This window comes from Cryptomeria japonica, chromosome 10 (assembly GCF_030272615.1).
Source record: "Cryptomeria japonica chromosome 10, Sugi_1.0, whole genome shotgun sequence".
NCBI lineage: Eukaryota > Viridiplantae > Streptophyta > Pinopsida > Cupressales > Cupressaceae > Cryptomeria > Cryptomeria japonica.
Window position 1 is genome coordinate 242,616,416 of NC_081414.1, and position 144,179 is coordinate 242,760,594.

The following is a 144,179-nucleotide window of genomic DNA, read 5'->3' on the forward strand; positions in this document are numbered from 1 at the left end:
TTGTATATTGATCATTTTGTCGATATATATATATATATGACACCATTTTCTTTGATCTGCATGTGATGTGTTATGGATGATGCATTGTATATGCTTATGTTTATTCTATGATGATGCAATGCTTAGATAGATGTATGTGATGCAATATATGATGAATATGATGTAATAATGCATGATTCTGTGAGATGTATCTTGAAAATGAGATGTATGATATGATATGCTGTGAGATGTATCTTGAAAATGAGATGTATGATATGATATGCTTTGAGATGTATCTTGAAAATGAGATATATGATATGATATGTTGTGAGATGTATCTTGAAAATGAGATGTATGATATGATATGCAACTATTTGTTTTTGATATGCTACTATTTGTTTTTGAGCATCCTCATTATGCATGTGTCATCCCTGTATAGCCACATGTTGGTTGCTTTCGATATATGTATCATCATTGAGCATTGATTTTTTTTTTTGGGATATGTTAAAAATTTATACAATCATAATGGTATAATTTTGAACCATAATGACCTGAGAAAAATTTACATGATTTTTGATTTTGCAAGATAGCACATGCGTCAAGGTATAATTAAACCAGGACGACTGGAGTGCGGATTGCGTATAAACAGACAAGATTAAACCATTTGTATGCGTAAAGTGGATTCATGTCTTCAGTGATATGCTTTGAATCATGTCTCGAGACATGTATTTACATAGTATAGATGATCGCCTCACAGACATAAAACTAATAAAATATTGGAGTCCCCTGATGTTCTCTAGCTTAGAAGCATGGTGGAGAAAAATTCAGAGGATCCAATAATTCAAAAAATTTAAGTGCAAAAATAGCCAAAACTTTATGCAAGATGCCACATTTGATACTTCAGAAAATCATCCATCAACCCTTGTGAATTTTGTTGAGCGATCAATGTTTTCCTTTGCGATTATGTGAGTTTCGCATGTTATACATGATGTTCTCAGTTTGCTTCTAGTTTTGACGGCTTGAATGTGCTTGTAAGTTTTGATGAATATTGCCCCTAGCTAAGTGTTCCTCTCAATATGGATATGTACAGTGATCACCAAGCCATGGTGAGATGTGGTAGGAATGTATGCGGATAAATCAGGATAGTGACTATGCTAAGTATGTCCTTAATGGAATTTGCGATAAAAATGTCAGGTGATGGCTGATAGCGCTTTTTAATGTGGATATAATGATAGGGATATAGATAGAGGAGTTGTCCTCTCACAATAGTGCATGTTGCCAGGTTTTCACTAGTTACTTTTAATGTACCCTTTTTATTTGCTTTTTCTTGATTTTTTGATGTTTTTGATTTTTTGACTTTTCCGTGCATTAGACTCCTCAAGTGTAGTATTTCTTCAGATGGATGTTGTTAGTTGGTTCATCGAGCACATCTCCTTCTGAAGTTGTTAGTTGATAAGTACCTGATCCATAGGCTAATATGATGACATAGGGACCTAACTAGTTAGGCTCAAATTTACCTTTCTTTTCCCGATCTTGCTGATTTTTAGGATTTTCCTTAAGTACTAGGTCACCAAATTTAAAAATTTGAGGAATGACCTTGTGGTTGTAGCTTCTGCACATGCGTTGTTGATATGCTTTGAGATGCATGTAGGCATGTTGGCGTCTTTCATCTAGTAGTTCAAGTTCTTGCAGTCGGTTAACTCGATACTCTTCATCTGGAATTAAGCCTTTCAGAGAGACTGAGAGATGGAATTTCTACCTCTAAGGGTAAAATAGCTTATGATCCATATACCAATTAATATGGTGTAGCTCCTGTAGGTGTGCGAATGCTTGTTCTGTATGTCCAAAGTGCTGGATTAAGCTGTACATGCCAATTTTTGCCTACGTCATTCACTGTTTTCTTTAGGATTTTCAATATTGTCTTGTTGGATGCTTCGGCTTGACCATTCCCCTATGGGTAGTAAGGTGTAGAAAAATGATGTTGGATTTTGAATTTTTCACATAGTTCTTGTACATCTTGGTTCTTGAAAGGTCGTCCATTATTTGTGATGATGGAACTCGGAATACCATATCTGCAGATTAGATAAATAAGGATAAAAGAGGCAATTTGTTTCTTGGTCATTGTGGTCATAGGAACTACTTCAATCCATTTGGTAAAGTATTCTATTGCGGTTATAATGAACTTGTGTCCATTTGAAGAGGAAGGGTGAATTTTGCCGACCAAGTCTATTCCCCACTGATAAAAGGGCCATGATGTCGTGAATGGTTGTAGTTTCTGTGTTGGTGCATGTATCAGGTTGCCATGGATCTGACATTTAGGACATTTCTTTGCAAAGTGATAAGAGTCTTTTTCCATTGTCGGCCAATAATATCCCATTCTCAGAAGCTTTTTAGCAAGAGTAGGACCACTTGAATGTGTGCCACAGATACCTTTGTGAAGATCGTGTAAAGCGGAGTCAAATTCATTATGATCAAGGCAATGAAGAAGAGTACCATCTAGACCTCGACGGTCCAAAGTATCAACAGTGAGGGTATAATAGGCAGCTTGGCGGATGAAGTTACATTTTTGGTTTTGGGATAGGTCAATGGGTAGGATGTCATTTTTAAGATAGTCGTATATCGGTCCATATAGTGGAGAATCTGAACCAATCAAGGCATAGATAACATGGGATTCAAAGTGGTCATAGGCTGGGGAGAACAGTTGCTCTACCAGAAACTCGTAACAACCCTGTTGCTCTGGAATTTGTAGTAAGGAAGCAATAGTAGCCATTGCATCAGCTACTCTGTCATCCAACCTTGGTATTTGCTTGAAGGTGATGTGTACAAAATATTGCTTGAAGTCATCCACCATTCGCTTGTTTGGTTGCAGCTTTTCATCTTTTGTTTGATAATCGTTGTTGATTTGATTGACGACTAGTTGTGAATCTCTGTAGACTTTTAATTCTATGATTCTCCATTCTACGGCCATTTTGATGCCTATAACCAATGCCTCATATTTAGCCACATTATTTGTGCAAGGAAACATAAGCCTATATAATCTTGGTATAGTGTGTCCTTCAGGAGTGATGAATAAAATGCCAGCACCCTAGCCATGTCGTGTGTAGGACCCATCAAAGTACAAGGTCCATTGTGTGGTAGAAATAGCCAGTACATCCTTGTCCGAAAAATTGATCTCCATAGTTTGTTTTCTAGGTAGTGGTGCTTCAGCCAGTTGATCTGCAATTACTTGTCCTTTGATAGCTCTTCGTTCTGTGTAGTGGATATCAAATTCACTGAGAATCATGACCCATTTAGCCAATCGGCCTGTAAGAGCGGCTTTGCTGAGTAGGTATTTGAGAGGACCAATTTTTGCAACTAGCTTAATTGTGTGTGCTAGCATGTAATGTTAGAATTTTTGAGAGGTGAATACTACTGTTAGACAAGCCTTCTCAATAAATGAATAGTTTAATTCATATCCGTTCAATGTCCTGCTAACGTAGTATATAGCTTGTTCCTTGCTTTGGTGATCTTCTTGTGCTAACAATGCCCCCAATGATATATCTGTTGTTGAAATGTAGAGAATGAGCGGCTTCCCGACTATTGGTGGTACTAGAACTGGTGGGTTCATTAGATATTGTTTGATTTGATAGAAAGATTCTACACATTTGGCTTCCCATCTAAATGGTACATTTTTATGTAGCAAATGATTGAATGGTAGACTTTTATCTGCTAGTTGAGCGATAAATCACCTGATTGATTGGAGTCGTCCTTGTAGAGATCTGAGCTGACTAATGTTCTTTGGTGGTGGCATCTCCATAATGGCTTGTACCTTTGCTAGATCCACTTCAATACCTTTAGCTGAAACTATGTAGCCTAGTAACTTTCCTGATGTAACCCCGAAGACACACTTCTTAGGGTTGAGCCTGACTTGGAATTTCTCCAATTGATCAAAAATCTTTTCGAAGATGCTTAGGTGTTCTGCTCTAGTGAAGGATTTAGCTAGTAAATCATCCACATAGTCTTCCATGAAGGTATGCATCATGTCATGAAAGATTGTTGTCATTGCTCGTTGATAAGTTGCGCCCACATTCTTCAAGCCAAAGGGCATAACATTCTAACACTACGTTCCCCATAGATAGGTAAACAATGTTCTCTCTTGATCCTTTGGGGCTATCTTGATTTGATTATAGCCTGAAAAACCATCCATTAGTGGTAGCATTGCATGGCCTTCTATGAGGTCTACAATTATGTCGATACTGGGCAAAGGAAAGTCATCCTTTGGACAAGCTTTGTTGACATCTCGAAAATCAGTGCATATTCTGATACTGCCATCAGGCTTTGATATTGGTACAATGTTGAAGATCCATTCAGCATAGTCAATGGGTCGAATAAATCTGACATCTAATAGTTTCTTTAGTTTAGTTTTGACCATGAGTGCTACCTGTGGATTCATCTTTCTCAGTTTCTGCTTGACTAGTTTAGCTCCTTGAGTAATGTACACATGATGCATGATTAATTGTGGATAAATTCTAGGCATATCGGCATATGACCAAGCAAAGTTGATTTGATTTTCTTTAAAAAAATTGACAAATTTTGCTCTTTCGTCTTTTGTTAAAGATTCTGCCAGATGTATGTTTTTGGCTGCTTCTGTAGTACCAATGTTGATGGATTGAGTTGGCTCAATCAATATGGGTGATCGTTCCTAGTAATGCTCTGGTAGAGTGTCAAGTCTCCCATCGTTAGGTGCCTTAAAAAGGTTTTCACCCTTAGATGCATCCTTTATTTTTACTTTTTTGTGATCCATTGCTGCCAGTAACTCGTTTTCAACAATAGATCCGTTATTTGATTCATTTTTGCAACTGAGAGACTTGGCACTCCCTCGATTGTAGACGTCGTTACTCTGTTTACTGGTAGAGTCTGTTTCCAGGTTAATGGTACATAAGTAATGGATGATGGATTCATGATTTGGGAAAATTGGTATATCATGAATTTCAGGTTCATCCTAGTCAATGAGGTCAGGAAAGATGAGTGCTAAAGAGTCGTTAGGTGGATCAAGTTCAACTGTGGTAAGTGTCAGGATGGAGGTTTCATTGTGATTTGACTAGGTTTTAAAGAGTTCAAGGATTTTGTCGAGGTCTTCGATGGTATCATTCTCCGTGTAGACTTATTCATAATGACGCTGCTCATTTTCCTTGGCGTCATAGATATTTCGTGGACCAAATTCAAGTGGTCCATATTCTGTGTTGTGTGCTGCTTGAGAAATGGGTGTATGACTGTCCTTTGCACAAATATCTTCAGCAGCATTAGAACAATTGCCCCATTCATATTCATTAGAATCAGTCTCAAAGTCAGTATCCTAGATTCTATCAGTGTTGTGAACTGGTATGTTGTAGGGTGAGAATAGGTTTTTGATGAGGAATAATACCTTTAGGAGGTGATTCCTCTTTGCTAGATATGAGTCCTTGAAGATGATGGACCTCTGTACAAGGTGTTGCTTTCTTTGGACTAATGGTATTCTCTTGATGGTTCTTGTGTTCTTGATGTTCACGTTCCTTACGTATGTTCTTTATTGATGCAAATAGTGCCTCCTACCATGAGTCTTCCTGGTACTTCTTCTTGGCTTTCCATTGAGGTTTTTGATATTTGCATGGTGCCTTCTTTGGTAGGAGAGTGAGCTCAAAGCCCAATCCCTTTTTGTCTTTACTAAATTGTGAAGGAAGATCTAATAGTTCTGTGACGCCTTCTTGATGCTTGCCAATAGGTCCTTTGCCATTGTATCTCATTTGCTGCATGATTAAGTAACCTTTCCCATACAAATGTGTTGGTATAGCTACTTCCATAGTAGCTGCTCTGTCTTCTTCTTCTTCATCCTTGTATAACCAGCTAAGGATGTCTTTTTTCTTTGATTCATATGCTAGAGTGTCGAGTTGGATGAATGTACCATCAAACTTGGTGATGGGCTGAGTTGCTTGATGTGTAGATGTTGTAGGTAATCCATGAGATCTAGGTGATGTTGGTAAGTTAGCCAAACACATGGGTTCCAAAGAGTATTCCCCCATTCCTTGTTCTTTGATTGTTAGTTTTTGCATGAAATCTCTAGACTTTTCCTGTTGAAGATCTGGTGCTAAGGAATTTTGCTTTTCTCTATTATGTGGAACCAAGCTATCCTGGGCTGCCCCCATTGCATTACAATGTTGAAATGGATTGTGATCAGCTGATATGGAAACCTCTTGGCCATTATAGGGAAATTTGACACATTGGTGATACATAGAAGGTACTGCTTGCATTTCATGTATCCAAGGTCGACCAAATAAGATATTGTATGTGAGGTCTATGTTTAAGACCTGGCATATAGTATCCTTTTGTATCGGTCCTACCTATATAGGTAACATCATGGTTCCTTTAGATGATCTTTCTTCATCATCATATGCCTTTATGGTGATCTTCTTGCGTGGATCAATAGACTCTTCAGAGAAGCCTAATGCAGGGATAAGTTTTAAGGTACAAATATTAAGTCCAACTCCTCCATCTATCAATACTCATTTTACTCAGTGTTTATAGACTATTACTTCAATATGGAGAGGAGTATTATGTGGATGGCTCAATGAAATATTATCATGCTCAGAAAAAGTGAGAATATGAGGCCTTGTCATATGAGTGACCATGGCTTGGAATTTGTCAGCATCCAGATCTTGAGGCACATTCGTTTCTAATAATGCTTGTTCCAATATGTCTTTGTGTTTTGGTGAAAGTTTTAGCAGTTTTAGAATAGATATTTGAGCGGGAGTTTTGCGCAGTTGGCTGACTAGATCATATTGAATTTTGGGTACGACATTTATTGTTGACGTATGTCCCTTCAAGACATATTTTTGAGCTCTGGTTGTTATGTTGACAGATTTATGTTCATGTTGATCTCAGATGGTGATGATGTTTACTTGATTGTCTATAGATGATATATGATTGATAGTGTTATTGTAGATGTGATTGATACAAGCCCCACGTGTATCATTTGAGGTTGAAGCTCCATCTTTGTTGTAGTTTGGAAGAGGATTCTTAAAAGCTCCATGGTCACTGTTTGTCTTGAGACCATCAACTGTTAAATCACCTCTATCAATCATGTCCTGGACAATGTTCTTCAGTCTCATGCAATGATTTGTTTGATGACCTTTGTTGCGATGAAAATCACAAAAGTGCGAGTCATTCCACCAGGGTGGTTTGATTTGTGGTTCATAGTTGTTGATTGCTGGTAATGAGATAATTTTGTTTGCCAGGAGTTCTCTGAATGCTAACTCCAGTGATTGTCCCAATAGTGTGTAGACACGTTTTTGAAAATTGTTGGTGTTACCTCATGAATTGTTATTAGGACCTTGATTGTGTGATTGTTTTGAGCATTGTTTGATAGTTCTGATACTTAATAAAAGTACAGATCCAATAGCCAACAAGATGAGAGGGAGCGGGGGTGAATCATACAAACTTAATCATCCACAAAAACATCAGATTCAACCTCGGTAACATATATATATCAGCAATATAACCAAAACTGTTAAACATGCAAACTCAAAAGCATATGAACAATATAAACCTCATAACACTAGATTTAACATGGAAACCCAAATAGGGAAAAACCACTGTGGGATTTCGGACCCACTAAGAAATATACTCTTCTAGAGTATGCTCGGTTAAAAGAAAATCCTGTTAAAGATTACAAACACATTGCTGGATGTGACCCGGTTAAGGGGTTAGAAGTGACCTTGTTAAAGGATTTCAAACACTCAATCAGAATGTCACCTTGCTAGAGGGTTTACATATAAGACTGTTAAGTCCACTCGGTTAAGAGATTTTCTGTCACTTTCACAAAATAACAGTAATACAAATCTATCTGCAACTTCAAATCTAAAATGCTAAAGCAAATTCTTATTTGTTCAATACAATCTAGACATAGAACTAATCTTGTCCATCTGCTGGGCTTCTATACTCTGTTATTCTAATAGGTCTTCAAGCTTCTGTGCTCGGTAATCACTATGTAGCATTCCTGTGCATACACTTGCCATCATCCATTGTTTATCAACAATTTCCTATTTATAAACAATTAGATAACCGCTTAATCTCCTTGATCACATTTCCCATGATCAATCATAGCCATCAGATCTTCAATCTTGTTCAAGTTCAATGCATCTTTTGATCTGCAAATGTTTTACCCCACCTTGGAACTTGTATACTAGTCTTGGAACTTGTACTAGGGTACTGCGGTTCAATCTGAGCTGTAGATCTTCATGCCGACTTTTGATTGCCTTAGATTTGTTAACAAACTTCTTCCATGGCTTACCAATCATTTAATCCACTCCAGCTCATCAGCTTCCTTCATTAAATACCACATGTAAACATTTAATGCATTCTGTTATAGCTTAGTTACAACTCGGTAACAACTCGGTGAATACTAAACTTCACTCGGTAGACATTCCACCTTCATCAACCGATAGCGATAACCTTAGGGTTTACTGACTAGGTTCCTTAGGGTTTACCGACTAGGTTCTTTGGTTGATAACATAGTATAGTATTAACCTTTACAATTTACAACATATGTATGATGTTAAAACAATCTAAAACATCATGATCTCATCATTGTCTGACTCGGTAGTAGTTGCCCATTGAATACCTTATTCATCCCCTTATTCATCATATTCTTTCTTGTGTCTTTCACCGACATCTTTATAATCTTCATATCATACTTCTCAAGATATGGCAACATCATACTGAATTAGAAAATCAATTTCTTGACATCAATGACACAATAATAATATCAAGATAGTAAAACATCTTTTATCAGTTATATCCATAATCATCAACAACCTTCTCAATATCCTTATAAAATGCCAACAATCTTTCATTGTCTGTTATAATGCAATATTGCCAACAATCTCCCCCTTTGGCATTGATGGCAAAACCAATTGATTTGACCTTAAAAGATGCAGATTGCTGTGATTCTGAAACACTGAAATGCTCTCCCCCATACATTAGACTTCTCCTCATTTCTGTCTTCTTTCCAATCTGTAGTTTTCTCATAGTCTTCTCCTCTGATAGGTCTTCTCTCAGTTGTCTCTTCTTCATAGTAGTCTTCTCCCCTTTGTAGGTCTTCTCCCCCTTTGACAACAATGACAAAAAGTAAAGAACTAAAACATAATTTTTTTCTGTGAGAAGTTATTTCCTACTGTTGTGTATCAACTGAGTCTCGGTCAGAGCATTTGTCTTCAATTCCTATTCCCTATAATATTTCCTGTATTATGTCCTGTACACTTTTAGAAAACATCCTAAAGTGTATAACTCAACATCAACTCCCAAAAGATATTCATTAGAGTCATCGGATTGATGCTTTCACTGAACTCGATCAGTGAGTAAAAGATAGGGGTAGGACCCCTAACTTACTTCTGAGATATTCAAAAGTGTCCTTTGGTAGTGGCTTGGTGAAGATATCTGCTATTTGTGCCTTTGTGCTAACATATTCCAACACCACTTTCTTCTCTTGAGCTTCTTCTCTAAGATAATGATATTTGATAGATATGTGCTTTGTCTTAGAGTGCATAACAGGATTCTTTGAAATATTAATGGCACTAGTATTATCACAGAATATAGTTACTGGCTCGGTAACTCTTTCATTTATACCTTCCAATAGTTTTTTGATCCATGCAATGTTGGTACAATTCAATGTTGCAGCAACATATTCAGCTTCTGCTGTTGACTGTGAAACACATCCTTGTTTCTTGCTAAGCCAACTCACTAGTCTTTCTCCTAAAAAGAAAGCTCCTCCACTTGTGCTTTTCCTGTCATCAATGTTGCCTACCCAATCAACATCAGTATAAACTTTTAAATCAAAATCATTTCCTTTCTAATATACTAAGCCATAATCTTCTGTGCCTTTCAAGTATCTAAAAATTCTTTTGATTGTTGTCATGTGTGTTTCCTTAGGATCTGCAGAGAATCTTGCAACTATACCTACTGCATGTGCTATATCTTGTCTACTGTGAACAACATATTGTAGTTTTCCAATCATGGATCGGTAGAGTGTCTCATCAATAGATGCAAATTCATCATTCTTTGATAATTTGCAGTTGGTAGTCATAGGAGTACTTACTGGTTTTGAATCATCCATTCCAAATTTCTTCAATATTTCCTTTATGTACTTGGATTGAGTAATGCAAATCTCATTTTTCATTTGTAGTATATGTAAACCTATAAAATACTTTATCTCACCAATTAATGACATCTCAAATTCTTTGCTCATTTCATTTCCAAAGTTCTTGCATAAAGAGTCATTTCCACAAAATATAATATCATCAACAAATATGGCTGAGATCAGTATTCCATTTTCATCATTCTTCATGTACATGTTACTATTCTCACTTGTCCTTATAAAACCAATCTTAATCAAATAAGAGTTCAATCTTTCATACCATGCTCTTGGTGCTTGTTTCAAACCATATAAAGCTTTGTTCAGTTTACATACTTGATCTTTATTATTGTATTCAACAAATCCTTCAGGTTGTTCAATGAAAACTTCTTCTTCTAATATTCCATTTAGAAATGCAGATTTGACATCCATTTGATATATCTTGAAGTTCTTGAAAGCAGCATAGGCCAACAGTGTTCTAACTCCTTCAAGTCTAGCAATAGTTGCAAAAGTTTCACCATAATCAATTCCTTCTTCTTGAGCATAACCTTTGCAAACTAGTCTTGCTTTGTTTCGAATGACTTCACCCTTTTCATTTAGCTTGTTTCTGAAAATCCACTTTGTATTGATTACATTTTTGTCCTTCGGTCTTGGGATTAGTGTCCATGTGTCATTCTTCTTGATTTGATCAATCTCTTCTGTCATAGCATTTACCCAATCTTCATTGTTAAATGCCTCTTTTACTATTCTCGGTTCAAATTCAGATATCAAGCATGTGTTCTGTCTCAGTTTGTTCCTTGTCATGACTGGATCATCCTTATCTCCTATAATCTAACTTGGTGTGTGATGTCTTCTGACATATTTGGCTAATACAGGCTTGGTAGGCTCTGTATGATCTTCTTCATCACTTGGTAACTGGATATTCTCTTCATTTTCTGCAACAGTCTTCTCGGTAGGACTTCTCGGTTGAACATAGACAAATTCATCATAGTCTTCTGGTTCCTTGGAATTTCCTTCATCATTTCTTTCTGCAAATTCATCACTTTTCACATTTGCACTTTCTACTATTTTGTTAGATGATTTGATCAGACATTTAAATGCTTTGCTTCTAGAAGAGTAACCTAGAAACATTCCTTCTTCACTTTTTTGATCAAACTTGCCATTTTTATCATCTTTATGAACATATCATCTACTTCCAAAGATTTTAAAATAACTTACATTAGGTTTCTTATCATACCAGATTTCATATGGTGTCTTCAAAGTACCTTTCTTCAATTGTACTCGGTTCAAGGTGTAAACTGCTGTGCTTATTTCTTCTCTCCAAAATGTTTGTGGCACCTTCTTTTCAATCATCAGTGTTCTAGCACAATCCACAATAGATCTGTTTCTTCTTTCAGCTATTCCATTCTGCTATGGAGTTCTCAGTGCAGAGACTTGTCTTTTAATACCATGATCATTGCAAAATAAGTTGAACTCATCAGATGTGAACTTTCCTCCTCTATCTGATCTAAGACATTTCAATTGTCTTTCTGTTTCATTTTCAACTTTTGCCTTGTACCATTTAAACATTTGAAAAGCTTCTGATTTTTCTTTTAAAAACATTATTGACATCATCCTTGAATAGTCATCCACAAATAATATGAAATATTTATCACCATAATAACTTTGAACTTTCATAGGACCACAAAGATCGGTGTGCACTAGGTCTAAAATTCCCTTAGAAGTGTAAGACTTACTTGTAAAGCTTGATCTTGTCATCTTACCCATTTGGCATCCTCGACACATAGCATTCTTAGGTTTTTCAAGACTCGGTAGACCTCTTACTCTATGCTTCTTACTTATTTTGATCAGATTATCAAAATTGACATGACAAAACCTTTTATGCCATAACCAGGTATCATCAATCTTTGCATGCAAACACTTATTCTGAGTTGAGTCAAGGTGAAATGTATTACCTTTTGTTTGTGTCTCGGTAGCAGCTAACTTTCCATTTTTGTCATGAACTTTGATAATTCCTTTATGAAATTCTATTCGGTAACCTATGTTGTTTAGCTGTGCTACACTCAACGAATTGTATTTCAAACCTTCAACCCAATAAACATCATTGCACCTTGCATTATCAAGAAGTGTTATAGATCCTTTACCTCTTACCGGACATGGTGCATCATTACCAAATCTAGCATAGCCTCCATCATAATCTTCTAGTATAACAAACTTGTGTTTATCTCCTGTCATATGATGTGAGCATCCACTATCTATAATCCAAGAATCATTAGTGTTTATGTGAGATATTAGGGCTTTTTCTTCATACCTTTCTTCATCTGATCCATCCTTGATAGCCACATAAACTACTTCCTCTGTATCAGTCTCATCTGATTTGTCATCGTTAGATTCCTCATCAGCTATTAAGCATGTCTTTCTATCTCTTCTTCTGAAGTCCTGGTGTCCTCTGTAATGATTATCTTTCTGTCTATCATCTCGGTAATCTCTTCTTTCAATAAAATATTTGTCAGGATAGTTAGAAGCCATATGTCCTATCTTATCACAATTGAAACATTTCAAAGGTAGTTTTCCTTTATACTTACCTTTGCCTCTCGGTAACCTTTTGGCTAATAGTGCTTCAAACTCTTCTTGCTTTCTGATTTCTTCATACAGTTTGTGTACTTCTTCCATGTTCTTCCAAAATCTTTCACTTGCTCCACTATGATCTCCTTCAAAGTACTTATACTTTCTTTCATTGTAATCATTAGATTCATCAAGATGAAAAGAACTAAATTTAGACTCAACTTTATTTACCGAAGATCCACTATTATCAAAATTACTTAACTCAAATGCATGTAGCTTACCAATAGTAGCATCTAAAGAAACTAGCATATTAGGTACAGACCTCAATTCATTGATTGCAGAGACTCCGATTGCATAAGCTAGTAGAAGGGTTCTCAACAACTTACTTGTTATATCCTTTTCTTCAATAGTTCCACCCGCTCCTTTGATTTGATTGACAATCTCCTTTAGTCTTGTACTGTACTGAGTTATGTTCTCCCCTTCATTCATCCTCATAGATTCAAGTTGTCCTCTCAGACTGTCTACTTTTTCTCTTTGAACATGTTCATCTCCTCCATATACTGATATGAGCTTATCCCACATTGCCTTTGCATCATTGCAGCCTTCTAGATCATTAAACTCTGAATCGGTCAATGCAGATGTTATTTCAATCATTTCTTGAATATGTTCTTGCTTTGCCCTTATCAATGGATAGGTGCTCGGTGCAACAAAATCATTCTTCAGATAGTATATAGCATATTCTCCAGCTCCTGATAGATGTAGCTTCCTCCTTTTCTGCCATGTAGAGAAACTTGACTTGTTCAGCTTCGGTGCATCCCTCTTATACATCTTTGGATCTTTAATTCAAGTGCCTTTAAACTTTCCTTCCGGAGTCCAAAGCTCTGATACCAATTGATAGTTTTGATACTTAATATAAGTACAGATCCAATAGCCAACAAGATGAGAGGGGGGGGGGTGAATCATACAAACTTAATCATCCATAAAAACATCAGATTCAACCTCGATAACATATATATATCAGCAATATAAGCAAAACTGTTAAACATGCAAACTCAAAAGCATATGAACAATATAAACCTCATAACACCAGATTTAACGTGGAAACCCAAATAGGGAAAAATCGCTATGGGATTTCGGACCCACTAAGAAATATACTCTTCTAGAGTATGCTCGGTTAAAAGCAAATCCTATTAAAGATTACAAACACATTGCTAGATGTGACCTGGTTAAGGGATTTCCCTTAGATCTGTTAGGATCTTCACTTTGTTAGAAGTGACCTTGTTAAAGGATTTCAAACACTCAATCAGAATGTCACCTTGCTAGAGGGTTTACATATAAGACCGTTAAGTCCACACGGTTAAGAGATTTTCTGTCACTTTCACAAAATAATAGTAATACATATCTATCTGCAACTTCACATCTAAAATGCTAAAGCAGATTCTTATTTGTTCAATACAATCTAGACATAGAACTAATCTTGTCTATCTGTTGGGCTTCTATACTTTGTTATTCTAACAGGTCTTCAAGCTTCTGTGCTCGGTAATCACTATGTAGCATCCCTATGCATACACTTGCCCGCATCCTTTGTTTATCAACAATTTCCTATTTATAAACAATTAGATAACCGCTTAATCTCCTTGATCACATTTCCCATGATCAATCATAGCCATCAGATCTTCAATCTTGTCTAGGTTCAATGCATCTTTCGATCTGAAAATGTTTTACCCCTCCTTGGAACTTGCATACTAGTCTTGGAACTTGTACCAGGGTATTGCGGTTCAATCTGAGCTGTAGATCTTCATGCTGACTTTTCATTGCCTTAGATTTGTTAACAAACTTCTTCCATGGCTTACCAATCATTTAATCCACTCTAGCTCATCAGCTTCCTTCATTAAATACCGCATGTAAACATTTAATGCATTTTTTTATAGCTCAGTTACAACTCAGTAACAATTCGGTGAATACTAAACTTCACTCGGTAGACATTCTGCCTTCATTAATCGATAGCGATAACCTTAGGGTTTACCGACTAGGTTCCTTAGGGTTTACCGACTAGGTTCTTTGGTTGATAACATAGTATAGTATTAACCTTTACAATTTACAACATATGTATGATGTTAAAACAATCTAAAACATCCTAATCTCATCATTGTTTGACTCGATAGTAGTTGCCCATTGAATACCTTATTCATCCCTTTATTCATCATATTCTTTCCTGTGTCTTTCACCGACATCTTTATAATCTTCATATCATACTTCTCAAGATATGGCAACATCATACTGAATTAGAAAATCAATTTCTTGACATCAATGACAAAATAATAATATCAAGACAGTAAAACATCTTTAATCAATTATATCCATAATCATCAACAACCTTCTCAATATCCTTATAAAATGCCAACAATCTTTCATTGTCTATTATAATGCAATATTGCCAACATTGTTGGCATTGTTGGTGTTGTATTGGCCTTGATTGGTATTCGGTGCGTAAGTGTTAGTGTCTGGGTTAGTACCTTTGGGATTCTTTGTAGCTTGAGGATTTCCTGATAATGCAAGCACGGGCTGCTTAGATTTTGGATCATGTGATTCATCGCCTCCTTTGTTTCCATTGTTTTTGTTTCTAGTCCAACATCTGGATTTGTCCAAATTGTTGTTGTTTTGATTATTGTAGTTTGATGAACTTGTTCCTTCTTTGAAGAATTTTAGCGTTCCTTTCTTGACACATGCTTCTTCTACTTGAATGCCATTTTCAATTAATTTAGCGAAAGATGGTATGCATTAGAGTTTGAGCCTGTAACTCATCTCACCATTCAAGTTGTCGTTGAAAATTTCCATTTTCTCCTTTTCAGGGATATCTCGGGGATATCTTGAAACCATACGCCGCCAACGTTGAAGGAATACCATGAATGTTTCATTGTTTTTCTATTTGGTGTTATAGACGTCTAGCATGGTGATAACATGTTGAATGTTATAGGAATATTGAGTTATGAATTTGTTGACGAGTTCATTGAATGATCTGACAGGAGGTGTGATTTTAGATAGCCATTCCATTGTTTGTCCCCCCAAGCTTCTTGGGAATAACCTCATCAAATAGGTGTCATCATGAGCAAATTCAAGACTCATTGTGCAGAATTCTTGAACATGATCACGAGGATCACTTTTCCCATCGTTCTTGTCAAATTTGGGAACATCTAAGTTTGGAGGAAAAGGCATCATGTTCAATCTTCGATCAAACGAATAAGAATAAATTTCATTTAATGAATACTGTACTATTGTCCCTTATTGCATGTCTTGCATTTGTTTTTGTAACATTTGCATTTGTTGAGTAAGGGCCATCAAAGGTGCATTATTTTGCTGAGGGAGGAATTCTTCCCTTGCATTTGTTCTAGGTTGAAATGGTGTATGGAATGGTATGTTTTGCTTGGGGATGCCTTGCTCAGGCAAGTTTTGTTCTAGTATATTTTGTTCAGGATCGTGAGCTTCTTCTTCTCTTTGTCTCTCTTGATATTCATAATGTCAAGAGCCAGTTCTAAAAATGTCTGTGTCGAAGTCCTCCAGAAGTTTAACTCCTTTTCTTGTGAGCATGAGCAAATATTTTTCTTTGTCATTTTCTATGAGTCTTTCGACAAGTTTCTGAAATGAAGCGCTTTCTTGACATTTTTGAAGAAGTTCTTCAGAAATTTTAGTGTCCTCTAGGTGTGGACCTTCAAAAGGATTAGATAACCTTCAATTCATGCTTGATTCTAGTGATGTTTTGCTTTGTTTGTTTTGTTGAGAGCGAGTAACAGTAGGCATCTAGTAGAAACTTTCTATGATAAAGGGGATAAAATCCTCTTCGATATGTTGTTTAGGGGTTGGTGGTTCAAATCAGGGTATGTTGTAAGTGATGCATTCATCAGGAAAGAATTCTGGATTGATCTTTCCTCCACGATTGATTTTTTGATTGAACGCAAATTTTTGACAGAATGCTCTAGTCTTCAAAGATTCTTTGTCAAATTCATTTGATTTGTTCTGAATATAGAGTTGTACATGATGAAGGAATGTTCGATGAGATTTGAAGAGTTGACGATTGATGTATAAAAACTTATTTCATTTGGCAAATTTTGAAGAACTTGGTTGTTGTTTCTTCAACTTAGTGCTATGATAAATATTCTTTCTTCTCAGAATATGAGGATTAGTCATTCACAAGCGATCAATGGTTTCCTTTGAGTTGTTTTGGATTCAGTTTATCTTGTTTTGGAAACCTAAGTTTTACTTTATCAAAATGAAGGTTTAGATGCCCCCTCACGACAAAGTGTGTCAAATGATATGGAATAGAGCTTTCCTGATATGGAAACTCAATTTGACAACTTGAAGTTTTAAAACAAGTGTGTTTTTGGGATAAAATCCGTGAGATAAAAAGGACCTATTTGCCACTTGTGATGATGTTTCCTGATTTTGATTGGATAGATATGTTTATTGTGTGACTAGTTTTCAGATTCTAGACAACTTTTGTTTGATTAGACACTTGCTTTAGAAATAGCTTTCAATTCTCTGTTTTTGGTATTCTGATTTGATGAAGTGCAGGCTGATGAAAGGAGGTTTCCGAAAATGCTTTCAAAATTTTCCAATTTTACCTTTGTTTTGCCTTCTATTTTTCTGGTTTTGACCACGCACTGAAATAGAGACTCTATGTGCTACCGAATGTTCTATACGTACTAGAGAAAATACTCCACGCGCTATGCTGCCCCCTGCTACGCGCTAACTGGTTTCACTAGTTAAATTTGTTTTCTCTAGTTTTCAAAAGATTATGCGCTAATGTGAGCCACTGACACGCTACTGCTTATACTCTACGTGCTGAAGGTTGACTGTCACGCGCTAAGTTGATGGTTCCACGCACTAAGCTATTTTTAGAACGCACTAACTGTATTTGTTGGTTTTAGCTGTTGGTGAAGTTCTTCTGTTAAGACTTTACGTGCTAAAGGTAAAGTTATATGTGCTAAAATATGTTTGCTACACGCTAAGATGTTGCTCTTACTCGCTAAATTGCCCTGACTTGATTGTTTTCTCCAATTTTGGAACTTTGTTTTAAGTTTTCAGTGATGATAGATGATTTCTTGAAGCAATAAATGAAAACAGAACATCAAAGAAGTAACCATTTTTTCTTAAACTAAACAATAAGTGTATGTTCTATGAGGATGTATTCAAATCCCCAATGTTTCAACAAGTTTGGATACAAAGAATACACTTCAAAAAGACTCTTTATTCAAGGGTCATAAGTAATACCATAGCCCACTAGTCTCGATACTCCGTCAGCTCAAACAACCATGTCACCCCCTAGAGGGCACCCATTTTTTTGCTTTTTGCCAGAAATTAACTCAAAGTGAATTGCTTCACAATTGAGTAGTTATCTTGGGAGATATATGGTGAGTGATCTTGGGGGTGGATTCTTCCCCACCCTTGCACTATGATATTACAAATGTCTGGTTACTGACTCGGCTCAAATTTTCTAATGCTAAGGTTCATAATCAAGCTTCATGTTCGGTCGTCAGTGATAAACTCCTTCAGGAGGCTTCCCAACCTTTAGAACAAAGGCTTTACATATCTCAAGGATACTGGGGGAAGGCTAATTGCTGCGTGCAACCGTTGAAAAGGACTTTTGTCACTTTCCACATTTGATTATAGTGGGTTGGAACACTCGGCGTCAAAGTCGTTTCCCACTTAGGTCGTTCCCTTCACACTGGCCAAAAATGGCTTTAAGAGTTTTTCAACCCCTCAGGAAGGCAGGCTTGCTAAAGGATTGAAATGTTGTATGACTGAAAGCATAAGAGTAGTTTGGCTTTTTGATCACCCAGTTAAGGGGAGAGCATATACCTTCTACTTTCGAGACAAGGAAAACAAGGTTCTTTTTACCTTTCAAGTCAATGATTTTCTAAGATCTATATATGGAGATGTTGCTCCATGAAAACATGGTGTTTCTTTTATTTCCTTCAAAGCAATGATTTTCTAATCTAGGAAAAGGACCAGGTCAACAAAGTAAACTTCGATGTTTGGTCAAAAAAAGAAATCGATCCAAAGGGGAAGACCTTCCCTCTTTGATTGTGAACAAAGTTTTTAAAGTGTGGTTCTTTTTCCTTGCAAAATGTAAAACTGATCCTTTTATGCACCAAAGGATGGTGAGATTCTTTTTAGCCCTTGCTTGTAGAAATAAAAGATTGTTTTGTTCCTTTTAGAACTCAAATTGAAAATTTTCTCTCCTAGAACAAGATTGTTTTTGTGGTTCCTTTTATAGTGTAAAATAAGGTGTGTTAAATTTTATCCAACAAGAATTAAAAAGACTCTAAATTTTAACTAACTTAGCTAAGTTAGCAAAGATTTAAATTGCTTGTAATTCTTCTAATAAAACTAATCTCCATCTGCAAGAAACTGCCAAAATCCTACAAAATATCAATTAGATAGTTAGAAAATCTGGGATTTGGTGGACTTTTACAAGTCTAAACTTAAGTTCGGTTACAATTTTATTTTTATTTTCCCTCTATGATGCACTATAGAACAAACTGTACGTGCTATAGGATGACTGTGTTGCACTATCGGACAAACCCGATGTGCTAAGCTGTTTTCCGGATGCGTTGGTCTATTTTTTCCTCCACGTCGAGACCTACAGGAAAAGATTAGTGGCAGTTATGCGCTAAGTTAAGGACTTCACATGCTAAACAATGTACATGATGCGCTATAATGTTAACTAGATGCGCTAAGGGATGTTCCCCACGCGTTGATTCCTGTTCCCTGCGTACCTATAAAAGTGCTTATTTTTTAAAACTGATTTAATTAATGGGGTAGAGCCCCAAGGTGGGCACCAGAAATGTATGTGGGAAAAGCGGATCAATGAAACTCAAAAATGTGAAAAGTGGAGCTCAAAGAGGCTTCCTCACACACCCACATGACTTCTTGGTACAAGTTATGGAGTCATGAAGGATGACTCAACTTCCCAAGGTTGGTTCCATGGTTCTCTATCTCACAAGGTCCCTCAAACCAATGCCTTTGCGCTCAAATCACTGAGAAAAGTGGTTTAGGGATGACAAATGCAAGAACAAGGGATGCTTTTGATTTGATTTAGTATGAATGCATTCCTATCTATGCTTGATTCTACAAGATGCAATAAACTAGATTATAATATGGCAAGGCTAGCACAAATACTATCCTAACATGATATACTAGTCTAACATGTATTTCTTATGATAATGGAAATGTTTCTTAAAATGCTTATTAAGATGTTTCCTATTCAAAGAGAGGTTAAAATGGTAGATTAAAATGACTATAGCTTAGATGCATGAAACTTGAATCTCTAGATCTTTAAAATGGAGGAAGGAGAGCTCTATTTATAGCAAAAATAGGGCAATGGATGGTCGAGATTGAAAGAGTTAATCAAGGGTTAGGATTAAAAGTTGTCAATCCATGTTTACAATTTTCACCAATGAAATGGTGACAATTGTCAACATAAGGTTGGTTGAGAGGATAGGTAGGAAGCATTAAATGCTTGAGAAGACCGCATGGTTACCCTAGGAGGTAAGGGTTAAGGTTAGGTCAAGGTTATCCATTGGATAAAGCTTTTACCCAAAGGATAAACTCTTGTGCAAAGGTTAAAAGGATAACCATGGTCAAAGCAATAAATTCTTGATGAGACCCTTGGGGTAGATGGAGGTTAAGTTAGACAAAAAGTCTCTAACCATGCCACTAAGGGTTAGTTAACCATTAATGGTTTGAAGACTTTGGGGACAAATTTGTAAGAGTCCTTCCAAATTAGGGGGCATTCAACAAGTTATCTTGTTGAATGGATAAAGTCTTTATTGCTTTTGGAAGACTTTCCTCCAAATATGAGAAGTGACCTCCTCAAATTTAGGGAAAGGGGATAATGAATGGGTTTCGATTAATTGATTAGGATTAGAAGAATCTAGAAGAATTTAGGAAGGGGATTTAGGATGAAAGTGGGAGATGTAGGAAAATGCAAGTGGGTGAGGACTAATAGGATTTATTTAAAATAAAATTAATTTATTTCAATTGGTTGTAACTTGGTAATTTGAATAAATTAGATTTATTCAATTTGGCAGGAAACTATTTAATTAAATGTAAATTTAATTAAATGGGCTAGAAGAGGGATTTTAATTAAATGTAAATTTAATTGAATGGCTTAGATATAATAAGAGTATATTAATTAGAATAATTTAAGAGCAATTAAATGAATAAAATTCAGTTAATTAATTATGCAACTTTTAGGTGTCTACACCCGTGAGTCATTTTTAACTCACGTGCCACGCGATTTCATCAAAATTCGATATCTAGTGTTTTGGCAAAAAATGGCTAAAAAATAGATTGAGAGGTAATAATTTTATCGTTTTCAATCATTTTCATTCATTTTTTGTATTTTTTGTTAATGTTTATTTGAATTTTCATTGAAAATATGGTTTTTTCATGAAAACTAGCTTTTTTAAAATCAAATACCTAATTGTTTATATTTGTTAACTAAATTTAATTGTTTGCATTCAATTAGGTTAAAAATGGGGGATAACAATGAAAACCCTGACCAAACACAACTGCAACAACCAAACCCTCATTTGCCAAACCTCCCCTCAATTCAGGATTTGAATGCACAAAATTTGAATGAATTGAGGGGGATTGCAAAAGTATATCGTAGGATCCCTCGTCTAAACCTAATGTTTGATCCTCTCACGTCGATCATAAAAAAGTATGGAAACCATGACTAAGGAGCACAATGCCGCCCTTTTGTGGCGAGATTCTATGAGGAAAAAATATGTAGATGGCTTGTCGTATAAGGATATCAAGGATCTCGAGATATCCAAAGCCGAAATCCCCGTAGTGGTCAGCCTGTAGATCCCAAAAAACCAAAACTTTCTATTTAATGGTGCACAAATTATGGGATTGTGAAAATTTTTTGGGATCGTTGGTGGATGGTTTTCCACAAACCACCCAACAACAATCTTGATATCCCCTTCTATTTCATAAAAAAATTGTATGCTGAGTTTATTTTAAACAAACATGTGAACTACTTTGACATCCAACCTTTCTAGGGTGTAGGTTTAGGTATGCTCCAAAATAGACTTGGGGCAGTCAGAGTAGTCCAGGGCCCATATGTCCCCCCTCCTCCTGTTGATCCCCCACCTGCAGTGCAGCATCCTGATATCATTTGTGAGGCAACTTCACGGGCCATATCGGCTATTCACTCTTTGAGTAGCCTTTTGGTTTCTTAGGTTGCGTCAGTAGCTCAGCCTACTCTTGATGGTAGCGGTGCATCCAATGCCATTGACACATCATCCTTAGCTCCACACATATGCGTGCCCCATAGTTGTGTCATGTGTGGGCATGTATGCTTGGGTCCAGTTGGATAGCTCGTTGATCTTCCCGTGGACAGTGCAGATTATGAGGTGCATGAGATGCATGATGCACCAGATGTTATTACATAGACTGGAGGATACCCTGGGGAGTCCTCACATGCTAGAGGTGAGGAGGCACCGTCATCATACATTGATGATGTAGTGGTAAGATTTGTATTTTCACAGTTCATGTTATATTTTAATTAAATATTTATAAATTAGATAATATTAAGTACTAATTTTATTTACATGGTCTATTTAATACTTGATGACCAAGGATGAGTTGAGACAGATTCAGGAGGGCACCTTGTCGGCCATTTCATTTGGCCTTGATAGCTTGACGGTACATATATTATTGCACCTAGTCGTTTATATTTTATTGTACATACATGCTCATCATTTATATTGGTATTTATTAAATTATGTAGTAACTTGCATGTATATCTTATTTTACTCTTGTAGGGCACAAGCAGCATGAGTGCGGGGCAGTGTGATTTAGGATCTGGTAGTGCAGCTAGAGACAAGGGAAAGGTAATTGAATGCAAATATGATTGAATGAATAATTTAAATAACTTATAGTGATTATACATGTCTAGACATAGATTGATAGTTTCATATACTTGTTGTGTATATATACAGAGAATTCTTGGCTTCACATCCTTGATGACTACACCCAGTATACCTGAAGAAGAAGAAGAGATGCCTCGAGTAGATGTGTGTTTATTTTATTTTTTGATTAGTAGATATAATTTGTTATTATCAGTGACAATTATATGCTAACTTGTATCAATGTCATGTTTCTGAACATATGTAGGTTGTGTATGAAAATATTCAAAACATACCTCCTCTACCGAAGACATACATCAAGAGTCCTGCAAAGTTGAAGAGAAAATGTGAAGATGAGGTAAACATGAATAGTTCAATTATAGTTCATTTTTATGTTAACTTTTCGAATGTGAATTATATAATATAACTAATATTAATTGTGGTTTGTTTTTCTTGTGCATGATCCTTCAAAGCCAAGAAGTGCAGCGAAGAGGATTGATTTTGATGATCCATCAGCAACTTAGGATGTTATAGATAGTTTTGGGATGCTTACATGTCTAGTTGGCATGTATATTTTGTATATGGACATACATTCACATATTTAGACATACATTCATGTATTTAGACATACATTTTATTTTAGTTGGCATTTATGCCATATTTGTGTATGGACATACATTTGTAATCATTTCATTTTTTATATATACAAAAGTTGATATTCGATCATATAAATTGTTGCTCATCTGTGTGTGGTGTTATCATGGAAATCTTTAATCTTCATTCCAATAATTAACAATGGTTAATAATGGCTATTTAATGAACAATACAATTCATTTCATTTCATTGTAAGTGTTATTTTTTATAATGAACAATATAATTCATTTAATGAACAATACAATAAAATTCATTTAATGAACAATACAATTCATTTAATCAACAATACAATACAATTCATTCAATGAACAATACAATTCATGAACAATACAATTCATTTAATGAACAATACAATACAATTCATTTAATGAACAATACTTGATACAATTCATTTATACCCTATGCATGGTCCTATTTTTCCCCCCACCTTGGTCGAATGCTCGGGGTTTTATTAGGGCAATAATTTTTTGGTTGGTGAAAAAATCATCAGTCTCACTCAATTGAATGTTGTCACATGGCCGATTTCTCGTTCTGCTCGTCGCGATGATGAACCGTCAGCTCCGACATGTCCAGTTAGGAATTATTACACTATGCATGCTCCTATTTTCCCCCCCACTTGATCCAACGCTCGGGGTCATACCCTACCGACGTCGTCCCTTGAGTGCCCTAAGTGCTCAAAATTGTCAAACGTTGACGGGCCCTAACTCAGAATCTGTGGCACCTGTGAATGATCCATTTGAACCTACGAGGCCATGAGAGGGGTCCCTACAAAATCCTATCTCATTTTTTCAAGTTTCCCTATGGTTTTATTAGGGCAACAATTTTTCTGTTGGCAAAAAAATCGTCAGTCTCACTCAATCGAATGTTGTCACATGGCCAATTTCTCGTTCTGCTCATCGTGATGATGAACTGTCAGCTCTGACATGTCTAGTTAGGCATTATTACCCTACGCATGCTCCTATTTCCCCCCCCACTTGATCCAACACTCGAGGTCATACCCTACTGGCGTTGTCCCTTGAGCGCCCTAAGTGCTCAAAATTATCAAACTTTGACGGGCCCTAACTTGGAATCCGTGGCACCTGTGAATGATCTGTTTGAACCTACAGGGCCATGAGAGGGGTCCCTACAAAAGCCTAGCTTGGTTTTTTCAAGTTTCCCTACGGTTTTACTAGGGAAACAATTTTTTGGTTGGCAAAAAAATCATCAATCTCACTCAATGGAATGTTGTCGCATGGCCAATTTCTTGTTTTGCTCGCTGCGATGATAAACCATCAACTCCAACATGTCCAATTAGGCATTATTACCCTACGCATGCTCCTATTCCCCCCCCCCCCACTCGATCCAACGCTCGGGGTCATACCCTACTGACGTCATCCCTTAAACGCCCTAAGTGCTCAAAATTGTCAAACTTTGACGGGCCCTAACTCAAAATCCATGGCACCTGCAAACAATCTATTTGAACCTACAGGGCCATGAGAGAGGTCCCTACAAAATCCTATCTCGGTTTTTCAAGTTACCCTACAGTTTTATTAGGGCATCAATTTTTCAGTTGGCAAAAAAATTGTCAGTCTCACTCAATCGAATGTTGTCGTGTGGCTGATTTCTTGTCCTGCTCATCGCGATGATGAAGTGTCTCCTCCAACATGTCTAGTTAGGCATTATTACCCTACACATGCTCCTATTTTCCCCCCCACTCAATCCAACGCTCGAGGTCATACCCTACCAATGTCGTCCCTTGAGCGCTAAAATTATATATAAACAAGCATTACACTATAGACACATAATGATCATGAATATTTCCATGTATTGTATACACATAAGTACCATTACACTTGCATGTGACATCCATGAAGGGATATGCAAACATGATTTTTTTTCATTATCAATAAAACTACACCAATGTACTCATGTACAAATACATGGACATTATCATCAATATAACTAAAATTTGCTCATGGACATTGTATATCATCATAACAATGTTACATCAATTCACATCCATATACAAATACAACATCCCACTTCATCTGCATCAGACATCCTCATGTCCTAAGAGAAAAGCTTACGTACAACAATGTCTGCATATAAATGAAGACCAAAATAAGTAACCTTTTTATGCAGAATGAATGTGCTACAAGAAACAAATTATAACACTTAATACAAATTAGTTTGGCAAATTATAAATAGATCATTTCAAACATTTTTAAGATGCAAAGATTGTATAATTACAAAACTTACCAGTTTCTCTACAAAATATACAAGCATAACTTTGAAGAAAGACGCATGTTGATTAAAGCCCTTCTCACTGCATTTCTCTGCATGGTTGAAGACGATGGTAGATATGGTCATTTCTAAATAGCAATACATTCACTTGACTTAATGTTTATGCACCAAATTTTATCTCAATAATGCACAAAAGAATATGTACCATCACCAAGAGAGGGTCTTGTCAACGGCGAATGATCTAGCATGAACCTGTATATCATCAAAAATCATAATGTGATATACTATTGTATATCATCAATAAAGACCTGCATGAGCATAAAGGTTTTGCGATAATTATATCATCAAAAATTGTAAAGCTCATCAAATGCATGATAATAAGTCGTGTTGCAAAAATGCATCCCTTCCGATTATATCGTGTACCTGCTATGTGCATGCAAAAACCGTGTTGCCAAAAAAAAAATGTTCATCAATAGACCTGCATTTTCAAGACATCCTTAATATACACGTAACAAACTTGATCATTAAGATTTAATGATCATTGTTCGAAATGAAATGCATGATAAAAAAAATAAGGCACCATTAAAGACCTACTACTCAAGTGTGCCTGAAGGGTCATCTCTTTATTCAAGAGTATCCAGTATTGCTTCATGATCAGCAGTAATCACTGTCCATAGCTCTTTGGTCTTTGGTTTTGCTTGATGCTTCAACAACTTGACATTTGTAGCTATAATAAGGTGTGAATACATTATAATGGTTTTGTGTCTCTCATAGTCTTCAAATGCAGGCATGCCATTCTTTCTAATCATGTATGTTCGCAACCAAGTTCCCACAATAACAGCTGAACCTGTAGGATATGTGAACCTGTCATCATCTGTCACTGGTTGTGTTAGCTTTTTTTTTCTGTGTACACATCGTGCCAACCAATATTTTGATCTCTCTTCATTCCCTTGCAGTGCAACAACTGCAAAAACATGTCCTGGCTGTACAAGATCTGATAGACGATCATACTGAAGTGAACTTTCCATGTCATCATTTGACAAGGATATTGTTTGAGATAAAGGAGTTAGATAGTGGGGAACCCACGTATCAACCCACTCACTTGACTCGCACTGATCCCAATCGCACCGAACACAACTCTAACAAAAACAAGCCAATGCTCATGTCCAAATGGTCCATGTACTTGCATCTGAGATGAGAAATGAATGCATCTTTGAAGAATCTTTAATTGTTTGACAATCCAATATATCTCCCACTGTTCCCTCCTCAACCAACCAAAAGAATCTGCTCATTGCTGAATCAAGAGTAACTATATGTGATAATGTTGAACTACACCAATCAACAATAGAATGTGCATTAGAGAAATTTGCACCTGAAATCCTCAATTGTTCCTTAACTAGAGCTCTCTTCAAACATGCACTTGCTCCATCATGCTCTCCCTTCCTATGCCCTACCTCAAAAAAACACCAAATATGAGGTATACGCCTCTCCACACACATTCTACTCAACCAATAAAACATATGGGCATTCTTGAATTGACCCATACAATTATCTGACCATATTATAAGTCGGTCAATTGCAATATCTTTCTCATGCAAGAACTCAAAAAAATTCTCGAAAGAATGTTTCACATACTTGGAGGAGTGTGATCTATCATCACTCATATAAAAATGATACTCCTTGATTATCTTCCTATCCTCTTCTGTACTATCAGGAGCATGTCTATATGTAATGTGAACAAAAATAGCAATCTAGACTGAATTGTAGTACTGAGACTGTACCTCATTCTATGGTTGCAATGTATAGTTCTCTGCAAAATCAACCACCGATACAATAGTGCCAATCAGGAAAGAGTTCTTACACATCCTAAACTGTTGATCCAACCACTGAGACCTATGGGTGTGCCTTGCATACTTGTAGAGAAGATTTTCCTTAAAATCCAAAATAAAATCAGCAATACTCACTTCTCTTGAGACTAATTCGCATCTAGAACCTTCACCTCCACTCTTCAAAGTATATTTCATTGTCTCATATCTTTTTTTCTCAACATAATTATTTCCAAACTTGTGTTCACTGACCTCATGAAAACATGAAACAAACTTTGACAACCCACCACATTCTGAGCACTTCTCATTCAAACAATCATTTCTATAGAAATAGCAGCCATCATCTCTAGGGCATAAAAATAGATCTTGCAAGTCTCTTGATGATCTCGGAAATAGAATTGCACCACACTCCTACAACATCTCATTAGTATGCATCATAGAATGAATATAAAATAAAAGTTCATGGTACATTGAAAACTCCACATGGTACTTGCAACAACAGGTTTTGTGAATCTTAAGAGGAACACAATAAAATGGTTTCAAAGATTTAAAGTCCCTTTGTGATATTTGCAAAGTTGGATGTAATTCACAAATTTTTTTGTACAACATTGTTTGGCTTGATTCCAAGAAATGTTTGGGATGAGGTGTGTGGTCTCGGTTGCCGATTCTTAATTTCAAAACATCTTTTACATTGGGTGACACTCTAGAATTAGAGTGCCAAAATTGTTTAATCTCTTCCTTCACATTGTTAGTCAACTTTCTATCAACACGTGGAAGCTTCCCACCAAATGCCCATGTATCTTGTTGAAGTGGATCATCAAGTCTTTGTCTTCATGCAAGTGCTCTATCCAAAGTTTTACGGTTTATGTTAAAATAAACACAAGTTTGTCTCATTTGATGAGCCTTCCTCAATTGATGGCTTAGTAAGGAGGTTGTAATCACTCTTTGAGCAGCTCTCTTATCTCTTTCTTTGGTATTCTTTCCAATAGAATTGAGAATGTCAATTAGATTTTTTGCAATAATAGAATTTCTCTCCATCTTCTTGTTCATACGAATCTTCAATTTGTTTAGCAATGGTCTCATCTTTATCATCTTTAGCAATTGAACAAAGATTTGGCATTGCTCGGTCAATGTCTTATTGCTAAAATTTTGGTTGAAAAGTTGTGCAGCCCACAATCGAATGGTTCTTGTTGACCTCTTGCCTTCAAGATTCACAATAATGTTCTCATCAATTTCAAATAACCATTTTGGGGATCTTGAAGGTCTTGGATTTGGAATTTGTCTTTCATCCATGAGAGGGTCTTCATTTCTAAAGTAATTAGGTGTTACATATGGTTCACTTGGTTGAGCAATTCCACCTTCAATGTTAAAGTTTTCCACATTTTCACCTCCTATGTCAAAATTTTCCACATGTTGAGCATTTTCATTATCACTTTCAACATTTTCAAAATTTTCAAAATTTTCACTTTCAAAATCTACATTTTCATTTTCAAATTCAATTTCCTCTTCAGTTGAAGTAACATTAGCAATATTTAACATACCTTGTTTTCTCCTCCTATGACTTTCTCTATCTCTTTCTCTATACACTTCAATTTGGTCATTTGAAAGTTTTCTTTTGCGTCTTTCGACAACTACTACTCCCCATTTCCCTCCACACATATGCTCCTTCGTGATTGACAATGTAAGTTTTCACTTTAAGAATCTCCCAAAATCACAAATTTGTCTCTAGCTGTCTGAAAACCTGTGATCCTCGATAGAAAACATAATATGCAGACTGTGGGCCGTTGGAATCTACAAAATGGCCCACAAACCCTGTTTTTCCTAGTTTTTTGTACTAAAATCGGATATCCGATTTTAGTACAAAAATTTGTGGTCCCCAAAAATTTTCCCGTCGCTACCATTTATTTAGTAAACTGCTACATGGCAGAAATACTCATATTTTTGAGAGAGAGAGAGGAGAGAGAGAGAGAGAGAGAGAGAGAGAGAGAGAGAGAGAGAGAGAGAGAGAGAGAGAGACCATAGGACCCCTTAAGGCACCAAATCATGTTGTTCGGGGTCATATGGTGTCCCATGAACCCTTATGACCTCTTAGGACACCATATGACCTCTAATGACACCATATTGGGTTGTTTTGGGTCATATTGTGTCCTAAGGGGTCATATTGTGGCCTACAACCCCTTAGGACACCATATGACCCCTAACGACATGATTTGGTGTCTTAAGGGGTCCTATGGTGTCCATAACGGTGTCATAACAGGTTGTATGGTGTCCCAAGACACCATATGACCCCTATGGACAACATAGGACCCCTTAAGACACCAAATCATGTTGTTAGGGGTCATATGGTGTCCCATGAACCCTTATAACCTCTTAGGACACCATATGACCCCGAATGACACCATATTGGGTCGCTTTGGGTCATATTGTGTCCTAAGGGGTCCTATGGTGTTCAAAGACACCATATGACCCCTAACAACACCAAAGGACCCCTTAAGACACCAAATCATGTCTTTAGGGGTCATATTGTGTCTTACGACCCCGTAGGACACCATATGACCCCTAACGACATGATTTGGTGTCTCAAGGGGTCCTATGGTGTCGTTAGGGGTCATATGGTGTCTTGGGACACCATAGGACCCCTTAAGACACCAAATTGTGTCGTTAGGGGTCATATGGTGTCTTGGGACACCATAGGACCCCTTAAGACACCAAATTGTGTCGTTAGAGGTCATATTGTGTTCTAAGGGGTTGTAAGACACAATATGACCCCTAACGACATGATTTGGTGTCTTAAGGGGTCATAATATTGTGTCCTAAGGGGTCATATTGTGGCCTATGACCCCTTAGAAAACTATATGACCCCTAACGACATGATTTGGTGTCTTAAGGGATCCTATGGTGTCATTAGGGATCATATGGTGTCCATAACAGTGTCATAACGGGTCGTATGGTGTTCCAAGACACTATATGACCCCTATGGACAACATAGGACCCCTTAAGACACCAAATCATGTCGTTGGGGACCGTATGGTGACCTAAGGGGTCATATGGTGTCCCATGAACCCTTATGACCTCTTAGGACACCATATGACCTCTTAGGACACCATATGACCTCTAATGACACCATATTGGGTCACTTTGGGTCATATTGTGTCCTAAGGGGCCATATTGTGTCTTACGACCCCTTAGGACACCATATGACCCCTAACGACATGATTTGGTGTCTTAAGGGGTCCTATGGTGTCATTAGGGGTCATATGGTGTCCATAGGGGTCATATGGTGTCTTGCGACACCATAGGACCCCTTAAGACACAATATGACCCCTTAGGACACAATATGACCCAAAGCAACCCAATATGGTGTCATTAGGGGTCATATGGTGTCCTAAGAGGTCATAAGGGTTCATGATATCTTAATCTCTCTCTCTCTCCCCTAATCTCATAAGGGTTCATGATGTCTTAATGTCATAAGGGTTCATGATGTCCTATGATGTCTTAATCTCTCTCTCTCCCCCTCTCCCCTAATCTATCTCTCTCTCCCCTAATCTCTCTCTATCCCTCTCCCCTAATCTCTCCATCTATCTCTCTCTCCCCTAATCTCTCTCTATATCTCTCTCTCTCCCTTCCCCCTCCTCGTCTCTCTCCCTCTGTCTCTCTGTCTCTGTCTTTGTCTCTGTCTCTCTCCCCTAATCTCTCCACTAATATCTCTCTCTCTCTCTCTCTCTCTCTCCTTTAATCTCTTTATCTCTCTCTAACTTCCCTCCCCTCCCTCTCTCTCCATCTCTCTTTCCCTTCCCCCTCTCTCTCTCTCTCTCCCTCTCCCCCCTCTCTCTCTCCCTCTCCTCTCTCTCTCTCTCTTTCTCTCTCTCTCTCTCTCTCCCTCTCTCTCTCTCTCTCTCTCCCCCCTCTCCTCTCTCTCTCTCCCCTAATCTTTCTCTCTCTCTCTCCCTCTCCTCTCTCTCTCTCTCTCCCCTAATCTCTCTCTCTCTCTCTCCCTCTCTCTCCCCCCCCCTCTCTCTCTCTCTCCCTCAAAAATGGTGTCATTAGGGGTCATATGGTGTCCTAAGAGGTCATAAGGGTTCATGATGTCTTAATCTCTCTCTCTCCCCTAATCTCATAAGGGTTCATGATGTCTTAATGTCATAAGGGTTCATGATGTCCTATGATGTCTTAATCTCTCTCTCTCCCCCTCTCCCCTAATCTCTCTCTCTCTCTCCCTTCCCCCTCCCCGTCTCTCTCCCTCTGTCTCTTTGTCTCTATCTCTATCTCTCTCCCCTAATCTCTCCACTAATCTCTCCACTAATCTCTCCACTAATCTCTCTCTCTCTCTCTCTCTCTCCGCTAATCTCTTTATCTCTCTCTACCCTCCCTCCCCTCCCCTCCCTCTCTCTCACCATCTCTCTCTCCCTCTCTCCCTTCCCCCCTCTCTCTCTCTCTCTCCCTCTCCCCCCTCTCTCTCCCTCTCCTCTCTCTCCCTCTCCTCTCTCTCTCTCTCTCCCCTAATCTCTCTCTCCCTCCCTCCCCCCCCTCTCTCTCTCCCTCCCTCCCCCCCTCTCTCTCTCTCCCCCTCTCTCCCTCTCTCTCTCTCTCTCTCTAAAATATGACTAATAAAATCCGATATTGGATTTTATCGGATATCGTATTTCTGCATCGCCATTAATGTGGCAGTTCAGTAAACAAAAGGCGGCAACGAGAAAATTTTTGGGGACCACAAATTTATATATTAAAATCGGATATCCGATTTTTGTAGTCAAATTTTCAAATTTCAAATTTTGGCTCGGGAATGCTTTGGTATTTGGCTTGGAAGTGACAAGCCTGGAAAGTCAACTGAAAAAATGTGTTTTTTAGTATTCCTTGATTTTCCAGACTTTACACTAGTGGCTGACGACATTGTTTGTAGCCAAAATTGATAAAACAAAAAGGGTTTTTTAAGGACGTTCCCAATTTTCCAACAATATAAGGCTTGTCTTATTTCGACTTTAATAAATAATTATTATTTATTTTCTATTGAATTCTGACAATAGTCCTGATTGATATACTGATTGAAAAACACTCATAACTTTCAAACAATATAACATTTTTTGAATCCAAAACATGTGTCACATCCTATGCTTTGTCTACTATAGGGAAAAATAAAAAAAAATTAAATTTCATAAGGTTTTGACCAAGTTAAGGTGGTCAGATGTAGGAGTTTCTGAATTTCTGAAAAGTTGTAATAAAAAATTCATAAATAATTATTTACTTTATAAAAAATAAAAATAAAATATGTGTCACATCCGGACATGAGTCTAATACTTATATTATAAATATTATAAAAAATTATTATGATTTGATTGTGATTGGGGTGGTCAGACATACGTCTACTTCTTATTTTTTTCCTAAAATTTTAGTACCACTGCATTGAAATTTGAAATTTTCATCAAATAGGAATTTTTTTTCCAAAAAACAACTAGTAGCTTAGAAACTACATTCAATTTTCTATATATTCTCTTCTTACATATTTTAAAAATAACATTCACAACTTTTTCAAATTTTCATGTCAAGTTGCATAACTTTGATTTTCTGAAATTTTATTGCCACTTAAGGGCCTGTTTTGGCACACCATGATCCTGCACATACCCATGTAGACAACTTGGTAAATATTGCAAACCACCACATGTAGCTGTTGGCATTATGTGAACCGGTATGAGGACATAATTGTTACTACTTATCAAGTTGTCATTAGTTTTTATATTCAAAGTCATACTATATATTCTAGCTGGTTAACACTACCGAATCATGCAGTCGGTACAAATAGAGAAGTCGGTATGCACAGTCTAGTCGGTTACAGAGGAAAGCAGTCACAGAACACAGTATACATCAAGCTGTCTACTGAGTATCTTTTTGAGACTACCGAGCAGTAAAGATGACACACCGAGTTGACATACACTGAATGAAACGTGTTACCAGATACATTGAACCTGGACATGCATATGAAAATGTGTTACAAGATCGAGGCACATCTAACCGTTATTACATTGGAAATTGCACCAGAAGATTGTGTATGATTTTAAGGACAATCTAACCAATGAAATATTTTGTTTAGTTATTCATTCGAGGAATCTTGTTTGTAAGATTGAAGCAATGAATTGGATCACCATTTTAAGAGATCTATTTATACAACATGAGTGAAGTGTATGTATGCATGAAGGAAGACTGTTACAGAGACACAGAGGTCACCGATAAGGTTTTCAAAGAACAGTCGAAGAACAGAGTAAACAGAAGTGTTTACCAAGTTACTATATGGGTTACTGAGGTATGCTATAAGCAAGGTAATCTATTCTGAGCACATAGAATCTGCTATAACATTTCAGATGCAAAGTTGCAGATATTTGTAATGATTTTATTGTAATATTGTGAAGTTGAAAGAGAAACCTTTAATAGGGTAAAAGACTCTAATCAAGTCTATAAATTGTAAAGCCTCTAACCAGGTGCAGCATTCAGAATAAATGTTGTAAAATCCTTTAGCAAGGTAGATCTAACAGATCTTGTTACTCCTAACAGGGTAAGCTATCAGAAATAGCTAAAATGTAGCTCTAACCGAGCATTCTTTATTATTGTAGTAGTGAAGTTGTGGGTGCCATCCCCACCACAGTTTTTCTCTCTAACCAAGAGTTTCTACGTAACCAAAATATATGTGTTATGGAGTGAATCATGTATGATTGTTATCTATTTGTTTTAACTTTATTTTATGTTACTACACTATTTTGTTTATGCATAACAGTAAAGTTATTATTCAAGAAAAGTTTCGGAGTACTGATTCACCCCTCCCCTCTCAGTACATTAGCTTTCCATAGTGGGCCTAACAATTGGTATCAGAGCTTGAATCTTGGAAAAGGGTTTAACTACCTAAAGAGAAAGATCTTATCAATGGAAGGCTATAAAAAATCTCGGAGGATTGTGTATCTGCAAGAAGAACTGGATCATGCTAATCAAGTGATTGCAGACATGCAAAGGCAAATGCAAAAATCTCTGAAAGTAAGAAGAAGATTATCTGATGACTTGCAGGATTCTCAAGAGTTAGTGGAACAAATTGAGACATCATTAGAGAATAGTATATCTGAAGAAACTGAAGAAATGATTGGAGTATTGAAAGAAAAGAACAAAGCATTGGCTTATCAACTAAAAGCAATGAAAAGAGAACATGAACATTTCAGTACACAGATGACTAAAAATCTAGATGCATTGAGGACAACTAAGGATAAAGCAAGAGATCTACAAAGAGAGAAACAACAACTTGAAGTCTTAGTATCTGATAAGAATGATGAAATCATAAGATTAACTGGGATTCAACAAAATATGACAAATCAACTAGGTTATGCACATCATGAAGCAATTCTGAAGAATGATGAAAATCAAGCATTAAAACTTGAAGTATCAAGGTTGACTTGGAATAGATAAGAAATCCAAAGAAACACTGAAGAAAAGTTATAAAGCATCAAAGATGTTGGATGAGCAACTGAATACAAGAAGACCCAACAAAGATGCAAGACTCGGTTACAAAGGAAAAGAATCTACCGAGAAAGGAATTCATACTACCGAGAGAGGAGAATCATCAAAGCAAGCTGGAAATAGGAATAACATCAAAAGAAAGAAGCCTATTTGCTACTACTGTGGAAATCAAGGTCATACTGCCAACATATGCCAAATCAGAAAAGGTAAGCAACCGAATATCACTAAGTCCAATGGTTATTGTTACAATTGTGATAAATATGGTCACACATCTAATCAGTGTAGGACAAAGTCTATTAACAACTATCAGAAGGCAAAATTCAAAGGGTTTTGTAAAAACTGCAATAGATATGGACATAGTACCGAGAAGTGTTGGCTTAAGCAAAAGAACTACATGTGGTATGCACACCGAGCTAACACTAGAGGTTATCGAACTCACACAGATCCTTACCGACAATATGCAGTAGTACCATGGGATTACAATACAAGGATATGGTGTGAATGTTGTGGAAGATATGGACATATTAGTGCCAACTATTTTATAAGGTTTGGAATGAACAACCGAAGATCATGGAGAAATCCTGGTATGGCATTTTTTCATTGTCACAAAGTTGGACACTTGGCTAGAGATTGCAGAGATCAACCTAGAGGAGACACTGAAGAAATAAAAGAAAAATTAAAGATGATTTGGAAAAAGAAGGAAATTGTGTCAAATGAAGAAAGCACCTTACCTACCAAGTTAGGTGCACCTATTCTAAATTAATCAGCAAAGGTATGAAGGGACTGCATTCTTTGAAGGATAAAATCATAACAGTTCCTATTCTATTATGTACTAAATTCAAAATCTGCATAGTTAAGATGCATTAGTAAGTTTGAAATTCTATCAAAAGTACTTTACGGGAAACCTATCAAGTTGGTGAATACAGGAAGCCTGTCAAGTTGGTAAATGAAGGAAATTTGGTTACTCGGTTAAAACGAAAAAAAAAGGAGTAAATCGGTTAAAGGTGAACTGAGTGCATTTAATGTTTTTGACCTAACCCGCATGGAGCCCGATAAGGTATTTTGTGTACTTAAAGGTATTTTCGCGGTCATTTTCATTCACCAAGTTTTCAAGAGAGAAAAGCAGAGCGAATCAAGGCGATCAAACCTCATTCAAAGAAATCCAAGGTATTTACATAAATCTCATCACACTGTTAAGCTAGTTTACCGATCTTGTGAAATTGCTACTATCTACTGAGAGTGAAGCGTTTGCCGTTTGTAAACCGTCAAACCCTAAGGTTAGTTTGCTAGTTTTATCTGAAATTTACAAATGGCACCCAAGATCCAAGATCCCGTAGTTGTCAAGAATGTAGAGAAGCCCTCTCTGAAATACTCTTTGACTCCTAAAGTCACCTCCGAATCGGATGACAAAATTGCCTTTTCACTCATCCCGGATCGAGTCTTGTTAGTCGAAGATGTGAGATTCTTCACCAAATGCCATGTTGAAGAACTCGATCATGTTGAGATAAGTGACACCTATGATGAGCTATGTACCGATGGCAAAATGGATAGCAAGTATGAGCATATCAAAATCAAGGGATTAACTAAAGCCCTAACTTATCCCCGTGTGTTCAAACCCCAGTGGGTTAAGTTTGTTTTGAGCAGAGTTCATGATGATTTCATGTGGCTAGAGAAGCAACTATTCAAAATCACTAAGGAAATCATTCATGTGATCACCAGTTATCCTATCTATGATCATGCACGAGCATAAAAGATGATATCACAAAAGGAGTTAATCAGTTTAATTATAGTATAATCTGATTACCGAGGACTAAAATTGAACAATGTCACTGATGCAGAACTTAAGTTTGCAATTAGAGTAATTGGTTATTGTTTCTTCCAATCAGCAAGGGAAAACAGTGTACCCTGTGCAGCAGTTGACTTAGCCTATAAAATTGTGAAAAAGGGAATGAAAGTTGATTTATGTGAAGTGTTATTGAAAAACTTGTTTGAGAACCTGAACACAATAAGGAAGCCGAAGAAGAAAAACTCGGCAAATACACTGAAGTTTGGTTCACTTCTTGTATGCATGTTTTTCTACTTTGAGCAATTCTTTCCATCAGTCGGTAAAGTAGTTTGGGAGCTACACCGACCAATCACCCATCAAATTAATGACTTTATTAAGAAATTGGGAGATAATTTCAATGATATAATGGATGATTATTTCAAAAAATTTCAAGAGAAGATGCACAACAGGTACTGGATTCCACCCCAGCTGGTAGAGAAATATAAAGATGATATATGCTTTGAGGTAGACACCGATTATTGTTATGTGAATGCTGTGGAACCAAGGACTCAATCTTTGCCACCAATGGGTTACGAGATTGACTATGATATCACACAATAGCAAATTGAAGCAATTCTTACACTGCCAAGGCATACTACCAAGCTGAGATATGGAACTTATGAAGAAGTTAAGGAAAAGGTAAAAATGAGCATTGTAGTACCTAAAGCTACAAGAAAGGCTACAAAGATGATTAAGGCATTATCTAAGAAATTCAGAGAAGAATCTTCCTCCACACCTGTCAAAGGTACTCTTGCCATCACCAAAGAGGAATCAGAAGCTCAAGAGGCAACAATAACATTGAGCACCGAACTGCCTAAGGGAAAAGTATTGAAAAGAAAGAAATAGGACATTCCAAAGGCCCTACCGACTCCTCCAACAAAGAGACCTAATACAAGAGCATCAGCTGCATCACCGAGTAAGAGACAAAAGAGTGTTACTGCTCCCAAGGTAACCAAGACCTACAAGAAATCTACTCGGAGACTCATCTTGGCAAAAGAGTCTAGTGATACAGAATCTGAGGATGCCAACAAATTCCAAATTGTCAAAAGCAAGAAGGTAAATATACATAGTGTTGAAAAGTTTTGTGCAAATCTAAAAGAATATGGTGGATTTGGTTCCTTTAGATATGTCAAGTATGAGACTAGGAATAATGATGAGAAGTGACAAATTGAAGAAGCTGTCATTTGCACACTTCTAAAGTTTCGGCTAGCTCCATTAGAACTAGTAAGGTCACTTCCGAGTGAACTATACTTACATATTGATAACAGGTGGAAATATGCAATGGAATCAGAGAAACAAATCAGAGAAAGAAGTCTAGTCCATCTATTTCCTAATATGTCTGTAGTAGAAATTAAAGAACACTTGACAACCTACAATTCTAAATTTCTTGTCAAATAGAGAGCCTTAAAATTGATGAATGGGCTATACATTGATGTAGAAAATGAGACAAAAGCAAAATGGCAGGAAATCTTCAAAATAAAAGATGTTGGTGAACAATCTAAAGTTGAAATCGTTGATGTCACCGATCACAGTCCTGATGCTACCGAGCAAGACCTAGCTGACACTATTCAAATTGATGAAGATGTCATGGATATAGAGGAACATGAGTAGGAGATGATAGAAGGCACTACATATGCAAAACTTGTATCTAGTGAATCCATGTTAGTACAAGTTCAACCTTATCCACTGATCACTCAACCTGTCTCTACCGAAGCTCCTAAAGATACAGCACAAGGCACCGAGTGTCACCAGTCTGAAGCAGCAGAAGGTAAAACTCAAGAAAAGACCTCTCAAGCACCGTCAAGCACTGAAAATGTAGCAGCTGAGACACCCAGTACCGAGACACTCAAAGACACCACAATAGCTACAAGAACCGACCAAAGTGTTGCCTCTACCGAGCAACGTACCGAGGGTCAACAAGCCTCTTAAGCTATTGTCTTAGTTCAACTGACCAAAGGTAAAGAGAAGAAGGTGAAAAAGCATAGTTTCAAAGTTGATTTGACTAAACTGATAGTGTTGCCCAATGTGGATATCTAAAAAATAAAAGGGCAAGCACTTATTGATTTCGGTGAACTATGCAAAGCAAAGGCCGAACAAGAAAAATAGATGGCCATTCAAAAGAAGAATAAAGTACTTCAGAAGGTAAAGACACTGCTGACAGATATGCTACCTACAGCTACAGTGTCAACCGATGCAGCCATCCACATTCAACTGGATGAATTCCTTAATCAAATAGAAACATCTGGAGTTGATGCATCTGAGTACTTGAGCAAGCTAAAAGATAAGGAGCTTACTGCAAAAATGATAGAAGAGGTACAAAAAGCTCTAGCTATTGGTAAAGTCAAGCTTGTCAAATTCATTGTTGAGTTGTCCCCTCAACTCAAGCATATTCTTTATTTATTTCAGAAACTTTGCACATTTTCCATATTCATTAAAGATATCAAGAATTAAACTGATGTAATTGAGAAAGAGATCACTGATCTCTTAAATAAGTTGACCATAGAGCCCAATTCAGTTCAAAATTTTTATACCAAGCTTCAACAACTCATGGCTCAATAGTTAGTGTTGGTGTAAATAAATATTCACTATGGATATTATTACACTTACTTAAGTTAACTTAGGATAATGCATTTTATAGTAGTTTGGATATGAGACACTTGGGTGTTTGTGTCACATTGGGATAGTGTGTGTAGGAGAAATTCCACCTCTTATGGTGTTGATCTTGTTATTACACTATCATATCCACTTATTGTGGAGTGATAATTCCACCTTCGGTGGGTGATCCACCTCATGTGGAATATTATATTATTTCTCCTACCTACCCACACCTATTTCCTACCTACCCTTGTCTCTCATTGAGCCACATGTCATATTTGTGTGCTCATACATCCATATGGCCTTGCCTATATAAGCAGGCCTCTATTCATTGTATTGGTTAATCCAGTTGATCATTTTTATATTGATGAGAATACAGTTTGTTCTTGTCATTCTATTGTCTCTTTTATGCTTTTCATTGTGCCCTTGATCTTGGCAAAATCCAATATGGTATCAGAGCTATTGGGGCTTCGTTGATCAGTTTTTGGAGACATTGTGGAAGGCTTCTATTTTCGGATTTGGGGATCTTCATTTTTTGGAGGCATCATACAACGATTTGGACATCACCGTTGAATCCGGGAGGCCATTTCCATAAATTTCGACTATAAAGACGACCTATTTTAGTGAGAAAATTTTTTTTTCCCCAATTTTGCTATATAGTACGAATTTTCGGATTTATTATTTTTTTTCAAAAAAAAATTTTGTTTTTTTCTGAAATTTTTTTTAAAAATTGAAAAAAATCAAAAAATTTTTGGGAAGAAAAATTTTTAAAAAAAAATCCGAAAGCAAAAAATCAAAAAAAAAAAAAAAAGAAGGTTTTTTGAGGGGTTCGCAGACCCCCCGTACCCGGCCGTACTCGCGCTGCAGGTTTTGCAGGTTTCGCAACGCCGTCCTCTGTCCTCCTGCCGTCGCTAGCGCCGAAATCCGTAGACCACACCACCGCAGGTTCCCAGTGCCTCCTGCAGCAAACACCGGTCCTCCCGCCGCCGCTCGTCCTTCCTGCTCCCGGTCGCCACCGGTTCCTCGGCTCTGGCCACCTCTACCGCCGGTCTTCTATCTCCCGCCGTGCTCGGCTCCTCGCGCTGCCTCCCGGTGCCCACACCGCCACGCGGACAGGCCAGCTCCCCCGCCACGCGGACACAGACCGGAGGAATCTGCGCCTGCCACGTGGCAGGCGGCCACTGGCCCGCGGGAAAACAGTCAGCTCCCGCGCCACGTCAAATCCGTACATTTTCGTACTGCACAGTCACAAGGCCATGTAAGCAACCGCACATTGCCACATCATCCGTACGACCTGCACAGTCAGTGACACAGTCAGCAGTCCGTACAGTACGGACGCCCAGTCAGCAGGGAGGCGAAGTTTTCGTGACGGTCATACGGCCGTCAAATTTAACACAGTTTTTTGCTGAAATCACCGCCACATCAGCATTTTTTGAAATTTTTTAACCCCTCTCCATTGGGCTTTTCAGTTTTGCAGTCCAACTTTGGAAGGCCATATCTTGCTCATTTTTGCTCCTTTTTTGGTGCAATTTTTTTTGAAATGGGCTAAAATTTCGTGATCTTCGCAGTGGTGTGGTTATTTTCTGATTTTGATACATAGGTTTTTCAGAATTTTTGGATTCTCTCAACTGTACCTGTCCAATCCTCAATTCTGCAACTTCAAAGGCCTCGTTTGAGCTCATACGACCTCCTTTTCAGGTGCCATTTTTTTTGAAAGTGCTTATTTTTTTGTCTACTTTCATAATCTATGATCAGATTTCAGAGATTTTGAGTGAAAATTGTACTTTCAGATATTGGTCTTATTTGGCCTATTAGGTACTTGTAAATTGCTTGGATCTTAGTTAGATCTCTTGCATTATTAGTTTGAGTCTCTTTTGGCCTTATTGAGGCAGTTGTAAAATTGTAAATTAGAAGTCCACTTTGCCATTTTTTGCAAGTGGCCCATTGTATACTCACTACTTATAAAGTGCCAAAATCATCACATTTGGAGGGGGTTCTTTGATTGAGTGAATTTGGGGGGGTGACTTGTGTGATTGTGCCTCTCTTTGTGCTCTTTCCATTCTTGTTGCAATGAGTCCTAATAAGTTTCCACCATTAACTCCACATAATTATGCATCATGGAAAATTAAAGTATGGAGTAAACTAATGGAAAAGGGTCTCACACACTACATAGATGGAACAATAACAGCACCACCTGATCCTAAGGCTGATCCAAATGCTCAATTAGAATGGCTCACAAATAATTGCATGGCTCTTGGAACCTTACGCAAGTATGTATCAGATGACCTCATTTTCCACATTGAGAAGTGTAAAACAATTAAAGAGGCTTGGGATATGTTTCAGAAATTGTATGGACAAGTTGATGAAATCAGAGGCTATCAGATTGATAATGAGCTCACCAACTTAGATCCCAAGAATTTTGATACAATCCAAGATTATGTAACCAAAGCAAATGAGCTAAGAGCTAAAGGATTGTGGAATTGACAAAAAGGATGCTCAATTGATATTCAACTTGTTGGACAAGCTTGCACCAGAATATGCAGCATTTGTATCTAGCTTCCAAACTCATCGTTTGACAGTGGGGAGTTCTTATGTTATGCCTTCTTTTGATGCTTTCACAGAAATGTTGATATTGGAACAATCTAAGTTGTTGAACATGGGGTTTCTCAAGTCTTAAAAGTCCAAGGCTTTGGTAGCAAATCAAGGAAATCAAGGAAGTCAAGGCAAAGATTCCAACAAGAAGAAGAAGCAATCTAAGTCTCAACCACACCAGGAAAAGGGACAATCATCCTCTCCATCACAAGGCAATTTTCAATCCTCTTCCAAGAAGGGGACACCACCTAAGAAGGATAAACCAACTTGTGCATATTGCAAAAAGTATGGTCATGATGAGCATCGATGCCACGCAAAGCAAGTTGATGAGTTAACCAATCTTCTCAAGAAAAACAACATCAACTTGCCATCCGCCTACACAAAGAAGGATTCATCTTCTTCTTCTTCCTCACAGTCTAAGGGAAAAGGGCAAGCATTTGTGGCTACAACAGGTTCTTCACAGCAATGGATACTTGACTCGGGTGCCTCATATCACATGGGTTCTACAAAGGAGCAGTTTTCTTCATTGGAGCCATCTAAGGTACCTCACATTTACATAGGTGATGACACACAAGTAGAGGTTGAAGGGAAAGGTTCAGTTGACATAGATGATGGAACATTTGAGAATGTTCTCTATGTTCCTAACTTGTCTACCAACCTTCTCTCCATCTACCAAATCACTCACTATGGGAATGGGAAAAAGGTTGAGTTTACACCAGATTCAGTTGTGGTAAAGGAACTTGATGATGATGCCTTGGTAGTAGTGGGACAAGTCAATGACAACTCAAGGCTTTATTCATTCTCCCACTTTATGCCAAATTCACCTTCTAGGGCCTTGCTTACTCATTCAAATTCAGCAAGTAAGCTATGGCATGAGCGGTTTGGTCACCTCAACTACCGCTATCTTCAGCAGCTCAGCACTAAAGACATGGTCACAGGTCTTCCTCGAATCAGCTTTTCAGAGGGTGTATGTTCAGGTTGTTCCATGGGCAAGCATCCCGAAGAGAAATTTGATAAAGAGAAAACTTGAAGAGCTTTGGAAGTTCTTCAACTTGTTCACAGTGATGTAGCAGGTCCATTTCCAGCACCTTCATTTAGTAAGGCCCGCTATGTTCTTACCTTCATTGATGACTACTCCCACTTCACTTGGGTCTACTTTCTCATTCATAAGAGTGAAGTATTTGATAGATTTCAGGACTTCAAGACTCGTGTGGAGAAGTGTAGCGTCGTAAATTGTACGCACTTGCTAGGGTGGTACAATTTCACACCTAGTTTAGCACCCGCCTTTGCACATTTTGCATTTTGCATTGCATTTCCCCTTGAGCACTTAATTAATCAAATTAATTAGGTCTAAGGTCCTATTTCATCATCATAAAGTTGGGCCCTTTCACTAAAGCGTGCCCCTCGCATTTTATTCCTTCAATACATCACTCAATCAAAAACCCTAATTAGGTCCTATTTTGAACTTGGGGGCTTGATTTCGGGGGTCAAAACATCTTGAAATCACCTATAACTTCGGGATTCTCTCTAAAATCATCATATCCGACGGCCCTGAAAATTTGGTGAAAAGTTGTCGGGACCATGGCGCCCGGAGTGCAACATGGTCCCGGACATTTTTCCCAAAATTTTAGGAGCGCAATCCAATCATAAAATAAAGCTTAACCCCAAGAAATTGGCAGGAGATTCAATCTCTAGGTCGGCCAAAAGACGAAATTACGACCTAGGGTTTCCTACTTAAGAGCTCTCTTTCTTCATTTGAAAGGATCAGATTTTTGGCTTTCAAGGACCTTCTATGCAGCGAAAGAGTAGATCTTTGAAGACTTCAACAACATTCAACATCCTTCTATCAAGCATTTATCAATTTCATTCATCCATTTAGGGCTTGGAAGACATTGAAGAACAATAGGAGATTACCGACTGAAGATTGGCTTGTACTCCTCCCTCGAGGGTTGGGTATGATTTCATGTTGTTTTCATGTCTTTGCATAAGCTTCAATATATCCTTTATTCATGCTTTAGATCACTTTGCATCTTGATTTAGAGCATTTACATTATCATTTACAAGCAATTAGGGTTTACTTTCTAGGTTGCTCTAGTTTGCTTTCTTGCATTTAAGGACCTTGCACACACACTAGGTCTGCACACACAATACATTTTACAATACAAATTGGCTATTCGTGGAGGTGGAAATCACCGAAGCGGGGGTTTGACTAAGGCAAAACCCTATATAGCTGCCCAAACACCTTTTCAGATATAAGTGCAGGTTTCGGGACTCGGACAACGCCGCAAGTTACAGATCCGGAAGAAGCAGACGGAGACCAAACAACACACCAAATTTCAGAGCAAAAGACCAAGACAGGGGCGTGGGGCGCCCTGGTCCTGCTAGGACAGGGGCGCTGGACGCCTTGGTCCCCCTGACAGACAGCATTTTCAGCATTTTTGACAGCTTTTCCAGAGTGCAAAACAACAGTTTTTGGAGCAGTTTCAGGGGCAGATTCAGGACAGTGGCGCCCACGCCCCCGTCCCAAACATTTTCACTTAGATTTTAACTCCGGGTATGCATTTGCATTCTTGTCTCATCCTTGTATTTACAGCTTTCCATCATTTAAGTTCAATTCTGTAATCTTGTTATTAGTTCATACTTACACTTTGGGGTTAGGGATTGAACTTGCATCATTCTATCTATCATTTGCAACAAGGGAATATAAATCCTAATAGGTATCCCATGGCTCTCTCTTCCACAAGAAGAAGTAGCCAATTGTGTGATACCTCTAGGCTCTTTCGTATTCCACAAATGTGTGATTGAAAGTGAGATTAGGGCATGTTTGCTTAGTGTGACTTTTTCTCCTACACATTTTGGTGAACCCGACGTGAATTCCAATCTTCTCTAATTCTGATTTATGTTTTCAAATTTGAGTGTTTATGCTATTTCAAATTCAAATTTGTATTTACAAGTTTTAATTTCTTGCAAGATTCAAAAATTTAGAGGAAATTTTGCTAAAACCCTAATTTTTCAATTCAAAGTTGAACTTGTGGATAGCTTAATTGGGATCAATAATTTCAAATCTGATTTAGGAACTCATTTGAATCATAAATTTCATTTTCTAAATCCACATTCTAAGTTCTTGCATTGGTTAAAATTAAACATTCCCTTTTATTTTGCATGTGTTATCATTTGAAAGAGGAAAATTGTTGTCATGATGCATTCATTTCAGAGATGTGATAATGGGTTAGCTTCCCTTGTTTCAATTTTTCCTTCTCCTAAAGAACCTCCCCCCATCTATAACAACATTTTAGTGCCTAAAAGAGTTGCTACCAATCCCTTTGAGACTCTCCCATGCTCTAAGGATGAAGACTTTAAGAGTGATCTTGACAATTCTCCTAAAATGTGCCCTTCCTATTTAGCTATCCTAGAGGAAGAGAATGATATCATAAACACCTTTCTTAATGTTACTTCACCTTCCCTACATGATGCATCTCTAAGTGAAAATGCATTGATGGACATTGACTTATTTTCTCCTAAAGTTGGTCCTTCCAATGGGGGCATGTTAGTGCAACAAGAGGTTATGAACACTTCTTTCAAAGATCTCCTTCCTAAGCATGAATCTTTGGAGAAATATGTTCATGTTCCTCCTAAAAAACACTCCCTTCATGAGGATCCTTTTATCCCTACATTTCCTAGTGATGGCATCTCCTTTTCTAACAAAATTCGCACTAGAGATGATGAATTAATGATAAATGCTTACCCTTCTCCTAAAGTTTGTCTTACCCATAAGCATCCCTTAGAGAAAGAAGATGAAATAATAAGCACTTTCCTTAATTCTCTCTCCCCTAAAGATCATATTGAACATATTTTGAGGAAAGAGGATGAGTTTAAGACATCTATTGATGCTCTCCCTTCTAAGGATGAGGAATTAATAAACAATGTTATCTCCTCTCCCGAAATTGACAATACTTCAAACATTCCTTTCAACAACTTCACTATTTGGGATGAACCATTGGAAGAAGGTGTAGATTATTCTCTACCCCGTGAGAGAACCCTAGACAAAGGGGATGAAATCAAGATTGAAAACTCCTTTGATAGTTTCTCACCTTCCTTGAATCTTAATTATTCTCCCTCTAAAAATAAAGCATCTCCCTCTCCTCAATTTGGTTCTACTCATAAGGAAACCCTAGTTCAAAGCAAGATGGTTAACATTTCTTTTAGAGATCTCCCTCTCAAAAGTGAGACTTTAGAGAGTAATGTTGATCCTTCTCCTAGAGAGTTTATTCCCCATGTAGATCATTTGATGATAGAGGATGATATGACCTTTCCTCTTCCTACTGGAACATCAATGCCTACCCCTTGTCTCTCTCCTAAAATTGATTTAATCCGTGATGAGATTTTGGTGCAAGAGAAGACCATCAACAATTCTTACAACACTTTTTTTCATTCCTCTAAACCATCCTCAATCAATTTGATACATGTGAATGAAACACCTAACAAACCTCTCTTCACTGTCCAAGGTGCTTGTCCTTCTCAAAATTCTCAACCTTTAAATAAGCCTATCTTAGTGGTTCAAGGTGGTTATGCTAATGAATCTTTTTGCACTCCTAAGAAACCTATTATTACTATGCAAGGAGGTTATTCTTCTAAGAGCCCTTATGAGTATGCTAAGCAACTAACTAGAGAGAGTTATCATGCGGTTGCCCATACTTATAACACAAGAAACAACAAGTAACCTAATCCTCCTCTAGTTATCCCAACTTCACTTGCTCCTTCCCAACCTATTCTTCCTCAAGCTCCACGTATTTCACAAGTTCTTGGTAAGGAATATGATCTCATAGAACAACTTAAAGCTACCCCTGCTAAGATATCCCTTTGGGATTTGATCCAAACTTCTTCCGCTCATCATGGAATGTTACAAGATGCCTTGAAAGATTTGAATGTTCCTCCACCGAATACATCTAGTAATATAGTATCTTTGGTTAACTCTGTGATGAATCCTAAAGCTCAAATTGTGTTTACCCAAGATGAGTTGCCTACTAGTGAAATTCAACAACAATATGATCCCTTGATGATTGTGGTTATCATAAATGACACTGCTATAAGACGAACACTGGTAGATAATGGCTCTGGCCTTAATGTGTGTAGCATTAATCTATTGCATAAGATGAATGTGGATACATCCCTTATTGAGCCTGACTCTCATCCCATTCGAGGCTTTGATAATGTGGCTAAGTCTTCATTAGGTATTATCACCTTACCCATCACAGTAGGACCTGTTACTTTGCCTACTCCTATCCATGTTATGTCAGGAAATCTAACATACAACTTGTTATTAGGGAGACCTTGGATTCACGGTATGCAAGCTGTCCCCTCTACATTGCATAGACAAGTTAAATTCATTTATAACAATAAGACATATACCTTGATAGGTGATACTAATCTTCAGGCTTGTTTGCAAACATCTACTTCCAAAGGGAGTTCTTCTAAGCCTTCCTCTTCTAGTGATGACTCGTTAAACAAGATACCTATGGATGAATCATCACCCTCTAATAATCAAAATTCTTTGGATGAGTCTAAAGCTCCTGAAGAAGATCCTTCTCGACTTGAGTTTACACATGAAAAGGCTTTTGATCCTAAGAAGGTTCTCGCAGAAGACGATTGGGGATGCCTTGACTTTAATCCCACCTTTGTAGGTGAGTATAGGGTTCCTCCTAGAGATCTTAAAGGTAAAAAGAAGGAAGAAACTAGAGATCAATCAATCTTACTTGAACCTATGAGCAATAATTTTGTGGCCGCTTCTCAAACTTCTTCTCCTCACACCTCTAATTATGAAGAGTTTGATTCTTTGTCTTATGAAAAACCACCTTCTCTTCCTGAAATGGCTGATCGTTATGGTCGTGGTTTTCGCATTTTTGCTAAGCATGGGTATCATGGAAATGGTTGTGGTGCTCATGAACAAGGGATGAAGGTTCCTCTAGAGACTAATTTTCACAATTATTCCTTTGGACTGGGCTATAATCCCTGCAAACGCACCAAAGCATCTAAAAGACCATCTCTCAATGTGAATGCTATATTTAGTAGTGATGATGATCTCACTTCAACTAAATCATCTTCTACTTCTGTCAACTCTCATGCCCCTCATAAGGAAATCCTGGCGATGAACAAATCTCTTTATGAATCCCCTCAAATTTCTAAATCCACTTATGAATCTTTATCTCCTATTCATCATAAAGTCCTTTCCTCGAGGGATAAGGGTCTAATAAATTACACTCATCCCTCTTCTAAGATTTCATGTGACTTTTCTTCTTCAATTTTTATCATTTTATACATGTTTTTGATCTCACTTATAGTTGAGCATTTAGCATGTCATATTCAAATACCTCATTCAATCTATCATGTCTTTAAATAACATTAATGGTTGTTATGTTGCTCATCATTATGTGACATTGGTAGCTCATTTACTGGGGGCTCATTGTCATTCATGATGGTACAATTTCAAGTGCAATCATATTTTTTTGAAGCAACATAATAGCCTAATTTTCTTGTTCCTATGGGGACGAGTGATTTCATACATCTCTTCTTTTGCTTATGTCCAAATCTCTCCCTAGAAGATTGTGTAAGTCCTTCTCATTGTCCTTATCCTTGGGAGGCAATGATCTTTCCTTATTTTTATCTAGGGATCCACTTTTTCCTATTTTGTGGATGGTGTGGACTTTATTACTTGATGTTATGCCTTGTACGCATTTGTTGTTGTTTGTTCAAGGATTCTCTCTTACAAGAGGTGTAAGTCCTTGACTACAACCTCTTTTGCACTTGGTAAAATACATCCATAATGAATTCACTCTCCTAATTGGGTTAAAAGGAGCATCATCCTTCATTAAGAATCACTTTCACCTCGCAAAAGAAGGAAGTATTGCATTCTTATTCTCTTCTTTGTCTTATTCTAGAAGATGTTATATTTGTCTAAGACAATTCCTCTTGGGGATAGGTGTCTTTTGTATAAATATCTCTTCTCCTCTAAGGATCTCCTTTACACATACTACAAGATATCCCTTTTCAACTATCTTATTCTTGCTTAAAGAGTGCAAAACTCTCTTGCTTGGATCTATGACATTGTTGCATTTTTGGGGTATCTTCTTTTGTGATGAAGGTAGGTATCCTTGTTCTACTTTTCTTATGACATAAACATTACACTTTTTGAGCAATGGGTCATTCTCGAAACCAGAGCACAGACTCTTAGAGCGAGATGTCTCCATTTTTCTTTTATGCAAGCTGATTATTCTCGGAACGAGAGCACAGACTCTTAGAGCGAGATGTCACACTTTTGTACTATACATATACAGGTTGTAGCATACTCGGGCATAGACTCCCATGAGGTGCTTCTAACCTCACTTACACACACATGCACGAGGTTGAGTGGAACTAGCGGCATAAGGCTAGACTTTCTCACTCTCCTCCCTTACATGGATCACCTAGATAGACTCTAGGGGCTAGTTTTCCATGTCCTTTTTCCATGGATCACCTAGACAAGATCTAGGGGCGAGAAGTCCATGTTTTCTCTCTCACTATTCTTCTCATGGATCACCAATGTGTGTATTCATGCTTTTCTCCTTTCTTTTCTTCTCTTTGCATTTTGTTTCCATTTACATCCTTCATCTTGTGTTAGAGAACTCTCAAATCCTCACACTCTTTATTGTGTTGGAATTGAGATTTAGTCCTCTTTCTTACCAAATGATTCTCCATTAGTTTTTGATCTCATATCAAATCTTCTTGTGAGCATTTGCCATCAATATTCTTTAACAATTCGAAGTGGTAAACATGATACCCTGTTTCAACTCACTAAAATTAGCAAGCCGAAACAGGGGGGGGCATATAGCTACCCTCGAATTTTCATCACCTTCCTTAGTAAGCATTAGGTGATTTTGTGATCTAACATGTGTGTTTTGTAGGGTGCGGTTCCTAACTGTGTACTTCAGATACCGCTGGGGGCTTCGTTCGATAGACTTATGGATATATCCTTTTTCAAATAATGTTTACTTTTCGGTACTTTAGCTTGTATATGCACGTAGTGTTCATTTGACCGCTAAAGTGGGGGCTAAATGTAGCATCGTAAATTGTACGCACTTGCTAGGGTGGTACAATTTCACACCTATTTTAGCACCCGCCTTTGCGCATTTTGCATTTTGCATTGCATTTCCCCTTGAGCACTTAATTAATCAAATTAATTAGGTCTAAGGTCCTATTTCATCATCATAAAGTTGGGCCCTTTCACTAAAGCGCGCCCCTCGCATTTTATTCCTTCAATACATCACTCAAATCAAAAACCCTAATTAGGTCCTATTTTGAACTTGGGGGCTTGATTTCGGGGGTCAAAACATCTTGAAATCACCTGTAACTTCGGGATTCTCTCTAAAATCATCATATCCGACGGCCCTGAAAATTTGGTGAAAAGTTGTCGGGACCATGGCGCCCGGAGTGCAACATGGTCCCGGACATTTTTCCCGAAATTTTAGGAGTGCGATCCAATCATAAAATAAAGCTTAACCCCAAGAAATTGGCGGGAGATTCAATCTCTAGGTCGGCCAAAAGACGAAATTACGACCTAGGGTTTCCTACTTAAGAGCTCTCTTTCTTCATTTGAAAGGATCCGATTTTTGGCTTTCAAGGACCTTCTATGCAGCGAAAGAGAAGATCTTTGAAGACTTCAACAACATTCAACATCCTTCTATCAAGCATTTATCAATTTCATTCATCCATTTAGGGCTTGGAAGACATTGAAGAACAATAGGAGATTATCGACTGAAGATTGGCTTGTACTCCTCCCTTGAGGGTTGGGTATGATTTCATGTTGTTTTCATGTCTTTGCATAAGCTTCAATATATCCTTTCTTCATGCTTTAGATCACTTTGCATCTTGATTTAGAGCATTTACATTATCATTTATAAGCAATTAGGGTTTACTTTCTAGGTTGCTCTAGTTTGCTTTCTTGCATTTTAGGACCTTGCACACACACTAGGTCTGCACACACAATACATTTTACAATACAAATTGGCTATTCGTGGAGGTGGAAATCACCGAAGTGGGGGTTTGACTAAGGCAAAACCCTATATAGCCGCCCAAACACCTTTTCAGATATAAGTGCAGGTTTCGGGACTCGGACGATGCCGCAAGTTACAGATCCGGAAGAAGCAGACGGAGACCAAACAACACACCAAATTTCAGAGCAAAAGACCAGGATAGGGGTGTGGGGCACCCTGGTCCTGCCAGGATAGGGGCGCTGGGCACCTTGGTCCCTGGGACAGGGGCGCTGGGTGCCCTGGTCCTCCTGACAGACAGCATTTTCAGCATTTTTGATAGCTTTTCCAGAGTGCAAAACAACAGTTTTTGGAGCAGTTTCAGGGGCAGATTCAGGACAGTGGCGCCCGCGCCCCCGTCCTGAACATTTTCACTCAGATTTTAACTCTGGGTACGCATTTGCATTCTTGTCTCATCCTTGTATTTACAGCTTTCCATCATTTAAGTTCAATTCTGTAATCTTGTTATTAGTTCATACTTACACTTTGGGGTTAGGGATTGAACTTGCATCATTCTATCTATCATTTGCAACAAGGGAATAGAAATCCTAATAGGTATCCCGTGGCTCTCTCTTCCACAAGAAGAAGTAGCCAATTGTGTGATACCTCTAGGCTCTTTCGTATTCCACAAATGTGTGATTGAAAGTGAGATTAGGGCATGTTTGCTTAGTGTCACTTTTTCTCCTACACAAGAAGCAATCAGGGAAAGTGGTCAAGATTCTTCGTATAGATAATGGCAGGGAATATGTGAACAAGAGACTTGAGGATTTTTGTACATTTGAGGGGATTGATCTTCAGCATTCTGTTGCATACACTCCACAGCAGAACGGGGTTGCAGAACGCAAGAATTGAACTCTCAAAGAAATGGCTAGCTATATGATTCATGCACGTTCTCTTGATCCTGCTTTTTGGCCTGAGGCTATCAGTTGTGCCACACACATCCAGAATCGGGTTCCTCACAAAGCTTTACAAGGTATTACTCCTTTTGAAGCTTGGGCTGGTAGGAAACTGTTTGTGAGACATTTCAGAGTCTTTGGGTGTCCAGCATGGGCTTGCATACCTCCACAGAAACACAAGGCATTGGAACCTCAGAGTCGACCTTGCATTTTTGTTGGGTATCCTGAGGGTGTTAAGGCATATAGATTGATGGATCTAGAGACACATGAGGTATTCATTGAGAGGAGTGTTCACTTTGAGGAAAGCTCTCCTAGCTTAGCCTCTCTACCTCCTCCACCTTCCTCCTTTGTGGATAGTGATATTAGTGATTTGGATGATGAGACTCCCTCCACTCCGACTCGCAGGGTTACACCTCCGTAGGGTCCACTTGCAGTTGAGGAGCCTCGTTCTCCACCTCCACCTCCACCTCGTTGGGCTTGACAGACACTTGAGTCCGCGGGTTCTCTTGTTGGGGATCCTTCGGATACACGGAGAACTCGATCACAACATCAGGATCTTCCACATGCATTCATTGCTACCGCTTCTGATCCACAGACATTTAGGGAAGCATCAGGGGTTCCTGAGTGGGACCAAGCTATGGAGGAAGAGTATAGTTCCTTGATGAGGAACAACACATGGGATCTAGTCCATCTCCCTAAAGGGAGAAAGATGGTTCGATGTAAGTGGATCTATCGGACCAAGTTTGCAGTGGATGGTAGTGTGGATAAGTATAAGGCTCGGCTTGTTGCAAAAGGTTTCTTGCAGGTTGCAGGTGTTGACTATACTGAGACCTTTGCACCCGTAGCTAAGATGAACTCCATTCATTTGACACTTGCTATTGCTGCAGCTCATGGTTGGGCTGTACATCAGATGGATGTGAAGAGTGCCTTTCTTCATGGTGATCTTGATGAGGAGATTTATATGGAGCAGCCACAGGGTTTCATCCAGGATACTTCCTTGGTTTGCAGACTAAGGAAATCTCTCTATGGCCTTAAGCAGGCCCCCAGGGCTTGGTATGCCAAGATGGATTCCTTTCTTCTCTCCGTAGGTTTCACCAGGTGTCATTCCGATCCGAATGTCTACATTTTGCGACAGGATGACTCTCACTTGATACTTGTGCTCTATGTTGATGACTTGATCATTACAGGGAGTACTTCATCCATCATTAGCAGGGTCAAATCTGCTTTGCATGACAGATTTTCTATGACTGACTTGGGTCTTTTGCACTACTTTCTCGGGATAGAGATTTCACAGTCACCTTCCGGGATTACTCTATCGCAGCCCAAGTATGCTCTTGATCTACTTGCACGCTTTCATATGGCTGATTGTAAGCCTGCCCCGACTCCCTTTCTTTCAGGAGTCAAGCTTGAGGCTCAGTGTTCTTCTCCACCAGTTGATGCCACTTTGTATCGTCAGCTTGTGGGTAGTCTCATCTACTTGACTCATACACGCCCTGATATTTCATTTGCAGTTGGCATGGTTTCTCACTTCATGTAGGAACCACATGAGCTTCATTGGAAAGCCACCAAACGCATTCTACATTACATCCAGGGCACACATCACTATGGGATTCACTATGCAGTAGGCACAGGACTTCGCTTGGCTGGTTACACAGACTCCGATTGGGCTAGCGATCTAGTTGATCGTAAGTCTACTTCTGGTTACAGTTTTCACCTAGGTTCGGGCCCCATTTGTTGGCAGAGCAAGAAGCAACATGCTATTGCTCTCTCTTCGACTGAGGCTGAGTATCGAGGCGTTGTTAACGCAGCGACTGAGACCATTTGGCTCCAACAGATTCTCACAGAGTTTGGATTCACTACTCCACGGCCAACAGTCCTACATTGCGACAATCAGAGTGCCATTGCCATCTCAAAGGACCCGGTCCAGCACCAGCGGACCAAACACATCGAGATTCATATGCACTATATCCGAGAGCTCATCTAGGAGCAGGTCATTGATTTGCAATATTGTCCTACAGCAGAGCAGGTTGCTGACATATTCACCAAACCTTTCACCGAGAGTAAGTTCCAGCAGTTGTGAGCTCTCTTGGGGGTGCAGGATGTGTCATTAGGGGGGGTCAGCTGACTTCTCCTTCCTCTCTTATGGGGGGGACTTTTTCCTCTTTGAGGTTTTGTCCTTCTTCTTTGAGATTCTATTGTACATTCATCTCTCTTTTGGGGGGGAGTTTTTTCCCACTGGGTTTTCTCCCTTTCTCCGTTTGTGAGAGATTGCATTGCATTGTTTTGCTTGCATTTGCATGTTGTACATGGGTACCTATCATGGCCTTGTAGCCGGGACCCATCTTGCATTGTTGACTTGAGTCTTCATTCCCCTAAGTTGCACTTAAGGGGGGGTGTTGGTGTAAATAAATATTCACTATGGATATTATTACACTTACTTAAGTTAACTTAGGATAATGCATTTTATAGTAGTTTGGATATGAGACACTTGGGTGTTTGTGTCACATTGGGATAGTGTGTGTAGGAGAAATTCCACCTCTTATGGTGTTGATCTTGTTATTACACTATCATATCCACTTATTGTGGAGTGATAATTCCACCTTCAGTGGGTGATCCACCTCATGTGGAATATTATATTATTTCTCCTACCTACCCACACCTATTTCCTACCTACCCTTGTCTCTCATTGAGCCACATGTCATATTTGTGTGCTCATACATCCATATGGCCTTGCCTATATAAGCAAGCCTCTATTCATTGTATTGGTTAATCCAGTTGATCATTTTTATATTGATGAGAATACAGTTTGTTCTTGTCATTCTATTGTCTCTTTTATGCTTTTCATTGTGCCCTTGATCTTGGCAAAATCCAACAGTTAGAACTAAGAAATGAAGAACATAAGATCCAGATGGATATACTGACACTCTAGACATTATTCCTTCCTCATCTTTCATCAATTCAAGAACAAATTAATCGAGCTACACGCCTATCTACTACACAAGAGGGAACCACTCTTGATGGCTTAATATCACTATTGGTTGATATTCAAGCACAAAATTCTTTAATGGAAAGTGTAAATGATGCACTCTCAGTCGCACTCACCGACGCCCAGAAGAAGTATAAATCTATTTTTGATCAGTTACCACCCCTGGATGGAAATTAAGTTTTTGATGTTGTCAAAAAGGGGGAGTGATACAATATATTTGGGGAGTAATACAGTTTTGTGATACAGTTTTGATACAGTATTCGGAGTATTGTATACAGGGGGAGTATACCGAGCAGAGTATGCAGAGTATTCAAGGATAGTAAGTAGAGCACACAAGCACAGAACCGAGCATGCAAAAATCAGAGTTATGTATAATATAATGATAAGGGGAGTATATCTAAATATACTATTTCATTGACTATTGTATTTACTATTAAAGTATAATCATTTTGCAAAGTATATAGATTTTTGAGTTATGACTTTGAAAGTAGTTTTTGTCAAACATCTCAACTAATGTCAAAAGGGGAGATTGTTGCTACTTATCAAGTTGCCATTAGTTTTTATATTCAAAGTCATACTATATATTCCATTCGGTTAACACTACTGAATCATGCAGTCGGTACACATAGAGAAGTTGGTATGCACAGCTTAGTCGGTTATAGAGGAAAGCAGTCATAGAATGTAGTATACACCGAGCTGTCTACCGAGTATCTTTTTGAGACTATCGAGCAGTAAAGATGGCACACCGAGTTGACATACACCGAGTGAAACGTGTTACCAGATAGATTGAACCTGGACATGCATATGAAAATGTGTTACAAGATCGAGGCACATCTAACCGTTATTACATTGGAAATTGCACCATAAGATTGTGTATGATTTTAAGGACAATCTAACCAATGAAATATTTTGTTTAGTTATTCATTCAAGGAATCTTGTTTGTAAGATTGAAGCAATGAATTGGATCACCATTTTAAGAGATATATTTATACAACATGAGTGAAGTGTATGCATGCATGAAGGAAGACTGTTACAGAGACACAAAGGTCATCGAGAAGGTTTTCAGAGAACAGTCGAAGAACAGAGTAAACAGAAGGGTTTACCGAGTTACTATATGGGTTATCGAGGTATGCTATAAGAAAGGTAATCTATTCTGACCACATAGAATCTGCTATAACATTTCAGATGTAAAGTTACAGATATTTGTAATAATTTCATTGTAATATTGTGAAGTTGAAAGAGAAACCTTTAACAGGGTAAAAGACTCTAATCAAGTCTATAAATTGTAAAGCCTCTAACCAGGTGCAATATTCAGAATAAATGTTGTAAAATCCTTTAGCAAGATAGATCTAATAGATCTTGTTACTCCTAACTAGGTAAGCTATCAGAAATAGCTAAAATGTAGCTCTAACTGAGCATTCTTTATTATTGCAGTAGTGAAGTTGTGGGTGCCATCCCCACCATAATTTTTCTCTCTAACCAAGAGTTTCTGCATAACCAAAATATATGTGTTATGGAGTGAATCATGTATGATTGTTATCTATTTGTTTTAATTTTATTTTATGTTACTGCACTATTCTATTTATGCATAACAGTAAAGTTATTATTCAGGAAAAGTTTTGGAGTACTGATTCACCCCTCCCCTCTCAGTACATTAGCTTTCCATATTGGGCCTAACAATAATGACATTGTATGTTGTCATTGATGTCAATATGCTGAAGAGGTGAGAACCGGCATATTTGAGAACCGATATAACACTATGAACTGACATTTGTGCATAAGTGAAGTGGTGTGTTTGTTCAAGGTGAACCGGCATATAATTATGGGAACCGGCACATGGAAGCATTGTATGACTACTGGTTGGTAGTTTCCACTTCAGGGTTTCCGGTTGAAGTGCTTAAAGCCTGTATGGCTCAATCGGTGACTTTGTGTGATGAGTTAGCATGGTAACAAAGAACAGATCATGTTGCCATGTAAGCCTTGTGTACGTGAAGGATCTTGCATGAAGGAGATTGTTCCTATCTACCTTGGGAATGTGCGAAGTCTGTAAACAGTGATAACGTGTGATGGGTTATCAACCGCCATGAAATCGGTGGAAAATGGACAATGGAGAAAGTCTTGAAATTGGATCAAGAACTGTTGCATTTAATGTAATATGCTCAACAGTCAGGATTGAACCATTTGAATTCCTTAACCTAACAGGTTTAGGGTTTAGGGTTTAAGCTATTAACCTATCTATTTTCCTATAAGGTCGATGTTATGTCTCTTTCTGAGGTTGTTGGCAAAAGTTGTGTGTGTGTATCCAAGAGAAGGGATACATGATTCTTACCAGACCAGAGGAGAGAAGTGATACCTGCAGAGTGTAAGTGTAGAAGGTGAAGAGGAGCTTAAGCGTATCTACATTAGCATTGAGTGCTGTTACCAGATCATTGTAATACCTGTTGATCTCTAACCACTTCAATAGTTGAGAAATCCCTTAACAGGGTAGCTTTAACTGGCTTTCTGTAAATCCTTTAACAGGGTGACTCAAAACCATTGAGTTCTTGAAATCCTCTAACAAGGTAACCTTTAATACGGTTTAACCCTTAACCGGGTATTCTAGCCATCCCTTAATCGGGTGATCCCTAACAGGATCGGTTCCCAACAGAACCTATTGTATTAGTCTTTAACCGAACTAGGCTCCTAATAGAGCGGACTTCTAAAGAGTTCAAAAACAAGCTTGTGGGTATTCATCCCCACTGTGGTTTTTCCCACTTGGGTTTCCACATGAAAAATGAGTGTGTCATGTGTGTTGTCTTCTTCATGTGATGCTATGTTGTTTTCTGTCAAGCAGTGAATCATGTTGATCTGGTTGCTTATATGTATATCTTTGATGGTAGATTACTTGTTCATGCATTAGGGTGAAATGAAAATGAAGTGTTAGATTATATGAGAAGACAAGTGTCAATCGGTTTATTCTTATCTCAGTTATTTTGGGTTTTTGCTGGTTGTACTCTATTTTAGGACTGGTGTTACTATTTGTCTGTCAATGCACAGTGTCTGCTAACAAACCGGTTTAGGAGTGTTTTTTTGACTGTACTGATTCACCCCCCCTCTCAGTACCAGTTTAGTACTATCTGTTCATCATTGAGTTATCAATTGGTATCAGAGCATCCTCTAGGTCCTCTGTGTTGTAAGCTTAACCGCTTGAGGGAAAGATCCTGTTGTAATGATGAAGAGGGAAGGTCCAAAGTTCAATAGAGACAATTTCAAAATATGGAAAGACAGAATGAAGATATACATCAAAAGCATGGGTGCTCAACACTGGAGCTATGTTGAGAATGTTTATGTTGCTCCTACTGGTACTCTCACTGATGATCAAAAGAGAGAAATACAGGAGAATGGGCAAGTCATGGAAGCCCTAATTAGTAGTTTATCTAACATTGAGTTTATTGATGTCCAAGATAAAGTAAATCCCAAAGAAGTATGGGATACTCTTGAAAATATCTATGGAGGTGATGAGCATGTAAAACAAGCTAAGGAAGAAAGCCTTAGAGGGAAGTTTGAAGACATGCGAATGGTTCAAGGTGTAACCATTCAACAGTATGGTATTAGAATAAAAAATGTTGTCAGACATATCAAGAGTGCAGGTGGTAAAATGGAAGATTCCACTGTGGTAAGCAAAGTCCTGAGATCCTTATGACCGGTCTATGCAATAAGGGTTGCTGCTATTCAGGAGTTGAGATCAATAGACAAGACTAAGGTATCCCTTGACTCCATCATTGCAAAGTTGACAACCTATGAGCTAAATAGCTTTGATGGCAGTGTTCAGAAGACTCAATCAGCTTTTAAAGCCTCTGCTGTATCATCAAGCAAAAGGAAAGGAAGCATGCACCAGTGGTGAACCAAGATAGAGTAGAGAAATGAATGATGAAGAGATCCTGATGGAATTTGAAGCTCTTCTTGCCAGGAAACTTCCAAAAGAAACCGGTAAATACAGAGGTAAGATCCCTTTGAAATGCTTTTCTTGCAATCAGATAGGACATATTGCTATCAACTGTCCTAATGGTGACATCAAGGACAAACCGAAAAGGTTCAAGAAATTCAAAGGAGGAAACCGGAGAAACTGTTTTGTGGCAGTTGATGAAGGTGTTACAGATGAGGAATCTAAGGATGAAGAAAATGAAGATATTGTGTTTGTTGCTGTCAAGGAAGATGTGTCAGATAAGTAAGCTCTTGTCTCCCGGTTTGATAATTCCAATGAGTGGATTATTGATAGTGGTTGTTCTCACCATATGATTGGTGACCAGAGAAAGTTTCTATCCTTGGAAGAGTATGATGGCGGTGTGGTTCATTTTGGTAATGATGCACCATGTTTGGTCAAAGACAGAGGGTCCATCTCTCTGAATGGAAAGAGTAGTGTTGACAATGTGTATTGGGTTGATGGTCTCAGACACAATCTTTTGAGTGTTGCCCAGCTGAATAACAGTGGTCTCACTCTGGAATTAAAGAATGGAGTGTGCAGAATCAAAGGAAAGAATGGTGAATTGGTGGCCACCGACATGCAGACCAAAGGTAACCTATTTCAGCTGAATGCAAATATAAGTACATGTCTTATGGCTAAATTTGTTGATAGCTAGATATGGCATAGGAGACTCTACCATGTAAACTTTGATAACATTGTGAAGGCTAGTAAGATCAAGGCAGTTAGAGGGTTGTCGGTGCTAAGAAAATGGGATAATACCTTGTGCAGAGAGTGTTAATTAGGGAAAATGTCTTCCTCGACCTTTAAAGGTAAATCTTTCACTACTGACAACTTGCTTGATCTTGTGCATACTGATTTGTGTGGTCCTATGAAAACTAGAAGTGTGCAGGGTGATAGGTACTTCATGATTCTCATTGATGACTGCTCAAGAATGATGTGGGTCACATTCTTGAAAGACAAGTTTGAAGCCTTTGTAAAGTTCAAAGCTTTCAAAGCATTAGTGGAGAAGGAAAGCGGTAAAAGGATCAAGTGCCTAAGAACTGATCAAGGAGGGGAATTCACCTCCGGTGAATTCAATAAGTACTGTGAAGAACATGACATTAAGAGACAACTATCTGCCCCTCAGACTCCACAATAGAATGGCCTAGCAGAGAGGAATAACTGGACCATGGTTGAAGCAGCTAGAACCATGTTGATTCAAGGAAAGGTAGCTCACACCTTTTGGAGAGAAGCAGTGAGCACTGCAGTTTACACAATGAACTGGGTACTCATCAAGAAAGGTAAGGATAAAACTCCTTATGAGTATTGGACCACTAAGACACCTGTGGTTAGCTACTTTAGAGTGTTTGGTGGCAAATGTTACATCAAGAGGAGTGAACACCAGAGCAAATTTGATGCGAAATGTGATGAGGGAATATTCCTAGGATATTCCACCAAGAGAAAAGCTCTCAAGTGTTTCAACAATAGGACTTAGAGAATTATAGAAATCATCAATGTAAGAGTTGATGAAACCTCTAAGAAAACTGAGGAAACCGACAGTGAGCAAGTGGTAAATGAACTGGTTGCAACCTTCTGGGAACCAGTTGTTAGTCAACTAAGTACCAGTAATAGTGTTCCTACACCGGTAGATGTAGATGTTGGTACTGATAGAGATGAGGACGAAGAAGGAAAGAAAGAGGAATCCATCAAGACCATTCCTCGGTATGTCAAGCTAAATCATGATCCTAAGCAGATCATAGGAGATAAGGATGCAGGAATCCTTACAAGAATAAAGGTTAGAGAAAAATCATGTATGATCTCTGAATTTGAGCCTAAATCATTCAAAGAGGCACATAAAGATGAAGACTGGATCAAGGCAATGGAAGAGGAACTTTCCCAGATAGAGAAAAATGGTACATGGTCTTTGGTACCCAGACCGGAGCATAAAAATGTCATTGGTACCAAATGGGTTTTCAGAAATAAGCTGAATGAGGATGGCACAGTTATTAGGAACAAAGCCAGATTGGTGTGCAAAGGATATGCTCAAGAAGAAGGAGAAGACTATGGAGAAACCTTTGCTCTTGTAGCCAGATTGGAAGGAGTTCGTATGCTTCTTGCATATGCAGCTTTTAAAGGTTTCAAAGTATATCAAATGGATGTAAAATCTGCATTCCTAAATGGTATACTTGAAGAGGAGGTGTACATAGAACAACCAGATGGGTTTTCCCTATCTGAAGACAGTGACATGGTATGTAGGTTACACAAAGCCTTGTATGGTCTCAAGCAGGCACCCAGAGCTTGGTATGAACATCTGCACTTCCACCTACTGAGGATTGGATTTGAGAGAACAAGTGAAGATAGAAATATCTACTTGAAGTATGAAGGAGATCAGATCCTGATCTGTGAGGTATTTGTTGATGACATTATCTTTGGTGGAGATGACAAGATGAGTCATAAGTTTGCAGATGAGATGAAGAAAGAGTTTGAGATGTCACTCATAGGGGAGATTAAGTTCTTCATTGGATTGTAGATCCAACAGATGAAAGATGGAATCTTTATCACTCAATCCAAATATGTCAAAGAGGTGTTAAAGACCTTTGGCATGGAAGATAGCAAACCGGTTGGTACACCGATGGTGACCGGTTGTAAACTATCCAAAGAAGATGACTTAGCATTGGTTGATGAGAATGAATATCGGTCAATGATTGGTAAGTTGCATTATGTAGTGCATAACAAACCAGATATTGCACATGTAGTTGGCATTACTGCAAGATTCTAGAAAAGCCCAAGAGAATCCCACTTGGTTGTAGTCAAGCGGATTCTTAGGTATCTGAAGGGAACTATTAACTATGGATTGTGGTATCCATATAGAAAGGACTTCAACTTGAAAGTTTACACAGATGTTGATTGGGCAGGCAATGTAGATGATTGGAAAAGCACAACCGGTGGTGCATTCTTTCTCGGTGGTAGACTGGTCTCATGGATGAGTAAGAAGCAGAGTTGTATCTCTTAGTCTACAGTAGAAGCAGAGTATGTTGCAGCCTTCATGAACTGCACTCAGACAATTTGGATGAAGCATGTATTAAATGACTTCAAAGTTCCTGTATCTGAACCAGTAAGTATATTTTGTGACAATACTAGTGCAATTAAAATCTCCAAGAATCTGGTTTTACATTCTAGAACCAAGCACTTTGAGCTTAAGTATCATTTCTTGAGGGAAAAGGTTCAGAACAAAGAGATTGCACTGGAACATGTTTCTAGTCAGGATCAGTTAGCAGACATATTCACCAAACCTCTCCCAAAGGCTACATTTATGTACTTAAGAGGTGAATTAGGGGTGTTGCCCCTTCAGGAGGTAAACTAAAGGTATATGCTCCACATCAGTCAGGTATTGCATAGTTAATTTTTTCTTCAGGATTGATGTGTTGAAGGATGATACTCCTTAGGGGGAGTAGCATAATGGAACAAGGAAGCTTGTGCCTCCACTTTGGCATTGTTGTCCAAGGGGGAGAAGATGTGAAGTGGAGAAGATATCTGCAGAAATTGGGGGAGAAGATGTGAAGCAAATAGATATCTTTGTATATTGTCATCAATGCCAAAGGGGGAGATTGCTGGCATTATGTGAACCGGTATGAGGACATAGTGACATTGTATGTTGTCATTGATGTCAATATGCTGAAGAGGTGAGAACTGGTATAACACTGTGAACAGACATTTGTGCCAAAGTGAAGTGGTGTGTTTGTTCAAGGTGAACCGGCATATAGTTATGGGAACCAACACATAGAAGCGTTGTATGACTACCGGTTGGTAGTTTCCACTTCAGGGTTTCCAGTTGAAGTGCTTCAAGCTTGTATGGCTCAACCGATGACTTTGTGTGATGAGTTAGCATGGTAATGAAGAATAGATCATGTTGCCATGTAAGCCTTGTGCACGTGAAGGATCTTGCATGAAGGAGATTGTTCCTATCTACATCATGAATGTGTGAAGTCTGTAAACGGTGATAACATGTGATGGGTTATCAACTGCCATGAAATCGGTGGAAAATGGATGATGGAGAAAGTCTTGAGATTGGATCAAGAACTGTTGCATTTAATGCAATATGCTCAATGGTCAGGATTGAACCGTTTGAATTCCTTAACCTAACAGGTTCAGGGTTTAGGGTTTATGCTATCAACCTATCTATTTTCCTATAAGGTCGATGTTGTGTCTCTTTCTGAGGTTGTTGGCAAAATTTGTGTGTGTGCATCCAAGAGAAGGGATATGTGATTCTTGCCAGACTAGAGGAGAGAAGTGATACTTGCAGAGTGTAAGTGCAGAAGGTGAAGAGGAGCTTAAGCAAATCTGCATTGGCATTGAGTGCTGTTACCAGATCATTGTAATACCTGTTGATCTCTAACCACTTCAACAGTTGAGAAATCCCTTAACAAGGTAGCTTTAACCGGCTTGCTGTAAATCCTTTAACAAGGTGACTCAAAACCATTGAGTTCTTGAAATCCTCTAACAAGGTAACCTTTAACAGGGTTTAACCCTTAACCGGGTATTCTAGCCATCCCTTAACCGGGTGATCCCTAACAGGATCAATTCCTAACAGAACCTATTATATCAGTCTTTAACCGGACTAGGCTCCTAACAGAGCGGACTTCTAAAGAGTTTAAAAACAAGCTTGTGGGTATTCATCCCCACCGTTGTTTTTCCCACTTGGGTTTCCACGTGAAAAATGAGTGTGTCATGTGTGTTGTCTTCTTCATGTGATGCTATGTTGTTTTTTGTCAAGCAGTGAATCATGTTGATCTAATTGCTTATATGTATATCTTTGATGGTAGATTACTTATTCATGCATTAGGGTGAAATGGAAATGAAGTGTTAGATTATATGAGAAGACAATTGTCAACCGGTTTATGCTTATCTCAGTTATTCTGGGTTTTTGCCGATTGTACTTTGTTTTCAGACTGGTGTTACTATTTGTCTATCAATGCACAGTGTCTGCTGACAAACCAGTTTAAGAGTGTGTTTTTTACTGTACTGATTCACCCTGCCCCTCTTAGTACCAGTTTGGTACTATCCGTTCATCATTGATTTATCAGTAGCATAAAAACCTTTGAAACAAATCATCTTATAATAAACGTGACCATAATCTCTTTTACATAACACACTTGAAATAAATTCTCTTGGTGACTTAGGAGGTGGTTGTATATTGCATTCCTGAAAGAAATTGTTGGTGTGCAGAGTACAATATATATGACAATAAATATCATAGTGCATGGAAAATTCAATATGCATCCTACAAGAACACGTGGTGTGTACATGATTCATCTTAACATAAAAAGGTTTTTCCATTTCAAAAAATCTTTGACTATTTCTTATTTGAGGAATCTTTTAAAGGAATCTTTCATAAAATTTTGTTTGAGTCATATCCAAATAGTTTTTAGCATGTATCTCACGATTTCTAGATCCAATTCGCCTTCTAACAACATCTCTTTGGTTAGGCGAAAACCTTGTGATGTCATTCCAAAAAGTTTCAATTAATGTTCTTAGTGCATCAACAACAACCTTGTCTTTGTGTGGTAGTTTACACGAGAATTCCCAAAGAGAATTATTGTTAGGATCCTCTATTTTATCTCTCCTATCTAATGCTTTACGTATTGTTGTTCTGCTTATGTTTAATGACTTACTTGTTTTTCTTATCAAACGATCTTTTTTTGTTTTCTTGCTCATTATGGTTGATGAAATTACACGTCTAGTAACATTAGACATTTTATTATGTGATTTTGAACCAATAGCTTGATATGCATCAAATAGATTTTCACAATTGTTCTTTCGCTATTACTTTTGGATGATCTTAGGCCTCAAATTTTCTCTCTCTAAAATTCAAATTTTTAATCATTTCAACAATTAATTGGTATCTTGCAGTTTGATTTAAGTTTTAAATTTTTTTTTGCCATATTATTTTAACCATTCTCCTACAAGTTCATTCATTAATTTTATTGGGCATTGACTTCAAAATATTCTCATTGATGTTAATTAGATACTTTGTTTCCTATGAATGATTCTAGGAGGTGTTAACATCAGTGCATTGTGTGCATTAGGTACATTCATCGCATCAAATAGAGACAATGTATGTGCATCATTGTGTGCATTAGGTACATTCATTACATTAGGTTCACACGATCAATCAAATGTTGTTGGTGCATCTTCATTGTTTGTTTGATTATTCATTGTGATCTCTTCTTCAATTGTATTATATTCATTTGGTAAATCGAATTGAGATGTTGAGGATGATGTACCTTCTTGTCCCATTGCTCTTATGTCACGCAATTTCTTCATATGTTGCCTTTGTCTTTCATTATCAGCCTCTTGTTGTTCCACCCTTCCTTGCTTGTTCTTTCCCTTTATTAATATGAGTTGTCCTAAATAGAATCATTTTACATATGTATGTAAACAAAAGTTCTTAAACAATCAAATAACCATAAAATTGAACAATCACAACTATTAAATAACATATATATGTAAACAAAAATTCTTAAATCAAAACTATAAAATAATCACAATAACATTGACCAAACTAATAAGAACAACAATTCAATCATTTGAAATCATGAAAAACAAAAATTTCACTTACTTCTACATATAAAACTATCATAGAAGCACAACAAGAGTTGCAATGGGGCCTTCAACGACCTCAAAAACTTCTTTTGAGGTTGTTGAGGCTATTGGGAAACTAAAATTATGTCCAAGAACCACATACACACTATGTTTAGTAATCTTGTGCATGCTTTTAGTCCCCAAAAATGCTTAGCAAGCCAACCTCCATATTCCTAGTACCCCGTATGCGTTACTTCCAGTAAATAAAATGTGAAGGAAAAGGGAGGGAGGGAGGGAGAGAGAGAGAGAGAGAGAGAGAGGAGAGAGAGAGAGAGAGAGAGAGAGAGGCAGGAGAGAGGATGGAGAGGGAGAGGGAGAGAAAGGGGGAGAGGGATGGAGAGAGGGAGAGAGAGGGGGAGAGAGAGGGAGATAGAAGGAAAGGGAGAGAGAGAGAGGGGCAAGAGAGAGGATGGAGAGGGAGGGATGTGTATAGAAAGAGGGAGAGGAAGAGAGAGGGGGGAAGAGAGAGAGAGGGAGATAGAGGGAGAGGGAGAGAGAGAGGGGTAGGAGAGAGGATGGATAGGGAAGGAGAGGAAGAGAAAGGGGGAGAGGAAGAGAGAGAGAGAGGGAGAGGGAGAGGGAGAGGGAGAGGGAGAGGGAGAGAGGGAGGAGGAGAGAGAGAGAGAGAGAGAGAGAGAGAGAGAGAGAGAGAGAGAGAGAGAGAGAGAGAGAGAGAGAGAGAGAGAGAGAGAGAGAGAGAGAGAGAGAGAGAGAGAGAGCAAGATAAGATTATTATTTTCCAAGTGGTATATAATGAGATGGGTAAACAAAATATAGTGATGAAAGAGGGGATGAGAAAGTATTGTGTTACAGGTTGTGGGTTTCATGGAGAACAAAAGAGTAGAAGTGATAGTGGAGGTGGTAGGAGGAGAAATCTTGAAAGTGTTTCTGAATTTTCTCTACACAAGAAAAGTGGGTGATAATTAAATTTTTGCCAATTATAAAAAACTTGCAAGGCTTTCAGCCAATTTTTAGATAAATAAGTTGTTTGCGAGGTTGAATTTGTGTATGGACATGGTATGGAGGAAGGGAGAGAGGGGGAGCATGTTGATTTGTTATTTTTGTAATAAGTATTGGTACGGCTTTTTATATTGTAATAATGATTCGTCTTGCCACCTTAGGACACCATATGACCCTTTAGGACATCATATGCTCCTAAAAGGTCATGTGGTATGCTAAGGGGTCACATGATGTCATTAGGTGTTATGTGGGGTCCTGAGAGAGAGAGAGAGAGAGAGAGAGAGAGAGAGAGAGAGAGAGAGAGAGAGAGAGAGAGAGAGAGAGGGAGAGAGAGAGGATGAGAGAGAGAGAAGAGCTTAGATTAAGACCATTCCGTTGTCTTTTGTTTTATAATATATTGGCAGGTGAACAAGTCAGATGTTTTTCAAGCCATGTTTGAAGGGGATCTAATGGTTCAAAAGAAAGGAGTGATTGTGATAAAGAAGGTGAGAGATAAGAATATTATGTTCCAAGTGGTATATAATGAGATGGGTAAATAAAATATAGTGATGAAAGAGGTGGGAGGAGAAAGTATTATGTTTCAGGCGGCAGGTATCATGGAGAACAAAAGAGTAGAAATGATAGTGGAGGAGGTAGGAGGAGAAAGATTGAAAGTGTTTCTGAATTTTCTCTACACAAGAAAAGTGGGTGATAAGAGAGAGAGAGAGAGGGATGGGGTATGGAGGAAGGGAGAGAGGGGGATCATGCTAGTTTTTTATTCTTGTAAGCAGTATTGGTATTGCTTTTTATATTGTAATAATGGTTCATCTTGCCACCTTATGACACCGTAATACCATCTTTCTATCTTGACCCCTTAGGACATCATATGCTCCTAAAGGGTCATGTGGTGCTATGTGGGGTCCTAAGAGAGAGAGAGAGAGAGAGAGAGAGAGAGAGAGAGAGAGAGAGAGAGAGGAGAGAGAGAGAGAGAGAGAGATGGAGATGGGGGGGAGAGAGATGAGGGAGGAAGGGAGGGAGGGAGGGAGGGGAGAGAGAGAGAGGAATAAAAAAGGGAGGGAGGGAGAGGAAGAGATGTCACATGATTTCATTAAGGATCATGCGGGGTCCTAATTGAGTCATGCATGTGTTAAAACACTGCATGACCTCTTGAGACACCATATGACCCCTTAAGATATCATACATGGTCCGAAGCGGTCATATGACATCATTGGGGGTCATGTAGGGTCATAATGGGGTCGTACATGTGTTAGAACATCATATGGTCTTAAGGGGTCATATGCATGCTAAGGAACCTTACATGATGTCATTAGGTGTTATGTGTGTGTGTGTGTGTGTGTGTGTGTGTGGTGTGTGTGTGTGTGTGTGTGTGTGAGAGAGAGAGAGAGAGGTACGAATACAATGTACAATAAGATATCAAAAAGCAATATATATCAATATACATGTACATGTACATACACATATACGTATAATACACATAATATATCAAAACTTAATACACACACACACACATATTATACATGTGTACATTATAAACATACATATATGTATACATACGTCATACACATATTATATACATATACATACATATGTGTGTGTGTATATATATATACATACAATATCTACATATATACATATTATACATATACATATATGTATGCACCCACACACACACATTTTAAACATACACATTAATTTCTTTATGGTATAAGTATCACAGGAAGAACCCTGTACATGGTATTCTCTCCTTTAGAACTGCGTACCCGCTGCTTATTTAAAAAAAACCCGTACGTGGTTTCTTATTCAAAAGAAACCCCATATGTGCTCTTGTTTGTTTAGGATTGTGAATAGGCTTGGATGCCAAAGTTGTGGTTTGGAAGTTTATTTCCCTCTATTTCCCTCCTTTTTGACTTGTTTTGTTTTATGAACTTGGTTTCTTGACTTTTCATCATCAAGTTTACACTTCATCAAGTGGGTATTACTAAAATTGCCACCATATTTTCACAACATCTTCTTAGCTTTCTAACCATATAATTTTTTAAAAATTTGAACAATAACATATTATTATTGAATTTCTTGTACCAGTGTCTCCATAGCTCTCAGAGACATACATGGTATCATTATTTTAATAAATTTTGATCTACTTATCAAAATTTAAAAAACTTTATATATTACTGTAGTGCAATTGATTCTTTATAATTCAGAAAAAAAAAAAAATTGCATTTTCGATTGTTTTGGTGGAAGTTATGCTTCGCGCACGAATAGGTACCTAATTTTTCAGGATGTGCTCTATTGGAAAAATCATAAAAAAAAAATATTCAACAAAAAATTACAAAAAAATACACAACTTCTAGTGCTCACTCTTACCTATCTTTCAGACAAAGGATTTTTCAAAATACTAAATCTAACTATGACTTTTTTTATGCGCATGTCAGACACTATGTTATGTTTTTCATAAAGAAAATCAGGCTCCATTTTTCATGCGCGAAGGAATTGACCCCCTTAATCTTATCCAATTTTGAAAAAAACTAGTAGTTTGGAAACTAGATTCAGAGTAATACAATATTTGTTCTTTTGAGTATCTTCATATCTTGATTAGATGGCTCTCAACTTTCTCCTCCAAGTTCAGGTTTATCTAATTTTAGAAAAAGGTGTCCACTTATAGGTCAAAAGAAAATGTGTGAAATTATAGATATAAGGTCCAAAATTTTAGAATTTCCTACACATTAGACAAAGAGAGTTAAAATTAAGGGAAGTTCAATAACTTTATTTGGGAATTAGATTGATGCTTATTTGACAAAAGATGCTGGGAAATCTTCTGAGGCTTTAGAGGACAAGTCCACAATTCTTGAAAAGGTATTTTGATTAAATAACTTTTCATGTTGAGAGAGGAGACAACCATTATTATCTAGAAGGCCGGCCAAAGCATTTGCTTCTCTAAAGCAATGTTCTAAGCTAAATCTATCAAACCAATTTAATTTATTTTTAATTTCCTGAATAATATAGTCAATTTTCCAATCCATTGCCTGGTGCAAGAGCACCTGAGCACCTGAATGCTCAAATCGTAGCAGGTATAACTTTTTATTGCAAATTAAGCATGTGTGTTTATTTTATGCTTCTAGTAGGTTTAATAGGTTTTTTTTGTGGTGTAATAAGGTTTGGAACTCATTTTGTGAGTTTCCAAGATTTTTTTTGGTTTTTTGCTCGGTAGGCTAAAAATTGTCAATTTTGGGTCCAAATGAGAATTTTTGAATTTTTGATGTTGTAAAGCCTTGAAAGGAATTGGAGAATGTTTATTTAGTGTTTATAAATGATGTTGAGTCATTGGTTTGAGTGCCAAGTCACCGGAAGTCAAAATGCAATTTTTGAGCAACAAAAAGTTGTCAAAAAGTTGTCAAAAGTTGTCAAAAAGTGGTTTTTGGTGGTTTTGGTTAGTTCTAGCCTGTACCTGTCCGTACAAGGGCTTAAATAAGTTGGAAAATGTATAAAAACCATGTTCCAATCATTGTATGGGTTGTTCATTTTGGAAAATTAAGAAAAATACTTGTTTTGCTCTTGTTTTCTATGAGTTTTTAACTAGTTTTCTGCACTTTTTAGAGTACAGTCCATACCATGGCTCCATGAGTCCATACTGAACCTGTTTTTGAGTGATGTGATCTCCTTTGATGTTTTATTAGTGATCTCTGATCTTTTCTTGGGGTTTGGAACAAGTTTTGTTTGAAGTGCTCTTGAGAAAGGCATTGTTTTGTGGTTCCAATGGAAGACCATTCATGATCCAACTAATTTCTTCAAAGACTCTTCATCCATGGCTTTGAGGGAATTTTTTGGATCTGTACATACTGTACCATACATCCATTTTTCTTTTCTAGCAATGCACAAGTGTTTGTAAGCCCATGGCAAGTGTGTGAAGTGAGCAACTTGGCTTGGGTATTCTCAAATTTGTTTGAACGGTACTTTGCTGTTCATAGCACTGTACTTTTGAAATGTTGAAGGAGAATCAAGTTGGAAAGAGTTAGAATTATACTTACCATCCTTGTCTCTCTCATGACTTGGTTGGATGCAAGAGGCAAAGGTGAAAAACGGACTGCAAAACAGTGAGTCACTGTTTCATTGTTAGATCCTCATTGCCAACCTCTCTAAATAGATAGTATGGAATGATGTATTCCTTTTTCTTGCATCATGAAAAGGCATTTGCAAGTGGTTTAAATATTGAGATGACAAGTTACACAAGTTGATTGTAAAGGACCTAAATAAGGATCCTAAAATAGTGTGCTCTTTGTCACAGTCATATAATGTTGTCATACCTTGTGGCACCCTTTTGAATGTTCAAACTTACAAACCTTTGGAGAGGTTATGTGCATTATTATATCATGCCATTAACACCTGTTTGCAGGCCAGAGACAGAGGGAAGGAGTAATAAAAACCAAGAAAGATAGTTGTAATAGTTTAATGCAGTCAAAATGCAGTGTAGGCGGATGAAGGAGCAATAGTCACAATAAAACTCTTTTCCTATTTGTTTTTGTTTTGCAGGGTATTAAAACATCTCTCAAGTCATTTTTGCATCTGAATTTGATAAAATTTCATTGTATATGGTTCACCAATGTTCAAAATGTATGCAAACTTTAAAAACAGTGCTGTCCCAGTCAACTGGACTGTTATTTCTGTGAAAAGGCAGCAGCATGGTACTTGTTTGACATAATGTCAGTATGCTAAGAGAGCTTTTGAATCCTTGGAAGTGTTTGATATATGTTAAAGAAAGGTTTGGAACATTTAAAATTGGTCTAGCATCATGGAGGAGACCTTTAAATTGCAAACCCTCTCTAAAACCCTTAAAAACCCTTGAAAAGTGCATATTTTGTGGGACAGTCCTCAAACAGTCCGTACAGTACTTGCCATAGAAAAAATCCTTGAGATTTCATCATCAAATGACCACATCTCTAGGGGTTTGTCATGAAGTTTAGCAGATTTAGCAGGGTGAACAAATTTCATTAAAAACTAGGGCTAATTCTAGTAGCCTTTTTGGAGCAAATTTGACCAATTCATGAAATCGGTAAGGAAGGGGAAGCAATTGGTTGTTTCAAATCATCAAAATTGATGAGTAGAGACTTGAGACACCATACTACAATATAAAAATCATTGTATTGAGCCATTTGATCAAATTGACCTTTTGCACCTAGAAAGTTGCTTTGAGTAACCCTACGTTCTTTGCATCCAATTGAGAAATTTCCATTCTTGAGAAGTGGAGGACAGTCATCATACACTATAGACTTGTCCAGATGCTCAATCAACAGATTAATATGATTGAAATCCTTAAAGGAGCAAACAAGATTAGGTAAACCATGGTTCTCCAACAGTTGCCCATTCCGGGAAGAGAGGAGATTTAGCCAGTTGGACAACCAAACTTGTTCATTTTTGGTGACACTCAAGAGGACCTCATTTCAGACTTGAATGCCTTAGCATGGAAGGTAAGGAGGAGTGATGTCCAATACAATAGGGTGCAAGCAGTGTTGAATAGAGAGGAGGAGATAGGAGAAAGGTTTAGAAGAATCCCATTTGTGCCTAGGGATTGATTTGGGAAGAACATTGAGAACAAAAGCCCACCAAACTCAAAGAAGACTAACCTTCTATCATACCTCCTCATCATTGCCCCTTCCTCCTTGAGAGATATAACTATATTCAAGGAGTCACCTTCAAAAATAACATTCTTTACCTTACATTGTTTTGCCAATTTGACTCCAAACAAAAATGCCAGTGCCTCTGAAACATTATTCTTAGAATTGGAGATTTTTGTCCTTCCAACTATATTAGCACCTTACCTTCACTATCTCTTAACACTGTACCAATGCCAGAAGAACTTGGGTTACCTTTGGAAGCCCCATCAAATTTTAATTTGAAGACATTTTGATAGGGAGGCTTCCATTTGATCTCTTTCATGTTAATTTTTTGGGCTAAATTATTAAGAAGGTAACCTTTGAAAGGCAAATGTAGATACTTCCACTCCTTTAAGTTATCGTTGTCCCATGATGAAAAAGGAGAATCCAACCTCTTGTTTTTAATGTTTTAAGCCTTTATCGATTATGAGATTGTGATCTCAATCTTGTTTATAAATGTTTTTTAGATTTGACAATTCTTTCATAAAAATTCTATTGTTTCTCTCCCACCAAATATTCCAAATGAGGATAGCAAGGGAAACTTCACATATTGAAGAAAAAAAAGAATCTTTGAATAACCTCGACCAAGCATCAAAAACCTGAAACAAATCTAAATGAAAAGGGAGAAGATCAATGGAGTTTATTATAAATCCATTGCCAACAATTTTGGGCAAAAGAGAAATTAAGGAGCATATGATCTATTGTTTCCTCAACATCATTACAAAAAACACAATTAAAAGGTTGAGTTAAGTGTAGGTGTGAAAATATAGCACTAGTCAAGATTCATCCTTTGAGCACAAGCCAAGGAAACGAACTTGCCTTCTAACGACCTGCACAAGTCCAACAAAAAGAAAAGCCTCTACTATGAGAATTAACCTTGCTATCTGTTAAGAACTTATATCCTTGGCTCACTAAAAATGAGCCTGATTGTGAATGGGACTAAGATAAGATTGTCATAATCATCCTTGAAATAATCTTATCTATTTTGTAACTCCTGAAAAAAGAATTTGTTGTTGGGAGGTCGGAGCTTGAACACTAAACCCTCAACCCTCAACTCATAATTACAAAAATTATGTCACATGATACAAAGATTGACCACCAGACCAATATTATTATTTACATTACATGGCATGGACCTAATAAAAATTCCCAAACAATTACATCCACCGAAAATCTCTTCGAGATGGATCACAACACATTACACCAACCAGGAAAAACCCTCAATGTCAATAACACAGAATATCCAACCAAACCCAAATAGGATCACCAAATCTTCACTCTAGCCAATCTGAAGCCACCAAACAATTGGGACAAGATCAAGAACACCCTCATCACGTTAAGAACCATTTCTATAAGATGGATCAAAATCACTTAACCATTTCATCAAATATCATCAACCGGGACCAAGAACATCAACCGAAAAACTATAACATAATTAATAGCTTTCAGAGCACCAAATGACAAACCAATTGAATATGACATGCATATAATCATCATGAATATCCTACCAAAACTGAATCCAACAACCTAAACATACCGAAGCAGAATCTCTGATAACCTCTGCCAAAACCATGTCCAACTGGAGCAAGTCAAAAACCAATCAAAGCAGTGTTGACATCAATGACAACACATAATCAATTCCTGCATATTGCCAACAATCTCCCCCTTTGTAATTGATGACAAACTAAATGTAAAAAACATCCAAGTGCCAAGGAATGCCAACAATCACCAAGAAAAACTCAAATAGTCTTCCCCAAGGAAGAACGACAAAAATCTCTCCTTCATATTGGAATATGATTTTCTATTTTTCACATAGACATCTCTCCTCCTTTGACATCAATGACAAAGGGCTGAAACAATTAGCTAACTACTCCCCTTGAGTAGTAGCACCATCTCATCAACCTAGATCAGAATATATTTCTAATAAGGTCGCCGAATTTATGCATCTCTGCATCTCTTCTAGAGGGGCGGTGACCCCCAATTAATTTCTAAGATATTCAAAAGTGTCTTTAGGAAATGGTTTTATTAGAATATCTGCAATCTATTCCTGAGTGGACACATATACCAATCTAAATTCCTTTTCTTAAACCTTTTCTTTCAATAAATTATATCTTATAGATATGTGTTTTGATTTGGAATGAAATACTGGATTCTTTGAAATATCAATAGAAGTTGTATTATCACAGTGAATAAAAATAGGCTCATCATAAGTTACCCTTATATTCTTCAATATTTGCTTCATCCATAAGATCTGAGTATAATTTATTGCAGCAACTACATATTCAGCTTCAGCAGTAGATAATGAAGTGCATGATTATTTTTTGCTAAGCCATGAGACTAACTTCTTCCCAAGAAAGAATGCACCACCTGTAGTGCTCTTCCAATCATCAACTTCTCCTGCCCAATATGAGTTTGTATAGGCACATAATATGAAATCATCATCCTTTGGATACCATAACCCATAATATGTTGTCCCTTTAAAATATATGAATATTCTTTTAACAACAACGTCATGATTTTATCTTGGATCAGACTGGAATCTAGAGGTTGTGCAGACAACATTTATTATATCCAGTCTGGTTTGAGTTAAGTACAGTATTCCACCAATCATTGATTTGTATCTAAATGAGTTCACTTTAGGAGATTTATCATTCTTTGGCAGTTTGCAACTAGTTATCATAGGGGTTCCAACTGGTTTTGAGTTTTCAAGTCCAAATTTATTTATCAGTTCTTTCACATATTTAGTTTAAAAAATGAAAATACCTTTATTAGTTTGAGTGATCTCCAGACCTAAGAGAAAATTCATCTCACCAATCATAGACATTTTAAATTCATTCTTCATGTCATCAACAAATGTCATGCATAGATTTTCTTCTCCTCCAAAAATGATATCATCAACAAAGACTTCAATGATTAATATGTCATCATGTTGAATCTTATAATATAAATTTCTATCAACATTACCTTTGATAAATCCAAGCTTCAAAAGATGTTTATACAATCTAGCATACCAGGCTCTAGGGGCTTGTTTTGATCCATATAAGGCTTTTGTCAATCTACAAACCATGTCCTTGTCCTCTGAAAGTGAAAATTTACCAGGTTGCTCAATGTAGACTTCTTCTTCAATATCTCCATTTAGAAATGCAAATTTGACATCCATTTGATATACCTTGTAGTTCTTATGTGCAACATAGGCAAGAAATACTCTAATGAACTTATAAGGCACCGAGAGGGGGGTGAATTAGTGCAAGTAAAAACAACACAAATCTGATTATCAATTTGACCAACTTAAAACTCAATAAGCATATAAGAAATAACACCAAGTATGCAATCACCACATAAAGCATAAACCACATGACACAGGAATTTATACGTGGAAAAACCAAATGGGAAAAATCATGGTGGGAGTTAGTACCCACAAGATCCACTATCTTCAGTATAGAGATCTGACCGGTTAAGGTCTACAACACTCGGTTACAAGTGTCTAAGCCCGATTAAGAGTTAGACAATAAGGCCTATGAGGACCAGCCCTGTTAGGAGCTACCCAAGTTACTGGGATTTGCAAACACAAGTTAATGTGTCACCTGGTTGGAGGATTTTAATGATCAGATCTGTTAGGATCTGACTACACCCTATTAGGAGTGACCTTGTGAGAGGATTTTCTTGCTGCAACTGTTAGGGAGACAACAAGTACAAAATTATCTAAGTATAAAACCTTCTGTGTCTGATAAGATCCACTTCAGAACATTAAAACATCACATAAACTTCATCTCTGAACTCCTATGATCACTGCGTAATCAAAGATACAAAATTCGTTGATGATTTCTTACAGATTCAAGGTCATACTCATAATCGACGTCATACCTCCTCACATATTTTAAAATCATCATTAGGTTGGCTAGAACCATGTTACAATTCCCTAGGTTCAATGTATCTTAACAATCTTACAATGTACACCTTAGTTATGTCGACATGTAGTATCATAAAATTGCGACCCTAGAAATTTTCGACCACATTAGGGTCCTCACGCATGCGAAATCGAATCCCCTAGCCTAATTGGAGACTAGAGACTGCTCAACCCTCAGAAGCTGCTTCTCCCTTGGCCTCCACATCACCCTATCTAAGCTCTTCCCTAGAGAAAAGGGTAGGATAGGGGTGTGGTGCCCCTGTCCCTACCCTATTTTGGGGCAGGACCCTTCCTAATTTTCAATAGAAAGTTGTGCAGGGAGCGGGAAAACTTCCCTGATGTAGGTCTGTGAAAAAAATCAATTTCATTAACCCTAATTACATGTATTTAAGTGGATTTTTTCCTCTCATTTGCATAAGTTGAATGAGGCTCAATAAGTTGGATGAGTGGGAAGTTTACATGAGATCAAGCATTCAAGAATTCATTTCCAGCATTGAGCATTCTCAAGTCTCCCTTCAAGGCTAGGTGTTGCATTCAAGTCAAGGATTCAACCATTGAAGAAGAGATTGATTCCAACATTCAATTCCACACAAGCATTTCTATCAACATTGCTATCACAACCTCCCTTGAGGTGATTTACATTTTAGTCTTTCATTTACATTTACTTGCAATTACTTTCTTTCATTACTTGGTTAATTCCAAAACTAGGGTTTGATCTGAAGGCAAACCCCCAATCCCAACCAGGTCAAACCCCCAATCCCAACCCCTTTTCCTCTCTTTTATGTATGTAGGTTATAGGTGTGCAATTGTACTTTTGGATTTGGACTCCATTTGTAGAGGCAGAAAAACCATTTTCATTTTGTGGATTTTTTTGAAGATCGTGTACATTCTCGCCACGGTCTGGGAATCTTTTCCTCAAATTCGTAGGGCGACTTTGCCTTGACATATTACTGCCAGATCCAGGTGCACAGCTTCATCCCATACTCCGATCTCAAGTTATAATCAGCTCTTTGTCACTTTTACACTTAGTCTCTATACATAATTCAATCAATTCCTTTCCATTTCAAATAGAAGAGGGGATTAACTTAGCATTCCCATTTCATTCAGAATTCTACCTTATTCTTTGGAGGTTGAATCTAGTGAATTTTCCTCCCCTCTTCCAATGTAATGCGTGAAAAGTGTTTGAAGGGAAATCCGTAGTGAAACTGTCCTCTCTCCTTGGAGGGAAAGGGTAGTTTTCCTCTTGATCTCCTATTCACACATTTTTCACCCACCATTACATCTTGGTGACATTACACGACCACCGACATAACAAATCCAATTCTGTGTCGTTTTACCAATCTGAGTGATTTTCATCACTGCCAATTAATTCTTAGTCAAAATACCTTCTCTGTCAATCAGATCTCGTTCATCCGATCGAATTTGCAAATGTGGTCACGAACATGACTTCATCTACCAGTCTACATTGCTGCTGCAAAACCACATCATCTCATTCTTCATAGATTTCTTGTACCGGTTGTCGAAATATTATTGTGTCTGTCTTTTATCGGTTAAAGTCCTAATTATCGGTTCTGATAAAAATTGTCTCTGCTTACTAGTTTAGATTTTCCAGTTGAATAGTGAGACTTAAATGATTGTAGAAACATAGTTTCCATCAATGACAACATACAACATAATCATCAAACAACAATCTAATCTCTTTACAAAACAGACATGTACCAATTACATCAAGCAAACAAACAATTTTCCAGTTAAGATCAAATGATCAAATACGAACAATCTCCCCCTTTGGCATTGATGACAAGACTTAGGAAAATTTTGTCCACTAAGTGTGCAACACAAAAAATTGACTATCTCAACTACTACTCACCTTTAATTTGACATTACATACAAAATTTTGACTCTTAAACTACTACTCCCCCTTTGACAACAATGCCAAATAAAGAAGTAAAATACATGAAAAAATATATACACATGATATTCAAACTTTCATCAGATCATTATATATAAATAAATTATAGAGTCATAGAGTCATAATGTCCATTACAAAATAATTTTAGAGAATGCATCACCAAAATTGATCTTCAACTGCTTGAGATCATTAGCACAAGTCTCCAATAGTGTTTCAGTTATCTCAATATGTGTCTTTAGCTAGGCTTGATTTTCCTCCATAGCATATATTGTACTCATCTATGGAGTAGCTAAAATTGCCTCTAACTCTTTGTAAGCTCGTTATAGAATTTCCACCTTTGGAATTAGTTGAGTCTAGAGTTCCTTCAAAGATTTGATCCGTTTAGCCTGCTCAAGGTCATACATCTCAAGTTTATGTTGTAACTCTACAACATATCTTCCAAAGAATAGTACTGAGTCAGTCACTGGTTTCAATGTTTCACTTAACACTTCAAGATCCTTCTCAGTAGCTTCCCCATTCTTCTTCAAATCAAAACAAAATAAGGAAAATTTTGAAACAATAGCCAAAATCTTACCTCCAGGTTCTAATTTAGTTTTCAAAAAATATTTATTCACCATTAGGGAAACTTTTCCTTTGGCTATTTCAATCATCAATTGTTCTTCCCTTCTCTTCTTATAATCTTTTTCAACATAAATATATGCAACTTATTCAAAAGTTTTAAGTTGTTTGCTAGCATTAACAACTAACTGACCAAGTTTATCCATCAGAGTAACAAGATTCTCAATATCAGTGTCCATAGGAGACTAGACAAAATTTCAACTGTTGTCCTTAAGGTCTCCATAGATTACATTGCTTGTGCAATCTCCATTAGTTATGAGGAACTTAAATTATCCATGTCAATAGGACCTTTAGTACTCATCGAGTCGTCATCATCACCATCAATTATTTTCTTCTCCTTTGACTCCTTTTTCTATGCCTTTTCTTTCTTTGTTTTCTCCTTCATGGTCTTATCTTCTTCTGTCTTCTCTTCCTCAGTGGTGTCCGGTGGCAGTTGGTCTTCAACATTTTGTTCATTCACATGTTCTTCCTCTACCTTCTTTTCATCAATCTTATCCTTCTGGTTGTCATTAGTAGCAACACTTAAATTTATATATGCATTTACAATTACCAGTTTAGTCTAAGTAATGGTAGATTGTGCATTCATCGGTTGCTCAGTTGTGCTTTTGTCTTTTGCTCTCTCTTCTTATTTGTTTTCAACTTGTTCTTGCTGAGGTTCAAACATTTTTACATCAACATAAAAAACATATACTTTATCAGCAGTGTTAGCAACATTATCAATGGCATCAACATCATTGGTATCATCATCTAGTATAACTATCTATTCAGTATCAACATGGTCTTCATACATATACTTGTTATCAGGTTCAAAATCTATGATCTTAACACCTTTAGGGAGTTCTTTTGACTTGAACTCTTCAAAAATACCTTCCTCAACTTGTTCATCATCTTCTTCATCTGGGATGAGACCTAAAGCCTTCTTGATCAACATCTTAGTCTCCTTCTGGACTAATTCGGTCTCCCCTATTAACATCCTTGTTAATCTCTTCTTAGATTTGAATGATGCCTTCACATTAACCTTTATTTGTTTAGTTTCTTCTTCACTTTCTTCCAATTGCAGGTGCTTAAAGATATAATCAATGAATTCTTTGTCTTGGCTAATGGCAGCCTACCACGTTGCATCAATAAGACTATACAAAGAATTTGGAATCTGTCCTTGTAGCTCAATGAGTTCTTTGCTAAATTTATTCATATTGAAGATGTCTGCATCTTCAATTTCCCTTTGTTGACTTTCAAATAAATGAATAAATAGTATATCCAAACCTTTATAGATTCCATAGTCCTTTATTAATTTGACCATTCTCTTAAAAGAGTCATCTAATGTCAAAGTTTTCTTAGGTGTTTTTTCCTTACTAGTTGTTTTTGGCTTCTTAGAAATTTCTCTAAGTGCTCTTTTGTCCTCTTCTGATTCCGTAGCCTCTTTATTATTTACTGGTTTGTGGGCCTTCTCTTTCTTCCTTTTATCGGTTTGTATGGGTGCAACAAGCGGCTCAACAATTTTCCCTTTCCTTTGGAATTGTATCTTTGATGGTTTATCTCTCTGTGATTTAGCAGGTTTCTCCTTGGTTTCTTCTACTTTGGCCTTTGCTACTCTTGTTTTACTGGTGGGAGTACTGGTTGGTACATTAGAAGCACCACCTTGTTCTACCTCATGCTTAGCTCTAGCTGCTGCTATTTGTTCCTTGGTGAAGCTGACTTGTTCTGCAAATGCTTTAACTTATTTTCTGACCTTTTTAGCAATTACCAGTCTCTGCAGCTCCGAGTGTACTTGAAGTAATTTCTCTTTGTAGGTTCCAAATCTCTCAATGGTAGTATCCATTGATTGCTCTAATAGATGATCAACATAAGCAATGAGTAGATCCTTGTCTACCTCATATCTCATAGGTAATACCCATGTGGTTCTAGGGATGACTGATTCCATCATACAGGTATCTGTGTCAACCATGAAACAAATTGAGTCTTCATATCGCTTTACTACCTTTGCTGGTATATGTTCTCTAGTGTGCATTTTCTTCTAAAATTCTTTAAAATATCCCCAAGAAATATTTTCAAACTTATCTTTGATCAACCTGATACTATTCTTCATTTGTAGTAGGGCAAGTGTATCAGTTATCCATTGAACATCTTCAATACTGAGGAAAAAGTTTTGGAAATAGAAGAACAAACCCATAATCAACTGCCCAAACTTGAATCTTAGCTTCTTGTCCTTCTTCACGACTTCTAGATTTGCCATTAATTGATTCCTTAATGCTTCTGCCAAGTCATAGTCCACATTCTGTTTGACCATTCGATAAGCAATAAGAATAGTTGTTGCTAGTATGCTATTCATTCTACTTGAATAATAGATTTTGTACCCGATCACCATAGAAGCAAATTTGACATTAGGATCATTGATGTTATTTATAGTCATGGCTCTTCCATCCCATCTTGATCCTATTAGTTTCTCAGCATTATTTTTTAGGTACTGACCTTAGCAATGGCACTTCACCAGTTGAGCAAAAAATGGTTACTGCATGGAATACTTCCTTTGTTATTTTATGAGGTCTTCTAGCCACATGAATTGATCATGAATATAACTCAAGACAAATCTTACTCTCATTATCAAATTCATCAATGAAATTAACTACATGGTGAAACCCTTTGTCGGAAACACTTCTGGATTGTTCTTTTAATCCGCCCTGTTCATTACACAATGATCTATATTGTTCATAAATGACTGCAACACCCATATCCTCTAATTTACATTGGTAAAACAATCTGACATCCTCTACATGTAGAACTCTATGTGGTACACTATATAGGGGCATCGACAGGGTATATTTCATCTGATTTAAAAGGATGTCGTTTGAACTCCGGTCGTGGCCTCTCGGTCACATCAACAAGATGTAGAGTATCCATACTAAAATATGCAAAATCTTGAAGAAAAGAGTAATATTCACTGATAAATACCTTTCCTGCTTTTGAACAAGGGTTTCTCACTGTCCAAACCTTCAACACTCGATCACCAATTCTCAATGTACTTCGATCACCTTAGATCTCTGCTAAACATGCCAAATTCTACAAACACAAACTTTCTTTGCTCTACCTGCTTGCCAAATGCTCTCAAGATTACAATGTGACAAATGAAATTCAAAAGGTTATTTTTATTTGCCTTCTAACTACTGCATTAAATGCTTTAACTAACAAAAACCTAAAACGCCTTAAGACACTCTTAATCATATTACCAGTTTCTAAAATTTAATGATATTTACCTGTTGTGATTCAAAAAGACTTATAAACATCAAAATGCATCAAAATATGCAAATTTAACTTACAATACTTTATCCAAGGGTTTATCTCAAGATTTGACATTATGTATACCCCAAGTTGTAGAAACAACTTAGTTTTTCACTGATGGATTCTCCATATTAGGTGAAGAATTTGATTTCTCAGATGGTTTGTCATCACTCTTCTTCTTCCAGGTTCTATTCATCTCAACTCTGGTTTCTTCAATATCAACTTTTTTCTTTCCTTTCCAATCTATAGGATGATTCACCGATTGGTTCTTCTGTGTTCCACAAAACTTAGCAATGTGTCCCGGTTTGTTACAATGATAACATGCCATTCTAGATGCTCTCCATGGACGTGCATTGCCTCTACCTGTCATTCTTCTACAATTCATTGCCACATGTCCAAAGTTTTTGTAGATTGAAAAAATAACATTGATTCTTTTCTCCATCTCATAAGGACTAGACCGATTAACATAGGGTCTTTGCCAATTAGTTCTTCTTCGGTCATTGAAATTCCTTCTCCAATCACTAACAGTTCTTGGATTCATATGAGGTGTTGGATAATTAGCTCCATATCTGCATTAAATAGATCTATGCCCATACATGTTGCATGTATAATAATAACCTTCAAATTTTCTAGGCACATATCTATTATTAGGTCTATAACAAGTATTAACATCAGATCTTCTTCTACAAACATTAGTAGTATGTTCTGGTTTATGACAATTAAAACAAATAGTTTTGTAAGCTTTCTTACCGGTAGGTTTCTGAGTCTTAGGAGCTGATTTACCTTCATGAATGTTTCTCTTGGCACCAGAAGGTTTTCCTTTCTCAAATGTATTGTATCCTAGCCCAGATGTATCACCATTCATCCTCTAAGATTGGATCTGTTCATCCAGTATGGTAGAACTCTTGTTGAATTTTGCAAGCTTCTCATTAGCTTTTTCAAGCTCTTTAGTAAGATCTTCATTCTTCTTCATAAGAGTCTCTCTAAGAGACATTTCTATATCAATATATGCCTTTATTTCTTCTTTTTCTTCTTTTTCCTCATGCTAGTGTGCATAAGGAGTACCATTCTCCTAATTCATCTTAAAGATCTCATGATCTTTCTCTTTGATCTTGTCTTCGACTACCCTCTTAGCTTCAAGTTCTTGGCTCATCCGGATTGTAAAGGTTTCAAGCTCTCTCCCCAGATTCATTTTCTCACCATTTAGTTTCTCCACTTCCTCAACCAATGCATCTATGTTAGCCTCATCAGAAGAGATTCTTTCAGAAACCTCCAACAATTGTTCAGTTAGTTCTTTCCTTTTAGCTAGTGATGCCTTATACTTGCCTCTTAGGGTTTCTAAATCTTCCTTGGTTTTTGCAAGTTCCCTAGCCATCTCTTGGTAACTCATGTTGGCAATTGACACTCAATTGATTGGTTTCAATATGTTGTCATTGGTGGAAACATGTTCCAACTTTCACATTTTGGTTTGGTTGATTACCGGCAGACACTTTAGCGGCACCAACACTGACAGGTATCTTCACCGGTAGGAGGAATTCTTTGGTACCGACATTGCAAGTCGGCATGTCTTCATCAGAATACCAGTATAGGAGGCCGACATCATTTTGGGAGATTCACAAATCGACAATTGATTTTGATATTTATGTATATTTGTAATTGGGTCGACTTGTATAGTCATTGTATAATTATCTATGTAAGCCGACATAAGGCATGTAGATTGTGAAGGGTATATAGGTCAGTTGATTAGATCATTTTGTGATATGTCAAGATATTAGAAATGTAATATGATATGTAATGAGAAATATGATGGTAGGATATGTTTATGATGTGAATATTATGTAAGAGGTTATTTTGGTAAGGGTTTTGGGTCTCATAACTAGAACAAATAGAGCTTAAACTGAAATTGTATTCAGGCATTGGAGTTGTTATCTTAGTAGTTCATTCTCTTTTCTGGATTGTAGTCTAAATTTTTATGTAGTTAGTGAGACTCCTTTTTGTGATGAGTAGTGTGCTCAAGGCTATAAGCCTTTCTACAAGTGCAGGCCCCCATATTTTGTAATATATTTTCATATGGTCAGTAGATTGATATTATGGGTCACAAATTCCACCATGGTTTTTCCTCTTTGATATTTTCCATGTATAATTCTTCGTGTTATGGTGTATATTTGTGTGATTGGCTTATTAGTTTCTTTACTTCTTTCATTTATATATATATATACTGGTATATCGGTTGGTGAATGCATGATTTAATAAGGTTAAAATTGATCATTTTGATAGAACACTGAGTCACCCCCCCTCTCAATGTTCTTGGATTTCAACAATTGGTATCAGAGCTTTGTACCTTGAAGGAAGTTTAATAGCTTGAGGGAGATCATGAATCCATAATCCATGGATATGATTTTGGAAAGGAAACTTGAGGTAGCACTTGAAGACTATGATGTTGAAAGGTTGAAGAACTTGAATTGCAAGGTGAATTGAATTCTGCTCATAAATTCATTCTTATCCTACATGAGAGGCTGTCATTTGTTCAAGATAGGAGGAAGGAATTACTGCAAATTAAGGATAATGATGAGAAAGATGCCCTTAATGAGATATGTCAGAAGTTGAGTCAGGAGAACATGGTTATGAGGAATGAAATGCAAGCTCTAACTATGAGAATGTTAAAGGAGATTGAGGACTAGAGGAAGAAGGAAGAAAATCTTGCTATATCTCTGAAAGACAAATTTGAAGAATGCACCCGGCTGGTTCATGAAAATGATATGTTGAGAACTGATTTAGTACAATCTCAAAGTAATGAACAATAAATTGAAAGGCAAATGATAATTCAAAGAGATGATCTATTTATTGCAAGTGAGTACAAGAACAAATTCAAGATTAGTTCAACATGGCTTGATGAGTTATTGAAAAGTCAAAGACATAATGGAGATTCTAGTGGACTTGGATTTGAACAAGGTCAGAGTTCTGGTACTGCAAATGAAGATCAAAATCGGAAGGCACCGGTAAGGCAACTTAATCCTTACAAATTCAATGGTAGATGCTTTGTTTGTAATAAATTTGGTCACATGGCTATGCAATTGAGAAATAGAACAAATCAAAACTATAATTTTGCTCCCAATCAATGTTTTAAATACAATAAGTATGATCATAAGACAAAATACTGTAGAGGGAATGTTAAGTGTTATGCTTGTGGAAAATTTGGACATATGGCTAATCAGTGTAGGCCAGGAAATTATACCAATTTTAGCGAAGCAATTCAAAAGAACAATGTTACATGTTATGCATCCAACAAGGTTGGACACATTTCTTAGTTCTGTAGAAGCAGAAATTCACTGGCTGATAATAATGGATCAAATGATAAAGGGAAAGAGAAGGTCAATGAAATCTGACAAGATCATATCAAGAAATGGGTCAGGATGTCAGAAGATCAATCAACAGATGTGAATTCTTTGGTTACTCAACCGACAGACGAGGTTACTCCTGCACCGATAAGAAGCTCATCCGGTAACTGAGGAGGATGTCTTAGGGGTAGATAAAATTCATGAAGATAGTGCTTATGCCCCAGGAAGAGGTTCTGGAAAATGTTCCAGACATTTGGAAATGCTTATCCGACATGGAGATGTTTGACCGAGATCTGGTATTTTTCACCGAGAGTCATTCATATCAATGACGAATTAGGGTTTTTCTTCGAGGATATAAGGTTGAATCCACTTCATTTCTAATCATCTTGCATTCAGAGTGATTTAGTGTGATTCAAAGTGAGTCTAAGGCAATTCAGTGAGATCAATATCTTCTTGAGTGATTTCACCAGTGATCAGAAGAGTTCTTTAGGGTTTCACCGACAACTATTTCAGGTACTTATTGAATTAATATTTCATCATGGAAGCCGGATCATCCTCTACACCAAATTTTATTGAAAATCTTATTGTTGTTGAGGTTAAGGATCATCCTAGGCCAATTTTCAAGAAATGTCCGCATATTGCCACCTTGAATGATTCAGTTGGTGCATTTTCCCATGTCTCGGAAGGAGTTGTATATGTTGAAGATGTTAGAGCATACATTCACTATCATATTGAGGATTTGGGTACTAGTGAGATTAAGAGCATGTACATGAGCGAGTTGATGGGAGATTCTAGAAGGATTAAGCTCGAATACAAGCATATTGAGGATCTAGGGTTTACTGACATCCTGGATATTCTCGAATTTGAAGATGAGATTGTCAGATATGTTTTGAGAAGAATGCATGGAGAAATCATCTAGTTGGATAGGCTGTATAATATTGTGAAGGAAGCCATCAAGGCCATCACTGGTTTACCACAGGTTGGTCAACATCTTGAGAAGAAGATTTCTAATGATCAGGTCAACAAGCTCACCGATGCAACATCGGTCAAGTGATTGATGAGGGTTAGTACTATCACCAACAAAGATATCAAATTTAGAAGCATGATTATTGGTTATAAGGTAACTAAATCAAATCATTTGAATTCTATTTCTAGCTCTTGTATTTACGCAACACATAAGATGATGAGGGATAATGAGTTGTTAGATCTCTATGGATGGATGTTGGATGAATTATTGATTAACCTAGGGAAAATCAAAGGAGAGAAGAAGGAAACATTCAGGTATGGTAATCTTATTTTTTGTGTGATGTTTTTTTTCATTAATGAGACCCTCAGTTTTGGGAAGAGACAATGGGCGTTTGATATCTTGGTAGGAAGACAACTAAAACAATCTATTGCTACTTTGGGTAGTCTGCGTGATGATAAATTTTGGGGTTACTTCAAGGCATTCCAAAAGGCTATGAAATATAGAGAGGGTTCCAAAGAAAATTGTTGAGAAATACTCAACCGAGATATGCTTCATGGTAAAAAAGGATGAAACATTAATGGAAGCAGTCAAGACCCAGAAAATATGGATTGAAGAGATGGGTTATGAAGTTGATGCATGGATTCTAGATGCTTATGCAAAAATGCTAATTGATGCACCTATAGATGATGTTGAGAAGTCATTTGGTACTGTTAAGTAGAAAAAGAAAGAAGTTGAAACATAGTTTAACTGGAAGAAAAGGGAGAAGCGGCAGGGCAAGGCAAGCAAGTTTGTGGAACAACTATCTCAAGAAATCAACGCATTAATAGATTTTGTTCTGGTAAAAGGCAGGAAGAGAAAAGAACCTAAAATTTTTATTAAACCTATTTCATCAGACTCTGAAACTGAGGATGACACACCCTTAGCATTCAAAAGGGTATTGATAAAGAAAACTGAAGAGCTAGAGGAAAAAACAAGGAAGCAACCAGTTAGGAAGGTTACATTCAAGGTACTAGCAAAGAAGAAAGAACCAAAGGAAACACCTTCTTCTCCATCCGGTACTGGAAGAAGAAAGAATATAGATGAAACTGATCTAGCACTTGTTTCTGGTAATGTAACCATTATTCTAATGAGCTTATAAGGCACTGAGAGGGGGGGGTGAATCAGTGCAAGTAAAAACAATGCAAATCTGATAATCAACTTTACTAACTTAAAACTCAATAGGCATAAGAGAAATAATACCAAGTACACAATCACCACATGAAACATAAACCACAAGACACAATAGCATATACGTGGAAAACCCAAATGGGAAAATCCATGGTGGGAGTTAGTACCCACAAGATCAACTATCTGTGGTATAGAGATATGATCGATTAAGGTCTTACAACATGCGGTTAGGGGCACACCCTGTTAGAAGTGTCTAAGCCTAGTTAATAGCTATACAATAAGGCCTATGAGGTCCAGCCCTATTAGGAGCTACCCAAGTTACTGGGATTTGCAAACACAAGTTAATGTGTCACCTGATTGGAGGATTTAATGATCAAAACTGTTAGGATCTGATTGCACTCTGTTAGGAGTGACCTTGTAAGAGGATTTTCTTATTGCAACTATTAGGGAGGCAACAAGTACAAATGATCTCAATATAACACCTTCTGTGTTTGATAAGATCCACCTTAGAAAATTACAATATCACAAAGATTTCATCTCTCAACTCCTCTGATCTTTGCACTATCAGAAAATACAAGATTCGCTAACTTTCTTCACACATTAATTATTTCACATTAATTCTCCATTCTATGTCCTCCATACTTCATCACATATTTTTAAAGTATCATTAGGTCGGCTAGAACCTTGTTACAATTCCCTAGGTTCAATGTATCTACATAATCTTGCAATGAACACATTAATTAGGTCGGACACCGACATAAATAATTTGAATCTGTATTATTTTACCGATCTCAGTGACTTACATCACTACTAGCTAGGTTTCTGCCATCACAACTGTTCTGTCAAACAAAATTCACACACCCGATCAAATCTGCTTGTGCGGTCATGAATACAGCTTCATCTGGTAGTATTTGATGTTCTTGCAAAACAACATCCCTTCATCCTTCATGGATTTCTTGTACCGATTGTCGGTTTGAGACTCTATCTGTCAATTTACCAGTTGAGAACCTTCTTACCGGTTCTGATGAAGTTGACTTTGTTTACCAATTAACTCTTACCAGTTGCATTGTATAATATGGATGACAAGAAAAACATAGTTTCCATAAATGACAACATGTAGAATAGTCATCACACATAAGTCTAACCTCTTTACATCTATAGACCAGCACCGATTGCACCAAGCATTACATTGCATTATCGGTTGACTAAATGATCAAATGCGAACAATCTCCCCCTTTGGCATTGATGGCAACACTTAGAAAAAAAAATGACAACTAAGTGTGCAACACAAAAAGTGACATATACAGATTACATGGACTCATATCAACACATACTCCCCCTTAGTAATTGCTGCTAACAAATTGAATCATTATACCCTGAAACAAAATTTTAACCCTTAAACTAATTCTACTCCCCCTTTGACAACAATGCCAAATAAAATACATTACATTAAAATTATCATCAAAAACTGCATATATAGATAGATAGATATGAGAGTTTTGAAGTCTTTACAAAGCAATTCTCAAGAAAATATCACTAAAATGAAACTTTAAGTACTTAAGGTCATTTTCCCATGTTTCAAACAATGTCTTAGTTATTTCAACATGTGTCAAAATTTGTGCAGCTAACTCTTCCATAGCATCAATAGTGCTCATTTTCGGTGTAGTAAAAATTGCTTCAGACTCCTTATATGCTCTCTAAAGAAGTTCAACTTTGGGAATTAACTGGAGTCTGCAGCTCCTTCAATGATCTGATCCACTTCACCTGCTCAAAATCACATAATGCTAATATGTGTTGTAAAGCATCAACTAATTTACCAAAAGCTAAAGCGGAGTCCTTTACTGGTATGAATGCTTCACTTATCCTTTCTAGTTTCTTCTCTGTATCTTCTCTCTTTTTCTTTAAGTGGGAATAGAATAATGAGACTTTGGATATAGTGGCCAAAATTTTACCTCCAGTTTCTAATCCGGTTTTCAAAAGATCTTTATTCACTATTAAAGCAACTTTACCTGTGTCAATTTCTAAAACCAATTGCTCTCCCCTTCTCTTCTTATAATCTTTTTCTACTAAAGAATGTGCTATTTCATCAAGTGATTTTAGTTGTTTATCGGCATCAACAACTAACTATCCAAGTTTAGCAATTGATGTAGTTAAATGATCTGTATTAATCTCCTGTAGGAGACTTGACAAAATTTAAACAACAGTGCTAATAGTCTCTACTTCTCATTGTTGTTCTTTCAATCTCTTCTTATGTTCATGGGATTGCATAGCAGTAGAAATCTACATTAACTCTGAGGAACTTAGATTGTCCATATCTATAGGACCTTTTATGCTCACAGAGTCCTCATCATCATCAGTCATAGTTTTCTACTTCTTTTCCTCTATTCTCTTTTCATCTGACTTTTATTTCTCTTTCTCTTCCTTTTTTTTCTCTAATGTTGTAGTGCCCGATGGTGGTTGACTTTCAACATGATGTTCCTTTACCGGTGGTGGTTGAATTTCCACACTTTGTTCAGTATCCAGAATGCCTTATGATTTTTTTTCCATATCCTTCAGGCTATTATTTGTAACATCACTTACATTTGTATCTATAGTTACATTAACCAATGGTTTTTGTGATTCTACGGATTGAGCATTCATCGGTTGCACTCTTGAACTCTTATCAATTTCCTTTTCACCTTCATTATTTATATCTTGTTTTTTCTCTAGGGGATCATTTATTTGTAAATCAATATCCACTACATTTACATTATGTTCGGTATTGTCAACATTATCTATGTCATCATTAACTGCATTATTGGTATCATCATCTTCTATATCTATCGATTGAGTTTCAATAGGATCATCTTGTAGATATTTACTATCTGGTTGAAAATATGTAGGCTTTACACCCTCAAAAAAGTGTTCTCCCTTTAATTTAACAGGAGTATCATGCTCATCTTCTTCATCGAGGACAAGGCCTAAAGCCTTTTTCAGCACAAATGTAGTCTCTTTAAAGATTGATTATGTTTTACCAATGAGCATCCTTGCCAATTTCTTCTTTGATCTTTGCAATGCCTTTACTTCAACTTTTAACTGTTTAATTTCTTCTTCTATAGCTTTTGTTTGTAAATTTTTTAATGTATAATCAATGAATTCTTTATCCTATCTAATGGCAGCTTGCCATCCATCATTAATAAGATCATATAAAGGATTGGGAATTAGTCCTTGTAACTCAATGAGTGCTTTTCTATACTTATTCATACTGAAGATGACTACATCTTCAATTTCCCTTCACTGACTTTCAGATAAATGGTCAAATAATACATTCAAACCTTTATAGATTCTATAGTCCTTTATATACAACATCATTTTCTTAAAAGAATCTTCTAAAGTTAGAAGAATTGAGGTCTTTCCCTTACTAGTTTTCTTTTGATTTTTAACACTTTCTCTTAGTGGCCTTTTGTCCACCTTAGATTCAGTGACCTCTTCATCTGCATGTTTGAGTGTTTTTCCTCTTTCCTCTTTTCCTCTTAGTGGTTTGATTCGATGTGGCAAGAGTATCCATAGTCTTCCTTCTCCTTTTGAATTACATTTTAGAGGGCTTATCCCTCTGAGAATCAACAAGTTTAGCCTTATCTTCTGCTTTCTTTTTTTAGCAGCTCTGACAATTCTAGTTTTATCGGTTGTAGGACTGGTTGGCACACTGTAAGTGCCTCCTTGTTCAGTAGTATGTTTGGCCTTTGTTGTTGCTAGATGCTCCTTTGAAATGCCTACCTTCTCATCCATAGCTTCTATTTTCTTCTTAACCTTCTTAGAAATTACCGGTTGCTAAAGTTCAGAGTGAACTTGTAGTAGTTTTTCTTTGTAAGTTCCAAATCTCTGTGCAGTGGCATCTACCGGTTGGCTTAATAAATGATCAACGTAGGAAATGATTAGATCCTTATCTATTTTATAACCCATGGGCATTACCCATGTGGTTTGATGAATTACAACTCCCATCATGCATGTATCTGTATCAACCATGAAACAAATAGAATCTTCATACTTGTTTACTACTTCAGCCAGTATCCTCTCTCTTCCATGCATTTTCTTTTAAAATTTATTGAAGTATCCCCATTTGATATCATCAAACTTATCCTTGATCATCCAGATATTGTTCTTTATTTGCAACAGTGCAAGGGTATTAGATATCCATTGAATATCACCTATACCGGGAAATTTTTTTTGGAAATAAAAGAATAAACCTATGATTAGCTAACCAAATTTGAATATAAGTTTCTTTTCTCTCCTGACAACTTCCAAATTTTCTATTAATTGGCTTCTCAAAGCTTCTACCAAGTCATAGTTAATACCTTCCTTAATCATCTGGTAGGCAGTATAAATAACCGTTGCCAGTATGTTGTTCAATCTGCTAGAGTAGAAAATTTTGTATCCTATTACCATCGAACCAAATTTGATAGCAGGATCATTTATATTGTTTACAGTCATAGCTCTTCCATCCCACTTTGATCCTGTGAGCTTTTCTACTTCATTCTTGGACATTGATCTCAATAATGGTACTTCATCGGTTGAGCAGAAACCGATTACCGCATGGATTGCCTATTTTGGGAATTTATGTGGCCTATCTAACAACATGAATTGATCGTGAATGTGGCTCAGGACAAATTTGGTTAGCTCATCATCAAAATCATCAATAAAGTTTATTGAATGATGAAAACCTTTATCGACAATGCTCTTAAATTGATCTTTCAAGATACCCTTCTTATCCCACAAAGTCTTGAATTGTTTGGAAATTTCTATTACACCCAAATCATCTAATTTGCAGTGGTTGAAGGATATTACATCCTCAACATGAAAAACACCATTCGGTACACCAAACAATGCATTGACAGGGTTCATTTCTTTAGACCTATATGGATGCCTCTTAAATTCCAATTGTGCCCTCTCCGTCACATCAATAAGATGTAGAGTATCCATTTCAACTACGCAAATTTTTGAAAACAGAGCAAGAATTATCAGATAAATACCTTTTAGCTTTGAAACTAGGTTTTCAACTGACAAAACCTTCAACAGTCTGATCACTGAACAAAATTTTTACTCTGATTGCTTTAGGTTGCTAGAAAATGGATTAAATGTTGTTGGCACACTTTTCATTTCTCTAGATTGCTCTCCACATTTTCTCAAAATTGTAAAGTGACAAGTGAACTAAAAAGTTCTATTTATTTGCTTTCTATCATCTACAATAAATGCTTTTTACCGACAAAACTCTAAATATTTAAAATACTCTAAAATGCATTATCGATTGCCACAACTGAAGTCTACTTGTCAGTAATGATTCAAAACCCTTATCAAAAACATCAAAATGCACAAATCAACTTATAGTACATAATCTTGGGGTACATCACAAGTTTTGACAATATGCACACCCCAAGTTGTAAAAACAACTTAGTTTGTCAGTTAAGAATTCTCCACACCTGGTGAAGAATTGGAATCCTCTGATGCTTTGTCATCACTCTTCTTCTTCCAGATCTTATCCATCTCGGCTTTGGTTTCTTCAACATCTACTATCTTCTTCCCTTTCTGATTTGTAGAGTGACTTATCGGTTGATTCTTTTGCGTTCAACAAAACTTAGCAATATGTCCCAGTTTATGACATTGATAGCAGGCCATTCCAAATGCTCTCCAAGGTCCTGCATTGCCTCTCCCTATTCTTCTTCTTCAGTTCATAGATACATGTCCATAGTTGTTGCAAATTATGCAAATCACATTGATTATTTTCTCCATCTCATAAGGACTAAACCAGTTAGGATAGGGTTTTTGTCCAATTCATGTTTCTTCGGTTATCATAATTCCTTCTCCAATCACCAACATGTCTTGTGCACATATGAGGTGTTGGGATGTTTTCTCCATACCTACATTCAATTGATCTATGTCCATATAATTACATTTATAATAGTAAACTTCAAATCTCCTAGGCACATATCTAGTGTTAGGTCTATAACCAATGTTTTCCTCAGATCTGCTTCTACACACATTTGCAGTACGTCCTAGTTTGTGACAGTTAAAACAAATAGATTTGTAAGATTTCTTATCGGTGGGTATCTAAAATTTAGGTGTAGACTTTCCTTCATGCAATTTATTCTTAGTATTAGAAGGTTCACCTTTTTCAAATGTAGAGTAGCTTAGCTCGGCTGTGTCATTGTTCATCCTTTGAGATTGTATCTGCTCATTAAGAATTGAAGATCTCTTATTGAATTTATTAATCTTCTCATTAGCCTCAGCAAGTTCCTTTGTAAGATATTCATTCCTTTTCATAGCCAAATCTAGATCTGCTTGTATGCCTTCTTTTTCTTCTTTCTCTTCATGCCAATGCTCATATAAGGTAGCATTTTCTTGTTTGATCTTGAATATTTCATGTTCTTTATCTCTGATCTGGTCTTCAACTTTCCTTCTAGTTTCAAGTTCCTCACTCATCTGAATTGTAAGTGCTTCGAGCTCTCTTCTAAGATTAGCTTTCTCACTATTAAGCTTCTCCACTTCATCAACCAGTGCATCAATGTTAGCTCTGTCAAAAGAACTACTCTCAGAAATCTCCAACAACAGCGCAGTCAATTCCTTCCTTTTAGCTAGTGAAACTTTGTACTTGCCTCTTAGGGTTTCAAGATCTTCCTTGGTGTCAACAAGTTCCCTAGCCATTTCTCTATAACTCATTTCTTCCCCCATGTTTTCCTTAGGATAAGGAATCCCTTCCAAGCAGTTAAGACTTGAGGAAGTTAGGATTTGATACCAATTGATGAATTTATAAGGCATTGAGAGGGGGGTGAATCAGTGCAAGTAAAAACAATGCAAATCTGATAATCAACTTTACTAACTTAAAACTCAATAGGCATAAGAGAAATACTACCAAGTATGCAATCACCACATGAAACACAAACCACATGACACAATAGCATATACGCGGAAAAACCAAATGGGAAAAACTACGACAGGCGTTAGTACCCACAAGATCCACTATCTGCAGTATAGAGATTTGACGAATTAAGGTCTTACAACACTTGGTTAGAGGCACACCCTATTAGAAGTGTCCAAGCCTGGTTAAGAGCTATACAATAAGGCCTGTGAGGACCAGCCCTGTTAGGAGCTAGCGAGGTTATTGGGATTTGCAAACATAGGTTAATATATCACCTGATTAGAGGATTTAATGATCAGAATTGTTAGGATTTGACTGCACTCTGTTAGGAGTGACCTTGTAAGAGGATTTTCTTGTTGCAACTATTAGAGAGACAACAAGTACAAATGATCTCAATATAACACCTTTTGTGTTTGATAAGATCCACTTCAGAATATTACAATATCACAAAGATTTCATCTCTCAACTCCTCTGATCTTCACACTATCATAAAATAAAAGATTCACTAATTTTCTTCACGCATTCATTCATTCACATTCATTATGTATTCTATGTCCTCCATACTTCATCACCCATTGTTAAAGTATCATTAAGTCAGATAGAACCTTGTTACAATTCCCTAGGTTCAATGTATCTACACAATTTTGCAATGAACACATTAATTAGGCCAGCCACCGACATAACTAATCCGAATTTGTGTCGTTTTACCGATCTCAATGACTTACATAACTGTTGATTAGGTTTTTGCCCTCACAAATTTTCTGTCAAAGAAAATTTGTATACCCGATCAAATCTGCTTGTGCGGTCATGAATGCAACTTTATCTAGTAGTCTTTGATGTTCTTGCAAAACCGCATCCCTTCATCCTTCATGGATTTCTTTTACTGGTTGTTGGTTTGAGACTCTGTCTGTCAATATACTGGTTGAGAACCTTCTTACCAGTTCTGATGAAGTTGACTCTATTTATGGGTTAACTCTTATCAGTTGCATTGTATAATATGGATGACAAGAAAAGCATAGTTTCCATCAATGAGAACATGCATAATAGTCATAACACCTAAGTCTAACCTCTTTACCTCTACAGACAAGTATCGATTGCACCAAGCATCACATTGCATTACCGGTTGACTAAATGATCAAATGCCAACATATTCCACCCAAGACTTGTGCAGAATTAGCTAATGAAATAACTAAGGATGGCATGTTAAAGAATGCACAATTTTATTATTAGCATTTGGATGATAGTGAACAAAGAGAAGTTGAGGAAGTAGTTTTATTGTATTTGGATATATATAAGAAAGCCTTTTTAGAAATTGAAAATAAAATACCGACACAGTTATATAACAACTTAGATGCTAGAAGACTATCAACAATGTAGGAGGATAAGAAGATAAAAATTCAATAATTGTTAACTACCTGTGTATCCATTACTCGTAAGGAGTTGGACATGACACTTGAGATTACAGACAGAAAAATCTTTCAAAGAAAGCACAAGATAGTCAGTCTTATGTTAGGTAGCGTTAATGAGATTGTCACTAAAATCCACAAGGCATGGGTTCAATTCTTTGTTGTAAACCCTGGTTTTTATTCTTCAGCGAAGCCTAAAACAGATACTATAAACATCCCGGTAATTTTGAAGGATATTAAGATATTGGATATAGACACCCTAGTAGAATATAATGTACAAGACACAAAGGTAGTACCATATAATGTAGATATACTGGCAGATTCTAAGAGTGTACAGGTTGATGTCACGGTTCATAAGGAACCGATAGTAACGGATACTACACCAAGTGGAAAAGCCACCGGTGCAAGACAGGAAGCTATAAATTTGGCAAATCATTAGAGGAGAAGGAAAAAAATCCGACAGGGAACCAATAGTGAGTCCATCATTGTTGTCAATTGACACCTCATAGGTTCAACAAAAAAGCATAACTAAGATGAGTTCTATTGAACTCATGATGATGGATGCACATAAAATGATGAAGGAAGGATCTATGGACAAAGGAGTTATTGATCAGTCTATCACAATTTTGCATAGACTTTTTCTAGTGTGTGAATTTGATAAAGGAGAAAGCCCTTCCAACAAGCTTAAGACAATCACAGAGCACATTTCCAAGGACTTTCAATATTTACAACAGATATCAAACCGATAGGCATTGGAAAGGTTTACATAGGCAAAGAGAGCTACATTGGATCAGATGATTGAGTCTGATAAGGAGATTGATGATAAGCTTAAACTTATTGATAATGCATTGAGGCAGTGTACAAATATTTATAGAGTATGTTGTAACATAGGTTTACTTACAGCTAATATGGATAAGGGGATCAAGGAATCTCAGGAGAAGATTGTAGGTAAAGTTAATTCTTTTAATGGATCAAATTATTTGACAACTTCTATTGATGGTTAGATTTTGGTATTAGAAGCTCATGTTTAAGATCTGGAAAAAAATAAGGACAAAATCATAAGGAGAGATAGAGGTCTCAGAGGGTTGGTGAGTTCCTGGTTGGATTCATTAAGTGTACATAAGAAAGAGTGCATTGATTTGGTTGGTAAGCCCACACCGACAGAACTTAAAGATAAAGAGTCATATGCCCATATGCTAAATGGACTTGTATCTATTTCTGGCACACTCAAATCTGGTTGGGATACCTATCTAGAGCTTTTCGAGAAAGCCTATCCAGAAATTTTCAAATACATTCAGCTGCAACAAGGTATTTTGGGACATTCTTTGTACAAAATTTCATTCTTTTTCCTAGTTTTTGGTATTTTTTTGGCATTGATTTACTCTAACAATAACAATAACAAATCCAATTTTGTGTTGTTTTACCGATTTGTGTGATTTGAGAAATTAAATTTACCTCTTCAGCAACATACCTTCTTCTTGTCATCACATGTTTTCTCTTATCTCCAATGATCTGATCTTTAGAATGATTGAGGTTAACATACTTGAGAGTCTTTGGATTATTTTGACTTTCTATCTATTTATTCTCTTCAACAGTTATTATGGAACTTTTTGATGTTACCAGAGCAACTAGATCAATGCTCTGATCTGATTCTTACATTATGGGTTCTGATTTGACAATTTCATCTTTTGGTCCATAACCATATGATTTGATTTGATTGTTGCTTTGCTCATCCCCTCTAACATTTATACTTTACACTATCCTATGCAATATTTTGTTAAAACATCTATATGCTTTGCTCTTAGTAGAATAACCCAAAAATATTCCTTCACCACATCTAGGACCAAATTTTCCTATTTCATCATCTCTTCCGATATAGCATTTACTTCCAAAAATTTTGAAATACTTGACAGACCACACCATAATTCATAACGAGTCTTAAGGGTATCACTTTTTATGTGTATTTTGTTGAAAGTATAGACTGCAGTATTGACAACTTCTCTCTAATAGATATCAAGTAGTGTGGCTTCCATCATCATTGTCCTTGCTATTGGAATTCAAGAACACTGAGAGGGGGGGGGGTGGTGAATTAGTGTTCTATCAAAAAGATTAATTTTAACCTTATTAAAATATTCAAACACCAACTGGTATACCAATACATATAGAATTGAAAGAAGTAAAGCAACCAATAAGCCAATCACACAAATGAATACCATAACACAAAATTATATGTGGAAAACCTCAAAGAGGAAAAGCCACAGTGGTATTTGTGACCCACAATATCAATTCACTAGCCATATGAAGAGATATTACAAAATATAGGGGCCTACACTTGCAGGAAGGCTTATAGCCTAGAGCACACTGCTCAATCACAAAAGGAGCCTCATTGACTACATACAAATCTAGACTACAATCCAGATAAATGATTGAAGTGTCAAGATAGTATCTTCTATGCTTGAATATAGTCCTGGTTAAGCTCTGCCTGTTCTGGTCTGAAACCCTAAACCCTTACCAGAATACCCCTTTACATAAATATCCTCACATACATGATCTCTCTGATATATTTCGTATTACATAACATTATGATGTTCTCCTATCCATCTATATGTCTATGTATCAAAACAATCTAACCAATTGACCTATATACCCTTTACAATTTATCATGCCTTATGTCAGCTTACAAAGGTAATTACAATATCAATATACATGTCGGCTAGATAACATAAATACATGAATATCAAAAATAATTTCCGATGTCGGATCTCCAAATGATGTCGGCCTCCAATACCGATAACCTGATTCTAAACCATGTCGACCTGCATTGTCGATAACCTGAGAATTCCTTCCATCCTGCCAGTGCTGGAAGTGTCTGTGAGTGCTTGTCGGTACACAAGTGCAACAAAACATGAAATCGGAACAAGTTGCCATGTTTCCATCAATGACAACATATTGAAACCAACCAATTGAGTGTCAATTGCCAGCAATCTCCCCCTTTGGCATTGATGGCAACACTCATGTGAAAAATGAAAATGGTTTCCATCTGTTGGTTTCATCCCGAGCCTGCTCCCATTGAGGTGAATATCTATCAATATAAAATACTCTATACTTCCATCTATACTCCCCCTAATGCATACAACTCCCTTTTCTTATTTTTCACATCAATATCACTCCCCCTTTGACATCAATGCCATCAAAGGTTCCAAAAAGAATACGAAAAACCCAAAACAGGATGAAGAATGAAAGGTATTGTACAATGAATATCCCAAAAATACCTTACTGAAGCTTAATATATTTGAAAATTTCTGGATAGGCCTTCTCCAAAATCTCTAGATAAGTATCCCAACTAGATTTGAAAGTGCCGAAAATAGATACAAGTCCATTTAGCATATGGGCAAATGACTCTTTCTCATTTAACTCATCTTGTGTGGGCTTACCAACCATATCTATACACTCCATCTTATGTACACTAAGTGAATCCAACTAGGGGCTCACCAAACCTCTAAGACTTCTAGCTCTTCTTATGATTTTTATTTTTCCTTCTCAAGAGCAGAAACTTGGGCTTCCAAAACCAAAAATCTAACCATCAATGGATGTAGTCAATGAATTCAATCCATCAAAAGAATTGGCTATACCTGTAATTTTCTCCTGAGATTCTTTAATCCTCTTATCCAAATTAAATGTAAGTAAACCTGTGTTACTACATACTCTGTAAATATTTGTACACTGCTTTAAAGAATTATCTATCAATTCCAACTTATCATTGATTTCCTTCCTTTCAAACTCAATCATTTGATCAAATGTATCTCTCTTTGCCTGTGTGAACCTCTCTAGTGCTTGTCGGTTTCATAGTTGAGCAGTTGATCCTTATCAATAAGGTGTGATAGAGCAGGCAACATCTCACTATGACACAATGTATAGAGAGATTGTGTGAGAGAAGGAGAGAAAGATAATAGAAAGTTAATTGATTCAAAAGCTGGAGAATTCATTTGCAGTAAGAAGCCTAAATTGTACTCAAATAGTATTTCAATATACATTGCCAAGTTGGAGCCTGGTACAAGGGTTGGTACCCTAAAATGTAGGGGTTGGTGCCCTAAAAGTGCAGGGGTTGGTGCTCCTTGGGTTGGTGCCCTAAACTTTGTACCTATGTTTTACTATGAGGCTGGATTGGAGCCGTAGACTTCAACAACTTTTCTCACCAGGGTTTTTCCCATATTGGGTTTTCCTCATAAATCTGGTGTTGTGAGTTGGTTGTGTATGCATGATCATTTTTCCCTTCTTTCTTATATTACTAGTTGGATTGTCTATGTGATTAAGTAAATAATTGATATTCTCAAGTTAGCTCAGAAAAAGCATAGACCTAGGAACCACTGATTCACCCCCCTCTCACTGGTACTCTGTGTTCAACAAAATAGTGATATATTGATCAATAATCCCTTTATCCATAGATCCCTCCTTTAACATTTTATGTGCTACCATCATCATGAGTTCAGTAGAAATCATCTTGGTTATGCTTTTTCTTTTCAACTTGCAAGGTGTCAATTGACAAAAATGATGGTCTCACTACCGGTTCCCTACCGGATTCCTCTTTCTTCTCCTCTGATGATTTAGCCTTTATAGCTTCCTCACTTGCAATGGTGGCTTCACCACTTGGTGTAGTATTAGTTACTGTCGGTTCCTCCTTATGAATTTTATCCTCATCCTGTACAACCTGATCCGGAGGACTATTATCCTCAACACTTGTAACCTGTACATTATCAACCTTTACACTCTCTATTTTTTTCAGTATCTCAACATTTGTCTGTACATTTACTAGGGGCTCAATTTTCACTATCTTAAGATTCTTCAAAATTGTAGATGAAGTACCTACAATACCTTTTCCTTTGCCTTCACCCGAGATGTCTGCAGTATTTGTTTTCGATTTCAGTGAAGTATAAAAACCACGGTTCTCTTCAAAGAACTGAACCCATGCCTCTTGGGTCTCTTTGATTATCTCATTTACCCTCCCTAACATAAGACTGCTTATTCTATGTTTGTTGTTAAAGATTTTCCTATCCGCAACCTCAAGTGTCTTATCCATCTCTTTTGGAGAAATAGAAACACAAACATATAACAACTCTTGTATCTTTATATGCTTGTCCTCTTGCATTGTTGATAGTCTTCTAGCATCTAACATATCATACAAATGCGCTGGTATTTGATTTTCAATTTCTATCAAGGCTTTCTTATAGATATCCAAATACAACAATACTGCCTCCTCAACTTCTCTCTGTTCAACATTATCTAAATGCTCATAATACAATTGTACATTCTTTAACATACCATCCTTAGTTATTTCATCTACCAACTCTGCACAAGTATTGGGTGGAATAATAGTTACAATACCAGTGACAAGTGCTAGATCAGTGTCATCCATCTTCTTCCTTCTTCCAGTACCAGATGGAGCAGAAGTCGTTTCTTTTGGAGCTCTTCTCTATGTCGGTAACTTAAATGTACTTTCTTAACTAGTTGCTTTTTAGCCTCTACCTTAGTTTCTTTAGTTTTCTTCCTTAATACCCTTTTAAATGCCAGGGGTGTGTCATCTTCAGATCCAGACTCTGCTGCAATAGGCTCAATAAATATTTCTGGTTCTTTTCTCTTCCTACCTTTCTATAGGACAACATCAATCAATGCTTTGATGTCTTCTCCTTTGTAGTGCCAAAGGTTTTTATAGTTTCATCTACCAGTGCATCAATCAACAACTTTGCATAAGCATCAAGAATCTGTGCATTAACTTCATAACCCATCTCCTCAATCTAGATCTTCTGGGGTTTGACCGCTTCCATGAGTGTTTCACCTTTCTTGACCATGAAGCATATGTCAGTTGAATATTTCTCAACAATGTGCATAGGAACCCTCATCCTGGAATTCATAGCCTTTTTAAATGCCTTGAAATAACCCCAAACTTTTTCATCTCTCTAACTACCCAATGATGCAATGGATTGTTTCAGTTGCCTCCCTACTGGGATATCAAATTCCCATTGTCTCTTCCCAAAACTGGGAGTCTCATTGATGAAAAATAACATTAACATACAATTAGGTTACCATAATGGAAAGTTCCTTTCTTTTCTCCTTTAATCTTTCCTATGTTAATTAATAGTTCATCCAAAATCCAACCACATAGATCTAATTTCTCATTTTTCCTCATCATCTTGTGTGCTACATAAATGTAGGAGATAGAAACAGAATTCAGTCGCTTTGTTTGAGTTACCTTGTAACCAATGACCATGCTACCCAATTTGATGTATGTGTTGGTGATAGTGTTGATTCTCATTGATCGTTTGTCTGATGTTGCACCAGTGATTTTGTTGATATGATCATTAGAAACTTTCTTCTCCGGAAGCTGCCCAACCTGTGGCAAACTGGTGATTTCCCTAATGGCCTCCTTTGAGATCTTATATGGTCTATCCAACCAGATAAAATCTCCATGCACTCTGCTCAAAGAATACCTAACAATTTCATCTTTGAATTCTGGAATGTCCACAATGTCGGTAAACCCTAGATCCTCAATATGTTTGTACTCGGGCTTAATCTTTCTAGAATCTCCCATTATCTCACTCATATACATGCTCTTAATATCATTAGTTCCCAAATCCTCAATGTGATAGTGAATGTAGGCTCTAACATCTTCAACATTTATAACTCCTTCCAGAACACGGGAAAAAGCACCAACCGAATCATTCAGGGTAGCAACATGCAGATATCGCTTGAAAATCATCCTGAGATGGTCCTTGACCTCAACAATAGTCAGATTTGCAACAAAGATAGGTACAAATGATGATCCTGCTTCCATGATTGAAGATAAATACCTATGAATCACTGTTGGTGAAACCCTAACAAACTCTTCCAATCGCTGGTGAAATTGCTCAAGATGATATCTGATCACATTGAATTGCCTTAGACTCGCTCTTAATCGCTCTTAATCGCTTTGAATACAAGGTGATAAAAAATGAAGTATATTCAACCTTTTATCCTTCAAGAAAAATCCTAAACTATCATTGATATAATGACTTTCGGTGAAAGATATCGGGTCTTTGTTAAACATCTCCATGCTGGATAAACATATCCAATGTCTAAAACATCTTCCAGAGCCTCTTCCAAGGGCGTATGCAACATCTTCATGAGTTTTTCCTACCCCTAAGGAATCTACCTTGGTTACTGATTGAGCTTCTTGCCCGTGCAAGAGCAACCTCTTCTGCCAGATAAGTAACTAGAGCATTCCCATCTGCAGATTGTTCTTCTGACTTCATGACCCATCTCTAGGTATGATCTTGTTGAATTTCATTGACCTTCTCTTTCCCTTTCTCATTTGATCCTCCATTACCAACTGATGGATTTTTGCTTCTACATAACTTAGCAATATGTCCAACCTCATTACATGCATAACATGTGATGCCCTACAAAATGGACAAGGTTAGTCTAAGATAAACAACACAAAACACACAAGAAAAACATTAAGGTTATTCAATCAAAAACTAATCTAAATAGGCATATCAAGAGAGACACTAAAAATCATGCCAATATATCTAACTAATGAAACAAAGATAATGAGACATCTCCAAATGCCTCTTAGCATGTTCTTAGCTCCTTCTCCCTTGTTCCTCTCCTCTCCAAGTTCCAAAATAGTGTAGCTCTCAGTAGCTTTTTGCACTATGGATGCTTATGGAGGATTGAGATTGAAATATTGCTCTAAATGTAAATAAAGAAGCTAATATTAAGCTATTGATATTAAAATGATTGATTTCATCCAAAATGACAAGATATTAGTTAATTATGCTAGAATGCTCTCTTAAAATGCCTATAGGTTAAATGCATACAAGTTTTTAGGATCTGGATTATGAAGAAATGGGCTCTATTTATAGGGAAAATGGAGCAATGGATGGTTGGGATTGAGTAATCTCAACAAGGGTTAGGATTGAATGATTTCAAATCCATGTGAGGGCTTTCAACCCAACCCTAGGATGACAAGTGTCAATGTGAGATAGGTTGAGAGGAGAGGGAATAAGCATTAAATGCTTGACATGACTTTGGAAGTTAAAGTCAAGGTTAGTTGAATGAATAAACTCTTTATTCAAAGAATAAAGCTTTTATCCAATGGATAAATTCTTGTGCAAATGTGAAATGGATGAATATGGTCAAAACAATAAATGTTTAGGGGGACAAGTTTGAAATAACCATAAATGGTTATGTAAGAGCCATAAATGGTCATGTAAGAGCCATTAGTGGTCTTGGAAGACTTTGGGGGTTAATTTGTTGAACACACAAAGCATTAAATGCTTTTCAAAGACTTTGGAGTCTTTGAGAAGTGACTCCATTTTGCTTAGGAATGTGACAATAATTAGGAGATGGATTAGGCCAATTAGGAAGGGGTTAGAAGAATCTAGAAGGGGATTAGATTTTTGCAAGTGGATTTGGTGGGTGAGGGAAAATAGGATTTTATTAAAATAAAAATTCATTTATTTCAATAAATGTGTGCAAGTTGCATTTGTAGGAAAATGCAAGTGGGGTGAGGATAATGATTTAAATAAATGTTTTATTTAATTTATTCACAAGAGGAAAAGGGGATTTTATTAAATAAATAGATTTTATTTATTTAATTGATTGGAATTTGATTTAATGAATTAATTAAAATAAATTGAATAATTTATTTAATTAGTAGAAGAATGTTTAGGGATGAATTAATTAAATATTAATTTAATTAATTGATGGCTAGTGGATTTTTAATCAAATAAATAGCGAATATTTATTTAATTAAGCTGGACAAATTTGTGTGACTACAACATGTAACATTGTTCTTTTGAATTACTTTGCTAAAACCAATATAATTGCTTGACCTGCACTGATTAGCCATATGTCCAAATTTTCTACATGCATAACATTTTACATTCATTTTGCAATCTTCTATCTTATGACCATTCTTATTACATTTAGAACATTGACCAGGAGTAGAATTATTGTTCTGATTTTCTCTATATCTACATTGCCTAACCATGTGACCAAATTTATTGCAAACAAAGCATCGACCATTAAATTTATAAGCATTGAACTGCCTTACCAATGCCTTATGATTTTGATCTTCATTTGTAGTACTAGAACTCTATTCTTGTTCAAATCCAAGTCCACTAAAATCTCCATTTTGCATTTGTCTCTTCAATAACTCATCAAGTTGTGTTGAAATAATCTCAAATTTGTCTTTATACTCACTTGCAATAGTCAGATCATCTCTCAAAATTATCATTTGTCTCTCAAGCTCTTGTTCATTGCTCTGGGATTGCACTAAATCAGTTCTCAACATATCATTCTCATGAACCAACCTACCACGTTCTTCGAATTTGTTCTTCAAAGATAAAACAAGATTTTCTTCCTTTTTCTTTTGGTCTTGAATCTCCTTAGACATTCTCATAGTTATAGCTTACATTTCATTCCTCATGACCATGTTCTCCTGACTCAGCTTCTGACATTGTTCCTTAAGTGCATCTTTTTCTTCACCATTCTGATTTTGCAAAAGTTCCTTCCTCCTAGCCTGAATAGATGATAGCCTCTCATGTAGGACAAGAATGAATTCCTGAGTAGAGTTCAATTCATCTTGTAGCTTCAAGTTTTTCATCCTTTCAACATCATAATCTTCAAGTGCTACCTCAAGTTACTTTTCCAAACTCATATCCATGGATTCTAGATTCAAGATCTTCCTCAAGTTCTTAAACTCCCTCCAAGGAACAAGCCTCTGATACCAATTATTGGAATCCAAGAACACTGAGAGGGGGGATGAATCAGTGTTCTACCAGAAAGATTAATTTTAACCTTATTAAAACATTCAAACACCAACTGATATACCGGTACGTATAGAATTGAAAGAAGTAAAGAAACCAATAATCTAATAAAATTAATGAATACCATAATACACATAATTATACGTGGAAAACCTCAAAGAGGAAAAACCATGGTGGGATTTGTGACCCACAATATCAATTCACTGGCCATATGAGGAGATATTACAAAATATAGGGGCCTACACTTGCAGGAAGGCTTACAGCCTAGAGCACACTGCTCAATCACAAAAGCAGCTTCACTGACTACATACAAATCCAGAATACAATCCGGAGAAATGATTGAACTGTCAAGATAGCATCTTCTATGACTGAATACAGTTCCGATTAAGCTCTGTTTGTTCCAGTCTTAAACCCTAAACCCCTACCGGAATACCCCTTTATATAAATATCCTCACATACATGATCTCTCTGATATATTTTACATTACATTACATTATCATGTTCTCCTATCCATCTATATGTCTCTATGTATCAAAATTATCTAACCAACTACCCTATATACCCTTTACAATTTATCATGCCTTATGTTGGCTTACAAAGATAATTACAATATCAATATACATTTTGGCTAGATAACAAAAATAAATGAATATCAAAAACAATTTCCGATGTCGGATCTCCAAATGATGTCGGCCTCCAATACCAATATCCTAATTCTAAACCATGTCGACCTACATTACCGGTAACTTGAGAATTTCTTCCAGCCTTCTAGTGTCGGTGAAGTGTTTGTGAAGTGCCTATCGATACACGACTGAACCAAAACATGAAGTTGTAACAAGTTACCATGTTGCCATCAATGACAACATATTGAAACCAACCAATTGAGTGTCAATTGCCAACACTTGCAGCATCCAAGATAGTTCAGTTCTTTCTTTCCACTACTCCATTTTTATGTGGAGTTCTAGGTACAGATAATTGTCTTTTGATTCCATGTTTCTCATAGAAATTGTTGAATTCACTGTGTAGCATCATAAAATTTTGAACCTTGTAATTTTAGGCCACATTTGGGTCTTCACATCGGTAAACGAATCCCTAAGCCTAATTTGAGACCTGAGACATGCTCATATCACCTAAAACATGCATTTTCGTGCACCTAACACTGCCTATTCTTGCTTCCTGTCCTGGGTTAGGGTAGGATAGGGGTGTGGCGTCCCTGTCCTTGTCCTATTTTGGGCCCCCCTTTTCCTAAACCTTGCATTGGACTTGTCAATCATGAGTGGGAAAAGGTTTTCCTATGTCGACCTAAGACAAAAAATTAGTTACAAACCTTAATTGACAAGTATATAAGAGGATTTTCCCCTCCTATTGACAACAAGTAAGTTGATGGTAAGAGAAATCGATCACAACCAAAATCAAGCACTTAAGCATCCAAGAATTTCTTTCAAGTATTGATCATCTCAAGTATCCTTTCAAGGATAGATGTTGCATTCAAGTCAATGATTCAACCATTAAAGAGGAGATACCTATCAACATTCAAAGCATTCAACTTCACATATCATTTCAAACAACTCTATCTGCATTTCAATTGCACCCTCTCTTGAGGTTAATTCTACTTCATACATTTCCTTTCATTTACTTGCAAGTATCTTTTATTATTTGGTTAATTCCAAATTGAGGTTTGACCTAAAGGCAAACCCCCAATCCCAACAACATTTCCTCTCTTTTATGTGTAGGTTGCAAGTGCGCAACTTTATTTGCAAGTTTAGACTTCATTTTTAGAGATGAAAAAACCCTTTTCGGCACACAGATTGTTTGGAGGACCAAGTACACTTTCAACCCAGTCCCAAAACATCTCCCAAATTTATAGGGGATCTTCGTCTTGGCATTTTACTGCTAATTCTAGGTGCACAACTTCATCCCGTATCTCTATCTCAAGTTATAACCATTTCTTTGTCATCTTTGCACTTAGTCTCAAATTTCTTAATTCAACTTGTCCATTCTAAAAGAGGGGTAATTTGTCAATTCATTTAGCATTCAATCTCTTTCCATTGAGGTTGGATCTAGTGAATTCACCTCCCCTCTTTTAAATCTAATGTGCATGAGAGGTTGAAGAGAATCCTCCATGAAACTTTCACTCCTTTCTTGAGGAGGGTAAATCTTTGCACTTGATCTCCTCATCACCCTTTTATCCACATTAAATTTTGGTGAACTTGACGTCTTACATGCTTGAGATTCAAAATTATTGCATATTTTTCATTTACAAGTTTAATTTTCTTGTGAAACTTAATGGTTAATTCAATCAAACCCTAGTTGTTAAAAATGAAACTGAACTTGTGTTTTGCAGAAAATTATATCTATTGTTTTAGATCTAAAAATTGCATTGCTTGTCAAATTCCATTTCTTGATTGTCTTGTTCAATTTCCAAATCAAATTTACAAAATTAAGTGGTTAATTGTCAAAACCCTAATTTTCAAAAATCAACTTAAACTTGGGCAAAAATTGGATTTACATTTTATTTTCAAATTTGGAACTATTTTCAGATGTGTCCTCTTGCCTAAAATTAAAATTTTCAATTTCCCTCCCTTTTCCAAAATTCACAATTTTAAAATTTAGTGGTTAGATCTTAAAACCCTAATTTTCAAATTCACTTGGATTTTGTGCAAATTTCAATCTATTTCAATTTTTTACATATTATTCAAGGTGACCTTATCCATTAGGTTTGACCTTTTTCGAATTTGCAATTCAATTTCTTATATTTTTCAAAACCCTAATAGGGTCCTATTTAGACATTCAAACCTTAATTTCAGCTATCTAAGGTTTGTAAAATAAATTAATTTTTTTGGGTTAGCTTTACAATCATCACAACTTTTATCCCTGAAAATTTTCTAAAAACGTTGGGCGGACCAGGTGCACTTTCAGCCTGGTCCTCGACTTTTTCCCCAAAATTTTGAGAGTGTTATGACTGTATTGATCCATCTAAAATAAAAAATACTTCCCAATTTCAACATCACAAATTTCATGGAAACATTTACAATTAAGTGGTTAATTATAATCTTCCCTAATTTCAAAAGTACTAATTTTATCAATTTTAATTTTGAAATTAAGTGGTGTTCCATTGGCCCTAATTTTAGAATTTCAATTTCTTTTTATCATAAATTTTCTTGGATATTTTGTCATTTTTCTCTTTCCACAAAGTTAAAATTGTATAATCATCATTTCCTTGAATTTTGTATTATTCAATTTTGCAAACTTTGTTCCCAAAATTCAAAATTCAAAATTTTCCCTCTAGTGCATGAGTTTTACCACTATTAGTCCAACCTATAATATCCCCGTTAGATGAAGCATTAGAAATAAGGCTTCTCAAGGTTTAATACCCAAAGAGATGGACCCTAATTTGGGTGACTTCTTTAATGAGGATAATGCTAATTCTTCTCAACCTAATAACATCCCTATCTACCCAATTGATGATTCCAATGAACAACTTTCAAAATTGGATAGTTAATTTGATAACTTTAAACAATGGATGTCCCAATAATACCCTAATAGTGAATCTCTTCCATTAATTGAAGGTTTAAAATGCATGATTCAAAGTGATAAGAATGAAATTTATAGATTGTGTGGCATTGCTCATATTGTTGATTCTAATGTCATGCCTATAAAGAGTTGTGCTAAGAACTTATATTATTAACAACCTTCTACACAAATCAATCATTCTATTCCTTTGACCACTTCAATAACTAGAATTCCTACTTTCACTTCAAACATCATGGCTACATCAACTCAAAATTCCATACCTACAACCATTAATCATGGGGGCAATACCTCTTCCTCAATTAATCCTCAATCTTTATTTATACCTTAATGAGTATTCCTATTATCTCCCAACCAATCAATGTGACACAAGGGGGCAACTCATCCAGTCATTCTATCCCTCCTTTTAGTGCCCCATTTCTTGCTCAAAATTTGCCTATGCCTAGTTAACATAGTGTTCCTCCACCTTATTCTCAATCCATGCCTTCTTTCAACAACACCACACCACCTTCTCAATCAAACATGTCTAACATGAATCCCTCAACCAAATCAACCATTAATAATCTTGCTCAAACTATGTCATCATTGCAACAAATCACTTCTATGAGTCAATCCAAGTTTAGTGTGCCCACATTTGATGATGTGAGCCCACTTTCTCTTGATATTTTTAGAGGTGTCCCTCCTAAACATGTTGAAGTCCCTCAATTGGAACTCTATAATAGAAAAGCGATCCTTTAACACATGTCAATACATTCCAAAGTTTGTGTACTGGCTTTGCTTATGATCAAATATTGCTTGCCAAATTGTTTACTATAACATTAAGAGATAAGGCTTTACAATGGTATTTCTCTTTGCCTTCCTATTCTATTGCTTCTTTTCAATAATTAGCAAATGCTTTTATTCAAAAATTTCAAAATAACATAGGTCCTAAAATCACTTTGAGTGATTTAATGCATTGTAAACAAGGTGTTAAAGAAAAAGTGTTTGATTTCATTGGTAGATATAAGCATTTGTCTTCTCAAATTTCTTTTCAAGTGCCTAATAATGATATTCAAAGAATTTTCATTCCTAATTTACAAAAAGATATTAAAGACAGACTTCTCCTTTCTGAGTTTACTTCCTTTCTATAGTTGTTCTCAACACTTCACAGTTATCAACTGACTATAAGTCAACTAGAGCAATCCACTCCCATGGCTCCGAGTGATAAGGGTTGGAGTTCTCAACAACCGTTTGCAAAGTTCAAATTGAGAAAAGGATTCATCAAATTCAATGACACCATCAACAACAACAATGTGAATGCTACAATAGGTGTGTATCCTATTTCTAAATTTTTCAAAAGAGATAGACAATTTACTCATTTGAATGAATCTTTACATAGTATTATGTCTTAATTGTTACAAAGAAATGTTATCAAACTTCCTCCAATAAAACCAGTTGACCCTTCTAAGGCAGCCTCACCTTACTTTGATAATAATTATTTTTGTTAATTTCATCGTCAACCTGGTCATGATACTAAGAAATGTTCTACATTAAAAAGTAAGATTCAAGACTTGATTGATAATAATACTATATATGTGGCAGGTGTGAATGATAAGGGAAACTAATCAGTAGCTCCTCCTAATCAAAATCTTAAGATTTTCACTGATCCTTTACCCTCTCATACCTCTAATGTGATTGAGACTGAAGATACCTGTTTCTCTCCCTCTGATCTTACTACCATGACTCCAAATTTGGTGAATATGGTAGAGAAACAAGGAACGCCTAAAGATCCATGTTTCAGATTCGACCCTAGTGAGACCATTAGAGCACTCGATGGCCCCTTATACATAGTTGTGAAGATTCAAGATAAACCTTGTCGTGGTGTGCCTATTGATCCCTCTTGTATGGTTAATGTCATCATAGAGGAATATCTTTATAATTTACATTTTCATAAACCAATATATGATGATACTTATGTGGTCGTTAAGTTATTTGATGGATTTTCTTGTCCTACCATTGGTTCTATCACATTCCCTATTGAGGTTCATACTAAATGATGTAAACTTTGTTATCATTCCTTAATTTGAACAATTTCATTCGAAGTTAGGCTATCCTTGGCTATCTTCCATGAAGGCTATTGCTTCTCCAATCCATAAGTGTTTGAAATTTACTCACAATGGAGAGATCATAACTATTAGGCATAGCTTATTTTGACCAACCGAAAGAAGCCCAAGTGTTCCTATTGATTACTTTTGGCCTCAACAATTTCAATCTCTTCCACCAAGAAGAGATGCTCTTTTTCAATCTTATAAAAAATGGATGCTCTTTTTCAATCTTATAAAAAATGAAAGAAAGATATGATCTTATCCTTAAGCCAACCTAGAACTCCAAAGCTTGATATTCCCATCATTCTTGAAGATGAAATTCTTCCTCTAATGGAGAGAACTAATCTTCCTCCTAAGGAAGATTCTCAACCTATTCTTATGGATGAAACTATGCCTTCTCCTAACAAGAACAATAATATTCCTCCTAAGGTTAGACTTGTACCTCCTCCTCATGATGGACCTGGTCTCCTTCCTACACCAAACATTCCTCCTTTATATGGTGCAATTCTACCTCCTTGCTCTTATAGAGAGAAGAGACCTATGTCTCCTCTTGTTCAACCTAAAAGACCTCAATCTAAACCTCCAACTACCAAAGATGAGAATATTCCTCCTCCAACAAATGTTCCTTCTTCAAAAAATATTCTTCCTTCTTCTCAGCCTTCTGCTAAGACTTGAAATAATCATTGTTCAAGAGAATGCCGATGAAAGTGTCATACTCAAGCTTGTGAAGTTGTTCCTAAAAATCTTCAATCTCCTAAAACTCCAATAGTTGATATGATTCTCTTTTCTCCTAAACAAGATGTTGAACCTACATCGCCAAATCATAAGTTGCAAAAATCATGTGATGGTTTTACTTCTATTCATGTTTGAGCTCCTCTTTATATAAATCTTGATGAAAAAATAGGTGAAAATGTTATTCATGATGGAAATACAACTCATAATGCTTCTAATAGTGAATATGAATACGTTGATGTTGAAAAACATTTATCAGCTGAATTTTCCAAAGCCTTAATCCTAGCTCCTAGAATCGAACAAAGTGACTTAGCACATGAGCATAGTCCTTGTTTTGATCTTGTGATAGCTCCATCTAGTGTGCTCGATGTTTCTCTTCTGGCATGTTTCCCACCTTCCCGAAATAGTGATCAGCAAGATCGGGAGGTGGACGTCATGCTAGACTAGCTACATTAGCACCGTAGATCCTCTACCTCTCTCTCTTTTCTTCCTCTTTTGTGACCATTCTTCTATGTGTATCCCTATTCTTCTATTTTTTATCCCTAGTGATATCTACTTGAGGATGATGCAAAGCATTGAGATCTCTTTTGGGCTCTTTCATGTTGACTCAAAAGACACTTGTATTTTATTTCTTACAAGGTAGTTTCCTTTCTTTGGGGAATGATGACTATTATTTGCATATATATACATGATATGCATGAGTTATCATACAACATATTGACCCCGAGGAAAGTGAAACTACCTTGTACTTTGTGTTTTGTGGGTTTATTCCTTAATTGGGAGCTAAATCCTTGTGACTCTCTCTCTCTCTCTCTCTCTCTCTCTCTCTCTCTCTCTCTCTCTCTCTCTCTCTCTCTCTCTCTCTGGTGTATCCTACCTTGAAGAAATCACTCCCAATAAGGCATGCACAATCTCTTTAACATGGGGGCATACACTCTGCTCATATTTTCCTTCTTAATACTCAAAGTTACTTAGTGAACTTGGCTTTTCTTTGTAATTTTTGGTATCCTTTCTTTTTCATGACTCATAGTGAGGAGAACCTTGCTACTTGTAGTCATGGTTCTTCCCTCTTGATCTTCCCTTTTACTTTGTCAATTGAAGTTGTAAGATTAGTCCAATGGGGGCTTGGTGTATATTGCCTCTTTGACATGGTGAAATTTTTTGAATCTTGTTTCCTTGTACTTTACCGGTAGTCTTGGCGTACGCTTATACTCCTGCTAAAATGGGGGATAAATGTAGCATCATAAAATTTTGACCCTTGCAATTTTTGATTGAATTTGGGTCTTCACATTGGAAAACAAATCCCTAAGCCTAATTGGAGACCCGAGACATGCTCATATCACCTGAAACATGCATTTTCGTGCACCCCGCACTGGTTGTTCTTGCTTCCTGTCTTAAATTAGGGTAGGATAGGGGAATGGCACCCCTGTCCTCTTAGGAAAGGGTAGTGGTACCCATGTCCTTGCCCTATTTTGGGCTCCCCTTTTCCTAAATCTTACATTGGAGTTGTCAATCATGAGTGGTAAAAGGTTTTCCTATGTTAGCCTAAGATGGAAAATCACTTACAAACCCTAATTGGAAAGTATATAAGGAGAATTTTCCCCTCCTATTGACAACAAGTGATTTGATGATAAGAAAAATCGATCACAAGAAAAATCAAGCATTTAAGCATCCAAGCATTCCTTTCAAGTATTGAGCATCTCAAGTCTCCTTTAAAGGATAGGTGTTGCATTCAAGTCAAAGATTCAACCATTGAAGAGGAGATCCCTATCAACATTCAATGCATTGAACTTCACATATCCTTTCAAACAACTCTATCTACATTTCAATTTCACCCTCTTTTGAGGTTAATTCTTCTTCATACATTTCCTTTCTTTTACTTGCAAGTATTTTTCATCATTTGGTTAATTCCAAACTGGGGTTTGACCTAAAGGCAAACTCCCAATCCCAACAACATTTCCTCACTTTTTTTTGTGTAGGTTGCAGGTGCGCACCTGTATTTGCAGGTTTAGACTTCATTTTCAGAGATAAAAAAACACTTTTTGGCATGTGGATTTTTCAGAGGACCAAGTACTCTTTCAACCCGGTCCCAACATCTTTTACCCAAATTTATAGGGGAGCTTCATCTCGATATTGTACTACTAAAACCAAGTGCACAACTTCATCCCGCATCTCTATCCCAAGTTATAACCATTTATTTGTCATCTTTGCAGTTAGTCTCAAATTTCTTAATTCAACTTGTTCATTCTAAAACAAGGGTACTTTGTCAATTTCTTTAGCATTCAATCTCTTTCCATTGTGGTTGGATCTAGTGAATTTACCTCCCCTCTTTTAAATGTAATCTATGTGAGAGGTTGAAGATAATCCTTTGTGAAACTTTCACCCCTTTCTTGAGGAGGGTAAATCTTTCCACTTGATCTCCTCATCACCCTGTTATCCACATTACACACCGGATGTAGATTCACCACCTTGATATGATCTTAAGCATTTTATCTTCAATCATGTTTCTATCTCAACTGTAGCTTTGAATAAGGGATTCTGATTTTTCTTTAAAAAATGTAACCCACATCATTCTAGAGTAATCATCAATAAGCAACATAAAGTATCTATCTCCTTGAAAGATTTTAGTCATTGTCAGACCATATAGAACAGTATGAATAAGATCAATAATTTTATTAGATTTGTCATGTATTCTTTTGAAAGAAGTTCTAACTTTCTTACCCATTTGACATTCTCTGCATACCAGATTATGAGGCTTGATGATCTTGGACAAATATCTGATAGGCTTGGTTAAACTGATCTTTACTATGCAATCAAAATTCAGATTACACATCCTTTTGTGTTATATCCATATTTCATCAATCTAAGCAATCAAGGAATTATTCTCACCAGAGTTCAAATGAAAGATATTACCTTTGGTTTGAGTTTCAGATGCAATTTCCAATCTAGATATATTGGTAATCTTTCATTTTCCATCCTTGAATTGCAAATTAAATCCTCTATCCACCATTTGTCCTACACTCAAGAGATTATACTTCAAACCTTCAACATAATAAACATTATAAATATTAGTCTTACCATTCAAGGATATTGTTCCTTTTCCTTTGATCTTGCATTCCTTATTGTCTCCAAATCTGACTAGTCCACCATCAAATTCTTCCAATCAGGAATTTCCTCTTATCACCAGTCATGTGATGCGATCAACCACTATCTATAACCCATTCATCTTTCTCTTCAATTATAGCAGCTAGGGCTTTCTCCTCAGTATGAATTGTATCATTGACAGGTTCTGGAGATTCATCCTTGATAGAAATAAAGATCCAATCTTTTCCACTACCTGAACTTCCATTACCGAATCCACTTATAGGTTCATCATCATCAGAATCATATGTATTACCAAAATCATCATCACCATGATAGTAACATGATTTGTCCTTATTCCTTCTATATTTAGATTTGATTTGATATTCAGAATTAGGCTTATAATTCCTCAAAAATCTTTCATGATTCCTTGTACCTCTTTCAGGACATCTAGAAGCAAAATGATCAATCTTATTGCATGAAAAACATTTAAATGGAACTTTTCCTTCATACTTACTTCCAACCGGTCCTTTAAGAATTATTCTAGCAATTAGGGCTTCTAATTCTTCAATTTATTTGTCTTCTCTTTCAATGTATTCCATATCTTTAGCATATAACTCTTTCCAATCTATCTTCTGCTTGCCAGAGGCAGATGCTTTAAATGCAATTTCTGTTTTAGTAGTATTATGATCTCCAAGCTCTTCAATTTCAAAAGCAATCAATTTCCCAAAAACTGTATCTCTGGTAACGGGGGTATTTGACATTGTTCAGAGTTCATTTATTGTAGTAGCTTTCATTTTGTAAGCCAGAGGTAAAACTATTAGAATTTTTGAAACAACCTCATCTTCATTGACTGTTCTACCACAACATTTGATTCCCATGAAAATATTATTCACTCTATCCATAAAAGATCTTATCCTTTCATCTTTTTCCATCTTCAAATTTTCATCTCACTCGGTAACCTTCAAGTTTTGTATTCTTTACTACTTGGTTGCCTTCATATAGAGTTTCAAGCTTCAACCATATCTACTTTGCATTTTCTAGCTCTATGACATTCAACAATTTTTCATCTGATAGGGCACTTAACAATGCTTCTTTTGCTCTGACATCATTACCAAAATTCTTCTATTCATCAGCAAGTGCTGGAGTTCTAGAATTAGGATCATGAGGTGTATACCATTTTTTTGTTATCTCCCATATCTTAGCTCCAAGACATCTTAAATGAATCTTCATTCCCTCCTTCCATAATTTATAATTAGTACTATCAAATCTAGGACTCTCCTTTTGGTATAAATTAGATGAAGAACTTGATACCATAAGATATACTCAAGGGATTAAGCTTCTCTAGAGAGGACCTTTCTCTGATATCAATTGTTGGAATGAACCAGAAGAAAATTGAGAGGGGGGGTGAATAAGTTTTCCACAAGTTAAACAATTATTGTAGATTATGAACCTTCTACTGGAGAAAAATAAGAACAACACAATGAAAGATAAATCATGAGAGTGCACAACACACAATACCAATATTTTGACATGGAAAATATGGTGAAGTGAAAAACCATGGTGGGAAACCCCACCCACAGAATAATACTTCTCCAACATTATTTAAAAATAGTACAATAGGATTGCACTTAGAATCAGTCCAATAGCCTAGAGGACACTCCTTAACACAAAAGGGAAGTCTCACTGACTTACATAATCAACAAACTACAATCTAGAGGAAATAAACTGTGAAAATAGCATCTGTAATACTTGGTTATAGTTCCAGTTAAGCATGGTTGTCCGTCCTACAACGCCAAACTCTCCACAACACTTTGCTGAATGATATATCCTTATTCATACATTTACCTCTCTCTAATAATATAGACAAGACATCCAATACAAAATTGCCTAGGCATACCACCTATATATACAAATCATCAACCTTGATAGCAAGGTCGGCTAAACCCTCAACCAACAACTCATAGTTATAAAAATTACGTCACACGATACAAAGATCGACCACCAGACCAATATTATGATTTACATTACATAGCATGGACCTAATAAAAATTCCCAAACAATTACATCCACTGAAAAATCTCGCGAAGATGGATTGCAACACATTACACCAACCGAGAAAAACCCTCTATGTCAATAACAAAGAATATCCAACCAAACCTAAATAGGATCACCAAATCATCACGCTAGCCAATCTGAAGCAACCAAACAATTGAGACAAGATAAAGATACCTTTAGCATGTTAAGAACCATTTGTAGAAGCCAGATCAAAATCACTTAGCCATTTCATCAAATATCATCAACCAGGACCAAGAACATCAACTAGAAAACTAGAACATAATCAACAACTTCCGAAGCATGAAATCATGAACCAACTTAATATGAAATGCATATAATCATCATGAATATCCCATCAAAACCGAATCCAACAACCTGAACATACCAAAGTAGAATCTCTGATAACCTCTGGCAAAACCATGTCCAACCGGAGCAGGTCAACAAACAACTAGAGCAGTGTTGACATAAATGGGAATACATAATCAACTCCTGCATATTGTCAACAGAGTCTCCTTTTCTAATCCCTTGCATTGAATAAAAATACCAAAGGGACAACCATTAATAATGATAGAAAATTTAGCTCTGAAAATAGAGGAAATAATTGTTGGCATTTGGCATAACTGATGTAGATGAGATGATGCACGTAATGCAGTTGAAGAATGATGACTGAACCAGTAGAGGATAGAGGATTGAGATTTCTGTGGTTAGATTACATGATCAGTTATTTGTGTTGTCATTGACAGAAACTAATGTGAACTTATGTTTAATGATAATTTTTTATGTTTCTTAATGTTTTGATTTGTCATCTAAGTAATTTGGTTTACCGGAGACAGGTTTTACCGATAGAGAACCAAAGTCTGTGAAATAGGACTTTAACTGGTAAAATAGAGATGTTTTGATTGAATCGGATGATCGGTGATGTTTGGTGATTTGTGGCTTGAAATGTGAGTTTGTATCATGGAAAGGAGTATATGACCAAAATCGCATCTTGTGATGATTACCAAAAGGCATGTTTCAAAATTTTGATGAAGTTTTGCTAAGATTTTAGTAGGGTTTAAGGACCGGTGAAGAAATCATTAAGCCGATAATGATTTATGTTATGTCAGTGATCGACAAGGAGTCTACTTGAATTTGGTAACATGACACAACCCGCATGAATTATTTGAATTGTGTTTTGGCATGAATGATGGAGGAATTTCTTGGGAATATGCAAATCCCTTAGCGGAATGTTCTAAGAGTTTGTTTTTGGTGCAGATTGGATTTTTGTGGTGAGTCACGATCAACCAATGAAAGATATTGTTGTTGGTGTAAATAATTATTCATCTTGTATATTATTACACCTTACTTAAGTTTACTTAGGAAACACATTTCATAGTAGTTTGGGTATGAGACACTTGGGTGTTTGTGCCACAATGGGATAGTGTGTGTAGGAGAAATTCCACCTTTTATGGTGTGATCTTGTTGTTACACTCCACATTCAGTGGGTGATCCACCTCATGTGGAATATTATATTGTTTCTCCTACCTACCCACACCTGTTTCCTACCTACCCTTGTTTCTTATTGAGCCACATATCATGTTTGTGTGCTCACATATCCATATATCCTTGCCTATATAAGTAGGCTCATATTCATTGTATGTATCGATTGATGATCCAGTTGATCAGTATTTTCATCTTGATAGAATATAGTTTATTTCTATCATATATTTTGTCTCTCTTATTTGTGCTTTCCATTGCCTCTTGATATTGGCAAAATCTCACATGGTATCAGAGCCATTAGAGTGTCACTGGTTTGCTAATTGAGATAAATTGATGCTATTTGGTATTGTGTATTTTGGAACTTTCTATTGCAGATTATTATTGAAGCTTGATGGGTCAAATCTGAGGTTACTATTGGATTTAGGAGGTCCAAGAAAGTCAATTTTTCCTTTTGTTTCATCAAAATCGGACTTCGAAGGCCAAATCTAGAGTCATTTGAAGTTTGACACTGCGGCGGAAATTTTCCAGAAATTATAATTTTGCAGGCAATTTTCAAATAGTGATATCTCATTAATCTGGACTTGTGTTTTCGAGCAATTTGTTTTGTTTTGGGGTAGAATTTCATGATCTGGACAGTATAGCAGGATTTTTGGAAATTGCAAAACCTCGATTTTTACAACTTTGGAGGCTTCGTTTGGGCTCATATGGACTCCTTTTCAAGTGCCGTTTTTCTTTAAAGTGCATATTTTTTCATCTACTTTCATAATTTGCCATCTGTTTGTAGTGATTTTAAGTAGAAATTGTACTTTCAATATTTGGCCATTTTTGGCATATTTGGTACTTGCATTTTGCTTGGATCTCAGTTTAGATCACCAGTAGTATTTGTTGAAGTCTCTTAGATCTCATTTTGAGAAGTTGTAAATTGAAATCAGAAGTCCACTTTTCCTTATTTTGCAAGTGGACCATTGTACACACACTAAGTATAAAGTGCCAAAATCACCATTTTGGGGGGATTTCTTGATTGAGTATTTTGGGGGGGTGTCTTGTGTGATTGTGCCTCTCTCTATCTTGTGTTTTTTCATTTTGGTGCTATGGGTTCTCCTAAATTTCCACTTTTAACTCCTCATAATTATGCATCATGGAAAATTAAGGCATGGAGTAAACTAATGGAAAAAGGACTCATTCATTATGTAAATGAAACTATTACAGCACCACCTGATCCTAAGGCTGATCCTAATGCTCGAATTGAATGGCTTACCAAGAATGCTATGGCACTTGGAACTCTTAGAAAGTATGTATCAGATGACCTCATTTTTCACATTGATAAGTGTACAACAATTAAAGAGGCTTGGGATATTTTTAAGAAATTTTATGGTCAAGTTGATGAGATTAAGGGCTACAAGCTTGATAGCGAACTCACAACTTTGGATCCCAAGCATTTTGATACAATCCAAGATTATGTCACAAAAGCAACTGAGCTAAGAGCAAAGCTAAAGGATTGTGGAATTGACAAAAAGGATGCTCAATTGGTTTATAACGTGTTGGACAAGCTTCCTTCAGAGTATGTAGCCTTTGTATCTAGCTTTCACACCCATAGGTTAGCTCAAGGTTCCTCATACACTTCTCCCTCATTTGATTCATTCACAGAGATGTTGATACTTGAGCAATCTAAGTTGACCACGATGGGGATTCTCAAATTTTCAAAGTCACAAGCTTTGGTGACTAACAAAGGGAATCAAAGTAATTAAGGAAAATGCAAAAATCAAAAGAAATCTAAGTCAAAACCACATCAAGATGGAGCACAATCTTCCTCTCCACAACAAGGTGATTCACCATTCTCACCTAAGAGGAAATCATATAAGGACAATTTTTTTTGTGGATATTGCAAGAAATCAGGACATGATGAACATCATTGTTATAAGAAGGATATTGATGAGTTGAAGAATCTTCTTGAGAAGAATAGAATCAACCTACCTTCTAGAATGTCTACATCGACTTCTTCTTCCAAGGATAAAGGAAAGGATCACTCTTTTGGGATAGATAAAGGAAAGGGACAAGCTCTTTGTGCTACTACAAGTCATGATTCAGGGAGATGACTACTAGATTCAGGGGCTTCTCATCATATGGCATCTTTGCAGTCTATGTTTTCTAAATTTGAGCCTTGCCACATGCTGCAGATTTTGATGGGCAATCATACATACATGGATGTGATTGTGAAAGGATCTATTGCCATTGGGGATAACTCCTTCAATGATGTGTTGTGTGTACCCCACTTGACAAATAATCTTCTTTCCATCTATCAAATCACACATGGGGAAACTAGGAAAATTGTGGAGTTCACACCTGATTCAGTTATCATTAGAGACTTGGAGAGTGGAGCTATCATTACAACTGGGGTGGTTGATTATGTATCTTGGTTGTACTCTTTTTCAGATTTTGGTCCTATTGATGAGGTTGATTCTTCCTATGTTGATGATTCCAATTTTGAGGAGAACTTTGGGCATTTGAACTTGGGGATTCTCACATGTGACCCCCTTCTTCAGCCTTGCATTTCATCTCCTTCTATTGATATCACACCACCTATTGCACCTAATGATGCAGGTAGTGCAACAGTTTTTCCTTCTTATGATTCAGTGCAGTAGGATATTACATGTCTTCTAGTTTCAGTTGATTGGGATGCCTACTTGATAGACATTATAGGTTTGTTTGTGGACTCCTACATTGCAGATTTGGGAGACACCATTGATGACATTCATCTTCTCTTTGATGAAGATGATCCTTCTTTGATTGTTGCGAGGGATCACTCTGACCCTCTTGTGCATTCTCTACATGATCAATCTTTAGAGGTTGACATTATTGTGGATACTTTTGTACAACACTTGGAGGAGGTCTCTTTATATTTTGAGGAGACATATGAGTCTTTGGATATTGTTCTACATTCATCTCCACTAGATCTTAGAGTGCCTTTTCCAGCAGTGTGGCACAGTTTACCACCTTTGGAGGGGGTACCTTTCAGCATCGACATGGGGACACTTGAGTAGTTTTCAGAGATTCCTTTCATCATGACTATTTTTTCTCCATCTTCCTTTCATGGTTGGGGAGACTTTTTGGATCCACCTTTGGTTTTGTTTCTTCCTAAGGGGAGGAACGTGGTTCGACGTTCATGGAGCAGTTTCTTCATTCATCTTCGAGCTTCTATCATTGGTGTAGATTCCAGATTGAGGGGGGGCTTCCTAGTCTCTCTTCTTCTTCTCTCATATGGGGGGGGGGGACTTTTTCCTCACATGGGGTTTTGTCCCTCACATACTTCTATGAGAGTTCTTTGTATCTAGTTTTCATCTCTCTTTTGGGGGAGGGTTTTTTCCTATTGGGTTTTTCTCTCTTTCCTCACTTTGTGAGAGATTTCCTTGCATTGGTTTTCATGCATTTTCATTTGTACATGGGTATCTAACATGGCCTCGTAGCCGAGACCCATCTTGCATTGCTTAGTTGCATTGTAGACTTAAGTGCATTCCCCTAAGTTGCACTTAAGGGGGGGTGCTGGTGTAAATAATTATTCATCTTGGATAATATTACACCTTACTTAAGTTTACTTAGGAAATGCATTTCATAGTAGTTTGGGTATGAGACACTTGGGTGTTTGTGCCACATTGGGATAGTGTGTGTAGGATAAATTCCACCTTTTATGGTGTGATCTTGTTGTTACACTCCACATTCAGTGGGTGATCCACCTCATGTGGAATATTATATTGTTTCTCCTACCTACCCTTGTTTCTTATTCAGCCACATATCATGTTTGTGTGCTCACATATCTATATACCTTTGCCTATATAAGCAGGCTCATATTCATTGTATGTATCAATTGATGATCCAGTTGATCAATATTTTCATCTTGATAGAATACAGTTTATTTCTATCATATATTTTGTCTCTCTTATTTTTGCTTTCCATTGCCTCTTGATCTTGGCAAAATCTCACAATTGCATTGTAATTTGATGTAATGATATGTATATTGATCTCTTATGATCTGTATTGTAATTCATGATATAATTTAGGGTTTAGTGACCGACCTAATTGAGATGGCTATTTAGGATGACACAACTAATATTCATTGTGTCGATAGTCTTAGAGATTGTGTTGAGCTGTCCAAGTGAAGTGTGAGATCTGCCTGAGAGTTGTAGAGTGTTGTGAATAACTAGATCTGATCAAGCACATAGAGAAGTGCAAGTAACAGATCATTTTCTTTTTTTTGTTCCCTAACAGTTGTAGAAGGTTAAATCGTTTAACCAGGTAGGTCCTAACATGCCTCACACATTTAAGTCCCCTAACAGGGAATCTCTCAAAAGAGTGTTAAATCCTCTCACAAGGTTGATCATAATAGGTCATCAAGCTTCTAACCGAGCTTCTAGACAAATCCTTTGCCTGAGTGACTCCTAACAGGGTCTGCTCCTAACTAGGCATATTTTTTTCTTCTAATAGGGTGCAGTTCAAAAGAGTACAAATTATTGTGGGTACCAACTCCCACCATGGTTTTTTCCATGGGTTTCCATGTCAAAAAATTATGGTGTTCATGTGTGGAATGCTTTCAATGTGATGATATTGTGTATGTTTCATTTCATGCATTATTTCTGAGACACCAGTTATGTTGTTTTATCAGAAGTTTATCAGAGGTTACTGTTACTGATAAGAAATGGTTAGAGAAAGTATTTGATATGATTGATAGGGTAGTTAAGTTGGTATATGATCAAATTGATATGATTTCTTAAGTGGTGAAAGTATTGATGGTTGTGATAAATGATTTGATTAATGTGTTAAGAAAATCTGATTAGAGGTTGTTAGATCTGATTAAAGAAGTTGGGATATTTGTTAAATGGTTTGAGATCTAATATAAGTTTGTTTTTGGGTTTTTCATTTCAGTTGGTGTTAATCCTGATTCACCCCCCTCACTATATTAACCAAATCCTCATAGGATTAACAATAATGCACTTGATCCACTATTTAGAGAACCTAAAATTGAGCAGTACTTGATGAAGAAAATTCCACTCCCACTTTATCAGATGCCTTCATCAGATCTAGTTTTATGATCATAGCCTCACATTTATAGGATATAACTAAAAATGAATGATCTAGTGTGCAATCAAAGCACCTTCAATAGTTTCTTTCCCAGGGATAAAACCACCTTGTTCATGGGAAATGATGTTGGGAATAATCCAGCCAATCTAACTGAAATTAATTTGGTTACAATTTTGTACACAGTATTACAAATAAAAATGTTCCTAGAGTGAGCAAAGAAGATTAGGTTATTCATCTTTCGGATAAGGGCAATAAAGGTAGTATTGAATTGTTTTAGGATGTTACCATTCCTCCTAGATTCTACCAATCGTCAGATGTTGAAACCCATGAAATCCCAACATCTTTGAAAGAAGATAGTAGTGTAACCATCTAGCCCTGAGGATTTATCTGGATATAACGAGAAAATATCTCTGATTTCATCCATGGAAAAAGGTTTTAAGAGATCATCATTATCTAACTCAAATACTAATTTAGGGATATGTTGCAATCATTCTTGTCTAGATAAATATGCACTAGTTACTTCTCCATCTATACCTGCAAATAAATTTGAAATGAATGCCACTACTTCTTCTTAAATTTTAACCTTATCAATCACTAGTTCCCCAATAGCATTTTTTATTTGGGAAATCACATTTCCAAAGCTTCTCATTTTAGCAGAGGAGTGAAAAATTTAGTGTTCCTATCCCAATCCTGTAACCATAGTTATCTAGATTTTTGTTTCCAATAAATTTCTTCTCTCTGAAGTACTTATAATTGATGGTTAAGATGGGCTTGATAAATAAAGGATTGATCATTGAATCCATGTTGGATGATGTCTTCATTTAACTGTAATTTTTTTTCCAAATCCCCTTTCACTGTGAAAATATTCTTGAAGACCATAGAATTCCAACTTTTAATCTGATTTTTCAATCATTGTAGGTTTTTACAGAATTGGAACATTATAGAACCATGTAAATATGGGGAATTTTACCACCATTCCCAAAGTTGAGGTAGAAAAGTAACATCTCGGAACCACATTTACTAAAACTTAAATGAGTTTTTTGGCTTTTGATTATTTTAAGCCAAACATGCTTCCAATTGGATTGTAAAGTGATCTAAACCAAAAAGAGGAAGGATTTGGGAAGATGAAAATAAAAATGTTGAGCACAAACTTGGGGTGACAAAAAATCTGTCTAATCTTTTTGCAATCTACAGGAAGCCCTTCCTTCTATTTGTGCATGTGACATTCCCATTTGACTAAACACAATCTTTCAAACCATTTTTTCAAAAAATTCAAAAAAATCTTGCATAGATTTAATTGGAGGAATGATTCCCCCAGTCTTGTCACAAAGGGATAAGATTGCATTAAAATATCCTCCAATTATACAAGAAATATTTGTAAATGTGGCTAGAATTTGAGAGATTTTATTCCAAAGGTATTTCTTCCCCATTATTGAAGTCGGTCCATAAGTTTAAATCAAGTGGAAAAATATATGGGGATGTTTGACTTGGATATGGATGTAGTTTTCCTTTTGTTCAATGCTATTATTTTGAACCTCCTCATCCATCCAAAGGATAGACATTCCACTTGAAACTCCTAAGGTTGGGGAAGCTACATATTTCCATTTTTTCCAGGTCTTAAAATGTTGGAGGACTGGAATGTCTGATAATTTTGTTTCTTCTATGAGAACTATATTTTCCCAACTCTCAATCTGAGCTTTGATGAGGCATCTCTTGTTAGGGGCATTAAGGCACCTAACATTCCAAGTCACGATATTTATTTCTCTCTCGAATAGCATGTCACTCTCCTCGGGCTAAGTTTACTATCTAGAGTTGTTTGTATTCTTTATTTAACCTCCTCTTTAGTGATCTTCAATTGTTTCTAGTTTGTAGGGGGCCTTCCAACTCTTTTCTTAGGTTTTAGAGGGCTACCCTCAGTCATCAAAACTTTCTTAAAACAAGTTTGGAGAATGGATTCCTGAGAATCAGAGCTATCTGAAAGAAGACCAGGAAAATGAATAGATCTACTTGGTAGGTCTTCATCTAAAACCCTAATTTCCTAAGGAAAAGACTTATCCCTAAAATCTGGAAGAGGACCGTTTGAAATTTGATGACAAATTCTAAGAAAGTGAGTACTCTGATACAAAATTCTAGGAAAATTATGTAAATAAATAACCCCTTCTGAAGCTTTCCTTGTTGGACCTAGATGATAGTCATCCCAATGATGGATATCTCCCTTGAATTGTAAGGGGTTTAGATAAAGGGGAGATGAGTTCTCATTAAGCCAAGATGCAACTTTAAGAGTAAAAAAAAACTTCCCTACGAAGGCGATGATATTAGTGTAGTTGTCCCACAACCACTGAATAACAACATGGTTGCATCCTAAAATGATAGAGTTTAAGCTGGAACAAGGCACCATTAAGGTTAATGAAGGAGGAAAAACTTGTACATAATTGAAAAACTCATCTTCTTTATTGAAAACCTCATCTTCAATCTCATTGATTAATTGATTGCAATCTTCAAAAAGTTGTTCTTCCATAATTTGTTCAAGCATCCTCAAGGGATAGAAATTTTTAATGTTCGGTAATAAAACTCTTTTATTCATATAAAATCAAAGGTTAAGAGTTGGAGTCCTAACACATTTAGTATCCTAGAGGTAATCTGATTTAGAGAGAAAATAGTTGGAATAATAGGACTAGAAGTATATGGTTGGCAATGCTCTAAGGCTTGGTCTTCACTTTGGGAAACTTCCATGATATTTATGAATAGTAAATACTCAACAGATACTGAGAGGGGGGGTGAATCAGTATAGACAAAAACTTCTTTAACAACTTAAACTGCAAAGACTGGTAAACATCATCACCGATGTAAATCAAGGCAATACCAGTAAAACACAGTGACTGTAAAAGTCATAAACTGATAATACTTAGATCTTCACAAAACCTAATATCTCATTTCCACTTCACCCATATGCTTAAACAAGTAATACATCAGAAATATAATAACCACTGGATCAGCATGCATTACTGCTTAACAAAAAACACTAAAACATCACATGAAACAAAATCACACATGACACACTTATTTTTGACGTGGAAACCCAACTGAGAAAAACCACGATGGGGATGAATACCCACAAGTTGTTCTTGAACTCTTCTAAAGCCCACTCTGTTAGGAGCCTAGTTTGATTAAAGACTTTACGACAGGTTCTACTAGGAACTGATCCTGCTAGGGATCCCCCGGTTAAGGGATGACTAAATACCTGGTTAGAGGTTAAACCCTGTTAAAGGTTACCTTGTCAAAGGATTTAAAGAACTCAATGTTTTTGAGTCACCCTATTAAAGGATTTACAAAAATATTGTTAAAGATACCTGGTAAAGGGATTTTCCAATTGCTGAAATGGTTAGAAGTCAACAGGTAATACACTGATCTGATAACAACACTTAATGCCAAGGCAAATCCACTTTAGTTCCTTTACATCTGCAATTACACTCTGCAGGTATCTACTCACTTCTCTGGTCTGGCAAGAATCAAGTATCTCTTCACTTGGATACACACATAGCATTTGCCAACAACTTCACAATGTAAATCATCATCGACCTTATAGACAACAATTAGGTCGGTAGCCAAAACCTAAAAAACCTAAGCATCTAGGTTATCAATACAGTCGGTCCAATCCTGTCCATTTAATCACATTACATAGAGTAAAACAGTCTTGAACAAATCTCAAGATGCTCTCCATTGTCCATTCTTCACTGCTTTTGGAAGCTGATAACCCATCACACGCTCTCCACTGTTTACTAAGATTTTGCACATTCCCGAAGTGGATAGAATCAATCTTCTTCATGCAAGATCCTCAAGAAGATTCTTCACGTGCACAAGGTTGACATGGCAACGCAATATCATCTTCATTTGAATGCTAACTCATCATAGGATGTTGTCAATCGAATCACACAGACTTGGAATGCATCAAATAGAAACCCCGATACAAACTTTCCATATACCAGTCCACATACCGGTTCACTTTCTGCATATATCAGTTCATTCCATCATATGGGTTCACACTTCATCATACCACTTCACTTATACCATCATAATGGTTCACTTGCTAGATTGCTTACTTCAATATACCGGTTCATACTTCAGCATATTGACATCAATGACAACATACAAAACTATCATGTCATCATACTCTGCACATATGCCAACAATTTATGGAAGGAGGCTGATGCAAATTTTTGAAAGAACATAATAGTGGGTGATTAACATGATCTGAGCACAATTAAATTACATCTTCATCGGGATTGAGACATTGAGATGTGAAGTGTGTTGGTAAGAGACACTATACATGACTTCAATTGTTATCATTAATGGAAGCTCTGATCAGCAAGCCCATCCAGATTATGCAATTCGATCGTATCAGAAGTCAGATTGAGTTTTGGTTAAGTTCATTGAGTTAGAATATCGCATTCGATAGAGTGTTGTATATTGATCGATATTTCATTTCACATGTATATTTTGTGCTACAGATCTTAAGGAACATAGTTAGATGATTAGAGTATCTCATTCCATGATCTTAGCCTCGCATGATGACTGTTGTGCAAGTTAGAAGATCTGGCATATCTGTTTCTGAGTTAAACAATGTAGTATGACCAGCTTGTATAGTTGATTGTTGTGAGAAATTGATGGAGATATTTTTGTGATTTTTTTGTGTTCGAGGATGTTTAGATGACATGTGGGAAGCGTTTGGATAATTTATTTTGGTCTGCATATATATTGGAGATTGGATTCAGCTAACAGTTCATACATGTTTGGTGATTATGTTAAATATTCTTGAGCCGACATGTAGTCAATAAGATTTGATGTTGCAGATATATACGATCGATAAAGTTGATCATTTTGGGCATGAAAAAAGTTGTTTATGATCAAGTGTGCATAGTTTCATGTGCATATGGCAGATATTTGTGCTTTAGATTAATGCAGAATAGTGGAACAGAGCAGTATAAAGTAGAGTATGAAATGTTTGATTAATGAGCTGAATTAGAACTATAATTTGGCATTAGTAGATGCTATTATTTAGTTCAAGCACTTCAGTAATATTTTATAATTATTTTATAAGGAAGTGAGCCTTCCTAGGGTTGTAGCCCTGATTCATTTTGAGCAATGTGCCTGAATGTATTTTCATTTCTCAATGTAATATTTCTATACTTTTGCAGAGTATATTTATATTGTGGCTTCATCCCCGTCGTGGTTTTTCCCTTAACCAAGTTTCCACGTATAAAAATCTTGCTGTCATGGAATTGAGGCTATTTTATTTGTGTTCTTGCATCTTACTTTTGTTAATATGCATTAATTGGTTGAATTATCAATTTTATAATGTTAAATATTGCATATCACTGATTCAACCCCTCTCAGCGTTCCTTGATTCTAATAATTGGTATCAGAGCCTAGTTCCTTGAAAGAAGTCTAACAACTTGAGGAAGATACAGGAAGGTGTTTCAATGGATTTTTGTTATCTTCAACATCAACTTCTAGTTGTACTAGATGATCTTGATTAGTCAAATTTGAAGTTTGGGAATTATAAGGAAATGTAAAGGATGTTGAGAATTTTATTCAATTATTGAAAGATCAATTGAATAGGTCCAGGGAAAAGAGAAAGGAGCTTTATGACATGCTAAAAGAGAAGGAAAGAAAATGCATAGAAGATGGTCACCTGAATCAAGCCCTGAAGGAAAAATAAAAAAAATGTGTGAATATTGCAAAAGAAAATACAACCTTAAAACATGAGATGGAATCTATAGTGATGGGGTTGACAAAGGAGATTGAAGGAAGGAAGAAAAGTGAAGAGAATCTTGCTCATTTATTGAAAGATAAATCTGAGGAATGTTGCAGAGTTGATTGTGAGAATAGCCAATTGAAGATTGATTTGGAAGAATCCAGACATCACGAGGAAGAGCTTGGAAAGCGGATTCTTTTTCTTAGAGATGATTTTGAAGCCGCAAATGAGTACAAGGAGAAGTTTAAGATCAGTTCAGCCAAACTTAATAATATTCTTGAAAGCCAGAAGGATACATATGATAGAAGAGGTCTTGGATTTGAGAAAGGTGAAAGATTTGGTTGATGATATAGGTCTTAAAGAGGTCAAAGAATACATTCATATTGGAGATAAAAAAGATTGAAGCAAGAGACACTGTGAAGGATGTGAAAGATTTTCTTGAGAAGGAAAAGAAGATTTTTGATGATCTAACACTATCCCAAGGGCCAATTAACTTATCCACCTATTCTCCTATACAAAAACTAAAGTTAGCAATGTCAGGACCCAGAGGCAACTGAGAGGGGGGGTGAATCAGTTGTCAATTAATTTCAACCCAAATATAACTTAATCAAACTTGATACTTAATACTGGTGAACCAAACTTAATGCCGGTTAGTAATTTAATAGTTAATATCAGTATCGGTGAAACTCAATGCATATAACAGAAAAAGAAACAAAATCCACAACACATAACACATAGATTTGTATGTGGAAATCCTGTAAGGGGAAAAACCATAGTGGGAAACCTTACCCACAATCAGATGATACTACTACAGATAGTATGTGTATACAAATGGGGTTATGCACATGTAGAAAGGCCAACCTCCTAGAGCTCACTGCTCAATCACAAAATAGGAGTCACACTGAATACAATTGGATGATTAAATCCAATGATAATGTACTGCTCAAAAAGCATCTCCAATGTTGGATTCAGTACCAGTTAGGCTCTGATAATCTCCTTCTCTATGGTTTTCTCATATGATCTTCAATAGTCACACATACCATGTTACAATACCACAACCATATATCATTATCTTCTTTATACCTATTACATCACCTCATAAATAAGAGCTTACATATATACCAAAACCTAAGTCCAAATGTGTAGGTCGGCTAATAAAGAATATTACAATTAAATCAATTATAGATAAGTCAAGATGCAATGCATCATGTTGGCTCAATGCAATTACAACAATATCATCTCCATAACATGTCATGCTAATCTGGAATAGATAATGCATGTCGGTCCATAACCTAGACTAATTTTTCAGTAATAGCAAATATGTCAACCCGATTAGACCAATAACCAAAATACCAAAACCAAGTGTCCAAAATATGTCTTCAACATAACCAAGTGATCTCCAGATGATAAAAAGTCATCCCCAGTGCCGGTGAATAATATAACCTGCTGGTGAACAATATACCGGTGACAGTGTATAAGTCAATGAACTTGCCAGTGAACATAACCAAAGATCTCCAGAAGGATAAGTGTTGATAAGTGTTGACATCAATGACAAAACCAATGACGCACATCTATAATACCAACAATATCCCCCTTTGGCATTGATGGCAACACAAGATGGAAAAACATCTAAGTGCCAAAACAAAATGCCAAAAAAAACCAAAAAACAACAATCTCTGGAATAGATCAATACCAGAAATCAAAATACAAATGCAGAGAGTATATATCACTCCCCCAATAAATAATCTCTCCCCAAAGGATAATGTTTTTTTTCATAGATATCTCTCCCCCTTTGATATCAAATGCCAAAGTAATACAAATACCAGATAAAACCAATTCATAGAATTAATTACAATAACCAATTTTTATAACCAACTACTCCCCCTGAGAAGTCGCTCTCCTCCATCAAAGCTGGAAAAAAGGTTTCTCTGTTAATTTTATCGGTTTGATGCCAATCATCAGCTACCTAGGTCTCTACTGGTGAGGGTATAACCCCAAGCTTCTCTATGAGATATTCAAACGTTTCCTTAGGCAAAGGCTTAGTGAAGATATCTGCAATTTGCCCTTAGTATTCACATAAACCAATCTCGCTACTTTTGCTTCAACATTCTCTTTTAGAAAATTATATTTGATAGAAACATGTTTAGTTTTAGAGTGAAATACCAGATTCTTAGATATATCAATTGCTGTTGAATTATCACAGTAAATGATTATAGGTTCTTTGCATTTTAACTTTATGTCATTCAACATTTTCGTAATCCATAATACCTGAGTACAATTAGTTGCTACTGCAACATATTTTGATTCTGCTATTGATAATGATGTACAACTCTTTTTCTTGCTCAACCATGAAATCAATGTGCTACCAATAAAGAATGACCCATTGGTGGTGCTCTTTCTGTCATCTACATCTCTTGCCCAATTTGCATCGGTGTATGTACATAAATCAAAATTTTGATCCTTAGGATACCATAAACCAAGATTTGTTGTGCCTTGTAAATACCAGAAAATCCTTTTCACTACTGATTCATGATTTTCTCTAGGACTACTCTGAAATCTTGAAACAATACACACTGCATTCATTATATCAGGTCTTGTTTGTGTCAAATACAGTAAACCTCCAATCATAGATTTGTATCTTGTTAGATTAACAGGAGTTGAATCATCCTTCAATGTCAATTTATCAGTTGTAGTCATAGGAGTACTTACCAGTTTAGAGTTTTCCATACCAAATTTTTTTAGTAGTTCCTTCAAGTACTTTGTTTGACATATGAATATACCTTTATCAATCTGTGAAATCTGCAATCCTAAAATAAATTTAATCTCCCCAATCATAGACATTTCAAATTCTGCCTGCATATTATTAGCAAAGTCTCTACACAATTCATCTTCTCCTCCAAAAATAATGTCATCAACAAAAACTTCAATAGCCAAGATGTCTTCATTAGTTAGTTTGAAATATAAGTTGTTGTTAGCATTACCTTTAGTGTAACCAAGTTTTAAAAGATATTTGTCCAATCAAGCATACCAAGCTCTAGGATCTTGCTTCAATCCATATAAAGCTTTCCTTAATCTGCAAACCATATCTTTATCATTTGTCAATGAAAATCCATTAGGTTGTTCAATGTAAACTTCCTCTTCAAGATCACCATTCAGAAATGCATATTTTACATCCATTTGATATACTTTATAGTTCTTGTGTGCTTCAAATGCAAGAAATAATCTGATTGCCTCAATTCTAGGTACCGGTGCAAAGGTTTCATTGTAATCAATTCCTTCTTTTTGTGAATATCCCTTACACACTAATCTTTATTTATTTCTGATTACCTTACCATCTTCATTAAGTTTATTTCTGAATACCCATTTAGTTCCAATTACATTTTTTTCTTTAAGTCGGGGAACCAATGTCCATGTATTATTTTTTTCTATTTGTTCTAATTCATCTTCCATAGCTTTAATCCAATGTTTATCTTCACATGCCTTAATAACAAATGCTGGTTCAATTTGAGAAATTAAACATACCTCTTCATTTGTCAATCTTCCTCTTGTTATAACTCCTTGATACTTATTCCCAATTTTCTGACTTTCAGAGTGATTTAGTCTTACATACCTGGGTGTGTTCACTTGTTGTTGTTCTTCAGTCACTATGGAATTTTCTGATGATTCCAGTGTAACTAGATCCACATTTTGTACCGGTGCACTCTATATAGGTTCATTTATGATCATCTCAACTGTCGGTTCAGAATCCATAGACCTTGAATTTCCTCTAAAGTGCTCATCTATCTTCACATTTGCACTCTCAATGATTTTCTGCAATCTTTTATTAAAACATTTATATGCTTTGCTCTTAGATGAATAACCAAGAAATATTCCTTGATCACTTCTAGGATCAAATTTACCAATATACTCATCTCTCATAATATAGAATTTGTTTCCAAATATTCTGAAGTATTTAAGAGTAGGAATATTACCAAACCATAATTCATAAGGTGTCTTACCAGTTTCACCTTTGATGTGAACTCTATTGAAAGTGTAAACCACTGTATTCACTACTTCTCTCCAATACACTTGAGGTAGATTTTCTTCTAGTTGCATCTAGAATAGTTTTGTTCTTCCTTTCCATAACTCCATTTTACTGAGGTGTCTGGGGTGCTGATAGTTGTCTTTTAATTCCATTCACTTCACAAAATGTATTGAACTCCTTAGATGTAAATTCACCTCCTTGATCCTATCTTAAACATTTGATTTTCTTACTGGTTTCATTTTCTACCAGTGCCTTGAATAATTTTAATTTCCCAAAATCTTCTTATTTCTCCCTGAGAAAAGTAACCCAACACATTCTAGAATAATCATCAATGATTAGCATAAAGTATCTCTCTCCCTGTAGACTTCTTGTTCTTGCCGGACCACACAAGTCAGTATGAATTAAATCAAGAATATTATTGAATTTCTCAGAAATACTCTTAAAAGTTGTTCTTAGTTGCTTTCCCATTTGACATTCCTTACATACCAGATTATGAGGTTTTACAATCTTAGGTAAATCCCTTACTGCCTTAGATGAACTAATCTTTATAATGCAATCAAAATTCACATGACAAAGTCTTTTATGCCATAACCAACTTTCATCAATATGTGAAATCAAGCATGCCTTTTCATTTCTATTCAAATGAAAGATATTACCTCTAGTCTGATTACCGGTTGCAATCTCCAAACTAGTTCTATTCATGATTTTGCATTTACCATTCTTAAATTGTAACTGAAATTCCTTTTCAACTAGCTGACCAACACTCAAAAGATTATTCTTCAAACCTTCAACATAATAAACGTTGTCAGTATTTTGCTTACCATCAAAAGATATAGTGCCTTTTCCTCTGATAAAATAAGCTTTGTCATCCCTAAATATTACTATACCTCCATTGTATTCCTAAAAAGATAATAATTTACTTTTATCACCAATAATATGATGTGAACATCCAGAATATATAACCCATTCATCCTTTTCTTCAATTTTAGCTACCAGGGCCTGCTCTACTGGTGGAATAGTAGATGTTGGTTGATCTTCTTTTATTGCAACAAAATCCCATCCATTGTCTATCGGTTCTTCATCAGAATCATCAGTAACTCCTTCATCAACATAGTAACATGATTTGTCTCTATTCTTCTTAAATCTGTATCTTTGATATTCAGGGTTAGGCTTATATGTTCTTTTAGCTTTTTCTCTTAATCTTGTATGTCTATCAGGACATCTAGATCCCATATGACCAGCTTTATTGCAGTTAAAACATTTAAATGGTTCTTTACCTTCATACTTACTTCCAATAGGACCTTTAGGCATTTTCCTTGCAAATAGTGCTTCAAGTTCTTCCAATTCTTCATTTTCCTTCCTGATATATTCAAAATCTCTTGCATAAAGTGCTTTCCAATCATATTTATTAGATGATGATGATGATGATGCAGATGATTAATCTTTGAAGGTTAATTTTTTCTTAATTGTAGCAACATGACCAAATTCCTCAAGCTCAAATGTTGAAAGTTTTCCAACCAAGGTATCTCTAGATACTAGTGTATTAGGCATTGTTCTCAACTCATTAATAGCAGTTACTTTCAGTTTGTATGTTAGTGGCAATGCTCTCAAAACTTTAGAAACAATTTCATCTTCACTCAAAGAACCTCCACAACATTGTATTCCCAAATCAATTTCATTAACCCTTTCCATAAAAGCAAAAATTCTTTCATCTTCTTCCATTTTTCAGATTTTCATACCTGACCCAGAAGCATTTTAGTTTTGCAATTTTGACAGTGGTATCTCCTTCATTCAATGTCTCCAATTTATTCCAAATAGATTTAGCAATAGATCGGTCTGATAATCCCATGATTTTTTGATCTGACAAGGTGCCCAAGAGTGCTTCTCTTGCTTTACAATCATTCTCTTGATCCTTACCCAATGTTGGTGGATTAGGTTGATTCGGTGTAGGACCAACATAGCCATTCTTTGTAACATCCCATATGTCATTTCCAATGCAATTCAAATGTGTCTCCATTCTGATCTTCCATATACCATAGTTAGTTCCATCAAGTTTCAGACTGTCCTTCCTAAAAAATTTAATTGCCATAGAATCTCCTCAAGTTGTTAAACTTTTGCAAAAAGAGGACTTGGCTCTAATAACCATTGTTAGGACCTAGAGGCAACTGAGAGGGGGGGATGAATCAGTTGTCAATTAATTTCAACCCAAATATAACTTAATCAAACTTGATACTTAATACCGGTGAACCAAACTTAATGCCAGTTAATAGTTTAACAGTTAATATCAGTATCGGTGAAACTCAATGCATATAACAGAAAGAGAAACAACATCCACAACACATAACACAAATATTTGTACGTGGAAACCTTGTAAGGGGAAAAACAATGGTGGGAAACCTTACCCACAATTAGATGATACTACTGCAGATAGTATGTGTATACAAATGGAGTTCTGTACATGCAGAAAGGCCAACCACCTAGAGCTTACTGCTCAATCACAAAATAGGAGTCACACTAACTACAATTGGATGATTAAAACCAATGATAATTTACTTCTCAAAGTAGCATCTCCAATGCTAGATTTAGTACCGGTTAAGTTATGATAATTTCCTTCTCTATGGTCTTCTCATATAATCTTCAATATTTGCACATACCATGTTACAATACCACAACCATATACCGTTATCTTCCTTATACCTATTACATCATCTCACAAATTAGATCTTACATATATACCAAAACCTAAGACCAAATGTGTAGGTTGGCTAATAAAGAATATTACAATTAAATCAATTACAGATAAGTCAAGATGTGATGCATCATGTCGGCTCAATGCAATTACAACAATATCATCTCCATAATGTGTCATGCTGATCTAGAATAGATAATGCATGCCGGTCCATAACCTAGACTAGTTTGCCGGTAACAACAAATATGTCAACCCGATTAGACCAATAACCAAAATACCAAAACCAAGTGTCCAAACCATGTCTTCTACATAACCAAGTGATCTCTAGATGATAACAAGTCATCCTCAGTGTCGATGAACAATATAACCTACTGATGAACAATATACCAATGATTGTGCATAAGTCATTGAACTTGCCGGTGAACATAACCAAAGATCTCTAGAAGGATAAGTGTTGACATCAATGATAAAACCAATGCAACACATCCATAATACCAACAAGAAACACTTTCCCAGGCTAAGGCAAGAGAGGAAATTTTGAAGTTGCATAAGGAGGATAGTGACTTGTTGACTCTTGCATTCGGTGTACTTGAAAATATTATGCCTACCTATGTCAAGGACACCTCAGATTCTCCATATGGGTAGCTTAAGTATCTGATCAACTCTGTGAATACTCATTTTGAATAATTAGAGAAGTCAACAAAGATCAAGGTTTGGATTGAGTTTGATGCTAAGAGATTCAGTGAGCTGCAAAAGATGATTGACAATGATAGAAGATTGTTAGACACATGTGTAAAAGGTAGCCAAGATGCCTTATTAGAAGGTGGAAATGTCTACAAGTCTTTCTTATTATTTTCTAAGTTTGTTATAGATATTGAGAAGCAGATTGTGGAGAATGAGAAACTATTGGTAGGTATATCATAGTCTTTTGATCCTTTATTAGTATCGGTGGCTAGTTAGGAAACTCAGGTTATTTCATTGCTTGGTAAGATTAAGAATCTGAGCCATGAAAGGGAGAAGATTATTAGCAGAGTTGGAGGGCTCTGAAGCTTCATTACTCCCAAGCTAGACAATATGCTTAGTGCATTGAAGGAAGCTCATGATGGTATTGTTATAAGTGATCTGGAAGATATTCAATCAACAGAAACACAAACATATCTCTTTAGTGGCCTAATCTCAGTTTTGGAGTGCCTTAATAAAGGTTGGGATAGTCACTTGAGTTCATTGAAATTCATTTTTGCAGATATCTTTAAGCTTATATAATTTAGTCAAGTATGTGTGTACACATGTATCATGAGGGCTTCACTTAGTGAACCTGGGTTATATCACCTACGTTAATGGCATACTAAAGAATCCTCCTATTTTCAAAAAATATTGCCCTAAACTCCTTTTTTTCCACCCCCTCCTAATACACAACCTGAATTAAAAGACCCCCTATTTGCACAAAATATTGCATATTTTCATAGCCTAAATTAAACCCCCCCTATTTTCATCGATGGGTAATATATTGCACCCTCATTTTTGGTATATTAAACCCCCCAATATGAACGCACATGATATGATATTGCCTATTTAGTGAAGCCCCCGTAGAGTTTTGGTTTGAATTTTTGGCATCCAGATCCCTACCTTTTCCATTGATATCAAAGGGGGAGTTTGGAACTTAGATTTTGAGTTTTGCAGTGTATATATGTTGGTATTGATTTCGACACTTAGACATTTTTCACTAAGTGTTGCCTACAATGTCAAAGGGGGAGATTGTTGGAAAGAGACATTGCACAGGTCTTTAGATATTGTCATTGATGGCAACTCAAGTCAGCAAGGCCATCCATAGTTTGTGATTTGATCCTACCAGAAGTCAAATTGAGTTTTTGTTGAGTTCGGTGAGTTAGAATAAAGAATTTGATAAATTGTTGTATATTGATCGGTATTTCATTTCAATTATACATTTTGTGTTGTGGAGATAAAGGAAGGTATATGGATGACTAGAGTATCTCATTCCATGACCTTAGCCTCTTGTGATGACTATTGTGAAAGTTAGAAGATCTGGCATATCGGTTTCTAAGTTAAACAATGTAGTATGTCGAACTTGTATAGTTGATTATTGTGCAGAATTGATGGAGTCATTTTTGTAATTTTTTTTTGATCTAGGATGTTTAACCAACATGTGGGAATCATGTTGAAAATTTCTTCTGGTCTGCATTAGCATTGGAGATTAGATTCAGTCGACAGTTCATATACGTTTGGTGAATATGTTAAATATTCTTGAGCCAACATGTAGCCAATTAGATTTGATGTTGCAGATATATAAGGTCGATGAAGTTGATCATTTTGGGCATGCAAAAAGGTGTTGATCAAGTGTGCATATTTTCGCATGTGCAAGTCAGAGATTTGTGCTCTAGATTAATGAAAAATAGTGGAACAAATTAGTATAAGGTAGAGTATGAAATGTTTAATTAATGAGCTTAATTGAAATTATAGTTTGGCATTAGTAGATGCTATTGTTTAGTTAAAGCACTTCAGTGATCTTTTATAATTATTTTTTAAGGTAGTGAGCCTTCCTAGGGTTGTAGCCCTTATGCATTTTGAGCAGTGTGCTAAAGGTAGTGTGCCTGAATCCATGTGCATTCCCCAATGCAATATTTATATACTTTTGCAGAGTATAATTATATTGTGGGTTCATCCCCACCATGGGTTTTTACATAACCAGGTTTCCACGTATAAAAAATATTGGTGTTATGGTGTTGAGGCTACTAGCTTTATGTCCTTGCATCTTAATTTTATTCATATGCATTAAGTGGTTGAAGAATCAGTTTTATAACGTTAAATATTGTAGAACACTGATTCATCCCCCTTCTCAATGTTCTTTTATTCCAACAAAGTGACCCAGCAAATCAAAGTGTTGCATGACCCTAATTGAATCATCAATGACAATATTTTGGGATCAATCTCCAAACTTAGAGTTGATATAATTTGATTGGGAAAATTTTTGGAGAACTAAAGTAAGACACGCATCCTCAAGGGCAGATTTGTAATATCAAAGGGAATGAGGTCATGCTTGACAAAAATTCCTATTTGATTAGCTAGGATTTCTATTAGATGCAAGTCCCTATATTCAAGAGGCATGGATGACAGAGAAATCCAAAAAAGGAGCATATCTCATGTTATTGGAGTTTGGATCAAATTTAGGTCTCCATGGCATGGTAAATAAACTGAAACCCTTACAAAACCAGCCTTTGAACTTTATCCCTAGGGGCCTTTGATGATAAAATTATAATAAAATAATCCATCCCATGATCTATATAGAATACATTATTAACCCTGGCTCATGAATTATTGACCTAATCGCAAAGAATAGAAATGTCAGGAGAATGGTTCCAGATCTTACTGATTAGTTCTCTTTTGTTCAAATCCAAAATTTGTGGTTGCAGGTACTCTGGTGGAAAAGTAACTTTTATTTCTTCTGAAGATTCTGAGCAACCCACATTTGCCAAAGATGAAAGAGGTTCTTTGGGAAAATATTGATCAAGATTTTGTCAAACCAATCATATAAGGGTTTCCATTTTATTTGATGGTTGTCTCTAGAAAATATTTTGCTGATAGAATTGTTTCTTGTTTTTTTCCAAATCCTTAAGTTCATTTAAGAACTCTTTTGGAAGTTTCATTTTAAGGGTCTTCTCAACTTTGTAGAACTATGCTTTGAACCAACTCTATTAATGGGAATATTATTCAGGCTGGATAAAGAAAGGAGGTGTCTACCTGCCTTGATATAGAGTTAATTATTGGGGCTAGTTAGGAAATGAGGTGTTTGCAAAGGGATATTATTGGGTAAATTTTTGTGTCCCTCAAAATAGTCATTCTTGAATGAACTTACCTTTGAAAAACACTTAGATAAACTAAATTGTTTTGATTTGTCAATTGAAAGCAACTTACCATTGTTTTTGTAAGGATTAGTATTCCAAAACTGGCTCTGAACTACTGTAGTTGACAACACCATAACCTAATCCTCTACCTAAAAATTTCTGACCAAAGGCAGAGTCTGGCCCTGAGTTCTATGGATTTTGAGATAGTTTTTCCCTACCCATAGCCAACCCTATACATAGTAGAGCCCATCCTATAACCTATTTGAATTTTTACAACACCTACTCATTGTTCTTTGGGAGAGGACCTAGTATATGAGTGCATTTTAATGGTTAGTATCTTAGTCCATTCTAATGGTTGTGATAGTAGTTGTTGATTGAATAATTGTTAAACACAATGTACCAGTGAAAGGGGGGTGAATCAGTGGTTCCTATAAATCTTTTACTTTTAAACCAAGCTTTAAGTATTGGTTAACAATCTAAACACTAAAAAGGGTTATGTCGGTGAGCCAAGAGAAGTAATTAAAAGAAAACACACAAAGGCATACAATCACACAACACCAGGTATATGAGGAAAACCCAATGTGGGAAAAACCTCGGTGAGAAATGTTACTAGAGACTACTGCTCCAATCCAGCCTCACAATAAAACAATGACTTACAAAGATTTTAGGGCACCAACCCCTATTGATTTAGGGCACTAACCCAAGGAGCACCAACCCCTACACCAAGAATCAACTTGATATGATATAGATAAATACAATTAAATACAGTGAGAGAAACTTGTTGCAAATGGGTTCTGCAACACCAGATCAACTTTTGTCTGTCGGTAACATTGTTCTCTGTCACACTGGTTCTTCCACTACCGATTGTTCAATTTCTATCTCAAATCAGCAACTGGTCTCCTAATACATTTCTTATCTATCTCTGAATCTCTCCTTGCACAATAACACCTTCATAGATTCTTTCCTACCAGTACACACACTACTAATATATTAGACTGATAACTCTGTTTCAGTTCACCAGTTGCTTTGTCATTGTCGGTAAAGACCTCTTACTGATTTACCCTGCTAACACTTGAACACTTTGATTCGCAGTGAAATATCTCTCAAACTGATTTCTCTCTTCTTTCTCAATCTCACACTTCTCTGACAACTCACATCCAACATCATCATATTCAATCTTCAATCCATATCTTTATATCTAGAGGTTCCCGCCAAAATACCATTCAAACAGTGGTGTGCAAGGGTTTTCCTCCAACTTAATTTTCATCAGATTTGATCGGATTTTCTTTTCCTAAGAAGATGAATTTCATCATGTCAATCAAGAGCGCCATAAATTTTCCTTCCTATGCATGTTTTCTATTTTTAGCTATCTGCAACAAGTTTTTCAAGCTTTCTCTTTCCATCGCAATTAATTGCTCAGTTGTTTCCTTCGACCACTGTGCACAAGGATTGGATTGTCCTACATGACCAAATTAATCACCTTCCTCTTTGTCTTCCTCAAACCGCAACATTTTGTCATCAACCTATGATTTTTGGGTTCTTCATTAAACGTTGACTTACTCACAACTACCACGTCGATGAGCACTTCATCGACCTCTGCATACTCACCAAAAGTTATCCTTGTCGACATCCACCTTTGCTCAGACTATTGAGACGGTTTTCTTCTTTAGACTTGCCATGTTGGTTGGGCTCCATTGACTGATAAAGACTCACTACCGGTTCAATACACCTTACCGGTATAACCTAATCAGTTCTCCTTCAAACATGCCAACATATCTTCTGTTGGTAGATCCATTGGGCTTGCCATCAACTATACCAGTCCTTTCATTAAGTTTGTTTACCAGTGGCCCTATTTGCTGTCTTGCATGTGATCCTACTTATTGATAGATGCCACACTTCAAGTATATTGGTAACATACCATTTCTATCAGCTGACACAATCCATCCTATATACTAGTGGCCTGCACACACCTCTGGTGTTGATGTGATTTTTGTAACATTTCATCTCTTCATCATGATCAACATCCAAGAATCTTTCTCTCTTGCTGTGATGCCATGTTTTCACATTGGTTTCATGTGTTCTTATATACTTCTTCCTTCTCACCGGTTGACATCTTGTATACTCACTCACACTTGTCGGTTAACTCTACTTACTCACCAATGACCATTTCATACCAGTTGACATCAATGACAACCTAATGCCAACAATCTCCCCATTTTTCATTGATGTGAACACACCAGAAGGACTCCACATCGGTATATTTCTCCCCCTTTGACAACAATGGAAAAGGGTCAGGGTATTGCATTATCCAGTTTATTCTCCCCCCTATTCACACAAGTTACATTCTTCCATAATGGGTCCATTCACCCTTTGATTCATCTTCGACCAATTTGACTATGTATACTCCCCCTTTGTCAAATATCCTTTGTGTGATCACAGTCGGTGTTGAGGGATAAATTCTTAAACTCTCCCTATGATCATCATGTGGTTTAAGAGATATAGATGTAGCTATAGGCTCCCCCTGAACCATACATATCCTAACTGACTTAAGTGCATGAGGTCAGTGACAGAACTCCCAACTTCTATCTCAAATACTCAAAAGTGCTCACTAGTAATGGCTTGGTGAAGATGTTGGCCACTTGTTCATTGGTCGGGACATATACCTCCATAACCTCCTATCCTTCATATTTCTCCTTGAGAAAATGATACTTGATGGCACTTGAGTTGCTCACTAGTAATGGCTTGGTGAAGATGTTGATGGCACTTGAATTGTCACACCAGATGGGAATAGGATCAGAGGTATCCACATGTATGTCCTTGAGGGTCTTCTTCATCCAAATCACCTGAGAAAAATATGTGGTAGGAGTGATGTCTTTTGTTTCATCCGTTGATAGGGTGATCAAATCCTGCTTCTTGTTGTGCCATGAAACCAACCGATCACCTAGGAAGCATGCACCTCCTCTTGTGCTCTACCAGTCATCAATGTTGTCATGCCCAACTCTTGGGCATGATCGGAATTTTTTTTTTTTGTATACTTAACTAATTAACGAACTACTTAACAATTAAAATCAACTACGTGAGTTTAATTTGAATATAAAAATGCATTTTGGATTAGGTCTTAAATACTTTTGTGCAAATCGGGTAATTAAATTCAATTTAAATTCTAGGTTTACTCAGTCGCCAATGAGCTAATATTTCCCAAAAAGGGGTAACCACTAAGCTCTATTAATAAAATTAAAATCTTAAATACAACGACTAATATAAGCGTTTTAAAATTTATCTTATCCTCCTTAGTCCACTAGAAATTTTTTTATTTTTATTTTTATTATTATTTATTATTTTTATTTCTTTTTTTATTTTTAATCCACTAGGAATTAAAATCCTTTTATAACGCTTCCTTCTTCGTTGCTCAATTCTTAACGAATGTATTCATAACTAAGCATATAACAATTTTAAAATAATTTAAATATTAATTTAATCTTACTTATTTATATATATATATATATATATATATATATATACACATATACCTATATGCATATATTTACCCAACATCTATACACATAGCTAAATATATATATATATATATATAAATATATATATATATATACATATAATTGTTCTATATTATTATTCCACTTACCAATTGTTTTCCTAACAGAATGTAGGGGTGAGAACCCCCCCCCCCTTTTTATTTAAATTCTCATTTACACTTTTCCCTCCCCCACTCTCACATGTTTATTTCCAAATTGTGTGTGAGCGTGCCCTAACCCAAACTAGGGTTAGGGCGAATTTGTTATCTCCAACCCCTTTTTTTGTGTGTGTTTTTTTTTGTTGGGTGCGAAGAGGAGTGTCGGCGGCCGAGCGAACAGCGCGCAGGGCGGCCGAGCTTAACCCCCTTTTTTTTTTGCGTTTGTGCCTTTGTATCGGCGGAGGTTCTAGTTTCGGGCGGAGGAGGAGTGGTGAACAGGGTTACGGGGCGGAGTGTTGGGCGGCACCGCAGCCGCGGCGACCGCCGGCCGCGGACGGCGCCGCCGCAGACTGCGGCTCCCGCAGGCTGCAGCGTCGCCGCCCGCAGTCTGCGGCCGTCGCAGGCTGCGGCCGGCGCAGCCAGGAGCTGCGGCCCGAGCACAGTTTGCTTTAAAATGTTTACACGCGTTTCTTTTTTTTTTGCAAAGTTTTTTTAAAAAAAACGGGTTTGATAACCCTCGGTAATAGATGTGTTTTGAACATAGTTTTTTTTTGTTTAAATATAATATCAAAATATATATGTTTATATATATATATATATATATATATATATATATATATATATATATATATATATATACACGCAGAGGGTTTAGGGCACATGGGTTTTACTGTCACAGTTCAGGCAGATTCTTTATATATATATATATATATATATATATAAATATATATATTTAAATATATATATATATAAGTAGATTTATGTTTTTGAATGATTTGTTTTCAGATCCCTTTGTCTGAAAAATTAATATAATCAGGCTGTGAACATTATTTTTAGTGTAAATCAGATTCTTTAATGGTTAAACATATATATATATATTTATAT